The sequence below is a fragment of the Mus caroli genome, unplaced genomic scaffold (genome assembly GCF_978045245.1).
Source record: "Mus caroli unplaced genomic scaffold, Mus_caroli_1 scaffold_2, whole genome shotgun sequence".
NCBI lineage: Eukaryota > Metazoa > Chordata > Mammalia > Rodentia > Muridae > Mus > Mus caroli.
Window position 1 is genome coordinate 108,655,279 of NW_028227257.1, and position 144,179 is coordinate 108,799,457.

The 144,179-nt window shown below is 44.9% G+C and overlaps 1 protein-coding gene and 1 pseudogene across 3 annotated transcripts; one reads left to right on the top strand and one right to left on the bottom strand.

Moving 5' to 3' along the window:
* Positions 1–8,541: 8,541 nt before the first annotated feature.
* On the bottom strand, positions 8,542–82,168 carry Itga6 (integrin subunit alpha 6). 2 transcript variants are annotated; one of them, XM_029473910.2, is made up of 26 exons: positions 81,784–82,168; positions 49,746–49,870; positions 47,927–48,006; positions 46,227–46,482; positions 43,925–44,056; positions 40,715–40,925; positions 39,850–40,043; positions 39,625–39,713; positions 38,460–38,578; positions 32,722–32,820; positions 32,446–32,507; positions 28,048–28,208; positions 27,759–27,902; positions 25,798–25,913; positions 25,497–25,686; positions 25,321–25,404; positions 25,141–25,220; positions 24,913–24,990; positions 24,723–24,825; positions 23,148–23,321; positions 20,564–20,662; positions 20,362–20,472; positions 20,183–20,281; positions 16,951–17,076; positions 13,101–13,230; positions 8,542–10,926 (listed from the first exon to the last, which is right to left on the bottom strand). In XM_029473910.2, exons 1-25 carry the CDS (start codon positions 81,963–81,965, stop codon positions 13,123–13,125), a joined length of 3,222 nt encoding a protein of 1,073 aa, XP_029329770.1. In that variant the 5' UTR covers positions 81,966–82,168; the 3' UTR covers positions 8,542–10,926; positions 13,101–13,122. The 2 variants fall into 2 exon arrangements, with proteins under 2 accessions (XP_029329770.1, XP_021007401.2); XM_021151742.3 differs by lacking the exon at positions 13,101–13,230.
* Positions 82,169–120,477: 38,309 nt separating this feature from the next.
* On the top strand, positions 120,478–127,086 carry LOC110290351 (thymosin beta-10 pseudogene; annotated as a pseudogene). Its single transcript, XR_002377426.3, has 3 exons — positions 120,478–120,633; positions 121,738–121,801; positions 126,774–127,086. The product of XR_002377426.3 is annotated as a thymosin beta-10 pseudogene (transcript).
* Positions 127,087–144,179: the final 17,093 nt, after the last annotated feature.

A 144,179-nucleotide genomic window follows, 5' to 3' on the forward strand; every position in this document is an offset into this window, starting at 1 on the left:
AGAGCAAAGATGGGGAACCTCTGCTGTAGGCCTCTGTCAGATACTGGCTAAGGACATTGTAGATTTTGAGTTGGTAGAAGTTGGGAAGTCTGTTCATATGTTCCAAAAAGATTGGATAGTCACTGGATATTATGTTACACTCAGAGGTGGAAATTAAGAAGCTATTTTAGGGGCTAAAAGTAGCCCAATAAGCAGAAGGGTGGGAGGCTGGGGAGTGAGGACTGAGGTGGGGTGCATGCCTTTAATCTCAGCCAGGGCTACACAGAAAAATCCTGTCTTGAAAAAGAAAGGAAAACAAAACAAAACCTCAAGATATTTGGCTCTGGACATGCAATTTCTACCCTCTCCCCATCACTGAAGTTCAACCAGTCATTGTTTGTAGAGTGTTCAATGGGGGGTGGGGTGGGGGGTGGTGTCCCTTCTTTCAAGTGATTTAATTCACAGCAGTGAGATTCCATCTAAACAAAACAAAACAACCAAAACAATAAAAAAAAAAAAATCCAAGTTAAACAAACAAAAAACTTAAGACAAATTTATCCTGAGCCAATATGAATGCGCATGGCCTGAGAATCTGAGTTCAGGTGGCCTTTGATACAGAAGTAGCCCTGGAGGCCACTGTGAATCAACCACACCTCCTGTTTTCCTGGTAACACTAGAAAGGGAAGCTCTACAAATGCCCCTTTATACGATATGAAGAAAAAAAACAAACAAAAAGGAAGAACCGGGGCTTTGTTTAGGCTAATGAAGAGAAGGCTACTTCCTCAAGTAAAATGGAAATCTTAGTTCTACTTCTTGCCCTGGGTAAAGACACAACATCTTACTGTCTCCTTTAAGAGTTGATTCAGAGTCAGGCAGTGGTGGCGCACGCCTTTAATCCCAGCACTTGGGAGGCAGAGGCAAGGAGATTTCTGAGTTCCAGGACAGCCAGGGCTACACAGAGAAACCCTGTCTCGAAAACAACAACAACAAAAAAAACCAACAAAAACAACAAAGAGCTGATTCAGCTGTGCCCCTGTTCTCCGGGTCAACAGTCAGACCCATGGGAAGGCTGATTCACCTGAAGACAGCTAAAGAGATGGGAAAAAATTAGGACGTTTACTGGATGGTTTTGTGTGCCAATTTGACACAAGTTGGAGCTATCCCAGAGAAAGGAGCCTCCCTTGAGGAAATGGCACCGTGAGATCCAGCTGTAAGGCATTTCCTTAATTAGTGACCAAGGTGGGGAAGGGTCCATTGTGGGTGATGCCATCCCTGGGCTGGGAGTCCTGGGTTCTATAAGAGAGCAGGCTGAGCAAGCCAGGGGAAGCAAGCCAGTAAGTAACATCCCCCCATGGTCTCTGCATCAGCTCCTGCTTCCTGCCCTGCTTGAGTTCCAGTCCTGACTTCCTTTGGTGATGAACAGCAATATGGAAAGTGTAAGCTAAATAAATCCTTTCCTCCCCAACTTGCTTCTTGGCCATGATGTTTGTGCAGGAATAGAAACCTGGCTAAGACAGGGAGCTAGTGTACTCATGCTGTGAAGATGCCTCTCCCATGAGGCAGCTGCTTCCAGACCTTCTGCTGTATAGCACTGCTAGGTCTGCCTGCGTTTCTGCATTCTAACTGAGAAAACATGACTTTTCGTTTTCCTTATCTCTTTTTTTTTTTTTCAGATACGGACCGAATTCCTAAGCATGGTACCCCTGACACTCTGGGTGTCCTAAGTCCTCTCAATCACTTCACTCTCCTTTCAACACGCAGCTGCTTGCCAGCCTCCATTGGTGCACATGCCTGCTTTTTCAGACCTTAACTCAGAAGGCATGGGTGGCCTTTTCTCTTCCTATGTCTCAGAGACTCAAGGTGAGATCTCCTGAGGTCTGAATTACCCAGCATGTAGGACTAGAATATGTCTCCAGGGGGTCAAAAAAAATCTGCTGAGTTCCGAATTATGAAAGAATGTAAGACTAGAATATGCTTCCCCACAAAACGATGGAGTGATGGAGTGTTGAATGAAAGAAAGAGATACGGCAGGGCTCTCTGCTCTCCCATATTTGCCTACAAAAAAGGGGCAGATTTCAAAGCTATGGTTTCCTTTGCCCTGCTACAAGGGAAGACAAAGGTATGGACATAAAACGAAACTCTGACCCGAAGGGAGCAAGAGTTCGTTTATTCTGAGCCAAATATGAGTTTTCAAGGTCTATAACATGGGTTCACCTTGCTCCGAGTAAAGCACTCCACTGTGGCAGATGCTATATAAAATTTCATAATTATAGGACAGAAGGAAGCCATAAATCAGTGTACTTACTAAGTATGTTAATGAGAGCTTCAGGCAAGAGGGCCAGAGCAGAGTGGAAAAATCTCAGATAGCATTCTTAGCTCTAGAGTGGTAGAGGCTAGAGGCTAGATTTAATAATATATTCCAGAATTTTGCCAGTATTCATACGCCTGTAAGGTCATATACAGAGGCACCCTGGGCAGGTGTTCTGGGGTATATAAGAACACAGACTGAGCAAGACAGTGAACAGCATTTCCCCATGGTCTCTGCTTCAGTCCCTGTCTCCTGATTCCTGCCTTGCTTACATTTTTGCCTTGGCTTCCCTCAGCAATAGACAATAATCAGGACATGTAAGCCGTACAAGTCTTTTAGTGTTCCTAATAGCAACCAAAAAGCAAACTGGTGGGAAAAATCAAGGAAGCCACTGGCATAAATGTTGGGCTTCCATCTGCACCCACACACATGTGAAAAAAAGACTGTATCATCCAAGGCTCATGATCTGCCACATCCCATCTCTCCACAGTCCAGATGTTCTAGCCTCTTAACCAGCATGCGGAGTCTTCAAAACAGAAGTGGATTTAAAAACAGTTTTCCTGTCTTACCAGCTTGGAGGTGGCACCCAGGGAATCTGTTCACAAACTTTACCAACTGGATTTTCTGTTTCTCATTTGCTGACTGCAATTGCTACCTCTAGACTCAAAGCCTTTGTCCTATGCCCTGTCTTCTGAAAAAATTTACTGCTTCCTGTTGATAATGCGCTGTTACATGTCTTTGAGAATGCTAGTTTTATGTCCAACTTTCATTTTCTGTATTGCAAGTACTGTGGTGCGTGCACATGTGTGTGTATACACGTGTGTGTGTGTGTGTGTGTGTGTGTGTGTGTGTGTGGTGTATACAAGTGGAACTGCAGTTCACTTCTCATATATACATATGAAATATACATTCTAATAAGCTTGGTTTTTTTTTAACTATCTTTTTAAACAGGAGTTTATCCATTCCAACCCAATCACTCAGTAGTATCTTGTTTTACATATACTAACCAATTTCAAGTTGGACCCAGTGGGGTGTGTGCTAATAATCTCAGCTCTCAGGGGTCTGAGGCCAAACCATCACAAATTCAATGCTAGTCTGGCTTATATAATCAGTTTATGACCAGCCTGAGTTAAAGTTTGACTGTGTCTCAAAAACAAACGGCAGCAACAAGAAAGAAAACCACAGACACACACCAACCCTTAAACTTTTGCCTATGTAAATGCTGTCGTCCATCCAATGTCCTGTTTGCAAGGATTTTAACTTCATTTTTTCATTAAGATCTTTATTAGTTACTTTGCTCACTGCTGTGACCATACCTGACAGGTTTCTGACAGTCACAGGCCACCATGGCAGCAGAGGCAAGAAGGCAGTGGCTGAGTTTGAAGCAGTGGGAACACGCCGTGGCAGCATTCACACATGGTGGCAGAGTTCACACATGGTGGCAGACAGAAGCAATGGCAGATGTAACCACCGTGGCATGTCCCAAGTGGAGCCAGGCTCCAAATCCTTAACTTTTCACAACCCCTGGAACAGCAGCAGCAGCAGCAGCAGTAGCAGCCGAGAGCCAAGCATCCAGAGCACATCAGCTTAGAGCACTGTGTGTTCCAACAGTAACAATCCCTAGCTGCTTTTTTTCTGTATTCACTGCAGCAGGAACTTCCTTACGCCATGCTATTAAGACAAAGCAAAGAGACTCAACACTTAAAGGTACTTGACTAGGGGTTAAGTGTTGGGAGTGCTTGTTGCTCACCCAGAGGACCCAGCACCCACATCAGGTGAGGGGATGCTCTTCTCTGGCCTCAGAGGGCACACCTGTGATACATACTCACAGAGACACATACATGAAATGGAACCTTAAAAAGTACTTTCAATATAAAAGGATTCTTTAAAAAGCCTTTAGAGATTTGTATGAGTGTTTTGTCTGCGTGTATATTATGTGTTTCACACCGAGCATCTGATGCCCAACTCTCAAGAGTAAATCGTGGGTTGATAATGAGAAGACAGAAGGTTTCACTAATAAAAATTAGCAGTGTTTCCTTGCTTTCTTCCTACTTAAACGTTTTGACTCTGCACAATAAAAAGTGTAAGTAAAAATTACTTAACACTAATAAGTACTTCCAAGTAGTTGCACTGCCTCCCTGTAAGAAAGGAATTCTTTATTTTATAGATGGAGGAACAAGAGCCCAGACCAGAGACTACACCCCCACCCACAGGGTCACATGATTGCAGGATGACATTATTAAGAGGTGAGGCTGACTTGCCCCAGGTCTGACCTCTTAGGTAACACCCACGTGTCTGCATTGAGGATGGCATCTCTAGCCGCTCAGCCAGGCACGGACGTTACCACAAACAAGAGGCACTTTTATTCCGTGGACAGAAGACTCTGAAAACACAGGCCCCTTGGTGATCTTTAAGGCAGTCTTCACTGTGGCCTTACTTAGAATGGGATTACTCTCAGGGACTTGGTGATCTTTAAGGCAGTCTTCACTGTGGCCGTACTTAGAATGGGATTACTCTCAGGGCAAGTTTAAGATTCACCCAGAAAGGCTCACAATTCAACTGTCAGTATCTCCACTTGGGGATTTTAATCGTGCTAAGTATAAAGTTAATTTAGGAAGGTGGGGACAGGAATGTCATCCTCAGCTACCTAATAAAGTCAACGACAACCTGGCTCTGTGAGACAAGCAAAACAGTTCTCTCAAACTTATTAATGCTATCTTTTCATTGTTGTAGGGAGATAAGGTCTTCCTGTGTAGCCCTGGCTTATTTGGAACATTTGGTAATAGTTGAGTCTGGCCTGGGATTCATCTGCCTCTCCCGAGTGCTGAGAGTAAAGGGGTGTCACCATATCTGGCTAATACCATCTGTCTCCGTTTATATTTCCGAGAAAGTGTCAGAAAAAAAACTCTTAAGTTTAGGAGTTGAGGCCAGGCTAGGCTACATGGTTTCATCATCAGAAAGGTAGGTGTGGGGTGGGTAATAAAGCAAGATTTATAAAGGTCGTTTAGAAAGGCCAGAGCCAGTATGTTGTTTCTGTTTCCCAGAACCTAACTTAACCTGCGTGTGTATACGAGCGCGCGCGCACGCGCGCGCGCACACACACACACACACTTTCAGCTAACAAATGATGGGCTTTAATAGAACACCCACCTAAATCCTATTATTGGTGAATTGAACATTTACCCGCCAGGCTCTGAGATAACAAAAGCAGTGCATTCTGACCCTATAGTGGAGGACTTGGGGCAGATGTTCTAGATGGATAAAGAGAAATTGTATCTGACCTCTCCTCTCCTGGTCTATTTCCTTGCCCTGGCAGAGACAGTCCAACTAAGATGCATCAGGCCAGGGCAGCAAGATGAAGCACTTAAGCTTTGTTCACAGCTACAAAATTGCACTTGACTCCTTCACTCCGGAGTAATCGCCACTCATTATCTGCTTAGCTTTGCCCTTTGAGCGCCTGCCTGCAGAGGGGCTAGGCTGGAACCAGCTTTCTCCATCTGGGGTTTTCCGTTTGTTTTGTTGAAAAGCTTATGTTTAGAGTACTTAGCCATGCATCCCCCTTATGCATTCCCTTTAGATGAGGTCTGTTGCTAGCACCTCTGTACAGAGTTAGCCTCTGATCCTAATCAAGGACGCTCCCTACAAATAAACAGTTGTTTTTAAAGGGCCAGCCGCCTGTAGAGGAAGTGTGGGATCCAATCCCAGCATTCCTGTCCTGTGGCTTATACCAACTGTAACTCCACAGACACACACACACACCAATAAAATTAAAAGGCGAGGGGGGTAGGAGCCAGATGGCACTGGAGTAAAGGTGCCAGGTCCCAAGCCTGATCACATGAGTTCAGTTTCCGGGTCCCACATGATAGAACCAACTCCTGTCACTCCTTCACACTGATGCTGACATACGAATGTCTCCTCACATATATAGACATACAAGTAAATAAACATAAAGAATTAAATTAGCAAAGGGAAACTCCTACATTCAGGCAACTAGATCAGCCATCTCTATGCCCCACCCCCTGGGAAGGGGTTAGCAGAAACCAGTTTTTAAGGTCCAACAAAACAAAACAAAAAAATCAGCAGGCTTTTTGTCCTTGACCTTAATCAGGACTGCAGGGAAGGACAGCCTCCTATTAGCTGTCCTTTTTTTTTTTTTTTTTTAAGATTATTATACATAAGTACACTGGAGCTGTCTTCAGATGCACCAAACGAGGACGTCAGATCTCTTTACAGATAGTTGTGACCCACCATGTGGTTGTTGGGAATTGAACTCAGGACTCATTACAGATAGTTGTGAGCCACCATGTGGTTGCTGAGAATTGAACTCAGGACCTTTAGAAGAGCAGTCGGTGCTCGTAACCACTGAGCCATCTCTCCAGCCCCCTCCTATTAGCTTTTGAAAGTCACTTTCTGAGATCTGAGGTCTAGACTCAACTCTCTGAGGACTTTCTTCCTCCCAGTGGCCCCCACCCCCACCTCCGACCCTTTGGTCTTCAGGAACTGTCTTTGGATAATTCTTTACACTACGCGGGTCATTTGTCCTCTCAGTCCTGAGAACACATTAGCCAGGCCCTCACCACCTCCAGCATTTCACTCTCCCTCAATTCCCCACTCCCCTCCCACTGTCCCACTGAGATACTTCTTTAGAAGCCTGATCTCAGTCCTGCTTTCCTGGTCTGGAGAGAGTTGAAAGCACCTCCCACCTACACTCTTCCCACATCCTGGAATAGTAATACTTAGCCACAAGGGTAAAGCATAAATCAGGGCTGTGTGGCCCATGGCATTTGTGGCAAGCATTTTGCAACAATAAAGCATCCCCCGCTTGCAACATTTCCTTTATGAATCCCTCTGTGGCAGAAAACCCTCCCATACCACCACTGTTCATGGGAGTTCCTGTGTGACTTCTGACAGCAGGACCTCTGGTCCATGTCACCTGTATCCCAGTTCGAGGGAAACCACAGCTAAGGTCAGACTCAATGGCTGTGATGGTTGCCTGTTGCTGTGGGAGTTAAGCATGGAATAGCCACATAATGGACATGTGAATTAAAGCTATGAAAAGGCACTGACCTAAGTCATTCAAGGTACCAATTACATATTTCATGGAGCAGCAGTACCTGCTTGTTTCCAAAGAACCGAGAAAGGCAAGAGCCAGTATAGAACAATTGTAATAAAAAAGTCACTCCATGTAGCTGGCAAACAATGTATGTCAGATTGGAAATGTATTCATGTCAGGGTGTGCTACAGTGTCTGGATACTATCTATGCATTTTATTTTCTTGGATTAATTGTGATAATCCAGCTAGAGAAGTTGTAGAAAACTGCTTACATCTAAATGAAATGCCCTGCTGAAGTATTTTCTGACTGATGGATTCTGTCAAACTAGGCTATTAACTAAATGTTCCATCATAGCTGGACTCGTCTCACAATGTCCACGTAGAAGCAACTTGGCTATACGAATCTTCATTTTTAAGCCATAGGATCATTGAAACAAAAAACAAAAAACAAGACCCAGAAACACCTTAGCAGAGCATCAAAATGAAAAAAGACAGCTCCCAGTTTACAGGTCTAAATCATCTGTAAGACTATATTTCTATGACTTGTTAAAAAAAAAAAACCAGACAGGTAAATAATAGATTCAAAAGAAGATTTAAAACAACAATAACATCTTCAAATAACTCCAAAGGCCAATGAGATGGCTCAGCAGGCACCTGCTGCCAAGACTGAGGATCCAAGCTTGATGGATGCATAGCAACATGCTGGACAGAGAGAACCAACTCGAGGCCGGAGAGACGGCTCAGCGGTCAGCAGCACTGACTGCTCTTCCAGACATTCTGAGTTCAATTCCCAGCAACCACAGGGTGGCTCACAAGCATCTGTAATGGAGTCTGATGCCCTCTCCTGGGGTGTCTGAAGACAGCGACTGTGTACCCACATGCATGAAATAAATCGAGAATAAATCGAGAGAGAGAGAGAGAGAAAGAGAGAGACAGACAGAGAGAGAGAAAACAACTCCCAAAAGCTGTTCTCTGACCTCAGCATGCACTCTGGGGGCACACATGCACACATAAAAGCATACACACTAAAATAAATAAAATTACAAACCTTCAATCACATTTATAATTATATGGGACACTAAACAAATATTGAAAGCTTTACTTTGGCTTGATGGAATACAAAGAAAGGCAACTCAGGTTGTCATTTATAATCTTAAGAGTTTGCTTTCACATACACGATGCTGTGTTAACAAGCGATGAGCACTTTTGTAAAAAATTTATTTCACACTTTTATACAAATATCCACAGGTATTTTCTAATTATGAAATAATCTTATAATGCTAGTTAGTATAAAAACCTATCAAATGCAAACAGACCAGTGACTTGACTTGAGATGACATTTTAGACAACTATTAAATTTAAACATGACATTCTTGTTTCTTTGTTGTTGAACTCCCTCCCAACCCTTTCCAGGACATTCATTTTTTAAACAAAGGTCTACAAACACTGTCAAGATATCAGCTTCTTAGCTGTGTCCTTTAAAGCCAGTGTGCAAGATACCCCAGCGAGAAACTGAGACTTTACACACGACTAGGCCCTGTGGTAGAGAGCTTTCTGTAAACAAGGCATCATTTGTAAAACCAGTTTTGAGTGAAAAGACAGAAGTAGAACCAGAATAAAAGTCTTTAATATCTTAAGACTGTAATGTTTTATGAAAGAAAGAAAAAAAATTAAAACTCAAAGCAATAATGGCACATTTAGCAATGTTTTGTTCTTTTAAAAGACAGAGAAGTGGCTGGGACCTAGTTCAGTCGCAGAGTGCTGCCCTAGCACCGACAAAGCCTGGGGTCAGTCCCAAGCGCACACCTGCAATCACAGCCCTGGGGTGGGGAGGCAGGGGGACCGGAAGTTCAAAACTATCCCAAGTTACCTAAGGAGTTCAAGGCCAGCCTGGGTTACTTGAGACCCAGTCTTAAAATAAGATAGAGAACTGCTTATATAATTAATATCCAAACAAATTAGCACCTGTTTGCTGTTGTTGCTCTCCATATAAATTAATTATTTTAAAGCACAATTTAAAAAAAAAGATTTGATAATATATTCAATCTCTGTTGAACATATATAAAATATAATTGTTTTCCCCCTCCTACCATTTTTACAACCAACCAAGGCGAGCCGAGGCACGGTAGGCAAGCACTTTAGCAATGAGCTAAGAGTAGTCACAAGTCCTTTGGAGGAATTTAGATTCGGTGAACAATTTGAACAAAAAGCAAACACGGACTCGCTGGCTGAATGGTTCCGATGTTATTTAAGAAGCTAAGTGCTGGGGCACTCCATCTGTTTGGTGTGGCCGTTCTGGCAACAGATGTTCTTCAGTAGTCTCACACTGGATTGGTCTGGATCCACACGGGTAGTACTCACTTCAGGTCCTGAATACAGCGTTGGCAGCATTGAGCACACAGACCCTAGAGTTCAGTGAGCACACCCATGTCTAAGAGTTCTGAAAGTTACAGCACAAAGTTCAGAAGTTCCACACAGGGCTCAAAACGGTACATCCACTGCTGGGGAAGGACGAAATGTCCTACAGCTAACCCCCTTTGTCAAACTTTCTGGGTTGGGGGAAGGCCTGCCGGAAAGGCAATTATGGTATCATGTACAGGTGAGTTTAAGTTATTAAAATGACCCTTGCATGTTTATAAAGAACTTTTGTTTTTGCAGTAAATAATTAAGGTCAGAACAACCACAACAAAAAGACCTCCCAGGTTCTCATTCTCATTGCTTAAACCACCCAGAAGCATCTTTGGCCTATTAGTCAACAACAAGATGGCTTGAAGAAAAATAAATATCATATACAAACAAACGTAACTAGCATTCAAGTCTGTCCACCCTGTGCTTTACTGACAAGGGAGACGGGAACCTGTGCGCATTTGGCGTCAGCAAGGGTCCTCACTTCTAGGAGATGGAGAGAGAAGGCCAAAGGGTAACATCACCTTCTATTGCACATTTAATTTAAGACTGAATTTTCACCAGAGGCACAGCTATCCATTGGCAGAGTCTTGAGCCAAGGGACAATTACCTTGCAGCTTCTCCAATCTTATGAGAAGAACGCTTGTGGGAGCAGGCTGGGATAGCCACTCTGTTAGCACAGGTGACCTCGGGGGGAGAGCGTCCCAGCAGTGCAGATGGGCAGGCCCTGCCCCAGCGTGTGGAAGTCAGCCACGTCAAAAACAAAGGCAATCCGGAAAGTTAAATTAAGGCAGTTAAAGAAAAATCCACTCTACCAGTCTTACATTTGGCTGTGCAAAACAGGAGCCTTAGGTGTAACAATATCCACAGTTGAAACTGTAGGTCCGTACTGGGTGTCGTCAGTCTGAAATCATATGATGGGGGAGCTGAGCAGGCTTTGAAGCCACCTGAATTTCTGAGCTGGAGAAAATAAGGGGGGCTTTGGGTAGTGTGAGGTGTTCTTTCCTGTGCCCTCCCTCTATGAGTAACTTTCATTTTCATTCCACTTGGTGATCCACTGTTTTTTTTCGAGGCTATCCATGTGTTTCTCATCTTTGATCTCTCGCTCTTCTTTCCGGATCCGCACCGCATGGTATCGGGGAACGCTGTCATCGTACCTAGAGCGCTTAAAGAATCCACACTGGAAGGGGTGGGGGACAGAAAAACAAGATGGAAGTTAGTTAATCTGAAGACCTGGTGCATACACCAGAACTTGTAAGCACTCGGTGCAGCTAGGTCTCCCTCTGGAGTGCTTGGAAAAGGCACCGATTCCTTTTAAGAAAAAGTAGGCAGTGGGGTAAGCAGGGAGAACGGATGTGGGCCCCACAGAAAAGTCAAGTGTCCACCTTCTTTACATTTTACAGCTTCAGCTATTTCATTATAAAACATCTTGTATTTGTGTGTAGGGAACTGGAGCTTGCTCTGTAGCCAAGGTTTGCCTCAAACTCAACATCATCTGGTCTGAAGCTCCCTAGTGCTGGATAATAGGCGTGTGCATACCATGGCCAGCTTAAGAGCATTTCTCTAAGGGTATAAAGAAGAAAAAAAATCACTATTTCTCACCCATTAATAAGCTGTGAATCAGATCACAGGTAATTTTACAAACGCTATTTGGTACACCATGTTCCTCTAACATGATTCTCTCCTCCCCGGGCTTCTTATCACCCAATCAATAGTCTATCAATAGTCATTGGGTAGACTCGGTGGGCTGCTTCCAATTACGCTGTTTTGTTAATGAGTTACAAAGTAATTTGTTGCATAAGAACACCAGTCAGTCATGAACCTCACAGGACTCACGGGCAGCATCGCTACACTCAATTTTGGAGCATTCCCCAATTTCTCTTCTTCCTTTAAAAACAGGAAGGAAAGAAAGGGGGAGGGGGCTTGTGGAGGGGAGGGATAAGTAAAGAAGCCAAATTATTAAAGTTTATTCACTTTAAAAAATTCAACCTAAACAAAAGTGCATTTAAAAATATGCTTAAGATTTTTGAACCAGATTATTAGAAGTTATAAACAAGAATTTACATGTTTTTTTTTCTTTTCAAAGGAGTCTTTTCAAATTTAAAAATGCAGTTCAGAAGAGGGATCTATGTAGAATGATCAGTTAATGTCCTTATTTTGTGACGGCAACAGGAATAGAATAATTATATTGAAGAATGTTGTGTTATAAAATTGCCACAAGGCAAGGCAAAAATCCCAATCCCAAATGGGCCTGGAGTTTGGTTTAGGCCATTTCTCTATGGTCTCATTTGTAATTCTGTGCAGAAAAAATCAATATACTTATTATAAAATATGACTTCTGTCTGCCCCATTTAAAAACAGAAGAAAATGCAGTTGAAATGTACAATCAAAATGGCCATGTTGGGATCACTGGGCCAATACCTTGGAAAGGAACCGTAGCAATAACTGAAATCCCTCTTGCCCATAGGAGAGAAAAGGGAATCAACAATAGTTCCTGTTTCCATGGGTTTATAAATCATAGGAGAGAAATATGAACTTAAAATCAGCTGAGAGCCAAGGTCGGAAGAAAGGGGCTATGAACATGAAACCTGGTCAAACTCCATTACAACATCTTGAAGTAGAAACCACCTCAGTACTTGGGTGCTAGAATTTTTTGCATGCTGGTGGTTACTTGGGCAAAGGACCATGTCCTGAAGTATTCAAGAAGCCCACGTGCTGACAAGGATTCTCTGTTGTAATGGCTTTGGCCCAGGAGAGAAAGGAGGGAAAAGGAGGGCGCATGCTTAGCTAGCACAGGACCACGTCCAAGCGGCAGTAAGAAGCACCCCGAGCTTGGCCATCGCTCTAGAACAAGGACAACCATGAAGACAAGGACAAGAGAGCCTCTTCCCAGGAGATACACAAACTCTCCCACATGCAACGGGCTAAGCAGGCAGTTGACAAAAGCTCCTGTCCCCAGGAAATTCCAAAACGAACAAGAAATCTGGGCCGATTTCTCATGCAGTTTTGAAATTCCGAGTGGGACACGATATAAGAACACATTCAAAGGGCAGCTACGGAGCTCTTAAAACCTAATCAGACAAATCAGCGTGGCTGCCTTCATTGCTGTGGTGTTGTTTAACGAGAACACAAAATAACTCACCTGCAACAGAAGATTCTTTGTGCAACAACAAACAACAACAACAACAACAACTGAGCTATCAAGTGAAATAACAAAAATAAATAAATCCAAGCAAGGCAAGCCACTTGGAAACAACTGTTAATGGGACAGACACAGCAAGCTGTCGCTCTTAAGTTAGCCACCACAACCACAGCAGGTCCCAAAGCTAGCGATGAAAAACATTGATCAATTACCAATTATGGAAGTAGATCAATACTATGCATCGGAAGTAAGCCTCTCTTTATCAGACGGCTGAGTATGGATCTCAGCCTTGTGATAGGTGGCATCGTAATGATCTTTCTTATTTCTCTTGAAGAAACCACACTACAAGGAAGCAAGGTATTTAGTCAATTTTACAGTTTCGTGTTTGAAAGCTAAAGAACAGAACACCTCAGACTTTAACTTAAGTGAGCAGTCACTGCGCCGTCACCCCGTGCCAGCATTTAACAGAGTCTGTCACTCAGTGTCCCTACATAAAGATGACACACACCAACAAATTGACTTTTATATTTCTAGCAGAAATCTTAGGGTCATCCTAAAAGGAAAACACATGCACATTTGACTGGAACTTCAAGTGATTTTTTTTTTTTCCTTGCAAAATGGACTCTTTAGAAAAGTCAAAAACAGTCCCTTCTGCAGTCTACTGAGACAAATGATGGAAAATAAAGTCTGTAACACTTAGTACAAGTCAAAATAAAACATGAGTATGGTGTGTTTATCTGCTTCTGCAGTAAATTTTATGGGACAATACTCTCAGCTGGGGACCTCTGGACCAATTGGTAGTGTGAATCAGAGAATAAATTCCAATGGAGGAGTAATTGCTGTTGGTTTCCCTGGATTCTGAACCACCCGTGCAACCCTTCAACGGGAGGAACCCAGGCTCCTCAGTTTAGGTCACTCTAAAGGAGCACAAAAGTGCAATTCTACTTTCTGCTCTTATTTTCTTCAGTCAACAACGGAAACCGTTCCCGATTTACTTCTATCTGGTTCACAGGCTGTGGGAGCTACCATTTGAAATAAAACTTGGTGTGGTGGTTTGAATACACTTGGCCCAGGGAGTGGCACTATTAGGAGGTGTGGCCTTGTCAGAGTAGGTGTGTCACTGTGGGTGTGGGCTTTAATATCCTAGTCCTAGCTGCTTGGAAGTCAGTCTTCTCTTAGAGGCCTGCAGAACAAGATGTACAACTCTCAGCTCCTCCTGCACCAGGCCTGCCTGGATGCTGCCATGTTCTCGCCTTGATGATACTGGACTGAACCTCTGAACCTGTAAGCCAGCCCCAATGAAATGTTGTTTTTATGAGAGTTGCCTTGGTCATGGTGTCTGTTCACAGCAGTTAAACCCTAACTAATACAGTCAAATAAATCTCCTGAAGAAAGTGTGCCTCCTTGTCTAGCAACTCATAAAGGAGGGGGGGGGGGGAAACACTACATCTGCCTCTTGCAAGGTGGGAGCTACCAACTGTACATGGTTATTCAAGTTTAGACAAATTTAAATTGAAAATGCAACTTTTCCACTGTACCAGCCAAAGGTGACTCCTGGTAGTCATGGGATGATGCCACTCCAGGACATTTCCATATTACAGATCATTGCACTGGGATGCACTGACTTAGCCTGTCTCATGTGTACTTGTGGCTGTGGCTATCAGGGTAATACACAGTAAATACAGCCAAGTTGCAGTCACAGGAACTAGTAAATAGGGCAGGAAGAAAAGTTAACCAAAACGAACAGTCTTTTGTTTTGTGTTTGACATGGTTTCTCTGAATAGCCCTGGCTATCCTAGAACTCACTCTTGTAGACCAGCTAGCCTTGAACTCAGAAATCCAATTGCCTGTTTCCCAAGTGCAGGGATTAAAGGGACCAGTGCCCAGCAAAATAAATAGTCCTAAGATCCCTGAGGACTTTTGTCTTTTACTTCTATAAGGACTCCTGTGCAAAAGGCAGTATTTATGAAACAGATAAAGCCAGGATTCCTCTAGGTAAAGTGAGCTTTCCAGGAGCCTCTGACACTGCTGTAGATGGACAAGCTCAGTTACAGACTGCTGAACATTCTTATAGCCCACCTATCACCCTTTCCTGTCCTTCCCTCCACAATGCTGGGGAATGAAGGCAGAGCCTAGCACACTCTATAAAGCTGCTTTACTGACAAGCTACATCCTGGAACCCCAGAATCCTTTCTGATCCTTAAATTCCTTGGTTTAAATATGATTTTTTTTTTTTAATAAAGAAGAATAGGAAGTAATAAGACTGATTTCCACATGGAGGTTGAGGAAGGTATCTGATCATTTTAGAATCTACTTCAGGGTCTGGAAATTAGAACACAAAGAACCCAATGAAATCATTTAGTCTGACCCAATTATTAAACAGCTGAGATCTAGGGGGATGAAAATTATTTGCCCAAAATTATACACTGCTCGGGAATTGTAACTCTGCATCTACTGTCATGACTACATAAGGATTCAAGCTGCCAATAAAATCTGCTCTGGGAAAAGACTGGCCTTGTGGCCTCTTCCAGAGAATATAAGAACATCTTCAAGTATCAAAACTCCAAATTAATTTTTAACATCAAATAATGATACCAAGATCCCTAATATTCATTGGCTGTATTTGCCAGATACACCTACTGCTTGAGATATAGTGGAGTAAAACATAAAAACAAAAAAAACAAAAAAAACAAACTGTGTATCAGGAAGGCTACTGGTATGGACAGATACCACGTCTCAAGAGTATCTCAGCCTGGCAAAAGGAAGTTGTTTGTAAGAATGGTGGGGGGTGGGGAGTGGGGGGGAGACTCACTCAAACCTGGAAAGTCAAGAGTATCCTTCGTCTGTCATACTCCAGGACACAATGGAAGGAAAAGTGTGGTTTGACCCTAGCGCATTCTTACTTCCCACCAACAAGCCTTCTAGAATAAACACATTGGGAAGCACTCCACACACAATGACATTAATAAGAAGGCAAGTGTTTCTGCGGTGCAACTCATGAAACCAAAGAGTGAGACTGTAAATATTATCTCCTCACATCATATCAGGTTCTACCAAGTCAGTCGTCAAGATGCCAGTTTCCAGAGATTTCTGTAATCTGGAATCACCCATAAGGACAGTGGACCTCCATGACTCCCTGAGACTCACATGAGACCTATAGAGGTTGTAATCTATTGACAAACACTCATAACTATCTCCTACATAGTCTTTTGATGGCATATGAGTCTTTACGGGTAGGAAGCAGGGCGAGAAGATCACACCTTGTGCGGTCAGAAGATTAGAGTCTAATGAGGACCATCACACTGAGCCCGAGTGTTTGCCATGCTTGTTACAGGCTGAGAAACCGTGAGATGGAGTATTCTTTCTGCCATGTTTCCCTAGTCCTAAGTTAGATGTAAGGGCGATGATCCCCAGTGGCTGACGTGAAGGCTTCTTTACAGAAGGGGAAATTAGCAGGAATTTATATTCAGATCTAACTGTTATCTGTCAAGTTGGCTTAGATTTAGGGTTTGATTGCAGGTACAGAGAACACTAAATAAAGTAGCAAAATTCAAATTGTCATTTACCAAACAAGCTGAATTATATATGAGATATTAAACTTATTTTTAGAAACTTTTTACACATGAGTAATCTTTAAATATAAATTGTTAAGATATATGGGTATTCCTTATAAAAAGTCTCGCAGATTTACAATAATTTTATGATAAAATGTTGGAAAAGGGGGCTAGAGAGATGTCTCAGTGGTTAAGAGCACTGACTGCTTTTCCAGAGGTCCTGAGTTCAATTCCCAGCAACCACATGGTGGTGCACAACCATCTATGAAGGGATCTGATGCCCTCTTCGGGTGTGTCTGAAGATAGCAGTGTACTTACATACATTAAATACATACATACATATATACACACACACACACACACACACACACACACATACACACATATATATTAAATGTTGGGAAAAAGAGAAGTAATGAAAAAAGGAACTACAAATGTGTCAGTGTGAATCCTCATCTATAAAGACATGAAGTTTACATCCCAAACTCAAGAGACAGACACGACTTACCTTCCACAGTAAAAACACTAATAGAGCCAGCATCAGAATCCCAGCAAGAACAGCCAGGAGGATGATCCACCAAGCTACCCCTGAATACTGAGCTACAGTCTTTGAGGGAAACACCGTCACTCGAACCTGCAGGGCACAAAAGAGACACCACTATAAACCCAGTGCCAGCTCACATCAGGTACCGATGGCTTCAGTTCGGCTCAGTTCTGCTCCTATACATGTTCTGAACGAAAAAGAGAGAGGACAGACAAGTCGCTTCCTTTGTCAGCCATTTCTCACAACCACAGAATATTGCTTCAATGGGCTTTCCCTGAAAATCTTATCCAGAACTGGAAAGGCCTGGGTTGTATTTCTAATGTAAGTCTTAAAGTAAGTCTGTGTGTGTGTGTGTGTGTGTGTGTGTGTGTATTAAAGAAAAGCAGAGAAAACTATACAATGACGTACCCACCACTCCCTTTTGCGTCTGAACAGCTATCAGCAGCTAACTGTGTTTCACCACAATTACTTGGTTTTGTTCTGTTGTTGTGTTTAAATCTTGCTGTACTGGAGTCAAGCTTTGCACATGTGTAGTAAACACTCTACCTCCAAGCTCCACCTCCAGCCTTCAGCCAACATCCTTTTGAGAAGGATCAGACTTTTAGTCAATTTTCAGCCGTGGAAAGGAAAGGGTAAGTTTGGGTGCAATTATTCTACAAACCTCAGATTCCAAAGACGCTGTGAAACAAGGGGCAAGCTTTGCAACAAAGAGGAGCCATTAAACTTTTTTTTTTCTTAGGCTATCAAACTAAAGACCCTCATAACAGCACAATTTCCTAAAATGACTTTTTACCATGCCAGTATATGTGGACAAGGTAGGTTTCTCAAGGTGTAACTCAGACTCAAGCTGTAGCAATGAGACATTCTAAGCATTTGATTAATGGCAAACACCCATCAAAAATGTTTAGCTCCAATCCTAAAATGTCTTAGGGATTTGTAACAACTCAAAAGAAACGTCTATAAGGCTTTATAATTCCTAGTAAATAACTTTTCCCTTTGGACTCATTAAACCTTATGAATTTCCATGGGGGTGGCTTTCCATAGGTGACCTCATTCACCATGTGCCAAGGGCAGAAAGGGCTCACACACTCTACTGGTATATCCAATTTTATCACCAATAACCAGTACAGAGGCCACATCAGCTTGCCAACTGCCAAAACACCTGCCCCAATTTACATTATAAAGCCCACTCTGACCGAACAACAGTATAAGTCATCTAGCAAAGGGGCTGTCACAACTTTTATAAAACTTAGTATCAAATTTACCATCCATCTCTGTGCGCATATAAGCCCATCTTCTAAACGCACACGTATCTCAAGTTCTCTGAATTTGAAACCCTTGGAATGAAAATCTCACTGCCAGGAAGAATGGGGTACTCCTTTCTATCTATTACAATTTCTTCTGTCTTCAGCAGCCAAGAAACTTGGATAGTCCCTACATGATTCTTAGGAATAGAATGGAGACACGTGTACACACATACATGGCCCCTTCTTTCTTGGATTACATTGAAATTCTCGACACTGAATTTTATTCAGTTTCACTTCTAGCACCGTAGTACAGGGAAGACACCCATGTGCTTTAACAGGTGCTTGTTTGCATGTGGTGGATTTAATTAAACTGATGTCAAAATACAATCATCTTACCTGGCTCAATTGTGTGGTTTCTGATTTCACTTGTTATGACACTGTCTAAACTTAAAAGTGTCTTATGAGTGGCAAACACTTAAACTCTTGAAATTGGGCAATTGATAAACAGATTTCTAGTTTTCTTTCTTTAGGTTTCAAAAAGACTGAATTACACAATCTAGTTTGTGTCTATTAACAGGGAAAATGATCTTCAGACTAGAAAGGAAGCGAGCCCTGAGATGAGGACAAAAGTGTAACCCAAAACAAGTCAGGGGATCGAGAAAGAGGGCATCCTGAGGCTCAAAGTAAGGTCTAATATTCAGGCTTAAACACTGCACCTTCAGATATACAAGGAAGTGCCGTCATGGGGCCTGAGCTATTGTAGCCCAAAAATCACAGAAAATAGGAGGTAGTAGAAGACCAGCAATAAGAAAATGTCTCCATTTTCAAAAGAGATGGGTTCTAGACAAAAGGCTAGAAAGAAAGCAGGGTCATACAGAGACTCCATCTCCACAAGGAGTCTGGATAAGATAACATGCCCAAGACGAGGATTTTCCTTTGTGAATAGGCAACCAGACTTGACATCAGGCCCTCGGGTGGTAACCTTCTAGAACTGAGACCTGAGACCCGTTCTCAGCCCCACTGACAGGTCACAGGACAGTTAGGGAGAGACAATCTTCCTTCTGAAGGTGTTCAAGGAGACAGGACAGTTCTGTCTGTCATTGGAAAGGCTGTTCCATGGCCAAGGCTTGTTCCAAAGGAAGCATCAGGGACTTATTTTACAAAAGTCAATTCTACACTAATAGATTGATGATTGATCGATTCATTCAATCTTTCATTCACAGGGGTTTTGAGGTAGGGTCTCACTGTGGTCTATTTTAACCTGGGATTCACTAAATAGCTTAGGCTCCCTCAAACTTGCAACAACCCTTCTGCTTTGGCCTTCCAAGTGCTAGGATTGTAGAAGTGAGCCACTGTGATTGGCTTCTCAATTCCAGATGTACAGAGAAATATCTTTTCTAGGCTCCTCCATTGGCCACACATAGCACAGGCATTCTGAGGATGGCTGCAGTCCCAGGGATGGGCTGCCTTCACTATCTACTGGCTGTAAGCTATTCTTCCATTGTGTGGCTGCCCGGTTCTCATCCTGACCACAGCTCTGCTCTAGGCTTCTATTTTTGGGTGTGTGTGTAGCACCTGGGATTGGACCGAGGGCCTTGGGTGGTGGTAGGAAGCACGAGCTACCTATTGACCCTTTTAAACTTTTCATTTTGGAACAGGGACCCACTAAATTGCCCAGGCCAGCCCTGAATTCACTCTGAAATCCAGACAGACTAAATCAGTAATCCTCCTGCCTCGGTTATTAACACACCTGCATTACTAGGCTTGGCTCGGGTCCATTTTTTATTTTCAACTCTTCTACTAAAATACACCTTCAAATGGCAGAACCTCAAACTGTCCTTTAAGGAGGAACAGGACCTGAGGAGTAGGAGGACCAAAGAAGATGATCACAGGTTGTAGCCATGGTGTAGAGAAGTGGCCATCTCTGAGCTTAAGGTCCCAGATCTCACCTGAGTGCCCGCGTGAGGGAGCTTGATGTTCTGAGCAGCAGCAGTCACATCTATTGAAGCCCTCACGAGAATGTCCAAGTAGTTCAGTTTGGAATATTCCTATGGGGGACAAGAGGTGTGTTAGGAAAGTGACAAATGTCCCCGGCAGTAGCAAATTCTCCCAGGAGGCAGAGCCGCACCTCTAGAAATGTACTGTTCCACAATCTGGAGCGCAGAACGAGAGAGGCCTTGCTGTCCAGCCCTCGGAGTGGGCACCTGATGGTCACACACCTCACGTTGACGCTGCAGTTCTAAAGAGGAGACTGGTGGTCAGAACCCACTGTTCTGGGAAGCCATTCCTTGTTCACACACAGCACATTCACCATCTGGAAAAATACTCACGAGGGTCTGGTATTTTCTTTCAGGAAATAAAGAAAATTTCCTGCTGTCATCTATCTGTTTTTCAGGAAGTTCCCGTTTCTTTCTTGAGTTGTGAGACTCCTAAGAGTGATAGCCAAAACAGACAAACATTATGTAAATCTGCCATTGCTCTATAAACCTCCCAAATGAAGCCAAATTTATAGCATCAGTAGTATTCACCTTCTTATACTTCTTTTCCTGTTCTATGATAAAACACCCTGACATAGGTAACTTACAGGAGTAGTGTGATGGTTTCCATGTGCTCAGCCCATGGAGTGGCAGTATTAGGAGGTGTTGAAGTAGGTGTGGCCTTGTTGGAGTAGGTGCGTCACCATGGGCGTGGGTTTTAATACCCTGGTTCTAGCTGCCTGGAAGTCAGTATTCCCCTAGCACCTTCAGATGAAGATGTAGAGCTCTCAGCTCCTCCTGCACCATGCCTGCCTGGATGCTGCCATGTTCCTGCCTTGATGATAATGGACTGAACCTCTGAACCTGTAAACCAGCCCCAATGAAATGTTGTCCTTTGTAAGACTTGCCTTGGTCGTGGTGTCTGTCCACAGCAGTAAAACCCTAACTAAGACAAGGGCCTTCTTTGCTTCACGGTTCCCTGTGGCAGTGGAAGGTGAGGAGCTGAAGGCAGCTGGTCACATGGCATCCACAGTCGAGAAGCAGAGAGCAATGACTGCCTGTGCTCAGCTCACTTTCTCCCTTCTCTCAGGTCCAGCATCCCAGGCCAGGGCTTGATGCCATCTACCTTAGTGTGGGTCTTCCCACCTCAAGAAGCCTTATCAGAATTATCCTTTGTGGGCGCGGCCGGAGGCCAAACAATCCCTCTAGTGTGCTCAGTGTCTCAGAGAGTCCAAATTCTGCCAAGGCTACCATTAAGTGTCCCATCTTCCCTCCCACCATCAAAAGCAGAGAAAAGGTAAAGCCAGCAAGCATTATGGCCATTTTAAAGTTCATCGGTGGGGACTCTATTTATTTAGGTCTATTTATTTAAGTAGTTTATTCCTAGTGTGATACTGAAACTCAGGGAAAGAAAGACACCTCCTCTGTTCTTGTCTCTCCACTCAACCACAATACACAGCATCAGTAGATCAGAAACCAGAGATCTACCCTACTCCAGCATTCAGCTCCGTGTCCACCACATCAGAGAGAGTCAGCACATATGGAATGATGAAAAGAAGCCATGAAGAACAACGGGAAAGCACAAGGCCCTTTGTATGATCAACATAGAGAGGAGCATTGAAGATAAGACAGATAAGAACTTTTAGCATTATGTCCTCCTTATACAAGGTGAGTCTCTCCTATGAGCAATCTTTACAGCATTTTTGCATCTAGGCTTGCTTAGAACGGGATAGTCAACTTAAACTTAAGAATAAAAATAACAGGCCAGCATGTTTTTCAGTGTTGCTGAGTCAAGGAGCAAGCTGTAAGTCTGTGACTATACAGTCACTTTGGAATTTAAAATAAAGAGGACTGGAGATGTAGCTGAACTAGCAGGATGCTTGCCTAGAATGCATGAAGCCCTGGGTTTGGGCCTAGCCTAGCCTAGCCTAGCCTAGCCTAGCCTAGCATGTATGGGCGCAGCAGCACATGATATAATACCAGCACTTGGGAGGTAGTGGCTGGAGGATCAAGATGTCAAGGTCATTTCTGGTTACCCCAAAAGTTCAAGGCCAGCCTGGGCTACATAGGACCTGCCTCAAAAATAAACAACCAAGCCAGGCATAGTGGTTCATGCCTTTAATCCCAGCACTTGGGAGACAGAGATAGAGGGATCTCTAAGTTTGAGGCCAACCTGGTGAGTTCCAGGACAGCCAGGGTGAACCAGAGAAACCTTGTCTCAAAACAACAACAACAACAACAACAAAAACCCCAACCAAACAACAGCAAAACCCCTAAGAATTTAAAAGAAAAAGAGCAGCCATCTACCACACTGGAACTCACTCACCTATGCTAATTATGTAAGTGTGCTGCAGTAGAGGGGTTAGGCTTTGAAGTCAGTGGGTGCTTATGCAGAATCCTCCTCTCTCTTAACAGCTGTGCCGTTTTGAGGGTACTTAATGTCTCAGGGCATTCATTGTGGGGGGGGGGTAGTAAAAACTATCTCAAAATTCTCAAGAGAATACACACAGTGCTTGGCCTGGCAGTGACACAGTAAGGGACTCTATGAACACTTACTATTAATAAGAATGCAAGTGTTCAAGGTCGTCTGCCTCAGTACAAAGGCCTTGGCTGTGCCTTCCTGACACTCTGTGCACTTTATGTCCACTGCTTCATCCCCAGGGCATGTTCTTCTGACACAGCTTATTGCGTCATAACACTTTAGAAAATGTCCTTCGTCCCAACAAGTGGATGTTCCATAACAGTCATGCATCAGCAAAACCGCTTCTGTCGCACTGGCTTACTCAGTTATAAATGAGGAAACTGTGACACCCACAGAAAAAGTCAGCACGCCACAGTGCAGCTTCCTGAGCAGAGTCGAGTCTACCCCACTCACTCTGGAGTGGGGATAAGGGAGGTGCAAGAGGTGAGGGGGCGTGCAGGAAAACTGTCAGCTTACCTTCAGCTTCAGGTAGTTTATTTCATTGTGTGGCTCACAAACAATCTGCTCCAAACCTTTGGATTCAACTTTCATCAAATAAAGCAACCATTTGCCATTGCTAATCTCCTTGGGCCACTGTATATTCAACGTTGCTGTGCCGAGGTTTTTAAGAGGTTTGCCTAAGTTAATCACCTGTCAGAAAACAACGCATATCGATATAATATCATCCTTTTATGGCAAAATTAAGTAGCACATCCTATTGCCCATAGGCTAAATACCCAGCATTAACCTACAGGGAAGCACAAATCCCACAAACGGACCAGGAAAAGAGTTTGCGAAATAGACAGTAGTAATTAGAAGATTTTTGTCATAAAGATAGAAGGGGAAAAATGGTCAAAGTGGAAGGATTGCCTGTTCAATCCACAAGTAACTACCTTATGCAACAAAGCCCACAGTGCAGTTACGGCATGTTCCCGTCAGCACAGGCAAAGTCCCGGGCTTGTTTGTGGATTGTTCAGTGAGCACCCTGCCTGGCAGATGGCAAAGCCTCTGCTATGGCCCAGGCACCCATATCCTGCTTCTGGAAAACCCCCCTACTGTGAAAATGAAGCTGCCTCTGCCATCAGCCACACAGGGAAGGCTATGGAGAACCGCGTGACAGCTCAGAGCCAGTGCTGGGAGCAGAGTAGCTTTGTACAACAGAGGCCTAGAGTGAGAGGGCAGAGTGGCCTGCCTGCACTACTGAGCACAGTTCCAACCCTCATTTTCCTGACTGCATAGAGCTCAGGCCAGCCAGCCTTCCTGGGGAGGCCTTGCCTCTTTAGAGTGCTGGCTTAGGGCCACGGCCACTCTTGCCATTTCAGGCTTTAAGTTCAATGCTCACCAGCATTTAGGAACTCAGTTTGCACTATGCAGACCCAAATTCATACGAGGCATAAGGCAGACACCACAGTCCATGTCCAGTTTGTTAAGCTGGACCCAGAGTCACTGTGGTTGCTCACCCTGAGCCTATCACCCATCTGCCTCTTTTGCTGGCAGATACCAAGTCTACTTTCACCACTAAAAAATTGGGCTTGGTGAGAGGGAAGTAAACGAGAGTATTCCTTCAGCCAAGGGCATCAGAAAGATGACTTTCTAACAAAGAACGAATTACTTAGAACTTTTTCTTTGTTCTACAGACCCTGAGGGGGGAAAAATTAAGTATTACTTCTTGTCTATATTACATGCACATTACAATTCCCAAAAGTTATTCTGTACTTGGGAGGATAAGGTTTCCACTGTTAAAAACAGGCAAACAGGGGCTGGAGAAATGGCTCAGCAGTTAAGAGCACTGACTGCTCTTCCGAAGGTCCTGAGTTCAAATCCCAGCAACCACATGGTGGCTCACAACCATCTGTAATGAGATCTGATGCCCTCTTCTGGTGTGTCTGAAGACAGCTACAGTGTACTTAGATATAATAGTAAATACATGTTTAAAAAAAACAAAAAACAGGCAAACATTTTCAACTGAGTAGTTCCTTAAGATGTCTGCGACTGGTCACTGACTAAAATGACATGAAAACACTGTGTCTGGGACCGATGGCTTGGCCTTACCCTGAATTCATATTCTATTAAACTTCCCACTTCATCTTCAGATTTCATAGCTTGCTCACCAACAACTGTACCTCCAAAATACACCTGCGAAGGCTTAGCGACTCTGTCAAATTAAAAAAACACACGTTTCCATGAGGATTATAAATGGTTCTTTCAAACATTGATTTGTTATGCCAAACACAACACTTACCCGGAGACCGATAAAAGCAATTCAATAACCACTTTTGCCTTCGCTGTAATTGGAGCCAAATTATCCTGATTGCTTGTTCTGAAAATGAAAAGGGGAAACAATGGGGTTTTATTTGAACAGTCAGTTTTCTCATTACAATTACATTTCTTTTATGAGTTAGATCAGTGCTAATTCAGCGACTCCCGGGTTCTCCTGAAGTAAGAATGGAGAGGTTGAAGTTACGCTTACGTTTCCAACTTCAGATTAATATCCAGATCTGTGGTGTCAAAGGTGACCTCAGTTGTACTTAAAATCAGATAAAAAGTAACCTGAAAAAAATATATGGGAAGAGCAGTCACCAACGGCCAGGCCTCTGGGCACAGCACTGGCATTCAGAACAGTAAGACAGAGTGGGGAGGCATCACCTACACTGGAATTTCTCTTGAAAGGATTTCCGAGCTCACAGTCCGCTTGGGAGCCATTCTGGTTGGCCACACAGCTTAGCTGCTTCTCCTATGGCAGAAAAGGCTTTGGGGTCACGGTTTGTTCATGTGCTATGTGACACCAGTCTTTCCCTCCCTGCTTCTTTCTCAAAAAACACTTACAGGGAAAGCCCTCAGTTCTCTGTAAGCGGAATAAGTCAGAGTGTCTGGAAACGTGGCGATGAGTTTGGCTTCATGGGCATCGTCGCCATCTTTCCGGGGATTCCTTGGATCCGAAGGGCCGTTGGTCACCGTTATTTCCAGAGCTATATCTTTCTGATCTTTTAGGACTAATTCTGGGATGCCCTTTTGACTATTAAAAAAAAAAAGAAAGAAAGAGAGCAACAAAGACAATCTCAACCCATGTTCAGTTACTTCTGTAACCAAAGCCTAGAGGTCTGTTACTTCTGCTTGTGATTCTTACATTGGAAGGTAAGAGAATTTGTCTTGATTTCCTTCTCGGGTACCAAATTTATACTCTAGCTTAAGGTTGCTGTTACAGACATTGTCGTCTCCACATCCTTCCTTTAAGAAGTGGACCTGTAAGGAACCAAATGCAGAGAGATGAGTACCCAAAGGTCTCCACAGTCAGCCCACTTCCCTGTGATCTTTTACCCTCCTTTGGCAAACACTTGGCTACTGCTCTATCAAAGTGACTTTGACCAGGTCAAGGCGGGTGGGGTGCAGCAGAGCATGAGCCCCACCAAGCTAGAGAATCTGAGTTCCAAGCCCTCCTCTCATACCTGCTCAGCTGTGTGCCTTTAGACAAGACACTTAACTTTCCATTCTAGCTTGGTCTCATCATGGTCTCTATAGGGCTGCTTTACTTTCAGAGGAGCTATAGCAGTATCATGACCTTATGCTACCTAAAGTGATTTACATATCTTAACTCACTTAACCTTTAGGACAGTCTGAGGAGACTCTCTCATTCTGTGCCCATTGTTCAGATGAGGAAAATACAATTAGGAACAAGGTCTCCTTTCCTGTTATGTTTAACTTGGCTCAGGAGCTAGGAATGTACACAAGAATTAGTAACAGCCAGGTGGTGGCGCACACCTTTAATCCCAGCACTTGGGAGGCAGAGGCAGGTAGATTTCTGAGTTCGAGGCCAGTCTGGTCTACAAAGTGAGTTCCAGGACAGCCAGGGCTAATTCAGCAACAGCTGGATTGTGTGTGTGTGTGTGTGGTGGTTGTTGTTGTTGGGAGTTTTTATGAAGATGGGGTGTCAGTTAGGTCTCAAAGTTGCTATATAGTTAAAGATGGCCTTGTCTGTCAGATGCTCCTGACTCGACCTCCCAAGTGTCGGCACTACAGGCATGGAGGGCTTGCCATTGTTACATGGTGCTGGGTACTGAAGTCAAGGTTTGTACACACTAGGCAAGCACTCCGCCAACTACTCAGCCATATCTCCATCCACTGACTGGATTTTGACAGCTAGTGCGCAGTGTCAGAGCAAAGCACGTGGTAAGCACCTGGGAGGCCCTGGGAATAATGCCCAGCACCAAAACAGTAACCAAGACGATAATAATAATGATAATAATAGCCAGGCTGTAGGGGCGCATGCCTTTAATCCAGCACTCAGGGGGAGGAAGAGGAAGGTGGGTCTCTGAGTTGGAGGCCAACCTGGTCTACAGGGCAAGTTCTAGGACAGCCAGGGCTATGCAGAGAAAACCTGTCTCAAAAGCAAAACAAAAAGATAACAATAACAGCAACAACAACAATAATTATAACAACAATAATGCCAGATCAATATGTCATACTTTCCTAGGCTCATTTCCGCTCTGTCCTAGCACACAGATCCCATATCCTATGCCATGTCCAGCAGGCCAGAATGCACATTTGCTTCCCACAATGACCGAGCTGCATTAGACACTTTAGTATTTCATTGTGAATTTTCCCTTGCTTTGCTAAGTTTTGCTATTCCTTGATTTTAATAATATATATTTATCATACTGTGTTGTTCTCGGTGGTAAAATAAAGTATGACAACTACAGGAGAATGAAGGTTTGGCTAACTATAGTCTCAGTAAGGACCAGGGACTAAAAACAAGGAAGAAAACAAGGAAGAAAATAAAATTCTGGTCCCTAAATTCCATCTTAGGTTGTTCTCTTCACTGCTACCTTGAGAAACACCTTCTCAGAGGCCAATTATGTATATAGAAATAAGTGGTATTTTTGTTGATTATTTTTTTTCTTAGACAGGGTCTTGAACCCTGATTGAGCTGGAATTTGCTGTGTAAATCACACTGACCATGAACTCAGAGACCTCCTGCCCCTGCCTCTGAGTGCTGGGATTAAAAGCATACACAAGGCCACCATACCTGGCCACAGGAAGTTGCCTGTAAAACAAATCCAACACTGGCAAAAGAGAAGCCAAGAAGCTTACATCTGTCTGGACCGTTTTGGCTTCATTCGAATTCAGGATGGGAAGAACTTCAGGAAGTGAGTTCACCCGCCGGCGAGAGCTGGGCTCCTGGATCTCCACAGAAGCCGTGATGGGGATAGGACGCAGCTTGTCTCTGATGTTCTCCTGCAAAGTGGGCAGGGACACAGTCAGTGTGCCCAAATGCCAATGGACCTCCGAAACGATGGCAGAGCAGAGATGAATGGTGCTATTCAGAAACTAAGCGTCCCGAGTCCTGTTTCGTGTGGAGACGACCCTGGCACACACTCACCTGCAGCCAGAGGGTCTCCTCCATGCACGCCCGCTGCTTCTGCCGATTCAGGGTCAGCTCCTGAGTATACTTTGGCTCAGAACCTTGGTTTCGAAACTGAACTCTCGATGACAACCCTGACTTTCTTCTTTCTTTTTCAGCTTCAAGAATACCCAAAATTGCTAGGTTGGAATGAACAAAATCGCATTAACTTAAAGTGCATCTTCACACCCCCTGAACTACACATAAGATGAGTTCTTTTACAGCACTTGCCCCAGAACCTTCGCCTTTCAGAATCTCCTGGAAGGGGGCCTTCTGGTGACCAGAGGGGTTTTTAATCCAATTGTTCTTCCCAGTACTGTTAAGTGTTTTAAAGTTAAATTCTCACTGGACCACCTGGGGGCGCTCGAGAACAAGCTAGAACCTTTTGCAGCAGCTAGGAACCCATCAGTTTCTGGCTGAATTTCTGAAACTTAAAGAATACTAAAGATAACTGGAAATCCCTAATGCTCCTGCCTCAGGACTCTTTCAGCCTATGCTTCATGACCTTGGCCGGGGAGAGTCCTTGCTATTTGAAAAGTTGTCTGAGAAAGCAGGCTCCTACTGCAGAACTGGTATTTGCATTATAGCACTGGTAATCAAAGGAGACACATATATTAAAGATAGAAGTCACTGAGAGCAGGAAGAGACACCTGTAATCTCAGTTCTTGGGAACCAAGGGTGTGTTCTTTTACAGGACTGCCATGAACTCAAAGCTATGTTCAGTTACAGTGTGAGCCTGTCTGGAAAAAAAAAAAAAAAAACAGATTAAAAAGATAGATAATAGATAGAATGGTAGATGACAGACAGATCTGGCTGACATGTTTTCAGTAGCTGGAAGCCAGTTGTTTAGCCTCACACAGCTTTTATGCCTGAAGCAGAGGTGGCCGGCTGCTCCATGCCTCTGCTTACACAGCCTGGAGGTAGGCCGGGATCGGGACTGTCAGGAGCTCATTTCTGGACTCTGGAATGCATTCTTCACTGGGTCACTGGATGAGGCTACTAATTATGCTTCTAATGGGCCAATACTTCAATCACTTGCATTCATTAAGCACTTGCTAAACCCATCAGAGGAAAGACAGCACAGGACTGTACACAGGGAGGAGAAGTCAGACTCCAAGAAAAACTCTGCTCCAGAAAATGGAGAAAGCTTATAGTCTACCATTCATGCAAGGGGGAAGGAAATCTTTTTTGAGTGTTTGTTGTTTGTTTGAGACAAATTTCACGTAGCCCTGGTTGCCTGGAACTGCTCCTCCTTGCTGCACATCCCGAGTGCTGGAATTACAGGCATGCACCGTCATACCTGCTTCATACAGTGCTAGAATGGAACCAGTGCTTTATACTTACTTACACACCGCAAGGATTAGACCAGGACTTTGTGCATCCTAGGCAAGGACTGTGCTAACTGAGCCATTTACACTTCTGGCCATGAGACTGTGCATTTTAATGCCCTCTTTATAAATTAAGAAAGGGCAGCGGGTGTGGTGGCACACACCTTTAATCCCAGCACTTGGGAGGCAGAGGCAGGCGGATTTCTGAGTTCCAGGCCAGCCTGGTCTACAGAGTGAGTTCCAGGACAGCCAGGGCTACACAGAGAAACCCTGTCTCGAAAAACCAAAAAGTAAGAAAGGAAATTCTGAACCCTACAGCAAAGGGCAGCAGCATCAACAGCTCCAAGTCTCTACCTGGCACACAAAAGCTGGCTGCTTTATACAGAGGCTTAGAGGCCAGGTCTCACCGCCCTTCTCCTTCTGCACTGGCCCCTCCCCTCCTCCTCTCTATCCTCCCCAACTCCAAACTAAACCCTAATCCATTACTCTTCAGATCTTGACCCAAACTTTAACCAAAAGCCCGTCCTGGCTCCGCCTGAGCCACTGAGAAAATTCTACCTCCGAGGCTATACACTGGGACTTACTGTCCTGCAGCGTGTGGAGGAACTAAGGACAAAGACTGCATCACCCTTGTTCATCAACTGCCACACTTGATTAAAAATATCATCCACAGGACAGATGAGTGGAATGGAGTACCTGACCCCATGCCACCCTACGCAGGGCGTGACACGTACGCATGTGCACACACAGTGTGAGGTAATCTCTGCACTGAAATCCTATTCACATAGGTAAGACCAAAATTTAGAAGCACTGGCAGTTTCAATAGCAATTTCTCTGTCCATCTGAGATATTCTTAAATGTCACGACTGCCAAATGGAATGCCCCTCATTTTTGGCCTTCTGCAGCCCTGACACCATCCACTTATCAGTGACCTGCTAACTTCCCGATGAACCAGATGAAGGCTCCTCAGGCTGAGTGCCCCTCACGGCAAAAGTAGAGGAGGACATGGGTACATTAAAACCGTTTAGCTACCAAACCCACGCTGACCTTCTGTAACCTCCAGACAACTCAAATCATCTTAAAATCCTTGTAGGTCACCTGTGCTGACCTCCTGAGGAACAAGCCAAGAAAGCTCATTAAGGCTCAATTATAAATATCTGTGCATGCAACATTGCACGAAGAGGGCTGTCAAGCTAAAATATTGTGGCTCCACAATAAGCTTACTCGTGGGATACTGGGATATGATGCTGAAAGTATTATACTTATTCAGCTTTGTGGAAATTCTGTTTTATTTCACTGTAAAGTTATTACTGTGGAAGTATAATGAAAGAGTTCTTACAAGTGAAGAGGCCCACCTATCACAGGCTGCAATAAACATGCAGGTAATGGAGTGGGTACATACTATAAAGGAGACGCACATAGCAACAGATGTTGCATTAAAACTAGAGGAAAGCTCGTAACCCACTCTATAAAGGCAGTTGTTGGACGGAGCACACCAGTGAGATCTGACACTTATCGTCAAACAATGGTTTGAGGGGGAAAATCCGAACGGAAATGTTTCCTCATTTCTTCTCCCTTCACAAGAATCCAGTCTACTCTTATTTCTTGAATTCATTACAAATGCAGGTAAAAAGCATCCAGGTGAAGAAGGTGTGTGTTTGCAAATCATCAAAAAACATGTAACAAGGGGGCTGGAGAGATGGCTCAGCGGTTAAGAGCACTGACTGTTCTTCCAAAGGTCCCGAGTTCAATTCCCAGCAACCACATGGTAGCTCACAACCATCTGTAATGGGATCTGATACCTTCTAGTGTGTCTGAAGACAGTGACAGTGTACTCATATACATAAAATAAATAAATCTTTAAAAAAAATTATGCAACAAGAGGTTGGTAAATGGCTCAGGTTGTAAAGTGCCAAGAAAACGAGGAGACACCATTTAAAGCTCCAGACTGTTGATTTTTTTTAAATCTAGGCATAGTGACCTTCCTGTCATCTCAGTACCAGGGAGGTGGAAATGGCTCTGTCCTGTATAATCCTGAGGACAGAAGTTAGGATCTCCAGAACCCATAGAAAAGCCAAGAAAGGACAGCAGCCTGTGCTCATCAGCCCAGCCCTAGGGCTCACTGGCCAGCCAGCTCTGCTAAAGCAATGAGCTTCATTTTCAACAAGAGATCTATCTCAAAGAGTAAAGGTGGACAGCCAGCAATTATGGAAAACACCTGCAGATGTCTTCTGACTTCTACACATGTGCATGCATACTTACAAAAGCATATGCTTGGTTTACCATGTAAGTACATGTATGTATACACACACACACACACACATGCACAAATGCCAATCCCACACTGAGTGCCAGAGAAAGAAAGTAGAATAATTTAAAAGACAAAGTGCCTTCCATCTGGTTGTCTCCTTGATCAGCTTTATAACCCTAGACAATGGTGACTTAGGGGCACTGTTTTAACTGACAGGAAAATTAAACCCAAGGGCCAAGGACTTGTCCTTTGCTATGAGTCAAGCAGAACTGAAGCCAGAAGCAGTAGCCAGCTCTCTGCTCCCCTGATCAAGCCTTCAGGTACTCAAGGTCCCGTACTGAGCACAGCTTAGATGTCATTGGGCTGCAGCCTCCGTGGGAGGGGCAGCTAGGCTGGTTAACTTGGCGAGTGTACCAGCCGCAGCAGTGCTCTGGCTGCCAGAGCTATCTTTCCACAACAGCCACCGGCCACCTCACCTCATAACCGCACAACCCATTTTCCACAGGGCTTTTCAGAGACTGAAAGGGAAGAAGCTGTTGTGACAGCAGATAAGTGCTCTCCCAAGACATCCCATCCCAAACCCGCTGCTCTGGAAAATTCAAATGGGGACCAAATGGAGAGCCTTCCCTCCCTCCTCATGCTGCGCCCTCCTGATTAAAGGGGAGACCACAGACAAACTTCCTCCTCTAGACAAGACTTTATGAGCTCACTTGGCCACTAGAGTTTTGTCTTCCTGTTATTTATACAGAACTTTCAACCTGGCAGAGAGAAGATGTGTTTAATGTACTGGGTACTTACATATTGGAGGGTTATAACCGGAAGGTTTCGCCGTATATTCAAAACAGGCTTTAACCTTGAGGCTGCATAAAATCAAACACATATTTGTTAAAAGATGCACTGTAGCAGTGGAAGACCCTACCCTGCCCCCAGCCCTCCAGTGTCCCCACTGCCTGCTGGACAGTGTCTCGACTTGTCCCTCTGTCCAGCGCACCCTTCCCCTTCTCGGTGGCTCATCAGGTCAAGGAGCTCATCACAAAGCTGAGAACTGAGGCAGCGCCCAGAAAAGGAACTCACCATATCCCGCTAGGTGAGCCACACATGGATTTCTGGCGGAGGTCAATTCTGTTAGGAGTCACTGTGATGGTTTTTAGAATGTTAATCACTGGCCGGGATCTGTAAACAAGAGTGAGAATGGACCTAAGCCTTTCGGTATCTTTTGAGTCGTTCACACATTAGCAGTATTTGCAACAGCCCTGCCTCTTCACAACCACAGGAGAATGGTATGTGTTGGTGTGACTTCTACCCCTACTGTGGGAACAAATCAACTAATGCGTATAAACGTATACAATATTTAAAACTGTACTATATTTAAAAACCAGACCTTGCATGCAATGTTTTCAAGCAAACACTTTCTCCACTAAACACACTCACACCCCAGTGATCTTGTATGCTCTTTTCAGACATGTTATCTGTCTATGTTTCTGTTACAAATACTGCCTACTGCCAAATATAAAAATACAGTCTCAACTAAACAGGAGTTTTTTTTTTTTTTACATTAACTAGTCTTTGTGGAGGTGTGTCTCATTCATTAACATTTGGGGGAGGGACTTGTCCTAACATATAAATATGACTCATTACCATTCACCTGTTGTGATGCTTAACTATAACAATGTAAAGTCCTCTATGGAATCAATTATCACCTGCAGCCATGCTACAACACCATACAGAAGTCTGTGTTTGGGATGGAGAGATGGCTCAGAGGTTGAGAGCACTGACTGCTCTTCCAGAGGTCCTGAGTTCAATTCCCAGCAACCACATGGTGGCTCACAACCATCTGTAATGGGATCTGGTGCTCTCTTCTGACATGCAAGCATATATGCAGGAGGAACATGGTGTATATAATTAATAAATAAATAAATTAAAAAAAAAAGAGAAATCTGTGCTTACACTTGAGTTTACTTATGAATAAATCCCCAGCAGTAGAGCTTCTAATTCAAAGAACATACATGTTCAAAGCCTCAGGAAGCAGAGGCAGGAGGGATGCTGTAAGCTCAAGGCTAGTCTGGCCTACATATGGAGTTCCAGGCCAGCCAAGGTTATATAACAAGAACCTGCCTCACTACATAGATAAACAAATTAAACTTTGTTTTACTTAACTTCTAAAAACCTATACATACATATATAAAAGTATACAAAACAGCTAGGCGTAATGGCACAAGTTTGTAATTCTAGCACTTGAGAAGCTGAGGCAGGACTGCAAATTTGAGGACTTCCTGGACTATACAAGTTCAAGGCCAGCCAGTGCTTCATAGTGAGAACCTGTCTGTCACTCAACACTCATTAATTCCACCTCTCCTCCCTCTACCCCTCCCAACCTCCACCCCTAACTCAACTGTTGGTCAGTTTGGTGATTTTAGATTGCACCCATGACTGAGATCATGTGACACTGTCTTTCTGTGCCTGGCTTGTTTCACTTAACACAGTGTCTCATTTCATCGCACTATCACAATGACAAGGTTTCATTTTAATAGCGGAACTGTGTTCCCCTGTGCATATGCACATTGTCTTTACCCAGCAGCTGATGCTTAGGTTGCTTTGAATAAAGCTGCAATAGACATGGAAGCCTGGGTATCTCTTGCAGTGTTCATTTCACTTCCTTAGCTGATGCATCTGCTGGGTCCCAGGGGAGCTCTTTTACTTTTAAAGAAACAACCTCCACATTGCTTCCCAGGATGGTTGAACTAGTTTTAAGTTCTCACCAACGTAAGCATTGCCTTTCTCTACATTCAGGATGGCATTCGCTACCTCTGTCTTTCTGGTAAATGCTATGTCCTGGAGTATGGTAATACATGCATTTTAATTACACATGTTTTAATGATAAATTCAATAACCTCCAAGGATTTGTACTGAGCCACCTGACATGTGGCTGGTAACAGGTGTCTGCCCTGTATGTTAATTTTAGAAAGACTGCCAATCATGAACTACTTATTTACCCTCTTTATCTGTTGGAATCTTCCAGTCTCCACCGTAAGAACAGGCTAACATCTGGGTATGGTAACACGCATATAGTGATTGGGAGGCTGAGGCCATCTTAAGCACACAGTAAGACTTTGTGTCTTTAACAAAGCCCCACAGTCTCTCTGCAAACCAAAACATAAACCCTTAACCATTCCCCATCTCTCCTGAGCTTCAAGCCCACAAACAATACTCCAAGTCCTACCCTTCGGCTCTGCTCATTACATGAAAACATCTTTTCTCCCTTATGTTGCTCTCTGGAGCAGAGAAAAAGGACAGCAGAGGCCTTTGGCTTGAGCCATACATAAGGAGCACCAGCACCTGGTGGCAGTGTGCTTGGGGGCAGAGGGGCATGATGGGAAGATCCTGCCTAACCTCTCGCCTTCATTGCTCCCTCCAGAACTAAGAGTACAGAGTTTCACTACCATGAGGATCCAGCCAGGACCCTGGTGAGCTTGTGGTAAACACGAACATCCTGATGAACATGTTTTTAATAGGAAAATCTTCCAAACCCCAGACAGCCACCTCAACCTTCTTGAATCAATGCACTGGTAGCTGCAGAGGGTGCCAAGCCCATCCTGGGGAAGGCAGGCATGAGGAACAGTGATGGGGAGGGCAGGCCCAGGAACAGTGACTACTCCCACAGACCCCATTTCTCCATGTTCCCTACTGACCTCATCCTATTGTGCATTCAGACAGCTGTGGATTTCCAGGACACTAACTAGATGCAGTCTTGGGTTCCGACAGCAAACTCAGAAAGTGAAAAATCTGTATCCTTTTACTTATTGTACTTATTCATATTAAAATAAGTTGCCATCCAGGGTTTTGCATATTAATTTGGTCATTAGTACATACATTCCAAAATATTTGAACACACTTGGCTGTGAGTCTGCTTTAATTTAATTTTTTAAAACACATAACACACGCAGAACACAGTATATAAGCGTGATAGGAAGTGTGTCTTTTCATGCACAAGGCAACTCTTATGGCTTATCTGCCACATGGCTAATTTCAAAGCCACTTGGGAGGTTCAGGCCGGAGGACGGCCTGAGTTGAGGAGTTCGAGACCAGCCTGGGCAGCAACATCAAGAGCACGTGTCACTAACGATGAAAGTGTCCCGTGATGGTTTCTTCTCCCGGGGTCTTTGGAGGGAGATTATAGTGCAGTTGCAGAGGATGCCTGTAACACCTCGCATTTTTCTCAAAGCAAGCTCCGAGCCTGCAGCACAGAGCCCTCCGCTCTGAGCCCACAGCATCAAACCCACGGTGCCCAGTCTGCAGCATGACGTTACACCTTATTACCCATTTCTCTAAAGGGAATTTTAAGAAATAAAAATACTCTAAAGTCAAATTTAAAAAGAAAAATGAACAAACAAACAATCCAAACTAGAAACCACATGTGTGTGATAACACACTGCTACAATCCAATATAATCCATGCACCTTGGAAGAAGTCAAAGAAAGAGTGGGCCAGTGTCAGGCCAGGCTGGGTTACAGAGCAAGCCTCTGTCTCAGAAACAAAACAAATAAAAATAAAACCCCAAAACCCAATCAATCAAATGGTTCATGTTCTTTCTTTATTTTTTGTTTTTGTTTTGGAGACAGAGTTTCCCTGTGTAGACCTGGCGGTCTACTCTGTAAACCCAGGCCAGTCCTGAATTCACAGAGATCCGACTGCCTTCCCCGCTCCTCCCCCACTCGCCCCCTGTCCCCCCCTACTCCCCCATGGTGTGCACCACCAGGCCTGGCTTTCAGATGGCTCCTTTTCAGAGAAATGTAAATTAAATCAAAAGGTAAGATCACATAACTAGCAAAAATTAGATTCATATATAATAACGTTAAGTCTGTGAGAAAATAACCTTTCAATGAATATAAAGTAATATATATATATATATAAAATAAGTATATGTATTAATGTAAAGTGGTTGCTATACTATATCCTATGAACTTTAAGAACATCATATAGGGATGTATATAATGTAATATATCATGTAGTTTTTAATAAAAATCCAATGCTATCTACATTTTCCATCAGTTTTAAAAATTAACTCAGCATGTTTATAACAGGCTACCTCTATGTCACACAGGACAACTGTAGGGGTCTATTCTTTTCTTCTGCATCCAGAGGACCCAGGGATGGACCTTAGGTGCCAGGCTTTGTGGCACTGAGCCAGCTTGCTGGTCTAATTTTTTACATATTATTTTAAAACTGGTAGCCCTCCTTGGCCTGGACTTTAATATATAAATCAGGCTGGTCTCAACCTCCCAAGTACTGGGGCTACAGGCATGAGCCACCTCGTCTGGTTAGATATTAAATTTTTTCATTAACCAGGTTAGGAACAGCAATACCTGTGATCTTTTATTGGCCATAAAACAACAGAGCTGCTCTCACAGGTTATGTCATTCTCAGGAAGCGGGAATATTTAGGAACTTCATTTTCTCTACATTTGAATTAACACTAATTAACAACAACAACAAAAACCCCAAGGAACTTCTACTTAAAAACCAAACTTTCTCAAATGGGGATTGTCAGGAGTGACGGAAACGCATCCAGCAGCCCACTTTGCAGGACCACAGCCTCTATGAGCGTCTTCAGATGCACACAGAGACTTCCCTTTCAGAAGCTCAGTGTGAGGAGCTGGCTGTGGGCTGCACAGCCAGAGCTCATGCTGCAGAAACTCACTGTCAGGAACTAACCGAGAGAGCATGACAAATAAGAGGGTTTTTTTAACTGCTGCTTTTTGTACCATGGGCTGGAGGGAAGGGAGGCATTTAAACCATCACCACAGCGATACGGCAGCTGGTCAGATAAAACATAAATTTGTCCATAACAGCTTGTCACCCTCATTCAGAAAAATACCCAGAGACAGGGACACGCGTCATAAGGCCACACACGGGCCAAAGCAGGTTACAAACAATTGGAAAGTATTTGTTTATTAGCATGGCATATAGATCAGAAACATAAAAATAAAAAAAAAAAAACTAATTTTGGAGCTTTAGAATGGAAGGTAAAACAAGTTAAAACAAAAGGGAAAATAAGATTTCCTTTATATGTTTTACTTTTTCATCAACAGGAAAGTTGCTTTTAAAAAATGCTTTTGGGGGCTGAAGAGATGGCTCAGCAGTTAAGAGCACTGACTGCTCTTCCAAAGGACCTGGGTTCAATTCCCAGCAACCACATGGTGGTTCACAACCGTCTGTAATGGCATCCGATATCTGACGACAGCAACAGTGTACTCACATATATAACATAAATAAATCTTCTCATGTGTACGTGTACATGTTTTTCATGTGTAGGCAGGTACTTGAGTAGGTGTGCGTATGTGTGGAGAAGCACCGTTGACTCTGAGTGACTCAAGAGATTCCTTGATTACACTTCCACTGTATTCGCTGAGGCAGGGTCTTTCAATTAAACCCAGTGCTACCTAAAGGCTAGTGTTACTAGCTAGCTAACTCCAGGAATCCCTTCCGGGGCTGGAGGGCCACCACACCTACCCAGCAGTGCTTGGCAGGTGTCTTGAAGCCAGAGCCATCTCCCCATGATTCAAAAAAAAAAAAAAAAGCGTTTTAAAGATATATTTAGGAAGCAACACTTTCCATGAATTCTGACACATTTTATTCCAAATCGGTTCAATATGAGCAAGAAATTACATAATTTTTATCATATACTATTATATCCCATCCAAAAAAACCTTCAAATTTATACAAGCCTTTGCTTCAAAAAAAAAAAAAAAAAAAAAAAAGTTAGAGTAAGACCATTCTGAAGCTTGTTTAACCAAAGGCAAAGGCAGCACGCACCTGAAAATAGTGACTGAGTCTGAGAGGGAGCCCACAGCAAGGTCAGGGTAGGAATTCCGATCCAGGTCCATATTCCCAGCGATTGAATAGCCGAAGTAAGGCGATGTCCCCTCGAGAACCTGGAATACACAGGACACTGGAGTGAACAGTAGGCCACTAACTGAGCTGGCTGGCCACCTCTGAGAAAAACACAAACAAGCTAGGGAGGAAGCTTAGGGGTACAGCACTTCCCTGGCACGGACAGAGCGGTGACTGGGGTCCCTGTCACCACGAGCAGGAACAAAGAAACCAGAGAAAGAAAAAGATAAATTTCATTCCGAACAAAAGCTTCCGTTCACTTTCAAACAAGCTATACTACATTATAGGTGTGTAGTATGATTTATTTCATATCGTATGATTTATTTCATAAAAGCCACCTGAGTCACAGAGTACATTCCAAAGGACAAAAGCCTATTTTGTTTATTAAGTTAAACAGAGTAGTTTAAAATCAAATCTAACCGCACACACACACACACACACACACACCCGTCTTATTGTCAAAACAAGTTAGAACTTTTGCTGTCTGAATTCTCTGTGTAATTACAATCCTCTATTCGTTTGCTCAGTTTCAATTCTATTAAACCCACTGCTAAGGGAAACGGAGCACAGGCCGCCTCCTGCCGCTTCCTGGACAGAATGGTCTTCACCCTGGGTTTACGCTGATTTCCTAACTTAGTTAAGACATTTTACAGTTACAACAAGCAGGTCACTGCATCTGTGTAAGTGAGTCAAAGCCATCTCCCAGTTCACATGGGGCTTGAGAGATGGCTCACCCAGGGGACTCCCGTTCTATTCCCTGCACCTGTGTCAGGAGGATCACAGCCACCTATAACTCTAGTTCCAGCGGATCCACTAACCTCCTGAGGGGTGCGCTCTCTCTCTCTCTCTCTCTCTCTCTCTCTCTCTCTCACACACACACACACACACACTCTGTCTCTCCCCCCCTCCCTCCCTCCCTCCTTCCCTGTCCCTTCCCTCCTCTCTCTCACACACATAATTAGAAGTAAAATAAAAACTTTTTAAAAATTCATACTATTGAATATTTGAAACAAATACGTGTGAAGATTTATGTAAACCTACATACAGGCAAAAAGCAGACACTATTTGAGAGAGGTTATCTGGTTACCTGTGTTGGCTTGGTAATTATGCCAGCCGGGGATCCATGATAGATAAAAACCTTCCCCAGATCATCATAAGGAGCTCCAACAGCAATATCTGTTGACATAACATTTAAAAAAATTATCATTTTAAAAAATACTTCAGCGCCTTAAAGTAAGATGCATAAGTGTGCTCATTAGGTACCCAACCAACTGGTCTATGACTGGTGATCATTTCATAACCTATCACCCACCTGGATAGCCATCTTGGTTAATATCACCTATATTTTTCACAGAGATTCCAAACATCGAGTCTTTGGTCCCGTTTAGACGAATCGGCTTCACATTACTCCATTTGCCTTGCTGGTTAATGTAGACGTAAACTGCACCCCCGACTTCACCATCCCTATCAAAATACTGTGGAGCTCCAATAACGATGTCTTGCCACCTAGAAACGCAACGAAGGGGGAGAGCTAGGGACCACTGCTAAGATGCCAAAAGGCTTAGGGAAATGACTAACAATCCAGGCTCCAAGAAACACAACAACAGAGAGCCTCAAATCGAAGACTCACATGTCATCAATTAAAATACTGAACAGAAGATCTGCGATAAGCCAAGGAAATAGCGAAGGTAGCAATTTAAAGGCAGCTCCTCAAGTCGGAGCCACAGAACAAGAGGACTTCCAGCAGGGACCTACCACTCCATTTCCATTTCCAGCTGGCCCTAAGAGCAATGAATCCTCTAGGTATCAACATGGCCACCACTTCCTGCTTTCTGTGAGACGTTCTGGATGCTTAACAGCTGCGCCCTTTACCCCCAAGAAACCAGAGATTGTCGTGTAGCCGCTATCATTTTCTAAGTCTTTTTTTTTTTTTCAAATTTAAATTTTTAAGAAATTACAGTCTCCAAACTCAAGTGAAAGCGTAACATTTAAAAGGTCATTCCACACCACGGGGCTGGGGCAGGGGGATGATGATGAATGCCCAGCTGTCAATCAATGATGAAGACAGGATAATAAAGCATGTTTTTTTAATCAACGAACCCGTAGTCCCTTCTCTAGACCTACGGAAGGCAGCCATCAGCAACGTTAGCTGAACACAACAACAAAGATATGCTTACCCATCTGCATTGAGGTCCACCACTGCCACATCATAGCCAAACGAGGAAGCCAGGCCTTCTCCATCAAATATATACTCAGGGAGCAGATGTGCGGACTTCATGTCTCTTTTTAGCAAAACTACAGCCCCACTGTGATTGGCTCTTGGAGCACCAGACACAAAAGTGATGTCATCTTTAGAAACAATACCCTTCCCTGAGTCCAGTGAAAAGCCTAGGAAAACAATACAGAGCCGCATCAACCCTGACCTTTGGGAGGACACTGAAGTGCTAATTCCACTATAGCCTTTCCCTCTGGATCCTCACACACCTCTCCACACCATCCATCCCTCTACTTCCACATTTACTACAGGAGTCATAGTGCTAAAGGACTTGACAGGTCAAAGGCAAAGGGCTACACCACATTTACTGCTTTCTATAGATATTATGACTTTAAAAAACCATTTTTATGCTATTTAGCACTTGTATAGCTTGAATTGTGAACTATTCACCCATCTTAAGAATCAAATAAAAAAAAAAAAAAAGAATCAAATCAAATCCTATTCTGATATTAAAACTATGACAAAGGAAGAGCAAGCCAGATACTGGAGTCACCTAGGAATGCTACATTGTAGTGCTCATTACCGAGTGTAAGTTACAGGGTTCTTCACTGACCAGTGATTTACATGAACAGCATCTACGCTTTCCAGTCTGCTTGGTAATCGGGTAAGAGCAAATGCTAATACATACGGTAAGTAGCATCTCATTACTTTGGACCAAGTCAGTTCTCAGGCACAAACATGCAAACAAACCATGCATGGTGATTCAGTCATTTGAGAACCTCGCATCAACAATAGAGGTGAGTGAACTGTCACTTGGATCAGTGACATATTGTTCAAAGGGCAGACAACACTGGAATGTCCAATTATAACGCACTTGGGGTGACTCTAAGGTCTGCTAGCAAAGCAGATAGAACTATCCATTGCCAAAACTCTTCAAACGAATCCATCTCGCTCTCTCTATAAAAGCGGCCGGTGCAGAATAAGATTAACTTCACCCTTTTTGTTGGGTTTTATTCATAAAAAGCGTCACCACTACTGTTGCAGTTCTCAAATTGTGAGGTGAATTGAAAATATGATGAGCCCCAAGTTTAGAGCCGGGAGACATGGCTGACCCAGTGCTGAAAACCATCTGGCCACTGAGCATGCTTTTTCTATGTGTTTCACTGGAAATGAAATAGAAAATAAGAAGATTTATGCTCTGTATGGACCAAAACAATTTTGAAATGACCATGAGCAAGGCAATAATTCATTTGTCATCTCAGAGGTCACAAACCTAAGTAGCTATTCATCATCACATCAGGGAATGCGTCAGGCCGCTCCCTGGGAGGCCGTGTTTTATAAACAAACTGATCGGGATCTGTATAGGAAAGGCTGGTCAGAAACAGCAGGCCTGTCCGTGTGCATGGAGAGATTGAAGAAAAACGGTTAAGCAGCAGTAAGAGGCCGGACTGTGGCATCGTGTCTGACAAGCAGTGCTCCTTCCACAGGCTCAGGCAGATCATTACACCCTACACCCACTCATCTTTGGAAATGAGAACCTCACGGCACAGACCAGCAGAAAGTAACAACATACCCTGGACTTCTTTCTCAGACGTATACTTTTGAGGAAACCCATTCCGAAGGAGGCAAAGGGGTCTGAGAACAAACAAAGTGGCTCACATCTCCCTGTGCTCTACCAGTAGCGTGTTTATAAACCCCAAGGGCATCTGAATGACCAAACTTCTGGCTTGTTCACCGGAATAATTAATATTAGATGCAACCCATCATAAAATAATCCCTTAGTAGCACATATCCCGAAAGAGAGCTTGCTGGTTAATATATGCCCATGGAAAAGAGTGGTTTGTTGCCATTTTCCTGGAAGATCCTAGCCCAGAGATCCTGTCTTGTCCCGCAAAGCCACTAACAGACCTCGTGCACGCAGCAGCCACTACATGGGCCACTGTTTTTCATGAGTATTTCTCTATTGCTTGGGAAATTATTAACGGTGTGACCTTGAGGTAGAAAATTAAGTTCCCTCAGTAAACACAGGGATGGGCGACAACAATCTTTAATAATACTGTAGATGTGTAAAGTACTGACCATAGTATCCTACTCATAGAACAGGTGTTTAATAAGCAGCTGCTATAAACATTCTTTCAATACTGTCTTATCAAGTTTGTAGAGAGGGTGGGAATGGTGCATGAATTGGTAAGGGATTTTCTCTTTTATAAACACTACTGCTCATGTGTATTTACACAATTAGAATTACTTACATGTATGTTTATTGTAGCATACTGTTTAGATGTATTTACTTATTCAGAGCAGCTTTTTCTCCCTTTTTATTAAACCTTCCATTGTTCCAGTAATATCTCTAGAATATGTGTATTCCCCTGCCCATCACTTTTAAAAAATAGGTTACTATGTAGCTCTAGAAGATTTTTTACATTTTTCCAAGAAATGTACAGTAATTATTCTTTATGTCAACTCACACCAAGAATTAAAGCTTTTAAAAGCCTTTGTGTAATTACCATAATGTGCAGGAATAATTTAGGACACCATTAGTAATGCAAACAAGCCTCAGGAGTTAAGGAATTGGCACTTAGACACAATCTGGGTGTTCTCCAAGCTGCGTTAGCAGGTCCTGGTTGGCCTCCTCCGGGACGCCCTGTGCCACCCACAGGGCCCTCTGACATGGAGCTCAATCCAGTCACAGGGCCAGGCCTTTGAGAACAGCAATCACCAAGGAAGGATCTGGAAGCCCTGACCCGCCACTTAAAAGTAACTTTGTGAGTGGAGCTCTTAAGTGTTTGTCTAAAAGAGGCCCCGAAGGCAGAGGAAGGACCACTCAGCCTATTCTGAACACCCAGACATTTCTTCATGGCTTCATGATGGTCCTGCTGCAGCCTGCACAGGCTACCATCAGCTCAGGAAACACAGCTCCCTTCCAAACGGGAGGAAGCATGAATCATTTGGGGACGATGGCAGATTCTGCCCCACTTTGTGGAAGCTCAGGCCAGAGGAGTCAGTCAGCAGGCAGCCTGCCTTCCCACGAGCACAGAGGTGAAGCTGAAGCAAATACAGCCAACACAGCAAGGCCCCGGCTCCCAGCAGACCTAGTCCCAGCTCTGGGCCCTCAGGTGGAGCGGCACCCAGTGCCTGAGGAGACAGGCGCGGCGCCTCTGCTGGCTCCTACCTAGATAACTGTTAGCAGGGACGGGCACGAGACTTTCGTCATGGTCAGTCTCTCCGCCAACTTCATAGGGGCCGTCCTCAAAGATGTTCATGTCAAAAAAAGTGTTATTCTTCTGTTCTACACGGACGATCCCTAAAGGAATGAAATGGAAAACAACAACAACAACAACAACAAAAAATAAATAAATAAAAAATAAAGATGAGACAAAAATAAAACAGATGGTTCTAACAAGCATGTAGAAGGAGAGAGAGAATGAAGAGGTGATGTTTAAGACTCTTCAACATGGTCACGTAAGTTTTTCCTTTTACTTTGGTAGTGGTAGTAGTAGTGTTTCAAGACAGGGTTTCTCTGTGTAGTCCTGGCTGTCCTGGAACTCACTCTGTAGACCAGACTGGCCTCAAACTGAGATTAAAGGTGTGTACCATCATATTTGGCTTTCAGATGGCTCATTTTCAAATTAAATCAAAAGGTAAGATCACTTAACTAGCAAAAATTAGATTTATCACATTTAATACTGGTAAGTGCTGGGATTAAAGGCAGGTACCACTACCACCCAGTGATCATTTAAGTTTTTATGTGAAAGAAATCTGTTCTAGGAATCTTAAAAATCACCCGTGCATTTTAATAAACTTTTTATTACGCCAAGAAGCTAGATGGAAAGTGGAATGTTTGCTTAGTCAACAGAAATCTGTGGAATACTAAATCTGAATGACATGACCTTGAAATAAATGACTATTTTGTTATCTATAATTCTCTATCAAGTTTCCTTTTCTGTAGTGTAAAGTGAAAATAATATATCCATCACCTCTTTAAACTGCTTTAATGAAAATTTCATCTTTTGGAAATTCTACAATTCCTAGAAATATTTCAGTATATTAAACACAAATACAATATGACCTTTTAAAACTAACATTTTAAGTCAGAGCTGCTAAGTCGGAAGATTTATTTTCCATGAATTAAAATGGACCTAACTGGTGGGTGTTTTTATTGTTCTGTTTTACAATATAATGGCCATCTACTCCTGCCAAAAAAGACTCTTTCTAGTACAAAATGTTCTTTCGGTGCGGTTTGGGTCTATGAAAGAGTCTATCATAGATGTGAGTGAGGACAAAGGGAGAACTCTCCAGTATCATAAAGAATGACGTATGCAGGCTCAAGGGCCATTTTAATAACAGTTGAGACTAGAATTTGTGTGTGTGTGTGTATGTGTGTGTATGTGACACACTGGAGAGGCCCTCACATACATGCTAGCAAGCCCTATATATCAAACTACGCCCTGCTCTTTTCACAAATAGTTTTAAAAAGAGTTCTTTTTAAAAATATATTTTTTATTTTAATGTGTGTGTGTGTGTGTGCACATGTGTAGTTACGGGCAGTTGTGAGCTGCCTGATGCAGGTGCTGGAAACTAAACTGGGTTCCCTGCAAGGCTGGTGTGTGCTCTTAAGCACTGGGCCATCTCCCGGCCTCACCCAATTCCTGCCCACACACTTTATTCTGACTCAGGATTTTCATGAAGTGTCAAGGCTAGCCCTGTTTTTTTGGTTTTCATGCTTCAACCTTCTACAGAGTAATCTTTTCCTGGTTTTTTTTTTTTTTTTAATTTCGCAAAATGCTTTATTCCCAAACCAGATGTGGTTCTCTTCATCATGGATCACAGCAGTTTGCTACATTCTTCCTAAGTTTTCCAGAGAAACTGATGCTTATTAAAGGAATAGACCAGACTCATCTGATCAGAACCGTGGGCCATTTTCCTCCCACGCCCCAATGTCTCCTTTTCTCACCATAATATAATACTGCTGACCAGCGTTACCTCAAATTGCCTCAATTTTTGCCTCAAAAGAGTCCCTCATCTGCCAGCCATCCGTTCTTTTTGTTATTAACTATTAGTAGAACATGACCTTCTAATATTACACATAATGGAACACCCACATTAACACAGTCCTTTGTGCATACCATTCACTTCAACAGCAAACAGTTTTACCTTTCAAGTAACAAACAGAAAACAGAAAACAACAAAAACAAACAAACAAAAGCCACAACCACCACCAACAACAAAAAATCCAAACCCTATTAACTACTACATTCTTAGAGAAAAAGATTAACCACTTCCACAGATGAAGAAAAACACCCCCGACCCTAAAACATTTAACATTTACTGTTAAAATCCATAGGAGAGATTTTATTTTAATATTCTACTCGCTTTAGTAAACACCTTATAGCCCATTTAAAATGTACTAAACCATGGGCATATTATAGAAACTTTACTGATATCCCTTGTGTCTGTAAATACAGAGGCCATACCTTTCCAGTTGTAAGTCCCTGGGGCTCCAAAAACAATGTAATGAAAGTCCTTAGTGAAAGTAGCCGCTACTCCTTGCTGACAGGAACCAAACTTTTCATGGCCTCTCAACCGGCCATCGCAGAAACTCCAGTCTCCTCCGTCCATATCATCTTCAATTCTGAGATTCTGACTCAGGACATAACATCTTCCGAAGATATCCCGTGACTCCTGCTTCGTGTTGACGTGCTGCCGTTTCTCGTATCGATGCGCACATGTCTGTCAACAAGTGGAAATGATAAACCCTGTTATTTAAAACTTGACAGAACTGGGGGCTGGAGTGATGGTGCAGTGGTTTAGAACATCTAAACTGTTCTTCCAGAGGTCTTGAGTTCAATCCCCAGCCACCACATGGTGGCTCACAACCACCTGTAATGGGACCCAATGCCCTCTTCTGGTGTGTCTGCAGACAGCTATAGTGTACTCACATACATAACACGACATAAATAAATAAATCTTTAAGAACAAAACAACAACAACAAAAAAACTTGACAGAACTGGAACGCTTAGCAATAATAAAGAGGTTGGTTCTAAGTAAGATGATTAAATATGTCCTTATCCAGGGAGAGGATCCCAGAGCATACCAATTGCCCCCCACTCCGAGAGGCCATGACCAAGACAGACAGGACCCAGGGCTTCTGCCTTACTCTTAGAGAATAAAGCCTCATTCCAAGTATTAACATACCAGTTCACATCCACAGGCAATTCACCTGTAAATTCACCTGCACAGAAAAAAAAGGCAACAGCACCTCTCTGCGTCTTCCTTATTTAATTGGCTTTTAGTGGCTGTAAATAACTACGTCCTAGACAGGAGCAAGGACGTATTTTTCTCAGGAGATAAAGCAAACACAGCTAAAGCTGAGGTGTTCTCTTTCTCCTGGCACCACCCCCCGGCAGCAAACCCCAGTTTATATTCTGTGCTCTCAAGACTATTCCCCATCACGAAAAGGCAGAAAGAATTACCCAGCCCAGAAAGACAGAGTACTCTCCATTTTCTAAAGGGTCTTTGTGGTTACCGTAGTTACAGGGAACCCGGTTGATATCCTATACTGTGCCGTTAGTTACAGGGAACCCGGTTGATATCCTATACTGTGCCCCTTAGGTGTAAGCTTCTCATTGCTCCCGAGTTTCTGTGTAAACGTTATTACAGCCACTAGACTGTGAAAGAGACAACAAGGTCATGCTCTTCCCACCAGCCTACCCATCAAGCTGCCTGCCTTCTGCCTGAGAAGGTTCAGGGTAAACAGAGTAAAAGCGAAGTGCTTGTCCTTAGTCATCCCCATGGTTTACAATACTTTTGTCTATAAAACTCCAAAATGTTCCTAGGGCAGAAATGGTGTCCTTTGGCTTTGCTTTTTCACTTTGTTTTTGCCTCAAGAGCAGCTAGTATTAGGGATATTCAAAAAATGTGTTATTACAGTCTTTGCATCAGGATATTTTAAGGGGTGTCTCTCTCTCTCTCTCTCTCTCTCTCACACACACACACACACACACACACACACAGAGGAGACTTGAAGTTTTGGCTCATTCCTGGCACCAGGTCTGGTGTTAGAGCAGGGTGCTTCTTGCTCAAAGGTAAACAGAGGCAGGAGCTTGGTGGCCACTGCTGTGAGCCCATAGCCAGTCAGCACTGAGGACGGACAGTGCAGTTTTCCACACTTACCACCACTTTTCCCCCGGGACCTTGGCTCTGGACAGTGACTCCCATCCACTGGTCTTCCTTGCTTTCTGACATAGGATCAGCTGCGGAGGAGCATGGGTAACAAGACGGTCAGTATGTTGGAGTGACCGGAAGCCTGCATAGACCCACAGGGTAACATAAGAAGACTCCATGCCCGGCAACACAGGAAACTCAGTGAATCCTGAACACTGCTTTCCTATCTCACGGAGACTGTGACATGGTTGCCTGAATCGTTCGTAAAAACTCTATACCTAGGATATTTGAAACTTGTGTAACGGAGAAGCAGATGCCTCTGATGCAGCAATGTAAAACTTAGTGTCGCAACTAACGGAAAGTGGGAACTTCTCTGTTCATTCCTCAATGCTTTATACAACAGACTCAATTATTGTCTTAAATGGAGAAGGGAAAGAGAATACACAGAAATATCACCATGTGTTCATTTCATTATCAATTTAAATCTACTTTTTGCCTTCCTTAATGAGAATAAAAATATTAAGGTGCTATCTAGATACTAAGACGAGTGGCATTTTGCCCTTTTTTCTTTACTTGTATCTGTGTATGCATAGGTTTTCTGCCATTATCATGGAGCATTTCCTAATCAGCAAGAACACACTATTCCTGAAGAATGCAGGCGACAATGCGAACACGAGCCTGCTTGTCTACTTAGGCCAATAATCAAATTTGGTTTCCTCCAAACTTCTGGGAACACTAATGGCTCTGCCCAGCCTACCAGAAACCAGGTAAATTAGCTGGTGGTACATATGGACTCCATTATGGCATCTTCCAGCCACCCAGAGGCTTTATAAAATGGGATATTAAAATAAAAGGGAAACAAGCCTGTCTTTTAGAGGTGGCAGCTTTAGCTGGGTAAGAGTCGGGAGTTTAAAAGACCCTTTTGGAGGCTGGAGAGATGGCTCAGCTGTTAAGAGCACTGGCTGCTCTTTCAGAGGAGCTGGGTTCAATTCCCAGCACCCACACAGCAGCTCACAGCTGTCTGTAACTCCTGTTCCAGGGGTTCCAACACCCTCACATGGACGTATTAGCAGCCAAGTCACCAATGTGCCTCCTGAAGAATTTTGAAACTTATTTTGGCTCCACCCTAACTCTTGTACCACAATCTCCAGGGAGATTTTACTCATGCTGTTCCGTTCTCATTTTACAAGATTTTCAAGAAAAGTTTTTCAGGGCTAGAGATGCAAATTGGTGGTAAGGCACTTGAATAGGATACACAAGGTTAGAGCCCTAATAACACAAAAACAGGCAAACATATGCAAATACATGAGTTAAATAATAAAGAAAAGTAAACAAAATAGTCTTTCCCCCCAGTTTTTTGTTTGTTTTTTTTTTTTGTTTTGTTTTTGAGACAAGAGTTTCTCTGTGTAAACTCCTCTGTAAACCAGGCTGGCCTCAAACTTACAGAGATCCGCTTGCCTTTGCCTTCTGAGTGCTGGGATTAAAGGTTTAGGCTGTCACCACCTGGCTTCCGCCCCCTCCCCCAACATTTTAACAATAAGTGACTTTTTTTTCCCCCTTCTAGTGTTTCTTCACAGCCATGAACTCAATTTTGCAACAGTCTCAACAGACCACTAGGTGGCAACATAAACACACCATTCTAGTTTAACCGGGATGAAACCGGAGGCAACAAGTATTTTCAGGACAGATAAAAGATAAAGACTGACAAAAAATTAAAAGTGAGAGGCCTTCTCTGCAGGAATAAATGCTTTGTTTCCTGTCCTATCTGGTGGCAAGTGACACATGGCACAGACAGGCTGGCCAAACGAACAGTGAGGGCAGAACACACCGTCATTATCAAATTCAATCCGTGTACAAGGTCCCCGGGAGGTGATGTCACAGCTGTACAGGCCCCCTGTTCTGTTCGCCCTCTGCAGCGGGAGTGCTTCTGCCCGAGGTGCCCCCACAAGCAACCTGGTGACAAAACAGAAAGAATTTAGAGACTTGAATGTTGCATATTTTAAAGTCTAGCCAGAGCTATGGGCATCATTCTCTGCCCTGCAGCCCACGAATCCCACAGCTGCTGAGGAGTGGAACAGAACAAAGATAGAGGCTTCCGGGGCACAGGTCTCACAGTTGAGACGGAATGACACCTGATGTCAAACAGAGGAGAGTGAGCCTGTCCCTCACAGAATTGGCAGGTAGCTGGGCGCAATTCTGGTATCTGAAGACACTCTTCATAGAACAAGCATAGACCATGTGACTCACAGAACAATTTTCTCTCTCAACTCTAGGTGGGAAGCAGCCATCATGTCCTATCTAGTAGGTACACATCTGTTTCCAACGCTGGACACCCCCTCCCCGCCCTCAGGTATTGTACTGGCTGGTTTTGTGTGTCAACTTGACACAAGCTGGAGTTACCACAGAGAAAGGAGCTTCCCTTGAGGAAATGCCTCCATGAGATCCAGCTGTAAGGCATTTTCTCAATTAGTGATCCAGGGGGAAAGGCCCCTTGTGGGTGGGACCATCTCTGGGCTGGTAGTCTTGGGTTCTATAAGAGAGCAGGCTGAATAAACCAACCAGGGGAAGCAAGCCAGTAAGGAACATCCCTCCATGGCCTCTGCATCAGCTCCTGCTTCCTGACCTGCTTGAGTTCCAGGCCTGACTTCCTTGGTGATCAACAACAATGTGGAAATGTAAGCTGAATAAACCCTTTCCTCCCCAACTTGCTTCTTGGTCATGATGTTTGTGCAGGAATAGAAACCCTGACTAAGACAGGTATCCTCCAGCGAACACTTTGACTACTCCTAGCTTTGCAACAGAGTATCTACAGATTAAGAATCCAACTCTTGCCCATGACACAATTCATCTCTTCCCTTTTTCTTTTTCTTCAGCTCTATTGAGGATATAGTTGACAAGGAGAATCTCCATCTATTTAAAGTGCAACACGGGATGCTCTGTCTCATGGGTACATGATACAAGCTTCCCCCATATCAACCAGTCTCCCACAAAGGCTGAGAAATGAAGTGGCAGCTTTGGGTGGAGCATTCCTCTTCTCTCCACCCCAGACTTTCCCCAAGGAGTGGCTCCTAATCCCAACTCATGATCGGCAGCAGAGAGCTTTCACTTCACCAGCAGAGGGGCTGAAAGAGCACACACCGGACCACACAGAGAAGTGGAGACCAGAGCTTTGAGGTATGCGGCTGGAGATGGAAAGCCAGCTGGGAACAAACAATAAACCCTCTGAAGGGAGAGCAAAGTGCACTGGGAAGCCTGCAGAGTCAGGTGCAAAAGTAACAAAAAAACCAACACTATCTAACATCCCCACTACCTCTTCCTTGCTGGGATGGATCCCAGTTACAAAGTAAACACACTAACGGCTATGCGGCTGCAGGTGCAACAGGGGGAAGGGGATCACATCTGCCCAGGAGAAACAGGAGCATGAGGATGGCTTCCCTGGGGACAGTGGCTGCCCTTCCTCCCAGACAGATAACCCATCTCCTCACCTGAGGCAGTTCGCACTGCCCACTTCTAGTTCTAAGTCTACACTGGAAATGATGAACCCGCACACACCAAAGCAACGGAACCGAAGTGGAGACTTAGGGAAGCAATTGCCCCCGGGTCCCCAAATTTCTCAATCAATAGGGGGTATAGAGAAGCCAGGGTGCAGGGGTCTGCATAGGCCCACCAGGTATCCAAGTAACACAGTCCCTGCAGGAGCTCCCAATACCTGAGAGACGAGGTGGCCTAGAATGTGCAGAGAATGGGTTTCGATGCTTGGCAGATGTGGGATGGACCCTGTGCTGGGGTGGCTGGAGAAACAAACAATGAGCTGAACCATGGGTAAACGGAAGCTAAAGAGCCTGCACCCTCCGATTTGATAGGAAATCGAGGCCTTGACAGAGGTTAATTATGAGGCCTCTGGACCTCACAGCCAGGTGCCAGGCAGGACAAAGATTACCTAGAAACAGTGTTTCTGTCCCTGCGTAATGAATGCTCTCCAAGAAACAAGACGGCATACTGACAGATTTAAGTCCGACTCCCAGCAGGAGAAGGGAAAAAGAACCCAGGCCCAATGGTAGCCAGTGGGTAAAGGTAACCAACTGCCAAGAGGAGACTCAAAGGGCAGCTCCGACAGCCTAGACAGCTTTCCCTCCTCTAACCACTTCCTCTTACACACACCCAAGGAGGCTGCTAAGGGTGGCAGGCTGCTTCCTGTTTACCAAGCTCCTCCTACAGCCAATTACTGCTTCAACAAGTACTGCCCCAGGATGCATAAGGGGCGGCCAGGTAGCTTCCATCTCCTAAAACTCCAGTGTGGCTGCACCTGATCCAGAAGTAGCAAGCTCAGAAAAGGACTGGGAGGGAGACGTATCCAGAGGGCAGGTGCTTTGTAGAGAGAGTGCTACCAGGAAATGACAGCAGAAGAGACCTAGGAGGAACAGCACAGAACAGGCAAGACTGGCTTTGCTTCCAAGGGAGGAGCTAGAGCAGTGGGTCTCACCACTCCTATTGCCACCACCCTTTAGTACGGTTCCTCATGTTATGGTGACCCCCAACCATAACATTATCTTTGTTGCTACTTCATAACTGTAATTCTGCTACTGTTATGAAACATAATGTAAATATCTGATATTTGAACCCAGTGAAAGAAAGGGTTGTTTGACCCCTAAAGGGGTCACGACCCACGAGTTAAGAAGCACTGAGATAGCCGCTGTAGGAGAATCTGAGTGATTTGGTAAGTGGAGTTGAAGATGGACAGACAGCCTGGTGAGAAGACAGGCTCAGGGGAGAGAGGTAGGAGAGGAGGCCCACAGAGCCTAAAGATGCAGCCATCTCTTGAGCCTTTCTGGGTCCCTATATGGGATAGGCACTTCAAGGTTTCCGGCAACATGAAAAGGCTGTGCAGAGGCTGGAGGGATGACTCAGTGGTTAGTGCACCTGCCTGTTCTTCCCAGAGGAGCAAAGTTCAGAGTCCAGCATCATCAAGCCCTTTTCTGGCTTCCTCGGGCACACACACACACACGTTTAAACAACAATAGACTGTGGAGGTTACTCCATGCACAGGCACAGGTCTTCAGAGCCAAGGGCTTTCTCCAACCCTTCTCTCCTCCATCCCTGGAGGGGGACAGGCGTTGGACAGAGAAGGAAGTGGCAGACTGCATAGAATAAAGGAAGGAGCCAGGTTGTCAAGCATAAAGACAACGTTAAGAGGCATACATCTATAGAGGATAATGCCAGTTGAAAGGGTGCCTACCCCAGGCTCTGCCCGCACAGCTTCTTAAGCACCCTGTTTCCATTTCGGATACATTCTGGGAGGGAGGGAAGAGGATCCACACCGGCTGCAGGAGTGGGTGGTTACAAAAGGGAACGGCCTGCCAGCAGAGGGCGCCTGCTGCACCACTCTGCATTTCAAGGCTATGCTGCGAGCTAATCCAATACAATGCAGGTCCCAGAAACAGATGAGTAAAGTCACCCCAACGCTCAGCAACCGTTGGGGGCCCCTTTGTCACAGTCACCCTGGTTCGGAGATTAGCAAAAAGGCTCTTAATCTCACTTGGAATAGGCTTTCTATACAGTCACAGTCCATTAGTTCATTAGTTCAAGCTATGTCTGTGAAGAACAAATAAATGAGCAAAACTAGACCAGTATGCAAACAAGGACACCGGGGACAACCGTCTACTTCTAATCTAAGTCACTCTAGGTCATGGTGTAGGTTAGATGCTAGGCACAGGTTGATTCTTGAGCTGCCAGGTGCTTGTAGGTTCTGGAAGAATAGCCCATTCCAACCAACCCCTCAAAACTTGTGCCAAAATCTGGCTTTTGTATAAATCCAAAGCTTCCTCCCGGTTCCTCACAGGAAGGGCTGGGTGCCCGGCTGCCCAGACGGGTTTAGTAAGGGAACCAGGTGCTCTGTGTGCATTACTGCTCTGTGGGCACCAAGTCAACTCCAAGGACCAGGGCTGCAGGTATCATGCCACTGTCTCTCTGCTGCTGCCACACTCTCAAGACTCTGTCTCTCTGTCTCTGTGTGTGTGTCCCTCTCTCTCAGAGACATCTGTCTGTTTGTCTGTGTGTGTGTGTGTGTCTCGTGTGTGTGTCTCTCTCTCCCTCTCCCAGAGACAGGGTTTCCCTGTGTAGTGCCAGGCTGTCCTAGAACTCAGAGCTCCACCTACCTCTGGCTGGGATGAAAGGTGTGTATCACCATGTCTTAAGCAGAAGCCTGAACTACAGCAGCAGCTCTGCACTCTGACAGACAGGCTGGGGTGGGAGTGGGGAAGCGAGTCAGGCCTTGTAGGGACAGAAGCAGTGGAAACTAACAAGAGCAGCATCCAAAACCCTGTTCCCATATCAGGTCCGAAGGAGAGACTACAAACACAGGGCCAGTGTCTAGAGTTTGGCACTAGGAAAAGTCACTGTTCAAACTGCTTGCCTTAGAGCCACTAGACAGTGACTTCTACTAAGTTTTGTTATTTTTCCCATGTTTTGTGGGGAGGGCAGGGTTTTTGAGGCAGGAATTTCCTCTAATACACCATCTTTCTTCCCTCAGCCTCCCAGGGCTGGATTAAAGTTGAGCCACCATGGCCACCTTCCACCGAGTTGCAAAGTTGTACTGGAGTAACTCCCTGAAGATTTCAACATATTGGAAAATATTTAAAGATAAGACGCAAGAGGCTGGAGAGATGGTTCAGTGGTTAAGTACTGCTCTTCCAGAGGACCCCATGTTTGGTCCCAGTACCCACACTGGTGGCTCACAACTATCTGTAACTCCAGTTCTAGGGGATCCAAATCCTCTTCTAACCTACACCGATACTAGGCACACATTGTACACAGTACACATTGTACATGCAGACAGACAAACAAAAAATCCTTTAAAAAACCCTCAAAACCACAGCACCATCTTTAGCAAGAAATAAATTCTGTCACAGAGAAAGGCAATGTCAAAAAGCATGGCGGTCACTCAGAGTAAGACATAAACTGAGGTCTTCAAAGGAGACCACATTTACAGACTAAAGGCTCTGGACGAACTACCACAGTCTGAACAAGCTATCCTAGAATCCAGAGCGGGCCACTCCACCACTCACTCATATTTGCACGTCTCCCCCCGACAGCTGGCCTACTTCTGTATTAACTATTTCAATCAAGCGTCCTAAACACTGGCGTTCTTCAAACTTTAAAGACAATAGCAGCTTTGCTTCATTGTCTTTGGCAATAATTCATTTCCTTAAGGATTAAAGAGTGTGCCTCTAGCTACTCAACTCTGTCTCGGGAAATGTGAACTATTGCTTCATTAGAACAAGGCCACTATTATTGCTTAATTTAAAACACTGTCTTCTCAGCTCATTTGATTGAAGACCTGAAAAAGCAGGCCACAGCATTACCCAGAGAACTGTGTCGCTCTGACATCTGAAGCCATCTTCAAACTCAATATTTAATTTTTTTGTAAAATAAATAATAATAAAGAAAGAAAGGAAGGAAGGAAGGCAAGCAAGAACTAACAAACTTAGGGTAGAAGTCACAGATTCTAAACTCATCCCAGGCTACAGAAGTGGGCAACTCTTACTTTTATTCTAGATTTAACCTCTCTTTATTTATAGATTGTGATGTTTATTTCTCGATTGGCCAATGTTGGCCCTATCATCAGAAGGAGAAGCTAACAAGACACTTGTTGCTTTGGGTTGTATTGGCTATGTTCCGTTTTAAATTCTTGAACTTCTATTTTCTTTCCAACATTTGATAAAAATCTCAGTTCCTTCAATGAGTGAGATGAAGGTGCAAGCATTCTGACATTCCTTCTTTCCAGACATTCCTCTTCATTTCCCAAGTCCTACTATGTGTTATCTTTCATTTACAATGAAACCAAGTCATCTTTTGGCTACCACAATTCACTCATCTCTCTCTCTCTCTCTCTCTCTCTTTTTTTTTTACAGACCCAGATATTATTCAGTGTGAAGTATAAATTGAAGTGGAAATTTCTGGTTTCTTTGGAAACTCAGTTGTGGTATTTTTCTAGAAGATGTTTTACGAGAGGATGTTTGGCTGAAGCAGACACGTGACAGGGCATGTGATGTTTTGCCTGAGCGGGCGCTGGAGAGGGTGTATGCTGTTTGAAAAGAGTATAAATGGAACCCCACAAACAGTGAGAGGCCGCTGTCGAATTGTGACGCAGTGCACCACTTAGATCTCACTTCTTTGCTGGCCTTTACTATGTAGAGAGAGATACACCAAAGAACTTCTTGTGGTATTCCAGCTGATTCTGGCTGCTTCCACAGACTCAAGCCAATTCAGAGGAGCTTTGTGGTTCCTGTTGGACTGAGCCTCCTCTACCGATTCATGTTTGGTGTTTGCTATTGGACCACACTGCTGGTATCCTGACAACAAGGAGTGGAGTTGCTCACCCCAAAGAACGACTGTTAAACAGGTCCACAACCCCCTCTTCCTATTAACTGTCTTTCTCCCCTATCTCTGGTTGAGGTGTTTGTTAGAAGGGAGGTTTAAGTGTTGTTAAGAACCCTAAGTAAAGTAGATTTAGAGAAAAGCCTAAGCCGACAATAAATGGATGGAGGACCAGTACCAGGATCAGACGTCAGTGTCCTCACAGGAAGCTGTCTCTAATGTTGAGGTCAAGCAAACTTTCTCCCCCATGTTCCATCATGTGGTGTGATTCATGTTCAGACCCTGACCTTTGTTTTCCTGGTGTTTCTATCGCCTTTCTTTTTCTAGTTTCACTTCGCTTTATCTTGACTCCTAAGCTCCCAATCATGCTTTGTAGTAGGTCCAGACATTGCCCTTGCTCAGACTCCTGTTTATCTGACAGTCACCTAGGCCCGCTCTACAGGATATGCTACAACACTATGGTGATGTGCTCTGGCCTGGGGCGGGGGAGGGGCATTCTTTCCTCTTAGTTGGATTTTCTTACTGTCTTAGCAGTGCATGACGGAGAAGCCAAGCCTGAGTATACAAACTTCTTTATTTGCTCTCACGTCAGGTGGAGTCAAGGGCATCTCCTGAGAACCTGGATGGCAGTGCTGACATCTAGACTTGCGTTCCTTGGAGGGTGGCTTTTCTGCAACTCACTTTATCCCAGGCATCCTGGAATGCCTTAATCTGTATAGAAAGCCTTTATCGATACATAAGTTCTAAACAGCCTCGCTCACACAGTGAAGAACACATTCACCCCCAGGACATGCCACGCACAGAGCATTCTGCGCAGTCTACTCTCTCATTCTCTTTCTGGAATCCCTACTTCTTAAGGTAATCAACCTTTTAGACAGTGAGTAAAGTCCAGATTTCCCATTGATCTGATTAGGCTAGTGTGTATATATTGATCTGATTAGGCTAGTGTGTATATATTGATCTGATTAGGCTAGTGCATCTACATTGACCTGATTAGGCTAGTGCATCTACATTGACCTGATATTTGCAGTAATCAACCTTTCTCTTACATGTTTGTCTCTTCTCTGTGGTTCAGACAGGGCCCAACTTAATTTCCAGTGTTTCTACTGACATCTTAGAATTCTGCAACCATGTTTGTTAAGCCCCTGGAAGCTCATTCCAAGTGTGCTTTTTACATAACTATATTTTGTGCATTTGGTACGTCCTCAAAATTCTGTGTGTCCCACCTACGAACCCTCCTGAAGCTCCCTTTGTGCCTCTGGAGGCCTCTTTACCTTCTCCATTGCTTTCCTCCACCCACTGCTTGTTCTCTGGGTTTTGTTCTTTGGCCCTTATCTCTCTGAGAACCCCTTTTTGACCATCACCTATTCAATGAGTGTCAGTCATTGGCTGATGCTCATACATATAAAGGCTCTCGTAGCATCATGGCTATCACTCCAGGTTCTCATGAAGTTTAAGACCATCAAAGAAAGAACCTAGAAGTTCATCCAGCCAGACTGATGTATCAAAATTAAGTGTAGTAGTACTCAGAGGACCTAGCCACAGGATGCCTGAAAACTCAGGGTCATATCCTGATGCTCAACCATGGTCCTGGGGGACAGTAAGAAAACAAAGCTCAAGCTGTGTGTACAGCAGCTTCCAGGTCCCGCTCTACAGTGTCGAGGAGCTAGAGGCAGTGATGTGCACGGAAGCTTCGCTGATATTGGTCACACTTCCTTTAGGACCCACAAAGCCATTATGGGAAGAGCAGCCTAGTTGGCCATCAGTCACCAATGCCTGTGGCAACAAAGAAACTGAAGAGATGGCTCTTGGTAGAACATGTACATGAATAGTCTCCTCCTGCACCCACTCCTAGCAAAACAATAGGGCTTTTCCTGTTAACCAGTAGCTAAACTTTGTGCAGATGTGGGGAGGATAATGACACTTGGCATCCATGGATTCTGACTCCTCATTCCCAGCCCTCTCTTACATTATCATTTCTGGTTTGGGGGAGAGTGGATACAGAACAGAAAGTCCACTTCCTTTAACCAGGCTGCAGCTATTCAGGAGCAAAAGGAAACCATCTTCCCAAGGTTTCTATGATCTCTCCAACTGTGGACAGGCATGTTGGGGCGGGGGGGGGGGGGAGGCACTAGGCCTTTCCACATAGGCTACATGGTACTGAGTTCATTTTGCGTCTCCAAACTATCCCATGAAATGATCTGCTCCTAGGCCTTACCATGGCTGGCTGTAGCCTAGTTGTCACCAGGTCAGGCCTTGCTCACACCTGTTGCCTGAAGTTCAATACCCACTCTCCCTCCCCCCCCCCCTTAAAAAAGTTCTGGTTTGAAGACTGGTGACGGTCAGCCCAGCCTCAGACATAAAGCTGGCTGGAATGTGCCCCATGCAGCATCAGTTTCATAGTGAGTACCGCGTCCAAGTCACACTGTGTGATGGCACACAGTGTGGGTTCACAGGCCCTGGAGAGCTAGCTTTGCCCAGGAGTCCTATAGTCAGGCTTCTTCATGGGTAATTTGTGCAGCCACCAAAGCTCCACCGACCTTTCCAGTAACCCCACTTCCTCTCAGCTGAGACTCAGTAACAGAAGGACCAGAGGCTAACAAGAATGACCCCACTATTTCACCAACCCCTAGGCATTGCCAGTATATACACTACCCTATTCAGGTCAATGTAGATGCACTAGCCTAATCAGGTCAATGTAGATGCACTAGCCTAATCAGGTCAATATATATGCACTAGCCTAATCAGATCAATATATACACACTAGCCTAATCAGATCAATGGGAAATCTGGCCTTTACTCACTGTCTAAAATTAATTTATTCTGCTGCACACACACCCCCTGTGCCTTTCTTACACAGGGAGAGGTAAAGGAGCCACTAAAGCTTGCCCATGCCAAGCCATGCAACCCTGCGCAGGCTGTTAGACTCGGAGCTCACATAAATAATTGCCTTTAAATTATTTCTAACTATTAACATTGTCACACATACATCATTTTACTTTGTCATATTTCCCCCCCCATACTTTCCCTAATTCCTGGGTTCCTTTCCTCCCTCCAAATAGTCCCCTTTCTGCTTCCATATATTTATATATGTGTGTGTATATATAAATTGTGCACACATATACACACATTTCATTTATACACATGTACATATTCATACATATATTTTTAAAATCTAGATTCCACATTTCTCATTTTTAAAAGAGCTACAAAATCATCATTTCTCTCATTTTGGTGAACCCGAGAACCCTGCACTCACAGGAACATGTCCGTCGGCACAGGGCTGCGCCCCAGCAAATATTATCCCATTTAACGTGTCCTACTTTATCAGTCCTAAGAAATCATTTCAAAACAGCTTCAAGGGAACTAAACGCATGCATATTGGCAAAACTTGAGTTTCCCTCCAGGCAAAAGTGTCACTGCCGTTCTCAACGCTGGTGTGATGAGCACTGTTAGATGTGGCACATAGCCCTGACCTAACACACACACACACACACACACACACACACACACACACACACACACCGTGCAGCCCTTGGCATGCATCAGACTACCATGCATATTCAAGGAAACACTGAGTTGTCTAGGCATGCTTGCTTTCTATAGGGCTGTGATGAGTTGCCAGAGGCTAGGTGGTTAGAAGCACACTTGTGGCCTGTGTTGTCCTTTCTGTTTTCTAAGCTGCCCACCCTCCTTGCCCTATGGCTCCTCCATCTGGAGCATCAGCAGCACAGTTCCCAATCTCTTCTGTCCCCCCTCGTCTGCCCCATCACGAAGATCCCTTCCCTGCAATCCCCTAGTCCACACATGTCATCTTCCTAGTTGAAGGCAGCTAATCGGAAAGCATTTAAGAGAGCACATTCAGGGACTTGGAGAGTCAGGATATGGACACTGGAGAGATCATTCTACCGGCCTCAGCAGGAAATCCAAAATGGTCCCTTTCTCAGGTTCACTCTGATTTTAAACAAACCAAACCATTCTGGGCTGAGTACTTCTAAAGGGTGTGCTTCAGGCCGAGCCTGTCCTTCACTCCACTCCAACCACAGTGGGCTTGCCTCCGCTCTGGCAGCCAACAGCTTTCTTCTAGCCCCAACCTCTGCCCTGGCTCCTCCCTCCCCAACCCCGCCACGCCACCGCCCCTAGTTCTCTGCATAATACCGCCCTGTGCCTGCCTCTTATGTCTCACTTGTCTCTCCTTCATGGCAATGACCAGCGATAACTCTGCCCACTGTCCTCCCTCTGCATGGGTCCTCCATGGATCCAGAAGGCATATATGCTGTTCACGCCTGTGTCCCCAGCCACAGCTGAGTGTCTGGTACCTAATGAATAGTGAACCAAGTAAGTTACACAATTAAAGCAAAGTCCAGTTAGAGTAATTCACAGACTTAAAACTCCTAGAAACCTTTACGAAAATGCCTCCCTTTTCCCAAGGATGGGGAATCCCACCTCAAAAACCTAGTGAAAATTGCTTTTGTCTAGATTACATAACTAATTATGTGAATGTGTTTAAACACTTGGTGGGGGGGGGCACTTCACTGTCTCTTCATTGTCTCTTCACTGGGCAAAGCTGGCCTGCTACAAGCAATGGTTCATAGAACTAGCAAGGCCTACTATATGTTTTTTTGGCTTTAAGTATGACAATTTAATTTTTTCTGTACCTAAAATGCTGCCTTTTGCTTACAGAAAGGCCGTTTAGTGTAGTTGATGTACAAAATCAAATTAAAAAAAAAAAAGTAATCCATTGAGAAAAGAAAAAGGAAACATTAGCATATTAGGTGTTTGCTGCAGCTCAGGGTAGTAGCAGTCCCCCTGAAGGTGGCATTGGGAGCGAACACTGTCAGGGCGTGGCTTCACTGCTGCTGTTCAAACAGTAACAGAGATTCATTCTCTGTCCCCTTCTCCAATGCAAAGTCCCACTCAATGTCATGAGCATATTACGCCCGCTTTGATCATTCCTACCGTGACCCACATGAGAAGAGGAGAGACCTACAGGTCCATCCTTCACTTCCCTGTGAGCTCACTTGGGCCTCATAATCCAACTCAATTAAGAACTAGACTGGGTGGTGGGGGAAGAACATCAAAGTTGATGCAAAGTTGTTAAATTCGCAGATTGGTCCTCACCGTGAATGGCACCCGCAACCTCTCTTCCATTGGCTCTCACCCTGGATGGTGCAGGCAGCCCCCCCCCCCCTTCCATTGTACAGTCTCTTTCCTAAGGTCCTTCTTGTGACTAGAATCATCCATTCACCCATGATCCTAGCCATCTCTACACTGCTTTGCAGCCCAGACCTGTCTTCTCAAACACCCATACTCAGACACCCAGAAACGTATTACCCCATTATGTCCCCAACAGAGCTCGGCCTCTCCAGTTCTCCATATGCTTTTCCCGGGGTGATGAATGCATCCTATAACTGCCCAGGCCTGAGGACAAAAGCCAGGGGTCAGCTTTGACTCACTTCCCCTGTATCAGTACGGTCTGCATTTGATACAGTGTCTGGCCCCTTCTCAGGGGTTGCTTTGCTATGACAAAGTTCCGAGCCACCATCGGGTCATACCTGGACTTCAGCAGAATGGTTTGAACTAGTCAGTTTCCCCCCACCTTTGCCCTAACTCCAGCTCAGCATCCACAGAGAAGCCAGCCCTGTTCTTCCGCTGCCATGATCTCTTCACAGTCCTCCAAGGGCTTGGCACAGGGGTGTCAAGGAGGCTGAAGCAAGCCACCCTTCTTCTGTCCTTCCAGCTCCAAGGCCTGGGGTGAGCACTGCTTCCTTGTAGACCATCTTCATTTATTTTGCAGTTCTCAGCTTCTTCAGCTGAAACCATCCCCCTGCCTTGGATATGAGTTACACTGTGTCCTTCAGTACAACTCCAGTAAACCCTCCTCAGAGGGTCCCCCTCCTTCATGGCTCTGGCCAGTTTCTCCCCAACCCTCCCCCACATCTTCCTGTTGAATAAATCTTGCCACCCTTCCCAGTACTGAGATGATGTCATCCCATCTTTCCTCTATAGAATGCTACCAGTCACGTGATACAGCACCCAGGGTGGCCCTGAGCACCTCGTTAGCATCCAGGGTGGATGCAGGTACACGCTGCTCATGCATCTCTCTAATTTTCTGGATATGGCTGGCGGAAAGCCCAAATAATGCACAAACTACCCATATTTATAGAACGTTCGACAATCACATTCTTGTTCGTGGATCTCTAAGCAGTTGGAGGATAGCTGTCTCCATCTTACAGATAAAGAACCCAGGACTCAGACATTCCTGACATGGGTAGGTCTTCAAGCCCAAGGCTCTTCCTGCTGAGCCATTCCCTTCCAGCTACAGCTGGGAGCCATCCCTCCATGTTGGAACCACACCCCGATATCCACCCTAGGCACCCTGCTCTCTTCAGCTCCTAGGCACACCCTAGCACACACCTCTGCATGTTTCCCAATATCCAGCTTCCCCAGTAAACACACGGGAAAGCTGCTTCCTCTAACCATCGCAGGCGACAGCTTCTGGCCTTACCTGTGAGTCTGCCTTCCACACCCCACCTTCTCACAGTGAACTTCACTGGGCCAGCATCTCTCCCACCCCAACTTAACTATCACCTCCTTGAGGACAGGAATCTGGGCCCAGTTTTTAATAACCTAAGGCCAAAAACAACAATTAAAAGTAAAAGGAAGCCCTTTTTACTACCTTAACTGGCCGATCCAGTTGGACCAGTAGGAGCTCCAGCAAATCTGCTCACCTCCTGCGTGTTTTCATGTTTACACAGAAGCTGATAAGCCACAACCTCCATTCAAAACACCAGAAACCTCCCACCAAGACAACATGCTCACCACCAAATAAGGGCAACAAGCTGTTACAGCACTAACAACAGGAGCTATCCCGGGGATGCACCCATAAGGCAAGCAGCACTCTGCTCTGAGCCCAGGGACACTATGGATGGACCCATGGTTAAAGAGGACAAGAACCTACCCGGCCAAACGGCTGGATAAATAACTCCACGGAGCTGTACCCAGCACTCCCTAGCTCTCAGATCTTGTGCTGAACCACTAAATCCCTAAGTCTACTTTTGGCTTGGTTTGACGGCATCACCCCCAAACCCCAATGAACTCTTGAAAAGAATATTTATTTACCAGAGGCGATTATAATTAAGGCCTACTAAGTGCGTTATACCCACCAGGAGCTCCAGGAAATTACTTGTTGCCTTTAACCAGATCGCAGGACCAGTAATTTGGTTGTGGCCTTTTCAAAAACTAAGAGCCTTTCCCCTGTCTCTCTGAAAAAGCATGCTAGAACTAGCCCCAGGTGCCAGTGACCCGGGAACGTGGGTACCAGCTCAGCCTGCGGGTTCTAGTTCTTACCTGACCTGTGCAGTTTCCTACAGGCATGTCTCTGACTAACAGAGCGCAGGCAAAAGGGTCATCCAAGGCCAAACCTGTTTCTATTAACTATAACACCGAACAGTTTAGAAACCTCAACCGCATGCCGGGGTGGGAGTAAAAGCCAGATCACAGCCACTGACTCACATTTAATGGAATGTCTGCACACGTGGTCAGACTAAAATGGAAGAGGGGCTGGGGACAGTTCTGGTTCTACCTCTGCATCTGTCTTTGATATGACCTTGGACCACCAACACTTGCTTCTTATCTCCTGGCAATCAGGAGATTGTCACCTCTAAGGAAAGGAATACCAACACGTAAGAAAGTCAGAATAAACACTGGCCATATTTAAAGTGGTCACGAATTCCATTTCGACTCAACTCAAACTTCAAAGTATAAATCTAAAACTAATCAATTTTAAAATGATTTATTAGTTTATCAGTTTATTAAAAATAATAAAGTGATGCACTGGAAAGTGTTTCCTAGCTGAACAAGCAACTCAGAACAGCAAGACACCATCCAAGGGCTGCAATAAAAACTCTGACTGCTGGAATCAGAAAAGGGAAGAAGATAGGAAAGTGCCCAGGTGGGTTTTTTGTTTGTTTTTTGTTTTTGATTTTTGTTTTTTGTTTTTTTTCAAGACAAGGTTTCTCTGTATAGCCGTGGCTGTCCTGGAACTCACTCTGTAGACCAGGCTGGCCTTGAACTCAGAAATCCGGCTGCCTCTGCCTCTGCCTCCCAAGCGCTGGGATTAAAGGCGTGCACCACCACCGTCGGGCTGGAAAGTTCCCAGTTTTAAGGAATATCTCCAAACAACTCTGGGATTTCACAAAGAGGCTGCCAGAGCCTGTCAAATGTGGAATTTAATCATGTCCTAGACTTGCGAGCGATCAGATGCCCCACTTCTCAGTCCTCAAATCACATTTGTCCTTTACAGGAGTCCAGACTTTCAATCTTCCTTTCAAGGAGCCAGCCTGGAAAGCTGTAAACATCTGGACCTGTGACCTTCACCCTTGACCATGGGGGCAGCCTAGCAAATTTCTGCTAAGGGAATATTTACTTTATAATTACTTATCATTTTTAATATTTTATATTCAAGTATGTAATGACCAGGAAATCTTTACATATGCTAACACACAGGAGCAATATAATCAGTCAGTCAAGTTTTCCTAGTAGATGTTAGCAAAGAGCTCATATTTCATTTGCAAAGGAAAGAATAATCAAGTTTCATCATTCTTAAGTAAAATGTTTTTAATGAAAACCAGGAAGAGATAAGTTCTATCTAACACGCTCACACCAGGCTGGGTGCCATACCCACTCTACTACCTTTTACAAGCTTAGGAAATCCATATTTTTCACTGTTTTAAAAAGGAAATTAATATGCTCGCACAGCTTATTTTCTAACTGTGATAACAGAAGCAATACAGCTGGCAGTGGTGCCGGGGTGTTGGCCCATGCCAAGTACAGGTTCCCTCTTTTTCCATGGTAAAAGGCTTTTAGCTGGGCGTTAAGACTGCCCAGAAGACAAATTCCCTAAGCCTCCATTCCCCCTGGCCACGCCACACGGGGTCTTGCTGAATGAGGCATCCATGACTGCTTCTGAGACCCCTCCTTAAGACGTTATGGTATGGTGGGGGGCATGCACCTATAGCTTGTTCTTCACTTCTGTCATCCTCTGCCATCTAGGCCCCAGTGGTGGGAAGATTAGATAGTGAGTCCCAATACCAGAGACCAGACACTCAAGCTTTGCTAGACCAGGAAGGCACTAAGCAAAACATAAAACCCAAAGAGGGTTTTGGGGATTTTTCTTTTTTTGCCCTGCTGAGTATCAGGCCTTGCACACAGTAGGCAAACACTCTGCCACTATGCTACATCCCTAGCTGGGTCTCTCTCTCTCTCTCTCCCTTTTTTTTTTTTTTTTTTTTTTTTTTGTTTTTGTTTTTCGAGACACGGTTTCTCTGTATAGCTCTGGCTGTCCTGGAACTCACTTTGTAGGCCAGGCTGGCCTCAAACTCAGGAATCTGCCTGCCTCTGCCTCCTGAGTGTTGGGATTAAAGGCGTGTGCTACCACACCTGGCTGTGTCTCTTTCTCTTAAATCTAGATTTAGAAGTAGAATACTGTAAAGAGAAACATGAGCAAATCTAAACATTACACAAATGTGACAAACGCCAAATAAAGTTATCTAAACAAAGACATCATTTACTACTCTGTGGCACTTGGATATTTACAAAGTATTTAGGGACCTGAGTGGCTTAGGAACCAATTAGCTAGCCTAGAGGCTACCTACTGCAGACAGCTTATTTCTCCATTAGCAGCTGGGCGGTGGGATCAGGGTTTCCCATGCAGAGTGGCCACAGCAGTGCAGAGGGGCACTCGAGCTGTCTGGAGCAATATTTACTAGGATGGAAGCACTCCCATACCTTCACACCTTGTACTACTCACTCATCCATCCCAGGTTAGTTGTCTGTGGGCCTGTTATTACTGAGATAATGTGGTACATGCCTGTAATAGCTACTATTTCCAGAAAACCTGCACCTTGTCATCTGTACCATAACAGCCAGGTAGAGCAAGACCATAATCAAAAATACCTAGGGAGTTCCAGGAGTGTATGTATTGTTATCTCGGTATCAACACAGACTGTATGAAATGATCTCAATGTCTTAGTGGGTGCTGTAATGATCCCGTGAGATAATACCTGATCGACCTGCAGAGGACCACACTCTCAATACAAGTACCCTTGGGGACACACCACATCCAAACCATGGTTTGTTTTGTTTTGTTTTGTTCCTTTACAGGAAACTGGCAGAACAATGGCCTCCTCTAGGACCAGCAGGGCTACCGTACACCAAGCACCGGAGTGTGACTTTCACCTTATAAACTCTTTGTGCCATACAACTATAATACATTAAAAATGTAATTTAAAATACACTGTCAGTCAACAGACATGAGTCACTGGAAATCTTGCAAAGAAAACAGAGCAGGCCGTGGAAGTAAACCTTATAATTGAATGAGACAGGCTTACACTTGCCATCTCCATTGAGTCAACTACAAGCAAAAAAAAGAGTCAAAGATTAACGCCTCTGGGCCATCCATCCCAGAGGCATGACAACCCACTAAGAGCACATAAAAACACCCCTACTCTGCACAGGCACTGGGTGCCGACAGCCTGGCCCTAACAGTGAAGCACACCTGCAAAGCACAGTTTGAAAGATACTGAGAAAATAAATGTTGATGCTTTAAGAGGCAGGCGTTCCGATGATGCTGTGCTGCAGTCAAGCGAGGCACAGCACAACCCAGCAGTGAAGAGAGGAGCCCAGTCCTGAGTTCTAAGTCGGAGGTCCCCAGGAGCACTCCGCAGAGCAGCTCAACTGTGGTCCCTCACCTCCCCCTTACAGGAGAGTCAGACAGCTCAGGGAGCTGAAGCTTGGCAAGAGCGTCTCTGTGGGCTCCTAAGGTTGTCTCTGAAAACCGTGGATACTGTCCAAGCTGCCTAGGTCATCACTTCCCACAGGAGGAGCTGACTTTACTGAGCACAGGGTGAGTCACCTCCTGAGTCAGGCCTCACCTTTGATCCAATCTAAAGCCATGAGGGGAGGGGAGGACTCCCTGATCAGAAAAGTATCAGAGGGCATGGGACCAACGGGACACACTTGGGACTTCTGCATTTCTCATTCTGAGGCAAATCCTAGCCTAGCTCCTAAGTAAGAAACGCCTGTCGCCCCCGTAACTCTCAAGGAGAGAGAAGAGGATTGGGGCTTGGACAGATCTGCTTAAATGTACAGTGACATTTTATAAAGACAAGCACAGAGGCTACGTGTGTCTCTGCTCGGGAGTGAGGGTGGGGTAGGGGCCTGAGTGGGAAGTACAACAGGGAGAACTCTGAATGTGAGGGGCTTGTGAGAACAGTTCAGTCTGTCTGTCGGAAGCTAGAGCAATGGCTTCAGAAAAATCTTAAGCCCCCAGTTCTTCATCTATAAAACAAGGGCAGTGATTCCACTTTAGAGCCGACCCCAAGTTCACCCACAGGTGCCAGGTGGTAAATAATTCTAATGGCAACAAGATTCCCCCAAAGCATGGTCAGCTACAGTGCTAGAGTATGCCTGCTCAGTGTACAACAGGACACCCCGGGGCATGCTGACGGGCAGCAAATGTCAAGCTCCAAGTCAAGGTTCTAAGAAAACACAGAGAAGCTGGAGCCCAGTCTGTCTTCCGAGTTCCTCACATTAGGAACCCGCAATGTTTTTTCCAGACAGATCCCAACAGCTTCTGAGAAATCAGCCCCTGAGAACCCACGGACAAAAAAAAAAAGAAAGAGAGAGAGAGAGAGAGCATGCGAGCTCCTCCCAGGTAATAAAAGAACACAGCCTACAGGAAGTAGGGTGGGGCTGGTAAGAGAAGCACTTGCTAGACAATCTAAAGATGGCCTTATTGAGGGACAGCTGCCAGTACAAATGGCAATCCCGGAAGAAATAGGTACTTTCTCTCGACCTCTGATCCCTAAATGCGTCCCTGTCACATTGCACCTAGCTCAGGTACTCAGTGTGCGACTAAAAACACTCTCAGTTTCATTTTAAAGCCAGCTACGATGGCTAGGCTTTTTTTTTTTTTTTTTTTTTAAATAAAGGCGTGCACCACCACGCCCGGCTTTTTCTTTCTTTTTTTTTTTTTTTTTAAGCTTTTTTTATTAGTATATGTAAGTACACGGTAGCTGTCTTCAGACACACCAAAAGAGGGAGTCAGAGCTCATTACGGGTGGTTGTGAGCCACCATGTGGTTGCTGGGACTTGAACTCAGGACCTCGGGAATAGCAGTCAGTGCTCTTAACCACTGAGCCATCTCGCCAGCCCCATGGCTAGGCTTTTTATCAGCGCAGTTTTCTCTTTAACACAATTAAAAACTTGTCAAGACAAAAATCTTCTAGCTTCTCAAAGGATGCTGGTGTCCTCCACAGGAAGGACCAGATACACAGCTGGAGACGCCAACCAGTACCTTCATCAGCTTGGCAGAACGCACTGTCAAGCATGAGACTGAATTCCAACTTCTATCGTAAACGCATTATGTGTAACTGCACTGCCACTACGTCAGACACAGCAGCAGATAATAAGTAATTCAACACCCTGTGCTCAATCAAAGTTTAGCTTGCCAATACCTTATGGTTATTTATCATTTCTAAACAACACAGAACAAGAAGTACCAGGGTGGGGACCTGGGAGATGGCTCAGTGGGTAAAGTGCTTGCTGCTCAGTCATGAGAACCCGGGTCCCGATACCCAGCGCTCACATAGGAGCCAGGTGCTATGGATTCCAGCAGCAGTAGGGGAGTGCAGACGACAGGTCCTTGATGCTAGCTAGTCTGGATTAAACGGTGAACTCCATATTCAGAAAGACCTAGACTCAAAACATAAGGTAGAAAGGAACAGAAGACACCCACAGCAACTTTTGTTCTCTACACACACATCCACAGGCACACATATCTGCACATATACATACACCGTGTGTGTGTGTGTGTGTGTGTGTGTGTGTGTGTGTGTGCGCGCGCGCGCGCGCGCGCGCGCGCGCGCTTGCGCGTGCGCACGCATGCACACCCAAATACACATGAACTATACAACAGTGTGAATACACTTGACACTAACAAACTGTACTTAAAATAGTTAAGGTGAGGAACTTTTAGTCCTAAGGTTCATTTTATCGTTTTAACTAGCGTATAAGGATCATTCCAAAGACCTGTCATCCCATTCCTACTCCCTAGGAGCCACGGATGTAGATGAGGAATTAAATCAACTCAAAGAGCCTTAGAAATGCCTGTTCTTTTCGGGGCCACAAACTAAGAGTGACCATATCTCCCCAGGACACACTTTCAGAGTACCCTTCATACACAAGGGATTTGGGCAGGGCAAGCGGACAGTGTTCTCTTCTGTGCAAACACTCCATACTAGCAGAGGCTGACAAGTGCGAGCCCAAGGAATCCCGCCACTCAGCAAAGTGCCAATCAGCAGAGGAGAGAAAAGGAGATCCGCCTGTGTGCCTGCACTCTGTTTTAGGCCACCGTGTGGGGACATTTTTCAAAGCTAGGATATTACTCTAAAGGTATGATCAGAGAGCCTAGCTTTAATTCTAAAGATTGGCTACTCCATCGGAAGGCAGGCAGTGGGTCAGGTGGATGAGGCTTCAGGCAACTGGCTTTAGGGCTCATTACTACCTCCTGCCGCTCACTGGCTTTGGTGGGGAGGGGTCTTAGTCTTCTGTCTTCAGAAAAGGTTACACTGGACGGTGCTTCTCAAATCATTTCATAAAAACGCTAAATGGTTGAGGTGATGAGGATAGGTGAACATGTACGGGTAACAGCAGAGAGTGAGTGTCAGGAAATGTCACTAAAAGCTTCATGTTTCACATTTAGAAATTCACACAGTCCTTCCTGCACTGTAACGATACAGGGTTTAAAAACTTAAAACCAACAAGCCACCACGCCACTTCAGGAAGATGTTCCATATTTTGTGTCATACCCAGGAGAACGGATGCTGATATCCTGATTATTCATTTTTATGTAATTCAAAGAGATTATCTCTTGTTAGATTACTGAAGGCCCATGCCATTATTTCAATAAAGAGATTGAAAATGACAGGAGGTGGCTGGCTGTGGTGGCCATGCCTTTAATCCTAGCATTCAAGAGGCAGAGGCAAGCAGATCTCTGAGTTCAAGGCCAGCCTGCTCTACAGAGCGAGTTCCAGGACTGACAGGAATACACAGTAGGACACTGTCTTGAAAAAAAAAGAAGGCAGGTGGATTTCTGAGTTGAAGGCCAGCCTGGTCTACAGAGTGAGTTCCAGGACAGCCAGGGCTATACAGAGAAACCTTGTCTCGAAAAAACAACAACAACAACAAAAAAAAAAAAAAAAAAAAGAAAAGAAAATGATAGCAAAACAGAACCAAAGTGCAGATTTGTCCTCATTTTCCACCTCTCTGACAGGTCAGCAAGGTCACAAGCCACTTTAAAAGAACAGAATGAATTCAGTCCCCCTAACTGGGGCAGGGTAGGTTTTCAGTGTCCTAAGCAGCAATAAGTGTTGGCTAAATTGGTTACAAACGGGGCCATGTAGCTCAGGAAGCAAGGCCTGGCCACAAAAGAGTACCATACTCACTTCCACAATGCATGGTTATGTGCCCACCACTGTACCACCTCAGCTTGAAGGAATCATGCAGACTGTACAGTGCCAGACTCTCTGACTACAGCCTACCTCCATTCAGGACAAATTCTCCCTGCACCGCAAATGAGTCTGGTAGGAATTCAGCACAACGAAAGCTGCGGCTCTCCGTAGCTTAAATATAGCATAGACAAATGAAGCCCTGCAAACATGTTTAATGCGTTCCTATTTCTTCATCTTCCGAGTCCTATGCTCCCTTCATGCAGACACTGCAATGGTGCCATCTGCCTGTGAACTCCTTCCAACTTTATCTATAACCCTACACAGGCAACATAACCTTTACCTTCATCCCCAAAGCCTCCCCCTCTAGAAGGACTATTGTTCGCTGGACAGGACAGAACCTGTATGCAGAGCTCCAGTATTAACAATTCTAGAGGCAATGTGACCAGGACTACAACTGATTGGAGACAAGTCAAGAGAACCCAACAGAAGGTCGAGGAACTAGAACTGAGTCTCTGTCTATCAGCCTCTGCAGAGTGGGTTTACTCTTATCAGGGTCCTAGTTTGCCCTCTATTGCTATGATAAAGACCAAAAGTAACTTGAGGGTCTCTTTCAGTTTACTGTTGTCTTCCATTATACAGGGCAAGAACTCAAGACAGAAACCTGGAGGCAGGAACTAAAGCAGAAGCCATGGAGAAACAAGGCTTATTGGCTTGCTTATACAAATCAGGACCGCCTGGCCACGGGTGGCACTGCCCACAGTGAGGACCCTCCCTCATTAATCAAGAAAATGCCCTATAGACTTGCTTATAGGGCAGTCTGATGGAGGCAATTCCTCAGTTGAGATTTCTTTCTTTCCAGATATGTCTAGGTCTGTATCAAATTGACAGAATCCTCCCAACACACCAGGCAAGCTTCCATGTTAAGTATAGAGTAACCAGGCTCAAGGACTATCTGCCGGCGAAATCCCATGCCTCCAAGACCCCTCTCCACCTACCTGCCCCTGTGCCTTTCTCCTTTCTTATTACGAGAAGCCACGGGTGTTCCAATTACAAGGCCAAGTCCCCCAACCACTGAGCAATCCCCTGCTGGCAGACATCAGCCTGCAACCTGGCCTCCCTGCCTGAACTTTCCTTGTCTTCTGAACCGTCCTCAACAAACCTGCTCACTAGGTTCTCAAAACAAAACAAGCAAAAGCCCCTCCGATGCCATTTCCCTAAGGCCACACAGCTCTGCTCCCCTGTAGAGCAAACCTCTAGTACTGCTGCCTGGGGTCACCTGGCTCTCTCAGACCTGCTCTAGCTGGCCACCACCCAAACCTACCCGAACTTCAGTCATTCAACTGCCTACCAGTAACTACATATGCTTGTCTAGAAATCTCAACTCCCATTCTGACCTGCAAATCCGTCCCGTCTCCATCCTCCCCACACCTTTACACAACCACACTCTCCCATCTGCTCACAAACCTGGGGTACAGTCCCCCCCCCCACCCCCGCATCTGTGTTTCTATTTACATACTGTCCACATGAAACCCAACTTGTAGCAAGAACCCACCCACTTGTTCTTGTTTTCTTGCCAAGCTGGCTGCAAATCTGCAATCCTCCTGCTTCAGCCTGCTGAGTGCTAGGATTACAGGGATGTACCGCTCTGCTCAGCTCCAACTGTCTCTGTCTTCACTGCTAAGAGGCCGGTTCAAACTTTCATCTCTTGTGTATTACTGCAGACCCCTCCTAATCAGCATTATCTCTTTCCATTGTTGTTTTTTGTTGTTGTTGTTTTGAATCAGGAACTACGTAGCCCAGGCTCCCTGTGAACTAGAGAAGCTCCTGCTTCTACCTCCTGAGAGCTGGGATTACAGGTGTGTGCAGCCACGCCCTTCTTCATCCTCTATTTCACCAAGAACATACTCAAGGTAGCAGCCAGAGAGGATCATTTAAAACCTTCCTCGCAGTGCTAAATGGCTTCTTACTTTACAAGAGTAGAGGCTTCCAAGCAGACTCCTGGTCCCCTGACTTTTTCTGAGCATGTCAGACACGTGCCTCAGCGTGTGCCCCCCCCTTTCCCCCGAGTCCCCAACCCTCCACCCTTCCAAGCTATTCTTTCTAGCATCCGCTTCTCAATGAAATTATGCGGGACTGACCTACTGCCAACCATTCCCTAGCCCTACCCCCACCATTCCTAACCCCCGTTCTCCACTTTATCATTTATTGTCACCTACCATAAAACACCTATGTATGTTGTCTATTGTTTATCTTCTCCATGAGAAGACAGATTTTTGTCTATTTTATTTGCTGTAGTATCTCCATCACTAGAACAGTGCCTGAAACACACTGAGTTTGTAGTGACTGTGTATTCAGTGAACCACAGCTACAGGAAAACCAGCACAGGCTGGCTATGATTTCTCTGACAGGTCCAGGGCATATTCCATTCTAATGTCCAAATAAAGATTAAACATCCCTATGTCTTTTAGACTGAATCAGGAAACAAAGGAGAATCAATACATATGTTGATACACATACAAATGACCTCATTTTCTTATCCTGGGGCACTGAAAAATTTCTTCAGTCTTCTGCTAAGCCAAGGGGACTCTGTGTGTATGTGTGTGTGTGTGTAGTGTGACTGTGAAAGAGTGTGTTTGTGTGTGTGCGTGTGTGTATGTATATGAGTAAGAGAGATGGACCAACATCGCTCCTGCTTCCCTCTTGGATATACCCACTGAGTGGTAGGATACCTCTTCAGCCCCACACTTCTTTCTCAGCAGCAGCCTAGGCCCTTTGTAAACACAGTGCATTTGAAAAGGCTTTTCTTTCTAAGCAGCCTTATCTCACAGGAATCTGAGATGACCTTACCATGTCCTTGGTATCAGGGCGCCTCTCATTTATCTAAGAGGTGACGTTCTGCTGACCTTTGGAGTATCCATTTCTGGAAACACTTCTGCTCTTGAGCCTCTCTAGAAGAGCTCAGAAGAGTTCAAGCCATCTCTGTATGTCCAACCTCATGTAAGGCCTCTTCATCAGCCTGAGTGGTACAGTTTGGATGGTAAATGCCCAAAAGCCCAAAATTTTCTCCTATCTTCAATCTTTTGGTAGTTTTGGAAAATTGCTTCAACACCTTCATTGTACAGAAGCAAGCACTGTATTCCCTCTAAGTAGTAGGCCAGGCCAAGATCTGACAGATTTATTAGCAGCAGAGAGGCTTCACTTCAGCGAAAAGCATTAACAGAAGAGCCTCACACTCAAACCCACGTTCCACATGGCTGCCTGTAAGTCATGTGACTGTGGGCCTCTCGTTCACTTTCTATCATGAGTTAGAAGAAACCTAAAGACTGATCTTAATCAACGGCAGCACGTCCTGAAGAGAAAGGCAAAGTAGGTGCCTGGCTAAGGAGTCGTAACATCCTACCCTCTAGGTCTGAAGTGCTTATCCTGTCTGTAGGACACCCAGCGCAGAGATAATTAAGACAATCCAAGTACCAATGAATAGGCTTGTCAACAAGAAGAAACCACCGTGACCTGGGTATCAGCAAGCAAAGCAAGCAGATTTAGTAAACAGGCAACTCCCGGTGCTTCGGTGCTTCGTTCAGTGCCTGCTCTCCACGTAGCTTGCTCGCCCAAGCATCCTTCTCAGATTACCAATGGACTGACTGCTTTTCCTTTTACTCTCTTAGGCTCAAACGTGTATTTCTCTAAAGCGCTTTTCTTATACTGTATCTGATGTGGGTTTGTTTGCTTTTTCTGAAGTTTCAGATTGCAGGACATGAAAATAGAGCCACCTGGTTGATAGATAAGCATGCAAACAGCCCTCCTGGGTCCCATCCCCTGCTCTGGCCCTCTGCACACACCTTTAGTGGTATGTCTCCTTACACCCTGAGTGCAGAACAGTTCTCTTTCTTTTTTTTTCGAGACAGGGTTTCTCTGTGTAGCCCTGGCTGTCCTGGAACTCACTTCGTAGACCAGGCTGGCCTCGAACTCAGAAATCCGCCTGCCTCTGCCTCCCGAGTGCTAGGATTAAAGGCGTGTGCCACCACGCCCGGCTTCTTTCTTAATTAACTTCCTAGGTTAATTACCTTCCTAACTAGGCAGTTTCCTTGGCAGTCTTGCCATGTGTCAGTTAGGGATTTAACCACATGGCCGGAGAGTCAGACACGAGGACACAGGTGAGGGTGAGGTGGGGAGGGCCTGCTCCCATGAAAGCCGCTGTCCTGGGAACACATCGGCACAGGAACACCAGGTCGATTTATCTTCCCTTGCTGATGTAAACAGAAGACCCAGACAGCAGCAGATGAAACGCTGGCAACCCCATCCTGCAACTAGGTAGACAGGCACTAAGTAAGAACAGGTCCCAACTACCTGTGCCTCCATGGGTAACTCATTCACAATCAGCCTCTAAGTTCTAAGAGATCGCTGCTCACAAACGCCAAAGTCAGGTAAACAAGCCTCAGAAAAGGCAGCTTCCTCACCTTCCCGTGCATCCTTCAACCCTGGGTTGACAACAATTAGATGCAATGTTTGCGCAAGTTCGTTCCCATCAAGCATTTGATAAACGTGAAGGACTCTGAAACGTAAACCAGCTCTGGCAAGGAAGAGTATAAATGGCTCAGGACCCCCACCCCAAACAGAGAGGGGCTTTCACAATCAGAGGCTGGACAAATCCCGGTCATCGGACAGCTGGCAATTCTCACTAATGTGCCCCACCCCTGTTGCCCTCCAAGGGTGTTTCTCTGCAGTCAACCTGGCTGTGCTGGAGCCCTTCATGCCTCTCCACACATCTGCCCACTCAGCTCTCAGGGATACTGAGACCTCACAGGGATTTACTGACTGCTTCAAAGTTACAAGATAGCTCTTCTGAGAAAAACAATCCATCTAGTGCATGGTAACTGCTGTACCCAAGGAAAGGGAAATGAACACATCAACACTAGCCAAACCAAAGCCCAAAGGATGCACACTCATCTCCCCGAGGTGTAGAATTAAGACCAACTTGTCACACTCACCTTTCACAACCTGGGTTTCCAGGTTTATTTAACAAACACAAATGTGTTTCCTCTGGCCAGAACCAGTGTAAGGTGCTCATGTCCTACACAAAGCCATGGATAGCAAAGGGAATGATTCCGTCTAGCCTGGGCTCGGTTCTTCCCCAGCACCTCACAAACTTACCTTCAAATACATGAGGGATGTGTCTCTAGTTCAAACCCAGAGCTCTGTGGGAGCAGACTCTGGGGTCACAGGTATGGAAATTGAGGCCACTGATATGGGACAACCTCAGGAGACTACTTTGTATGGAAGAGCCCCCAGGAGTTACCTTGATGAGCAGACATTGAAAAACCACTAAGTTCCTTCCAAATGATCAAGTTATTTGATTCTAGGGGGTGTACCCAAACCCACAAGGAAGATACAGTGGGGACCGAGCTGGCCACATACACCATTCTCATAGCATACAGTCCTCCCATTCATCTCAGAGCCTGTCAGAGCAGTGTCAACCAACCCCAAGATGCCCATTCTCTGACTCTTGGGCCCCCCACAAGGATTAAGTAGGCAGTCAACAGTGTGTCTAAGAAGTTAAACATAACCAAGAATGAAGTGGGAACTTCTAGTTCTTTGGAAAGTCAGTTATGTCAAAGGATGTTTTGCTGGGGTACACAGGTGAAAGGATGTTTTCCTAAAGTAGACACAGGTGAAAGATGTTTGGACATAGCAAACACGTGAAAGACGCTTGATGAAGGAGTATAAATATGAATGACCCCACAGACAGTGGGAGACCAGCACTGAACTTTGGTTTGCTCTACCTCGGTATTCTTCGATAAAGACACACATGAATTGGTTCGCCCTACATAGCGTTGTTGAGCTCAACTTGTGATAACACCGCCACTGAGAGAAACTCGCCCAAGCACTGCTCTAGAGGTTCCTGCGACAGCTTGCTGCCTCTGCGACCTTGCCTTAGGTCGGTGGGTGAGCCTGGTGGTTTCTTCAGGATTGAACTACAGTTGCTGGTTCGTGCCTGGTGTCTGCCTACCTAGAGGACCGGTTGGCAGCTGCTGATTCGTATTTGGTGTTTGCTATGGGACTGAACTGCTGCCAAAGAAGGTTGGGCTCATCCCCAAAGAACCACTGCTGAACAGGTCCACTTCTCCCATATCCTAGTAACTTTTCTCTTCCACTACCTCTGTTGGGTGGTTGAACCCTATTTAAATTAGGTTGCAAAAAATGTATGTCTACACAAGACCACTTATTATCTTCACCATCAATTCCCAAGTACCCCCACATGCATTCCCATTGGGTTCCCAGTTATTTTCGGGAGCTTGGTTCTGGTTCTGTCTCTGGCTAGACTCATACAACCAGGCCACTTGGGAAATCCTGTGTAGCCACTGCAGCTCAGGGTAGCTTGTCTTTGGAGGTTAAGTTCTAAAGTCTGCCTTCAGGGCAAAAGGCAAGTGTAATTGAAAAAAAAAATCTCTCTCTCTCACACACACACACACACACACACACACACGTCCCTTAGCTGGGACTTGGTCACTATATTCAAAAACCAAGAACTTCCATGTCTCTTTGCATCATTCCTGTAGCTTCCCTTTCCCTAGGGACTGCTGACCCAGAACCCCTCCCTCCCCCCCCCCCAGCAAGAAATGGCAAAGCAGAGTACCCCGACCCACCCACCCATTCAGCGAGAACAGTTGATTTCAGAAGTGAAACTGAGTGTATGATTTGACCCCTTTGTATCTGGAGAGTGTAGCTAGGTGCTGTCTGCAAATAGGAGCCTAAGGTCCCTGCCCTCACAGAACCTATAACCCAGTTAGAGATTACATCACCCCCTGAAGATGAATAAAGCTTAAACCTCAGAACTGCCAGACATGTGCTGCCTGCATTCAAGGGATGAAGAAATTGCTCTAAGGTAGGCTAGTTCTTGGAATTGAAGGGTTTTTTTTTTGTTTGTTTGCTTGTTGTTTTTTTAAAAAGATGAGCTGACTCAGCACAACTCAGTGTTTCATGCACACCTGGGAGCAAATAACTATTTTTGTTTTAGCTCCACTGTTGCTATTTAAAACACAGAATTCACTGCCATATTGGTCACAGAAATATGTTAAATCCAGGTCCTTGGGGCCACCTACCATAGAATGCCAGTACTTCCAAACTGTAAACTCTTAAATGGTAGCGTATTGTTCCTAATATGTCTTCTGAGTCTCCTTTGCCTACTGCGGTTTCTTCTCCCTCCTCTTGGGACTCAAGGTGACACAGCAGTTCTTAGAAGATGGCCCCAAGCCACTCGGCACTCACTCTGTTGGAGGAATGAGATCAAGGAAACAAATGCCTGGGTGCACATCCTCTGACCCCTGGAGAGAGGCCGTCACGTAGCATCCTTTAGCTGTTAGAAGGAGCTTGATCCATAGCCAGTTGGGATGAGGGTAAATAGGAAGAGAGTCCATGTACTGATACTTAAATAGATAGCCCTGACCTATATGGGAAGCAGTTCAATGAATCAACACACTGTAATACATTTCCAGAACTCAGCAGCTTGCCAATGCCTCCACATCTGAAGGTCGTTTCTGAGGTTTCCTCTTACAAAAAGAGCACAGGCGAGAGCCAGAAATACCACCTTCACAACCAGATCTTGATTAAGATTCTGCCTAAGTAGCTGGAAGGCTTCGGGTAAGACATTTCATGACCTTCAGCTCCTGTTTCTCCATCTACGAAGGGGTAGAATGGACTGCGTGATCTCCAGCTACATCCGACGATTAAGTCCCAACAGTCAACAAGCATCCAAGTGAGGAGAGAACAGCAAGCCTGGGATGCGCTCAGACAATATGGAGGAGACCAAATAAACAAACGAACAACCCAAAAGGAGAAAATGAAGACTAGGAGTGAAGCAGGCCTCTCTCCATGAACGCAGCTCCTCCCAGGTGATCATACACAGATCCATCCTTGCCCAGAAGAGAGCCAAGTGAGTGAGTCACAGGATAGATTCTATTCAGTCATCACCTCGTACCTTCCACAGCTAGAGATGAATGGGCCCCACCTACCAAGGAGACGGAGGATTAAAGTGCTTATAACCCAACCTCAGTCACTCAGCTGTCTGCTTAATAATTGCTGGAGTCTTATGTAATTTATCTCCGGGAAACATGGATAAAGTTTAAAGTGCCTAATCCAATGTGACAGTCCCCAAATATCAGCAATATCCAGTGTGTTTTGGGGGCTCTCAGACACAGTATCACTCCCTATAAAATCTTAACTAAAGCTATTACTGAATATATAGATGGCATTATAGAAAGTTTAAAATCCAAAATAAATAAATAAATAGAAAGGAAGAAAGAGAGACCAGGCCTTATGTTATGATACATTCTCTATAGCTGTGCATTTATCTTATACACCCGTCCACCTATCTTCTGCCTCAAAGTCATAAGTTCAAGAAGTTTGCTTCCGCAGTGAATCTAAGGCGGAGTAAAGTTTAGCTGCTTTGGTGTTCATAAGTGTGACTGAGAGTTCAGGATATTAATTTAAAACAAGAGCCTTCGGTTTTAATGTGAGGCCAACGCGTACCACACCTGTATGGCAGCTGGCATCCAACACTGTAGGCCTAGAGATTCTACTTTTAAATGCATCGCTATCAACAGCTTCCATTTAGCCAACAGGTGTCCATGCTGGGCAGACCAGGCAGACACTAAGCAGTTTGCGTGTTCTTTTAATCTTCACAACAACCCAGAAACACCTCCACTGTACAGGTGAAGAAACCACAGCTCGAAGCAAATGGTTATCAGTGCCAATGGCCAAGAAACCTAAGCTCAGCTGTCTATCCCCAGGTGCCTGAGATGCTGTCACTGAGTTTGGAAACCGGGCCCAGAGTCCCATCGGTCTCGCTGGCTAGCACTGACACCCACATCCTTCTCTGTCAGAGGATTGATGCTATTCCTGAACCTGGGAGAGTTTATCACAAGGTGAACCCACAGCCTCCTGGGATGCAGATTCTGCCTCTGGGCTCTAGGGTGTGGCCCAGTACCCCTTGCCATGGGTCTCTTCTCATCTGAGGGTCTGACCTGGTACTCCCATCTGTCGTCCTCTACAACAGTGGTTCTCAACCCTCCTAACACTGCGACCCTTTAACACAGTTCTTCATGCTGTGGTGATCCCACACACATACACCATGACCCCCCCCCCCACACACACACACCATAAAATTATTTCATTGCTACTTCATAACCAATATTGCTACTCTTATAAATCGTAATATTGATATCTGATATGCAGGGTATCTGATATGTAACCTCTGTTAAGGGGTCACAACCCACAGTTTGAGAAACCCTGCTCTATGGCACCAGAACTTGTCTTAGGAGGACCTGTAGCAGCTGTAATAGCAGAGAAGCCCTGCGGTAGTGACAAGTTTTAGCAGGCCCAAGGCTGCTCACCTTAATGACAACAGAGATTCCTGGCTAAAGGCACAATTTGAAATCACTGTCCCCAGGACATTTCTTACCCCAGTTTCCCCCCATTATAATATCTGCTTGGACATGTCCATCCAGGAAGCCAATCTCTGTGGTCTGATACAGACAGAATGCTAAATAAAGGCAAAGAATGTTTTCCCTCTGTTGGCCCACAGTCACTTCTATACTAAGTTCAAATCCTCCGTGGGTAAATGTATGTGTTTCTCCAATAGTGTTTGAGATTTGAAATGTCATCCTCTTGAGTTGCAAAAACAACAACAACAAAAAACCTCTCACTTCAGATTTACAGCTGACCAACAAGTATTTTCGGGAGAATGCCACGCCTGCAGAGTCTGACCCCCTCCCTGCCCGGGACTATCCCTCCCACAACAGACTTCTGCTTCACCTAGCAGGTGGTATCAGAAAAATCTGACCTTAAGATTTTGAAGTCCACAATATGCACAAACCCCAAAGTTGTTAAATATCCGAAAAGGGAGTTTTCTCCAGTTTAAAATAATTCTGGCCTCTCCTTTCCCCTTGGCTGCACTCTGTTCTCTCCGGTCTGCTGGTCCTGGAAGGACCTGGGTTCAACTCAAGACCTGGGTGGGGAGGAGGACCTTTTGTTGTGGGAATGAGCATGGATCAAGAATGTAACCCCACTGCGACTGGGCGACTAAGCTCGAGAAAATCTTCCCCAATCAAAGAACTGGGTCATGTGGGAGCCAACACTGTTTAAAAGGCAGAGCCAGTCGCTTTCTCCTGGAAGAAACACTTGGAAGGATGACTGTCACTTCCGAACCTTCTTTTCTAAGTCCCTCCTAGAAGGGGCACTTTGCACTAACTCCTCCGTGAGGCCCACCCAGCACTGGGGCCGGAGGATCCTTGAGTGTTGCTGATCTATCAGGGAGCTGGGAGGGGGAGCTAGCACACCGACTGGAAGAAGCCTGTTTTCACAGCTGATCTAGTCCTGAGGAACAGGTGCTTTTTAAGAAGCATGTTAAAGTATCTCCTGCAGGAGAGCCCACTCTGCAGGGAAAGTCATACGGGACAGCAAAAAGTGGCTTCCCAACTTCCACGGGGCGCGCGAACGAGGGAGGGGATCAGACGGTCGGTGAGTTTGAGAAAGGCCTGCATCTCCCTGGAAGACTTCCCGCAACCCTGCGTCCCATCACTGTCCCTAGTGCACACGTGAAGCTCAGCAAAGCGTGCCACCTGCCGGGGTCCCTGCAAACTAAGCCCGAAGTGGAGAACCGCGGAAAGCACTTCAGGGGAGGGGGAAAGTCAAGTCTCCCGGGCCCGTGCCCGGGGTTTGTCCCTTCGGCTCTCCTCGCTCCTAGGAGGCGCCGGGTGCAGGGCGCGGCGGGCCCGGATCTCTCAAGTCTTGGGCCGAAGAAGTGCGAGCCGGCAGGGCAGGGCAGGGCAAGGTAGGGAAGGCCAGGGCAGAGCAGAGCCGAGCTGGGCCAGCCCGCGGATAGGCTCAAGGCACGCGGGACGGGCGGCAGCAGGGCGCGCCCTCGCTCTCCCTGGCGCAGCGCGGCGCCCCGGTGGGGATGGGAAGAGTCGGGGAACTCACAGCCGCTTGTCCTCCGGCTGCAACTGCCAGTGCATGGCGAGCGAGAAGCCGAAGAGGCTCCCGGGATCCCCCGATTTCCGGATCACGTTGTCCTCGCGGGTGTCCAGGTTGAAGGCTATGCCCAGCCGGGCTAGAAGCCCCGCGGACAGGTAGAGCAGGCACAACTGGCCCGCGACCGCCATGGGCGCGCGCGGTGGGAGGGACCCGCGGAGCTGCTGCGACCTCTGTGCGCGCGGGCTCGGGGCCGGGGCTGGGCTGCCTGGCGCGCCGCTGCGGCCACTTGGCCTCGGTCGCCCCTGCGCGCGGCCCCACCCCCGGCCGGCTCACGCTCTCTGTGCGGCCGCTCCCCCACGCCCGCAGCTAGCTGCCGCTCAATGAGCCCGTTGTTCTCTGGAGACTCTCAAGCGTTTTATCGAGTGACGGGGACTCCGGCCCCGCCCCGCCCCGCCCCTCCCCGCCCCTCCCGAGGCCCCGCCCGCCACACGCACCTTCCCTGCGGGTCCCGCCCCGCAGCGACGCGCCCGCCACAGCCCTCCCACCTTCCCGCCACCTGCCCGGAAGCGTCTCGGAGCTCGGCAAGACTAGCCAGGCTTCTTCCTACCTGTCACTGAACTGCGGGCCGATGTGGCCGCATAGGGCTGACTTGCAAAGACATCCATTCTCCAAGGGTTCAAGACGCGCCTAACTATGCCCAGCTCTTGGAGTTGGCTTGATGTTGCATTCTCGCTGGCTCCCCAGGGACCCAAACGTCGAAAACGTTGCACTAGTACACACTTCGGTAGTGCTGTGCTACTTAAAAACACACTGTTTCATTCAGTCCTAGGAAGCGGCTTTCTCTGTGCTGATGCGTTTAAAAAAAAAAAAAGTCAACTCAGATTTTTGTGGGAAGAACCTCTAGGTAGGGAACACTGATTCCTTCTATCTTGGGCCCTGGAGCTTAGCTATTGTCCTCTTTTCTTACCCTAAATTTCCTAGTCTAGTTAGAACTGCATAGATAGAGACAGCTAGAGGTCCGTGTGGGTGGCTTGAAGGCTTGAGTTTCGCTAAGGTGGGGCTTTCCAGGGAGGTGTTGGCTTTTGAGGCATGTTTATTTTAGGATAGAAAAACTTGCTTCAGGGACGCTCAGAACTTGGTTGAGAACAAACAATATACATTTTAGTGAAACTTTTTTTTTTTTTATTATCCTCTGACATTTAGATTAGCATGTTTTCCCTTATGAATGTAGACAGTAAACCACAAAGGCAGGAGACTGTATCAACAACCCAATTATCAGTAGAAAATACTGTTCTCTCCAGAAAAGTTGGTTGTTGCAGATGTTTCAAATTACAGTTGTTATTAGGTAGCCACTCTGCTAGATCTCGATGTATGTCAATAAAGAAGCAATTTATTACTATAGAAAAAAAAAGTTAACATTTTGACATATGTTAAAATAATCGATTTTCTTCTTAAAAGCATATATGTTGTGCATGGGGTCTTGGTTTTCAGTAACTTACTGAACGGGCTTTGTTCTACCCTGTCTCCTATTGATGTAATTTAATATTTTAACCAAAAGCCACCTGAGGAGAAAGGGGTTTGCTTTATCTTACATTTCCAGGTAATAGAACTCAGGACGGGAACCTGGAGCAGAGGCCATGGATGAAAACTGCTTAGTGGTGTGCTCCCTCTAGTTGTGTTGAGCCAATTCTTTATACAAGTCAGGACCAACTGACCAGAGCTGGGTAAGAGTCACAGTGGGCTGTACACTCCTGAAGGCGGATAGGCCTTTCCATGGAACCTAACAGGCATGCATAGGAAATAGAAGCAGGGTGCAGTCCCAAGGGAGACCCAAAGCGTCCTTCTACATCTGTACCAAGAGAACAGCCGGAGCTGCTCAGAGAAGCTATGTGAATATCACGTGTGGTCTTCACAGGTGGCAGCAGCTGCCAAAGTGAGTCCCCAGCAGATGTGCCACTTCCCACCAACCAGGAATCTCACATCTTGCCCCAGGGTGAGGTATAATGGATCTAAATGCACATGAAATCTTGAAGATCACACGGTTTGAACAAGCGCTTCTGAGGGACGTTGAGAAACTGTTCGAAATGACCGTCCAGTGAGGTAGCAGATATCAGCACTGTGATTTTTAGTGGGTGTCACTCACAGCTGTTTTCTTCTTTCATGTATGGCACCCACTATCCCTGAGAGACAGATCCAATTGATGATGGTTGGACATAAGGAACCTCAAGGTCATTGTTACCTTCTTGATTTCAATCCTCAAGTTGACATTTAAACATTTCATCGCAAGGTAGTTCTCAGCCAGGAGCCAGTGATGTAGCTGCCATGTTGCTGAAATACTTCTGAACTGGTTAGAAAAGCTGTGCTGAACAGCCAAACCCTGCGCATGTGTCCCAGATCCATCAGATTCCACTCAAGTCCAAGCCCTGTACTGCAACTGCTCCCTCTGACCGGTCATGCTCAAGTCCTATTAGCCAATGGCCATTCTGAACATCCCTCCTCCTCCTAAGACTAATTCTAGGCTGTGGAGAACCCGTCGTTCCCTTCCTTAGACATATTGGCAGATGATACGTGAATGGTCATTGTTACCTTCTTGATTTCAATCCTCAAGTTGACATTTAAATTACAGTAAATTAAATTTAAATATTACAAATGCACAGTGCAAATCGAGCAGTACTTGTAGAGATGAAACCGGGTCTGAAGAAGGCGCTTGTTCCAGAATATCCCCGTATTGGGTGAGAAACTATCAGTTGTTGTGCCTATCTTCCACCTGTTTCCTGCCTAGGAAGCCAAACATCCCTGGTGTTGAGTCAAACTCTCAGACTCCTAACAGAATCTCTTGGAAGACTGTCATTGCTTCCTATGGAAATCACAAGGCGGGCCTTGAACTCCATAGACAGTTGAAGATGACCTTGAACTCGTTATCCTCATGACGCCACCACCAAGTACTTCAGTTACAGGTGTGTGTCTGTGTCACTAATTCCCATTTTTCTTTCTTGTCTGTCTGTCTGGTTGGTTTTGGTTTTGAAGATAGGGTTTTTTTCTGTGTAGCCCTGGCTGTCCTGGAACTCAGCCTGTAGACCAGGTCTATAGACCTCAGATTTGGAGGTCAAAATCCTGCCTCTCTGATCCCAGTAACCCCAAGTGCTGGGATTGAAGGCATGTGCCACCACTACCTGGTTTATTCCCCGTTTTTCAGTCTGTTTGAGACTCAGTTATTATTTCCATATAAGACTGAGCTGCATATTTTACAGATGTGTATTATAACCTGGAGGTTAAAAGGTGTTCTGTACCCACTGAAGCATTGTAGTCTCTGGGGCCGATGATGAAAGGAACTGAGACCCTTAAAAATTATGAGGTAAACACAGAGGGAGGGAAAGCCCACGGTTTTCCTGGGAAAATGCTGAGACAGAAAGATCTGCCACTGGTTGCTAATTGATGTAGAGCCCACTGTGGATGCTACCAACCCCAGGCAGGTCATCCTGTGGTATATAGAGAGAAGAGACAGAGATAGAAAGAGATAAATAGGTGTATGGATGGAGAGAGTGGTGTAAGAATTCAAACCTGGTGATACAAGCTTACTGACCACCCAAGTCAGAGTGTGTGTATGTGTACATGTGTGCATGTGTCTGTGTACACGTCTATAGAAAACATACACATTGCAAGAAGAGGCTTTGTAAATTTAGTTACCTGGAAAAACTACTGTATTTAAATGAAGGCTTAGGAAGATTCCCATGAGTTGGAGGCCAACCTGGGCTACCTAGCATAAGCCTGTCTCAACCTCTCCTCTTCTCTAAAAAGGCTTAGACAACAAAAGGAAATATGAGAGTCTAATTATACTATCTCAGAAGAAACTTTCACATCCTGGAAATCTTCACTGCAAAGGCAGTGAGAGCTATGAGCAGAGATGTTCACTCGAACGAGAGTTTTGGAGTTCTTAGTTTTATTGGTGTCTTAGTTTTACCGGTATACTTGACAAATAAAAATGTTATTTATTTAATATCTCACCATTAGTAGGGGAGTTTTCAAGTATTTTTAAAGTACTGGTCACCCAGAGAGAAGGACGAAGAAGTTGTGCCATATCCAATATAGTTTCTGTTTCCTGGGAACTGGAATCACTCTGCTATCAGAGAATATCCTATTTGCTGCTTTTCTGCAGCATAGAAATTCTTACACGTCAGTGAAACATTTTAACCCAGGCTTACATTTCCTGGGAACCCTTCAAAGAGAGGTCCTGTGTCAGAGGTTAGCCCGGTCTGCGGGACCTTGTCCTTGCCTCACATCCTGCCTCTGCCTTATAACCATGCGGCTGTTTCATTTTCTCAACTGTGCAGTGGGAATGACCTGCCTCCCCAGGACCTCGCTACAGAAGGAATTAACCGAGTTGATAAAGCATAATATGTCCATAATGTCACACCCTCCACTCAGGCTCAGGCTTGCCCATGAGCCTTCAGGAGCTAGGCATCCTGGCCCCTGTTATAGTCTTATGAATGAAAAGTGGACATTGAATGGTTTCAAATGAGGCTATTCTCAATGATAGGAAGTTTTCTCTTCCATATCAAATTGTAATATTTTTAAGTTGTTTTATTTGTTATTTCATATGTTAAGTCATTTATTTGTTAAGTTGTTTACTTATTTATCAGTTATTGTACATTGTATCTGACTGGGACAAATGTTTCTTTGGTTGAGGTCAGAAGAATCCCACTGCCAGCTGTCTCTTATTTTAACACCCAGATCTATTTTAAAGTAAATTGCTCTTGAATGTTTCTAATTCATTTACAATGAGGTCATTAAAATGGGGTAGACTGCAGAGTATTTCATGGTGCCATTTTAGGGTGAGAGTCTTTTTTTTTTTTCCTCCAGAGAAATTTTCTAAGCCAGGAAGCTACATTTGCCAGTCAGAAAAAAATTATAAAGCTTAAACTCTGAGATGAGATCTCTGCCATGGCAAACTTGGTTATCCAGCCCAGACACTCATTATTAGAAAAAAAACACGAAGCCCTAGGTATTCCGTGTCTTGCACAGTACAATCTTGAAAAAGCTAAGAATGAGTTATTTTGGAATTAACTCATTAAAGGGAAAAATTATCATCTGTGTTCATCAGCCTCTTGTCTCTGTGACACAACGAACAAAACAGCCTGATGAAGGGTTTATCTTGGTTTATTATGGTGTAGAGGCTTCAGTCCATTGGAGACATTGTTTCTGGGCTCTGATGAAGCAGAGCATTGAGATGCAAGGATGTGGGAAGCAGAGCTTTTGGACTTCATGACTACCCAGAAGTGGGACAGAGAAGGGTCCAGAACAAGTAGCTCCAGAGATAAGTCCCCACTGACCCACTTCTTCTGAGTAGTCCCCACCCCCACAGGATTCCATTGCCTCCAAGTAACTCCATCAAATTATGAATCCCTCAGTGGGCATAACCTCACTCACTGCCCACCTCGGGCCTGGAAAAAATGACTTCTCTAGCGCTCACATCTCTTTTCTTTTTTTTTTCTGTTTTAAAATTTATTTTTATTTTATGTGCATTGGTGTTTTGCCTGCGGGTATGTCTGTGTGAGGGTGTCAGAAGCTGGAGTTACAGACAGGGGTGAACTGTTGTGTGGGTGCTGGGAATTGAACCTGGGTCTTCCAGGAGAGCAACCTTTGTGCTAACCACTGAGCCATCTCTCCAGCCCCGGTTTCTTTTGAGAAAATGTCTGACTTCAGTTTATACTTCCTTAAGTGTATGTGTGTGCACTGCATGTGTGGAGATGTCTGTGGGGTCTACAAGAGAGTGCCAGATCTCTGAGGAACTGGAGTTACAGGTGTGCCACCTGACATGGGTGCTGGGACCCAAACCCCAGTCTTCTACAAGAGCAGGAAGAGCTCTTAACCCTTGCCCTGTTGCTCCAGCTCCCTAAAACTCAGGATTCTAAACTGTAAAATGTTCAGAATGCTCACCTCAGCAGATTATGAGAGAATTAAATGAGATTATATATGGGAGATGTGTAGTCCAACATCTACTCCTAAATACTCACTTAATAAAGCAGAGGCTGTGAGAACGAAGAAGGAGCTGAAAGCACTTTAACAAAGGAAGTGAGAAGCTGGGCATGGTGGTGTACGCCTTTAATCCCAGCACTAGGGAGGCAGAGGCAGGCGGATTTCTGAGTTCGAGGCCAGCCTGGTCTACAAAGTGAGTTCCAGGACAGCCAGGGCTATACAAAGGAAACCCTGTCTCAAAGAAAAAAAAAAAAAAAGCAAAAACAACAACAACAACAACAAAAGGGAGTGAGAGACTTTGGGCTGCAGGCATTAAACACAGAGACTATAGGAATGAGATCACTTAGAGCGGCATTTACTGATGCTATATGGACAGGAGGAACCGTTGTCTGTGGCTGGAGCTTGCAAACAGCCTCTGTCAAATCACAGTTTCTCAGTGTCTTAGGTTGAGTAGCAACAAACTTGTGTTTCTCTCTGATGCTGGACAGTTTCCGACTTGCCAGCCTTTGGTGAAACAAGGCACACTGAACTTGGCACCACAGCCGCAGAAGAACAAACAGCTCAGGGGAGCTGCTGGCTAGGAGGCCTGGTGGGAGAGATAGGCGAGAGCAGAAGGACTTTTCCAAGCACCTCCCGAATCTTTCTCTTTTTACAGTTTGGTCAGGAGAAGACTGTGTGACGACACATTGTTCACTGCCAATGGGAAAATGCATTGCTATTACCTTTGGGCGATTTATGTTCATAACGCATATTGCTGCGGATATTGAAGAAGCTTATGCTACTAAAAGGACATTCTATTGGGCAGAGAAATCAGACTTTATACCTTAATGTTTCCTCAAAATCTTCGCATCTAAAGCTGGGTGTAAGACACAGGCCTCAAGCCCTAGGGCTCATGAGGTGGAGACAGGAGGAACAGAGTTTGAGGCTACCTTCAGTAGATAGTGTGAGTCTACTTGGGCTCTAAGAGACCCTGTCTCAAAAATAGAAATTTAAAAAAAAATCTGGAAGGCAAGCCTCTTAAGTGACTTGAAGGCAAGTGCTCGTGAGTGACTGAGCACTCGCTGGGCATTTAATGGCTCTCTGCTGCAGGCACCTTAATGGAACATTGAGAGGCAGCTTAGTGGGCTCTGCAGTGTGGACTACATGGAACAAGTAACAAAGAGGAAAGAATGTGCAGAGCCAGGCTACTGGCTAGCTAGGCATGTCCCTGCAACAATGGCATTGCTGTCCCAGACCACATGACCAAAAGCAAGGGGCCAAACATTTCTATATTAGATGATGCGTTTCTGGGCATTCCCTGATGACAAAGGAGAGAACTTGGCTCACTGATGTCCATATCACATTTTCGTTTCAAAAAAAGTCAGGGCATAGCGGAGCATGTCTGTAATCCTAGCTCTTAGAAGGTGAGAGCAGGGAGATTGGGAATTCAAGGTCATCCTTGGCTATGTAACAAGGCAGCCTAAGCTACATGAGACGGTCTCAGAAGCAAAACAAGGAAGACAAAAAGCAATCTATAGAAACCTGAAGCTGGTACATCTGCTCAAGGCAAAAGCCATTGTTCTCAGCCTATATCCACAGACATTGAAATTTACAGAATTGTAAAGAGAAGCTGCCGGTATCTGACCAAATTAAGAGCCAGGATTTCCTGACTTCTGATGTCATCATCCAGACCACTCCCTCAGGCCCCTCTTCAGCCTTGGCAGGCAAACCGTCCACTGAGACCCCATTTCCTGCTTCCAAACAAGAAATTGTACCGGCTTCCCAAGTATGATCTTGATCCAGTGTGTTTTCTGACAGGAAAAAAAGAAAAAGCCACCAGTAACATGTGAGACTGGGGTGTTTATATATAAACACATGCTCCTCTGTCTGTCTTCCTGCTCAGAGCAGGATAGAAACATAGGAAGCCCCCACAGGATGTGTGCCATCCTAGAACCAGAGGGAACTCTTTCAGCCTGAGACAGTCCTAGGAAAGATAGCCTCCAGCCCACTGTTTTAGAACTTTCCTTAACCTCATCTGTTAAAGTGGGGGAGAAGTACTAGAGACAGTTACCTCTCTGCTTCTGAAGGGCTTTTAGAATTTCCATACTTACTCGGTAAGTGACCAGAATGTCGTGTATGTCTTTGAGTTTTTGAAAGGGGCTGGGACAAGGGAAGGATAGCTCTAGTAGGTTATAAACAATTTCTATCGGGGTTTGTTTTGTTTAGTTTTTTTGAGACAGGATCTCTCTGTGTAACCCAGGTTGCCCTCAGTCTTCTGATCGTCCTGAACCTTCCCAGTGCTAGGATTACTGGAATGTAGGCTCGCTGTCACCATACCCAGGCTCCATCTTTATTTCTTTAAGAAATTAAAATTCAGGAAAAAGTGTTATGTATTATTTGATAAATATATTCCAAAATTCAAGTAGTTTCAATTTACTGTACACACACACGAACACACACACACATGCTTGTATGTGTGTTCTTGTGTTCTTGTGTGTGTGTGTGTGTGTGTGTATGTGTATTCGGTTATTTTTTCACCTAGGATAAAAAGTCTAAGAGAGAGCTGGGGGTTTGGGGTTGTGAAATGCCATTGATCCCAGCACTCAAGAGGCAAAAGCAGGTGGATCTCAATGAGTTCGAGGCCAGCCTGGTCTACAGAGTGAGTTCCAGGACAGCCAGGTCTACACAGAGAAACCCTATCTCAAATAACAAAGCAAAATAAAACTTCAAAGAGAAGTAGTGTGGCCATAGAAACAAGAAGGTAGACCAAGAGGAAAAGAGTAACAGGGGTATGCAAATGTGTTAGTCCCAGAGTTGAAGCCGGACTCCGTTTTCTGGGTGATTTACTCAAGGCTGATAGTAACAATTCCAAGCAAGTGTTATCTATTACAAAGCTGTGTGGTTACCCTGAGTCATGTATTTGCCTTAATGGATCTTGAAAATGTTACTAAATATTATTAGGTACTTAGTGTTTATCGGGATTAAAAGCCAAGATGTTGGGAGAGGGGCCTCAACCGAGCCAAATTTAGAGCTTTTGTTCTCAGAGAAACTTAAACCAAGCCTGGCAAGAAATATAGAATCTTTTGAATAAGAAACAGTCCTTTTCCCTTGGGGCTATGTAAAGGATTCTTAAGAATTTCCTTCTATCTTTTTCCCATTAATGTGTAAGAGATTTGAAAAGTACTGAATTCTTTTTCTCAGGCCACAAGAAGAGATCTGCAGCAATCTGGTTGGACATAGATGATATATATTTATTCTGAGTTTCCACCTCTCATCTCTAATCTGAACTGGCCTTCGTGAAATAAACATAGAGGAGATTTTCTTTTTCTCTTTTCATTCTTTTCTTTCTTTCTTTCTTCCTTTCTTTCCTTCTTTCTTTTTTCTTTCTTTCTTTCTTTCTTTCTTTCTTTCTTTCTTTCTTTCTTTTTCTTTTGCCTTTGTTTTTGTTTCAAGACAGTGTTTCACTATGTAGCTCTGGAACTCACTGTGTAGATCAGATTGGCCTAAAATGCATAGAGATCAGCCTGCCTCTGCCTCTGCCTCCTGAGTACTAGAATTAAATGCTTGTGCCATTATGCTCGATTTATGGAAACAATTTTCAAGGCTACAATGTAAATGGCTTTAAAACTTACTTCTGGGACTCCTGGAACACTGGGCTTTAAAACTTACTTGGAACACTGGTTCTTAAAAACTCCAAACCAACATCTAAAGGGTCCACTTCCCATGGTCGAGTGAATATGAACAATGCAGAATGGGAGAGACCCCCTGAGCACAGCCTACCAGATGTTCATGCCAGGATCTTGACAATGGTGCTATCTTGGACCCCACAAGTGTGCCTAGCTACCAGCTAAATACCACTGAGTAACCACGGAAGACACTAAAAGGAACAGAAGAATCACCCAGCCAAACCCTATCCGAGTCTCAGACGCATAGAATTATAGGAACTAATAAAATAATTGTTGTTTCAAGTCACCAATTTCCAAGGCAGTTTGTGATGAAGCAGTGGGTCTCCAAATCAGAAGAAGTTCAGTGCTCCTATAAGGAGGACCTCTCTGTGGGACGGTATCAGCCTCTACTGCATTGGCCACTTCCTCTGCTATTTTCACAGAGGGATTAAGTCCATAGCGCTAGGCTATAGTAGACTGAGCTATTGAACGATGCTCTCTAAGAAATGACATCACTTATCCTCGGAAAAAAAAAAAAAAAGACTAGAAAGAGTTTGGCGATGGTGATTTCATGGCTGTGTGACCAATAGATCCGAAGCCTGTGCTGATGGGGTAGGCTTTGCTCAGTTTCCCTCAGTCTCTAGCTTAGGGCTGGGTGAGAGAGCAGGAGACAAGTGCTCCTCACTGTGTGGTTGGTAATGGCTTCCACAGACCCACACGGAGCTACCTAACCCACTTCATTTTTAAAATCATTTCTTGCCCTTGCTGTATCCAAGTCAACCGCATCCATGATCACACGCTGTGGAGATGGCTCGGCCAGTACAGCCCTTTCTGCATAAGCATGAAGACCTGTGTTTGAATTCCCAGCACTCACATAAATAGGTATTGTAGCACATATCTGCCACCCTAGTAACAAAGCAGGCTACAGACCAGTGAATCCCTGGAATCTGTTACCCAGGCAGCCCAACTCAAGGTCCAGTGAAAAAGCGTGTCTCAGCAAGTAAGATGGACAAACCAGGCATGGTAGCATACACCTCTAATCCCAGGGTTTATGGAGGAGCAAAGACAAATGGATCTGTGTGAGTTTAAAGCCAGCCTGGTCTACATGGCAACTTCCAGGACAGCCAGGCCAATGAAAACACTGAACATCAAACTCTGTTCTCCATATGCATTCATGCACGTGTGTGCCCACACAAACACATACATGCAACACATGCACACACACACACACACCATGCTATGATTACAAAGTACGGAGCTGCTGTTGCAGACTTAGTGGTAAACAAGAAGGCAGATCTCCAAATATCATCTCATCACAGAAACCAAAGCTGCCAGCATGAGGCAGCCATTCAGGAAACGTCAGTGATGCTCACAGAAGCCTCCCTCTTCATTAAATGAACTGTGTGCTTTCCACTCTCCAGCTCTCGCTTCAGTCCATGAAAGGCTTCGCTGCCTTCTGTGCCGTGAGCAGATGAGCTTATCGAAATGAACTGTAAATCTAATCAGTTTGGCACTGGGGTTTCGTGGGCACCATGGAGACAATGGCTGGAGTTGTGTTCAGCTTCACTGACTCCAACTGATTCCCAGTTTGGTTCATTTGTGCAGAACAGTTGGAGATGCAAAGCCCAGCCCATTCATTTCCAGAGAGCAGCTCTACCAGAGGAATGAGCTGTTGGCTCCCCGAGAGGTTCACTGTCCACGCTCCAATTTCGTCATTTTATTTATGATAAAGCACCTCTTTATGTTACTCAATTTCCTTTTATTTCCCCAATATTCTGTATTTCTAAGGAGACTCTGGCAATCGTTTTTGAAATTTGAATCCTAAGGAGACAGGAACAGAGAACTTGTCCAAATCCTGATAGCCCCTACAACAGTGATTGAAGTGTGATCCTGGATTGCATATTCATGAAGTGATGAGCTGCTTGTTTTTAATGTAATGCTCCAGATTACCTCTGAAAGTGGGACTTCCTTTCAGTTCTCTGTCTTACTGACGTGCATCTACGAAAGCAGCCAGCTTAGAATGTGAATTTTCACTTTCCAGACTGGAAAGTTGAGGAGGCTGCAGTGCTGGAGTCCCCCTCATTTCCAGTCTCTTGAATTGCACATGCTTAGCTTCCAAATGGAAAAATGAGTGGCTATTCACCACAGCTCCATCAGGAATGCCAGTTTCCCATCACTCCCCGGTACTGGGCAGCATTTTCTGGGCCTGGGCATTTGTCTTTATACACTAGCTGAAGCCGCAAGTGGAAGTGGGTGGAGCTGATGTTCGCCTCGTCCTTTTTTGTTCACAAGAGGGAAAGCACATGTTCTTGAAATAAGCAAATGTGAAAACATTTCTCGCTAATCAAAATATTTACTGCTAGTTCTGAGTGGCTGACTGTAGAGCCAGTGATGGATCCTTCTGCTACGAATCCTCCGTGAGAAGAATATATTTACTGTGGCAAAGCCAGGGAGCAGAACTTTTGCAGCCAAGCCCAAGATGACCACTAGACACCCCACATTTCATTGTTGAGCAGGCTGTTGACAGTTCATAAACTTGAATCCAAGAATTCATGTTCTATCCACCCTGGCACAGACTTTCCCACCAATCAACTCAACTGACAGCTTCAAGTCACTGTATCTAAAAGTAGTGGGAGCGTGTGCGCGAAGAGTGAAGTCATTACAAGATGCCAAACGTTTGCTTTGTAAAATATTTCATATTGAATTAGGGATGTTTTAACTGGAATAAACTAAATTAAGTCTCTACTACTTTGGAGGACAACAAAAAACCATGCAATTGCTCTCAGTTTGATCCTAGGCAGTAGAAAATATTCATATCAGGAAAGTCTCACACACACACACACACACACACACACAAAATATATATGTGTGTGTGAAGTTGACAGAAATTATCAATGTAATTCTGTAGAAACCTTGGCATAATCGCCATATGTTTCTTTTCATAATAAAATTAGAGCCAAATAGATTGGTAGGAAGTGATACAGAAGAGATAGGGAGATGGCTTGGTGACAAAGCGTTTGACCCACAAGCATGGAGATCTGATTTCTGGTCCCCAGAATGCACATAAGAACCTGGGCATGGCACCGTGCCGCTGTAGTCTTAGCGGTAGAGAGTCAGAGACAGGAGGATCCCTGGAGATGACTGGCCAGCTATTGCCAATTTGGATGGCCCCAGGTTCAGTGAGAGACCAGGTTTCAGAACTTAAGGTGGGCAATGAGAAGGATGCCTGCCATTGACTTCTACACACACATGCACATACACACACACACAGGAATGCACATGTTTGTTGCATACATGCACGTGCACACATTTGAATGCACAGTTATGTAGCACACATACAGAAAGTAGCACAAGAGAACAGATGTGCTGGTGAATTATTTTTCAAACCCAGCATCCAGGAGGCTGGGAGAGCAGAAGTGAGACTTTGAGCCTGGACTTTATAATAAAACCCCCCTTTTTTCGTTATGATATAAGAAATATTAGGTACTTTCTCAACAAAGAACGCTTTATTATCAAATCCACGGAATCAACTATAATGATAAACACTAACATTTATACGGTATTTTCTGCACAACAGATACTGTTCAAAACACTTTACATTGTAAATTAGTGGATTTTTAAAAATCTCCACAGTATCCTATACTATATAGTATATGCACACTGTTTTATATATAACAGTAATATATAAAATATATAGTATATATGTGAACATATATGTATATATAACATAACATACATAATAGTATATAGTGTATACACATAACAATACATACATATAATGGTCTCATCTAATACATTAGAGAAGTGACAAGCATCAGGGGTTAAAAAGGTCCCCATGGTTCAGAAGCACTTCAGAGTACACACAGCTAAAGTGTAACGTGAAGGAAATTGAGTGGCTAGATCTTTGATTCTCAACTATTGCTGGTGAAGAGAGACTTAGTGGCAGCCTTGTCTCCAGCAGGAAGGAGGAAGCAGGAAGCAGAAACTTATACCAAAGTCTGAGTTTGTTTCAGGAGAAACTTGAAGTGTACCGTGTCTCTCAGCTCTCCCATATCCACCTCTGTAAAGAAACTTAGACTTTGGCATATCATGCTATACATAAAATCGATACATGTAACTACTCATCTACCAGAGTTATTGTACTTAATCGGTTTTTTTGTTTGTTTGTTTATTCGGTTTTTTGTTTTTTTTTTTTAAAGATGGCAAAGGAAGTGTATGATACTCATGGCTTAAAGTTTTTGATTTAGAAATTCTGAAGGTCAGAGACACTTGATGCTACTTGATGTAGAGAAACAGAGCTGACATAAAGCTCAATGGTGTATGTGTTGTCTTGAGAAAACTAAGGCCCATAAAGAATGAGTGACAGGATCAGAACCACACAGTCTATCTCCTTCATCTCAGCAAACATCTCCCACAGGAAACCCAGTTAGGACAGAAAGTAGCATACTTGCCTCCCAACAGCCACCCCATCCCCAAGAACCCACGGGGTCCTGCAGCAGACCACCATCACGGATCGATCCGCCCAGAGACCAGGAAGCTGCAGAGCAAATGCTTTGGTGGAGGTGAAGCAGCTCACGGCCAGCATTTAGGCCTACTCACTCACACTGAATCCTCTGCTTCCACAGGGCACAGTGACGGCGTTCCATGACAGGCAATGTACCATACTTCCGACCCAGCAGTTCAAATGAAAAGAAACATAAAAATCAGCCTTGTAGACAAAGGCTCTACCTGGTTTATATTCTGTTTCCTCCTAACATCCATCGACTCAAATGAACTTATCCTCATGTGCCTTGAATCTTATCTATGGCTGGTGTGAGTGTGAATCCAGTTTAATTTCTTTTTACAAGCGAACAAAATTACTTTAAAGGAAAACGGTGCTGCTTTGTAAGGTCTGAGTCACATACTCATTATTAAACAAAGAAACTTGGACAATAGAAGTATATGAAACAGAAAGTGACATTTTCTACCATGTCCAAAGCCACGCCCTTGAGATAAGCATTGTTAACTGTTAGGCTTACATCCTCCTTTTTGTGCATGTCAGAAGATATTTATAAATATTTGGCTTTCCAACTTTGACTGATGTCAAAAAGCTCCCCGCTAGAAATCATAAGTCAAGCTTCTTCAGTGTATCAAATCCCACTTCCGGGAACCTGAATCTACAGACCATAAGTACAGGATGAAGATGAATTGGCTAGGCTTCCGAAGGTTAGCTCAGCCATGCAGACAGCTCAAGTCTGACCACTTAAAAACAGGATTCTAGTTCTTAGTGGTGTTACTAATGCAAGCTATGGAAAGTTCTTCCAGTTCCGGCCAGTCTGCTGAGTTTCAGAAGAGCCTCGAGCACAGGGAAGCCCTGTGTGTGTGTGTGTGTGTGTGTGTGTGTGTGTGTGTGTGTGTGTTCAGTACTCATTATTATCTTATTTAACACTCACAAATTGATTTTGCACAGCTTTTCTGGTGGCCTATACTCTGGTGATTTCTTTTGGTTAGAACTGTAATTATGGCTAAGGTGATGTTTTCTTGCTACTTAGGGAGGTGGCTAGAACTTACTGTGATTTAAAAAACAAACAAACAAAAAACAATCTCTCTAGTCTCTTTATGAGTAAGAGAGAGAAGTTCCCACCCAGATATCTGAGGATTGTGCCTCCACATGCCACAGCTGAGGCCATGTATCCTCAGGTGCTATTTAGCTGCAGGGCTCCACAGGGCTCAAGGATACTTGGGAAAGACCAGAAGCTTCCCACGGTACACATTTGCCCCATTAGGGGCCTGTAATTAGAAGAGGTAACACCAAAAGGCTTGGTTCCCCTCATCTCTGATTATCAGCTTCCATGTGGAGCCCTGTAGTTGAATAGGGACTGGGGGAGTGAGGTGCAGAGAGCCTGCATTTAGCCCAAGTCCCAGATGATGCTCTCCTCAATGAGGCCTGAGACACCAAGAAGCTTGATCCAGCCATCCTCACAAAACAGGCAAAGTCAAATGGATGGTTAGCAAACCAACGGCTGGGTAGTTTCGGTATCATCCAGTACCCCATCTTGGGCACAACGATGACCTCTGACCTGAATCGCATCACTATTTCACTTCGTCCTGGAGTGCTGCGTCTGCTTCAGTGGATTCACCTGCAGGATAGGGTCAACAGCGCTTGTTCCTCACAGGAGGAGCAGTGCCAACGATTGGTGCTGAACTACAGATCAAATGCTTGTTTGGAACAACTACAAAAGGTCCCCCAGTTTCTGCTACTATATTTAAACAAGAAACCAACAAACAATTACGACTTCAAACAAGGTAGAGTATCGTTTCTCAAACTGAGATGAGTACATTTGGAATGAAAGCACATAAACCTGGGCTTTTCCTCTGGATTGTGATCTAAGAAAAGAAATCCAAGAACGTTCTAGGCCACCGGGATGACCAGCTTGTAACCATATGCTGCCTGGAGCTCATTATCCACATTTGGGTTTCAAAAGGAAATTGTGTTAAACCGTTGAAGCCACGTTGTACACAGTGTTGTATACAGGACATGCTAAACTGACTGGACAGCTAACAGCAGATCAGTGGATAAAAACAGAATATAGGCATTGACAACCAGGACGAGAGGAGTGACGGTCCATCATAGTCAAGATCAAAAGAATTAAGTCAGCAACTGAAGTGCGAAGGAGACACAACTTCCTATTGTTCAGCCACACACAAGCAATTTAGGTTTGAGAGAACACCACCAGCTGCCACAGTTAACATGTTGCTCACTTGAATTTAAGGATCCTAAAAGTATGAATATTTAAAATGGTTTTATATCTGAGGGTCAAAAGACCAAGAGCTATGTAACTAGTTTTATGTTTATATTTAAGTAAGGTTATCCATAAAATAATTTAAACTGTTATGTGGGCTAATCCAGATTTTTTTGTTTTCATTAAAAGCATTCTATAAATTGATGAAATCTTCGAAACACGAAAGGCCCTAGATGGAGATTTGGTCTTATTTAATAAGTGCTATGTTAACCACTTAAGAGAACTTTCTGCCCAAGTAGCCTGGCTAGGGGCGCAACTCGGAAAACCTTCAAAAATATTTACTTTTATTATTCTATTTGTGTGTGCTTGTCTTTGTGGCATGTGTACATTAGTGTGTGTGTGTGTGTATTCTGCATGTGTGTGGACATAGGAGTTTGAGTATAATTGTATGTGCCCACATCTGGTAACCCAAGGCAGATGCCAGGAATCCTCTTGTATACTCTCCCAGCTTATTCTTTGAGGCAAAGTCTCCCAAGCCCACACTCCTCATATGGACGTGGATAGTGTAGCCAGCTTGTTCTGGGGACCCACTGCCTCTGCCTTGGAAGCTGTGGTTATGAGAAGGCTGCCAAGCCCACCCAGGATTTGACGTGGGTTCAGGGGATGTGAACTCAGGCCTCGCCCTTGCCAAGTGCTTTAGCCTCTAAGCGTTCCCCTCAGTCATGTAAAATTTACTTTTAATTAGTAAATACAGTAACGGGTTTCCTCGTGGGGTCAGTTGCAAACTAGTTTGGTGGTTGGGCATTTTGGTTGATTGCCACCAATCTGGCTGGCCACCATCCCTCATCACTCCCATGGGCCACCGGCATTCTCTGTTCCATTTTTTTTTTTAATATCACATGTGTTCTATTATCCTCCCCAACCATCTCTCTTTAAGATTCTTTCCTCCCTATCTCATAGGCCCTGTTCTAGTTTCTTGGCCTCCATTCACATTCACGCCCACATAAATACACATATGTAACAATTAGAAGCGGGGATCTGCATTTGGGCTAGAACGTGCTGTATTTGTCTTTCTGAGCCTCCTTTGATGAGTTTTAAGTAGAGATTTAAAGCTTATAGATTTTCCTAATATCGGTTTTCTTTTTAATGCACTTTTTTTTTCAAATGCTCATTTACTCATTCATCAAACATTATCCACCAGCTGTTTGCATTGTAAGCATGGTGCAAATGTTAGGAGTAGCATTCAATTAATCTATTTCTGTAAGAACATCATGTTGAGAGCAGCTGGAGAGATAGCTCAGCAGTGAAGAGCCCAGGTGTTCTTCCAGAGAATGTGTGCACGGAGTGTGCATGTGCTACACAGACACACATGCAGGTAAAACACTCATACACATAAAAACAAGTAAGTATTAAAAAAAGACAATACTGGGGCATTGAAAACAAAGTAAAACAAGTGAAAATATAGTATACAGTTTTCCATGTACTTAAATTTACTATTGTATACACACAAACCCAAAATAAGTAGCAATAATAAACAATTGCTTTTACAATTGTACATCTAGGTTTGGCATGGCTAAGTCTTGTTTAGCTGTAGTCTTAGAGCACTGAAACAAAAGAACTGTAAACTGGCTGAGCATGGTGGTACACACCTTTCATTCCAACACCCAGGAGGCAGAGGCAGGCAGATCTCTGTGAGTTTGAGGCCAGCATGGTCTTCATTGTGAGTTCTAGGACAGCCAGGGCTACACAGAGACACTTTCTCGAAAAAACCAACCAAATACAAAAACAAGCAAAAGGGAATTCAAGACCTAGGCATTACAGGTCCATCATGTGGTGAGAACTTGGTGCTTATACAGCGCCTTCTCATATAGCAGAAGGGACTAGGAGCTCTCTTTTCTAAGGCAGTTAATCCCTTTCATGAGGCTGGAACCATCAGGGCCTGGCAATCAGTCCTAACTCAACTGAATTGGGGCATAGCACTAAATAAGTATGGGGAGGGGAGGGGGAGACAGACAGACAGACAGATGGACAGACACAGAGAAATTCTATGGATTAATCTTTATTTTAGTATACTTCATTTCTTCATATAGAAACAGTATTGACTTGCATAACTGCTGCTTTTTCATGCCGATAACTGGCTATTTTATAGTGCTTTTCACTTTAAGACCTTTAGTGGACAAAACCAATTTAAATGATGTCATCTGTTCAGAAAGTTTTTAACTCACTTATCTTATTTTGGTAACATTTGCTTTTATTGTTCTTGTTGTTGTTTTTGTTTTCTGAGACAGGGTTTCTCTATGTAGCCTTGGCTGTCCTGGAACTCACTCTGTAGACCAGGCATGGCCTCGAACTCAGAAATCTGAAATCTGCCTGCCTCTGCCTCCCAAGTGCTGGGATTAAAGGCATGTGCCACCACTGCCCAGCACATTCATTTTTTTAGTGGAATGTTTGTCATGATACAAATATCTGGAGCCACATCCTGACTGGTAAAGCTGTCACCTTGGGGTGACATACCTGACCGTATCCCAGGACATTCATCTTAAGTTGACACACGGAGTTTCTTGGTTGCTTCCCTTGGTTTAGACAATCTTCTAACGGACTTCTAGTTTTTAAAGAAGGCATTATTTTAAAAATTAAATATTTGTATCACATGAAATAATGTTGTGTTACAAAACAGGAACGGAGCCGGCCGTCAAGCTTCACATAGTATCGGCTTCATCAGACACCCTGATAACATCAAGTGACAGTGGGCTGTGCCCATCTCAACAGTGACGGGGCAGAAGGAAGAACCTGGTCACTGACCACTGCTGGTGCCAGGCCAAGCTTGGTTGTTGGAGGCCGGGAACGAAGGCATTTTTGTCCCCTTCGCTCACTGTTTTGGCCAAGGAAATGAATTGGATGCTTGCCCTCTTTTTTTTTTTTTTTTCAGAGATGCCATAGATTAATTTTAAAGACTTTCTTTCATCTACATAACAGAATGAGTTCAGATAGCCTTTTAAGCTATTATCTGCACTTAAGAACTTTGTGCGGGGAAAGTCATACCAGCCATACAAAAGGGGCCTGTTAGGAACACTGGACAATGAGAGCTTGACATTTTTTTCTCCTCTGCCTCCAGAAAAAAACCCAAAGCAACTATTTTATTGCATTTATGCCTTCCATAAAAGAATGTGGGGTTATATTTGTACGCCAGCAAACGGCATGGAAATGCCTGGATGGAGGCACTTGTTCGGGGTGGGGAGATGAGAGGGGAATCCCATTAATGCCCCATTCCCATTGTCGATAATTTTGTGTTCTCTTAGGCCCTCAGACTGCACGCTTAGCGTATGGTGCAGGTGAGGAGTGTCAGAGAGGATGACATTGGGAATGATGTGCAACGTATTTCACATTTTGCCCAAAAAGTGATACTGGGTACACAAATATTTTAAACAACAAAAAATTAAATTTAAAGAATTCCTTTGCTTTTCCAGGTTACAGGCTCTTGGTTACATTTTCATTTCAGTTTTCCTCCCTTGACTTCATTGATTTTGGGTGAGCGTGTGTGCACATTCTTTGAATAGAAATTGCTCTAATCAAAAACCACCTGAACCAGAGAGCTTGCCCTGGCTCAGGAAGCCCTGCTCTTAGCTTAGCAGAGAGAGCAGTCAGTCGGTAGGAGGGTTTCATGTCCTGCTTGCCCTTCCAAGGGAGCTGTGGTTTCTCCAGGACAATCTCTTCTTTGAACACGACATGAAAACACATTAGTGCTCTTTTAGGAACAAAGAAATATACATAGGAAATAAAGACATTGTTTTATCAGGGCCTTGTCTTCTACACTGACGTAAGCTGGCTGGAAATAAAAGCATCCCCTTCCGAGAGGAAGGTGGCTTGGGTCTGGTTTCTCCATACTTATGACTTCTACTAAATCTACTGGACTTGAGAAATAAGTAGAGGCCTGGACCCACTTCTTCCTTGCTTGGGTTCAACCCAGTCTTCATAACTGGCCTGGTTATGAATGCTAGCCACACTATGGGCAGAAAAGGTTGCCATGTAACTAGAGCCTCTGCTGGGCTCTTTTAGCTGCATTGCATGTGCTTTGTTGAACTAGATTCATTGAAATGGATTCAGCCTCATTCCAAGTGAGGAAGAGTCTCCACTGTTGAGAACAGGAAAGTTATCTTCCTTCATCTTGTCCTACAAAGGCAGGCCAGGGACAGCAAAGGATGTCTCTCTCCATCAGTCCTCTGATGCTGATGATGCATCTGTTGCCTGAGGGGACCCCTTTCTGAGGCACACTCTCGTTTCTTTTCTTCGGGTTCCTCTTCTTGGATTCCATTTCTGACTCTTCCCTACCAAGTGTGGACCTGATGCCACCTTATCCTTGTATCAACACTCTGAGGTTTTGGCTCAAAGTCTCCTTCCATTCTCCAGCAAAGACATAACACAGGACAAGAGGACTGTGAAACAGTCTGTGTTCATTGACTCTGGGTTTATACTACTCATCTTAAGAGCAGGAAGTCTAGTTGTGCTATTCAATCATCTGTAACCCAAGGATATTTAAGGAACATCCAAGCCAAGTGTTGACAAAAGTCACATGGCTTTAATTAGTATTAAAAGAACCAGGCTCTTCAGGAGACACAAACAAACAGCAGCGGAACAATCTTCCATTCATCTCTTAAAGAGAGGTAAGTTTACAGATCTTTTTTTACACTTAGTGACCACCTACTGCAGTATGCAGTAACTGAAATTACTGGTAACAGAAATTAATAAAGGCACAGTCAGTTACCACAGGAACTTGACAGTGTAAAGAGGAAGTGACGCATATCCACAGATGAAAATGGGGCATTGAAAGATATGTGTGCCAAGGGCAACAGGGACCTGAGGATAAGCTCAAGAGACACTGAGTCCAGGGTTGGAGCATTCCTTAAGCACTTCTTAGAGATGCTCTATGTATGTTCCAGACACTAGGAACAGAGCTGAAAAGATCCCTGCTTTCCAGAAGTTTCCTAATTACAAGGTTAGCAAAAAAGCAAACAGGCATGTGATAGAAAACGTAGCAATGGCTAACTGGGGTTCATATGGGCACAGTGGGGCTCAGAGTCGGGGTTCAAAACACACTTGACACTCAAGACTGTCCACTGCCCGGCTGGACCTGACTCCCACAGTTTACACAGCCCCCTGAATGGCTGTACTGGATCTAGGCCAGTGTGGGCAACAAGGAGCCTCCTGGAGGAAGAGAGGCCTGAGTAGACACTTGAGAACATGTGTAGCCTGGCAAGAGAAAAGCATTTCAGGCAGAGACATCAGCACAAGGAGATACTTAGTGACTTGAGATTCCCAGACACATCCTGGGATGTATCATTCCTTGACCACACACCCCTAAGGAGCACCCAGGTCACGTAAACTGGGGCTTATCAGAAGCAGGCTCCCACAGGAGTGACATGCGAAGATAGCCACAACTCAAAATCACACACACACACACACACACACACACACACACACACACACACACACAGAGAGAGATGCTGTTACTAACCAGGAGCCCAAGACACACCCTGGGATGAAAACCCAATAAGGGAGCCAAGGATGAAAGGGGAGAGACTGGAAAAGCTCTCCAAGTAAGCAAGGAAAAGCAAGCCAAGGAGAGAGGGTATGAAGTAAGATTGCCTCAGGAAAGACTTCCTACAAACCAAACAACAAGCCGCTCCAACCCTGTTCTTGTGAATGATGCATAAAGATGAGCCTGTGAGGCTGACTGCAGATATGACCAGGGCAGCAGCACAGGGAGCTGATGGTTCCCTTCATCCTGGAGCTTGCTGCTGTCTTCCTCAAGGAAGCATTTCTTTCAAGGAATAAGCACAAAATACACAGGACAGGCACAGCATGCCACCTGTGTGGGATGGTGACTACTGGAGATTTCCCCATTCCCTTCAGCCTTGTGATGCATTCACAGCAAAACACACACACACACACACACACACACAAAGGGATTTCAGGCAGAGATATCAGCACAAGGAGATACTTAGCGATTTGAAAGTCCCAGACATATTCTTGGGATGTGTCATCCCTTGACCACACACCCCTAGGGAGGACCCAGGTCACGTACATTGGGGCTTATCAGAAGCAGGCCCCTGCAAGAGTGATGTGTGAAGATAGCCACAGTTTTTCCTCCTCAGGACCTCCTGGTGGAGTTGTACAGGGGCATTCTTCTTTACCTGGCTTGCAATGCCTTAGCAACCATTGTCTCCGTCTGTGAAAAATGAAGGGCTCCTGGACTCCCCTGTTATTTGAGCTAATTCCCATTTTTGCTTTGGTTGAAGTCTTTCCAAAAGGTCCCCCATTAAGTCAACAAAAGCTTTCAGCTACTAAAATAATGGTTTTAAGTGACTGGCATTCTACTTGGCTACTAAAGACTTCCTTATATAGCCAGATCTCATATATATATATATATATATATATATATATATATATATATATATATATCTCAAACAGAAATATTGTAAGACAGGGATGAGTTAACTTGCACACAAAGCACTCAGTTGTGGCTTATTAAGGAATTTCTGGCACAAAGTTCATGCTAACAAAAACACTGTAAAAAAAAAAAAGTGTCTCTCAGAAATATTTTTACCTGAGCCAAAAACATTGCCCAATTTCTTCTTTTATTCCAGAAACATCTATTGAGCAAGTCCAGGCCAGGCACCTGCTTAGTGCTAGGGAGAAACAGAAAAGCAATATCCCTACATGAAGAGGCACATGGTTCTGAATGAGGCAGACATGGATAGATCCACTTGTAGAGAGCTGTGAGTTGTGAGATGTGAGTGGCCAGGTAGTCCCCAAGCAGGCAGACAGCTGCCTGCAAGAAGAAGCAGAAGCAAACCCTTCCAAGTCAGGGGTAAACACATCTTCAGACATGCAGGTCCACAACCGACTACAAGTATGAATGAAGGTGAGAAGGATTCAAGACATTTACCCACTTTAGGGCAGCAGACAGGAATCCTACACCCTTGCTGGTCCTACGCTAGACACAGTCACATGGTCTGTATTGGAAAGTTTTGAGGATGGAACTAAGGTCGTGAGGCCTGGTGGGAGGCATCTTTATTCACCGAGTCATCTCTCCAGCCCTTAGTTCTTGCCTTGATATATCAAGGAATTACTTAAAGGCTGCAAAACAAAGCTGGCGGGAACTCAGCATCACTGCAGCCAAGGAAATTGAAGCTGGTGGTGGTCTGAAAGCTATCACAATTTTTGGACCAACTGGAATCTTTCCAGAAAAATCTATGTCCAGTTAGTGTGGGAACTGGAGAAAAAGTTCATTGGGAAGCATGGAATCTTGACTGTTCTGAGGAGATTTCTACCTAAGCCAGATTGAAAAAAGCCATACGAAAGATAGGCAAACATGCCCCCAGAAGGCGCACCGGCTGCAGTACATGACACCATCCTTCAGAATGTGGTCTTCCCAAGTGAAATTGTGGGTAAGAGGATGTCAGCAGCCCATAAAGGTTGGTTTAGACAGAGTACCATGGAACAGCATTGCACAGAAGGTTGAGACTCTTCCTGGTGTGTACAAGAATTCCGTAGGCAAGGACATTAATTTTGAATGCCCAGGGTTTCAATTACAAACAGAAGCAACTAAATAAAGTATTGTTAGCAGTTTAAAAGAAAAGACTACAAATAAAAAGTTTGTTAGGTCCAAGAAAAATTTCTGTATATTTAACCAGGTAAGTTTTCTTAAGTTGGTTTTTATTTGCATTTGATTTAGAAAGTCGAGAGCTTCTTGGCATTTTCCGTGATGTATGGTGAATGCCGCCTGGTAATCTCTGGGGAAAAATAAAAATGCTATCCTTCATGGACTACATCATATAACACGTGTGTGTTAACTCATCAAACAAAACAAAACAAAACAAAACATAACATAACAAAACATAGCTCTGTTTTAAATAATACACTTCAAAAAGTTAAAGAGTACTTATGTATACTCTATTTATCATGGGACTTATTTTTTATTATTTATAGGTAGATAGTGAACATGGCTTAAGCAGTTTCAGCATCGTAGGATTACTTCAATACAGAAGACTTTGAAACCTTATTTGTAAGACACAAAGCTAATTTAATCAAAATTGCTATTCAGCAATAAAAGTTAGCCCCAGCTCCAAAGATCTAAAGATGGAGTCAAGTGTTTCTCCCCTTACTGCTCTTTTAATACCTATTGGATCTTTACATGCTAACCTGGAGGTCTCCCCTTTCCTGGAAATGACTAAAAGTCCGTGATGTAGTTCCTGCAAGCCGCCATTCAGAAACCCCTGCAGCACGTTCAGAACTTCACACGGTCAATTGCCAAGAGCATGAGAGTGAGCACCACTCTGTTCTGGCCCTTCTGATAGTTACTAAGTGAGAAGTATACAAACACAAACAGATGATCCTCCACGTATGAGGGGGCTGTGTGCCAGTAAAATCATCATTGAGTCAGAACTGCATCCAATACTCTTAACCTATTAGAACCATAGTTTAGCCTTGCCTAGCTTAGTGTCCCCAGAACACTAGGTCTATAGTTGGACAAAATTATCCCACATGTGGTGGTTTGAATATGCTTGGCCCAGAGGGTGGCACTATTAGGAGGCGTGGCCTTGTTGGAGGAAGTGTGTCATTGTGGGCCCTTGGGAGTGGTTCTGATGCTTTGATTTGGAATCTGCCTGTGAACACTGAAGGTCCTGTTCCCCAATGTGTTCTTGATCGATCAATAAAGATGCTAGCAGCCAATGAGCTGAGTGGAATAGTTGGGACTTCCAGTTTTCCTTCAGGCAGGCTAGCCTGAAGAGAAGAGGATTCACCATGCTTCAGAAGGAAAGAACCACCAGCCGTGTGAGATCTAGGGCAGAATGGCCATTGGCCACTTCCGAGACTGGGCCTGGGGTAGCGGGCAGGAAATTAGAAGAAGTGCAATGAGCTGAGGGCAGAGTTTGAGGTGTTGAGCTGGAAGTGAAGAGAAGGGTGGGCTAGTCAAGAGAGGCTTAGAAGAGCCCAGCCATTGAGCTAAATCATATCAAAGATAAGCTTGTGTGTGTGTGTGTGTGTGTGTGTGCGCGTGCGCGCGCGCTTCGTCCAAGGAACCGAGGGAACCTGGGAAGGGATGGTAGCACAGTCCACCCGGAGCTTAAAGTGGGGGTAGTTAGGAACTCCACAGTACAGTGGGCATGGGCTTTAAGACCCTTCTCCTAGATGCCTGGAAGCCAGTCTTCTCCTAGTGACCTTCAGATGAAGAGGGAGAACTCTCAGCTCCATACCTGCCTGGATGCTGCCATGTGCCTGCCTTGAGGATAATGGACTAAACCTCTGAACCTGTAAGCCAGCCCTAATTAAATGTTGTCATTTATAAGAGTTACCTTGGCCATGGTGTCTGTTCACAGCAATGGAAACCCTAAGACACCACAGAAAGTCCATTTAATGATAAGGTTTTGAATATTTAATCTAATTTATTAAATACTGAGTTAAAAGTAAAAATAGAATGGATTGAGTATGCTTTTGTACTGTCTAAAAATAGAATAACTTTTAAAATATATACATTTTACAAAATTAAAACCTGTTCAGTCTATATATTATTACCTTTTTTTTTAAGAGCTGACCATTTGGTAGTATTTGTGTGTGTGTGTGTGTGTGTGTGTGTAAAACAACCATTGATGAAAAAGCAGTCATGAATTGAAAGCAAGGAGGGAATATGGGAGGATTTGTAGGGAGGAAAGAGAAGGGCAAAAGGATGTAGTTATAATCTTACAATGAAAAGAAGTCATTAATGCCTACATTATGGCGCATGGCAACAGAGAGGCAAGCACCAACACTAACACCATGGAATCAAAGTGTATAAAAACCATGGTTTCAAGATCCTTCACATTCTAGAAAAACATAGAAGCCCCATGCCATTGTAACACTGAAGGATGCTTTCAGACTATCAACACTAAGATCTAGAGCCAAGTGTACACATGTGAAGAGGGGTATTTGGAAGCCCTTCCAGGAAGTGGGATTAGCACACTCTTGAAAGACATCTCTATTACCCCTGGCATGCAAGGCCTCTGGAGTCAGATGGCAAAATCAATCACCGAGGAAACAGATTTAGGCCAGCTGGGACGCATGTCTGGATGCCTTCTTTCTGGAATGGCCCCGGAGGGGCACCCTAGCCAGGCAATGCCCTCTACTCACCTCCCGCCCTCTCAGCTGATACAGTAAACACTTTCTGGGCTTGACTGGCCCATCCCTGTCCCGACACCTGTGTCCTTTCCATGCCTACAGAGAGAAATGACCTTGGGGTTATACCATGCACAAGGGAGAGGGTGGGAACAGAGGACACCTGAAAGTCCCCAGGGAGTTAGGATATGGATTCTTCAACTCATTAAGCCAAAGGGAAAGTCATTTCCTATACCAAGCTTACACTTAGGAGGCAGTGATAATTCTTCACCATTAGGAGGCGTGGCCTTGTTGGAGGAAGTGTGTCATTGTGGGCCCTTGGGAGTGGTTCTGATGCTTTGATTTGGAATCTGCCTGTGAACACTGAAGGTCCTGTTCCCCAATGTGTTCTTGATCGATCAATAAAGATGCTAGCAGCCAATGAGCTGAGTGGAATAGTTGGGACTTCCAGTTTTCCTTCAGGCAGGCTAGCCTGAAGAGAAGAGGATTCACCATGCTTCAGAAGGAAAGAACCACCAGCCGTGTGAGATCTAGGGCAGAATGGCCATTGGCCACTTCCGAGACTGGGCCTGGGGTAGCGGGCAGGAAATTAGAAGAAGTGCAATGAGCTGAGGGCAGAGTTTGAGGTGTTGAGCTGGAAGTGAAGAGAAGGGTGGGCTAGTCAAGAGAGGCTTAGAAGAGCCCAGCCATTGAGCTAAATCATATCAAAGATAAGCTTGTGTGTGTGTGTGTGTGTGTGTGTGCGCGTGCGCGCGCGCTTCGTCCAAGGAACCGAGGGAACCTGGGAAGGGATGGTAGCACAGTCCACCCGGAGCTTAAAGTGGGGGTAGTTAGGAACTCCACAGTACAGTGGGCATGGGCTTTAAGACCCTTCTCCTAGATGCCTGGAAGCCAGTCTTCTCCTAGTGACCTTCAGATGAAGAGGGAGAACTCTCAGCTCCATACCTGCCTGGATGCTGCCATGTGCCTGCCTTGAGGATAATGGACTAAACCTCTGAACCTGTAAGCCAGCCCTAATTAAATGTTGTCATTTATAAGAGTTACCTTGGCCATGGTGTCTGTTCACAGCAATGGAAACCCTAAGACACCACAGAAAGTCCATTTAATGATAAGGTTTTGAATATTTAATCTAATTTATTAAATACTGAGTTAAAAGTAAAAATAGAATGGATTGAGTATGCTTTTGTACTGTCTAAAAATAGAATAACTTTTAAAATATATACATTTTACAAAATTAAAACCTGTTCAGTCTATATATTATTACCTTTTTTTTTAAGAGCTGACCATTTGGTAGTATTTGTGTGTGTGTGTGTGTGTGTGTGTGTAAAACAACCATTGATGAAAAAGCAGTCATGAATTGAAAGCAAGGAGGGAATATGGGAGGATTTGTAGGGAGGAAAGAGAAGGGCAAAAGGATGTAGTTATAATCTTACAATGAAAAGAAGTCATTAATGCCTACATTATGGCGCATGGCAACAGAGAGGCAAGCACCAACACTAACACCATGGAATCAAAGTGTATAAAAACCATGGTTTCAAGATCCTTCACATTCTAGAAAAACATAGAAGCCCCATGCCATTGTAACACTGAAGGATGCTTTCAGACTATCAACACTAAGATCTAGAGCCAAGTGTACACATGTGAAGAGGGGTATTTGGAAGCCCTTCCAGGAAGTGGGATTAGCACACTCTTGAAAGACATCTCTATTACCCCTGGCATGCAAGGCCTCTGGAGTCAGATGGCAAAATCAATCACCGAGGAAACAGATTTAGGCCAGCTGGGACGCATGTCTGGATGCCTTCTTTCTGGAATGGCCCCGGAGGGGCACCCTAGCCAGGCAATGCCCTCTACTCACCTCCCGCCCTCTCAGCTGATACAGTAAACACTTTCTGGGCTTGACTGGCCCATCCCTGTCCCGACACCTGTGTCCTTTCCATGCCTACAGAGAGAAATGACCTTGGGGTTATACCATGCACAAGGGAGAGGGTGGGAACAGAGGACACCTGAAAGTCCCCAGGGAGTTAGGATATGGATTCTTCAACTCATTAAGCCAAAGGGAAAGTCATTTCCTATACCAAGCTTACACTTAGGAGGCAGTGATAATTCTTCACCATTAGCCCCTTCTTCCTGCCAGATCTCTATGAAATAAAAGAATCCGAGTCTGTGTAGGTTCAAGTCCCTTGGAAATTGCCCCCTACCATTCTTTCCAGTCACTGTAATTAGTTCCCTCCATAACGTTATTTGAGGGTTACTGACCTTCTCTAATGAATAATTTGATGGACTGTAAAAATGTTGTTAGAAGAAGGTAGGTATCCAGTGATAGAAATCTAAGGGCACAGACAAGTCGTCTGACTTGTCCCAGGGTACATGAAGTGGTGACATAAGATCTTGAAGACTATAGTCCGTCTCTGGATTCCTTGGTTGTCATATGCCTCTTACATATGCCAAAGCTCTCACCCCAGCCACGCATACAAAGAATGAAGGCAGTTTATACTTGAGCAGATTTTTCTGTATGTTAGTGAACTTCCAGGTACTTATTTCTCTTGACAAAGCAAATGGCCATCAGCTCAGCCCCTTGTTGGGCTTAAGTTTCTCTGCTGGGCTCTATTGATCTGCATCTGCGTACCCTGAAGAAGGACGCTTCACGCACTGCCGAAGGTCTGCCTGGAATCAGACCTGAGGGACATGGGGAGGATACCACCCAGAGAGCTCGTGGAGGCGTCAACTCCTGGCGCTTCGCATCTGTTCCCTGCCCCTGGCAGGGACTATCACTGGAATCCAACAAGAAGGCTGAGGGTAATTACTTGCTCTGGGGCTGACAGCTGTTAAGAACTTGTGAGGGAGTGGCAGTTTTCCACGGGCAACTGCATTTCTGAGAAAAGGGCCTGAACTTGGAAAAAAAAAAAAAAACTAGCACTTATTTCTCTTTCATGAGAACAAGCTGTTAAACCTGAAGTGGCAAGAGAGTTCATAAACCCCTTGATCCTCCACTCTTGGTACATTCCACCCATCCTTGACTAAGAAGTAGGTCTGAACTATAAAATAAACAGTTGGTAGAGCTTCCCCTGCCTCCCCTCCCCCAAAACACACACTGAGAACCTAGTGAGTTGCCTTAAAGATTCCTCATTCGCAGAGAGGAAGGAGCGAAGACATATCTGAAGGATGAGGCCAAGCCACTGTGGTGGCACAGGCTCTCATGCCCGTCCATCACTTGTGCGTGGGGTGGGGGTGGGGCTCGAGGAGGGGCGGGGGAGGAAATGCTAGCAGACGCATGCGAAGTGGCTGGTACTTTGACTGTGATGAAAGAGGTATCTGAATGAGCCCTGCATATAAAGAACATATCATCTGGAATAAGAACTAACTCCTTGGCAACAATTAAAAAACGAAACAAGGCAGAACCCTACCCATAATTCAGAGATGGCAGAGTGTTGGGAGCAGAAAGGTCGCTGAAGCTGGTGCGTTGTCTCCCGACTCTTCTCCATGCCAGCCTTCCCATTCAGGCTGCCTCTTTCCTATGTGAATGGTTCCTGAGAATGCCCCATGGCCTCCTAAGTGCCCAGTGATGGACTGCTAGCTTGAATGAGGTTAAGTGAGAAGGTGTCCACCTCAGTGGCACATTAGGCTCACCTGAGGACCTCTAAAAGTGACCCAAGTGTAAACCCCACCTTAGACCAAACCGAAGTCCCTGCCAGTATCAGACTCTAATGGGCTACTGGGTTGGGAACCACAGGTGTAAGCAATGAAGGGTCATTTGCTTTCCCAAAAGAAAAAAAAAAAAAAAAACCACCAGAAGAGCTAGGTAGAGCTGCCCTTAGACACTGCGAGCAGCAGGACCCTAATCACAGCCGACGCCTTTTGTTCCACTTCTCCCATGGTCTGTAGCATTTTAGACCTGTCCCCCACGAGCAGAATTATTATGGTGGCTCTGAACTACACTCTACTGAATAGAGAGGATAGAACTGTTCTGTCTGGATTCTTGTTTAAAAGCCCTGCATCCTCCATTGGGATGGAGATAGACAGAAAAAGGATCTGATAGCTCCCAGGGGCATGTCCTTACTCTACACTGAGATGTTATCTTTGGTCCAGCTTGTCTCATCTTAACTTTCTTCCCCTGGGGGAGATGAAAGTAAAACCTAGTGATTCAAAGTATTGTTCATAGACCAGCGGCTTGAGCACCACCTTGGAGTTTCTTTAAAATGGGAATTCTGTCCATATATATATATATATATATATATATATATATATATATGTGTGTGTGTGTGTGTGTGTGTGTGTGTGTGTATGTATACATACATACATACATATATAGTATATGTGTGTGTGTTTTGTTATTGTTTCTTCTGTTTAGTGAAAGTATGAGTATTTCTTCCATCCTCAAATAGAACGACCTGAAAGTAGAAGAGAGATTATCAGGAAATGGGAAAGGGAGGCTGGAGAGGGATGGGAAGGAAGTGGGTTGGGAGGAGGAAGGGTATGATTCAAGTGTGACACATGTGCATGTATGGAATAACAGTGAGCAATGTGCAGCATGTGTATGTGTGTGTGTGTGTGTGTGTGAGAGAGAGAGAGAGAGAGAGAGAGAGAAATCCCACTCATGTGTATAACTAATATGTGTTAATAGTTATAATTTTCAAAAGAAGGCAGTATAGCTATCCCTCCCTCTTGGGTCAAGCCTCTCTCCTCCATAGCTTCTGGAGGCACTGCTCCTGATATCAGGTCTGCAGAACCTGGTTGCCAAGAAACCTAGTCACTCTTTACTCCTCCTCAAGAGCTGGTTCCAGTCAGGTTCAGGGACAGTCTGTGGTTTTGCTGCTGTAGCTGAAAGGCAAGAAGCTTTGCTTTGGGCCAAGTAGGGTCCTGCAGCTGGTGCTTATCAGCCACACCCTGCCACACACAGATGTGTCCACCCTGACCTTCCTGGCTGAGGACGTGTGGGAACTCTGAGCTTCCTATGGGAATGGAGGACAGTGTGGGGAAGTAAGTTGGTGCAGGAAGGATGGCATGCTGCCAGTTGTCCCAGTACAGACCTAGCATCCAATCGGGACACTCTGCTCGTCCATGTCTTAGGTCCTCCTGTGAAAAGACAGCCTACTGAGTTCTTATCTCACCTTTGCCTTTCCCTGGCCATTTCCTTTTGCATTCCAAGGAGGAAACATGTCAATTTGTGGGTATTCAATACATATTAGTTGAAGAAATAAATAGATGAATACGTAAACAAATGGTGTTTATAGTTCATATACAGAAGAAAGGGCTCAACTTGGCTTTTCCTTTGCATGGATAGATGCATAGCTTCACATCTGGGAAGTGACATGGACTCTCAACCATTTTCATCATTTTTGTTTTAGATGGTTCCTGCACTACCAGCCTTTAGAAACAAGAGCTCCTCCATATATTGCACTCTCAAATCCCACTTTCTAATTCTCCCACATAAGGGCTTCAGGAGGAGCCTGTGCTTTGGTCTCCAGAACTGCTTGCCAGCAAAGTCATAAAACAGCAACATGATTTCTCCTAATTATTCAAGTACTTTCATCTTAAGAAGAAATGCTTTTCTACTGTCTGAATGTGAGCTACACAAACAAACAAACAAACAAAACATTGCTTCATTTGATAGAAAAGCCAACAGAATCCCTGGGAAAGGGGAAGGGACTAGCTCTGTCTGAGGGCACACACACTATTAGTAAGAGGCAGTCATTTGCCTAGCCCCATAGCTGCTTGAGTTTGAACCAGTTTTGATCACAGGGTAGCGGGTTGAGAGCTCAGTTATCAACCATCACATAGAGTCTCGGTGCTGTCACTTTCCTGGGACTAGAAGGTAACCTACTAAGGGTATCTATCCTACATGCTTGGCCTCATGGCTTATCCTCTAATGGTTCTGGTAAAAGATCTTTGGTGTGATTCCAGAAGTCGGTTCAACACTGACCCAAAGTTACAGAGCTGTTTTTCCCAAGTCCACTTTTTCTGTCTCCCTTCATCAGCTCAAGCAATCATGAAGAGCATTTTGCTCAAACTTTCCTAAGTAACTTCCCCTTTGGCTGATATTAAGTGTGTGCAGCTTCAGGCCAAGGAATACTAAGTTTATGAGCCACTAAAAATAGACAGTTACAACAGAAACTCCCTCCTACGCCTGCCATGTTCCCCACTGGCTACACACAAAGACACACACTCTCCAATGAAGAAGGTTGGAAAGAGCAGTACACGCTCCAAGCTAGGGTATCACCAGATGGGAAATCAATCTAAGAAACTGCAATGCCATTTCAGGAATGGGTCTGACCCAAGTATTACCACTGGAAACCACAACGCCCATCGGTGCATTTTCTAGGCCTGGATTCTACTTCCCACATCCAAAGGACAGAAGCGACAGGACTGCCAGGACTGACGGCCAGTTGACAAGCCCGACACGATTGCAAACTCTCATCTCTTTGGGGAAACGGAAACTAGGTTTAGCGCATAGCGTCTACTCAGGATCATTCCAGAGCAGTTGCAGCAGGCCAGGCCAGTTGGGGAGACCATTCCTTGTCTTCTTGTCCAAGGTCTGTACCTGGCCATTTTGAAGGGTCTGTTCACTTTATAGGCTCTGGAAAATAACTAAGTTAAGTGTTATCCTTATGTTTCAATGTTCCAGGTTTCCTGCCAAGCATGGACCAAGAATCCCTAAGCCGCATTCCCCTGATGTAAAGACTTTAACTTCTAGATGTGGGTCACTTGGGTGTGCACTAGGCCTTTATAACACTCTAAATAGCACTAGGATGAAACCGTTGACCATACCAAGAATGGAGCACTTAAGTGTTTATGAGAACACAATTGTTAGCCCTGAAGCAAATGGCTTTCATGCAGATATGCCAGTGAAAAACCCAAAGTTACAAAGAATCAAGAAACTACGCAGGCCTTAAGAAGCCAATGGACATCTTTTTCCATCTATCTATTGCATCTAGAGGGTGAGTACGATTCTGTTTTCCCCTGAAGAAATGTTTTCAAGTTGTGCCAAACATCATCTATCTCTCTCTGGCTTCCTTCCTTCCTTCCTTCCTTTTTTTCTTTTTTTCTTTTTTCGATTTAGCTTTAGTTTGGTTTTTTGAGACAGGGTTTCTCTGTGTAGCCCTTGGTTGTCCCAGAACTCATTTTGTAGACCAGGCTGGTCTCAAACGTACAGAGATCCACTTGCCTCTGCCTCCCAAGTGCTGGGTTTAAGGCATGCACCATCACACTCTGTTCCATGTATTCCTTATAGTTGGGCTCTGTTTTGTATGTGCTGCACTGAGAATTGTAAGGTAGCACTGCTCTTGTTGTAAAGACTCCTAGGGGAGAGCCAGAGCTTCCTTTATTGGCCATTATAGCAATTAACAATTCTGTTTACATTTATTTATGCAGGGAGGGGGCACAGCACTTCCATTGGAATCAGAGGACAATTTCTCCTTCTACCATGTGCATGTGTGTGTGCTCGCGCTTCCTGCTCATTAGCTCATTTTGTTAGATGGATAATCAGGTCTTATTATTATTTCTATTCAGTACAGGAGAGAACAATTGAAGGGAATTTCCCAGCATTAGAGACCTAGCAGCTGGACACAGCCAAATGGAGGTCTTCTGATCCTCGCTATATTGCTTTTTTCATGATCCTTCTTACAATTTAGGAGAACCCTGGAGAGCAGGTTTCTGTCGCTCTGTATGGACCTCCTCTGTCTGTTGATATTCCCCAGCATCTTGGCCACACTTGTGTCAGAGCTCATCAGACATTCCATTTTAAGTTTCATTCCTCCTGGAGAGTGAAGACCTGCCCTTTTCATCCTGAGTTTCTCTTCCTCATACAATAGCTGAGCCCTTATAGGTGTTCAATAATGTAAGCAGATGAAGGAGTAATTAATGAATGAACACAGAAGCATCCCAGAGATGGGACATATACTGTAGACTTTACTATTATGGGGTGTCTAAGTCTAGCTGAACAAAAGGTACAGGCTCATGGGGACTCTCCAGAATTGAACTTATACACATGTGTAAAATAAGCTTTACTACCACAGCATATTTGAAAGTATCATAACATTCAAATTACAAATGTGTATTTCTGTGGTTATGAATATTATAAGCCGGGCATGGTGGTGCACACCTTTAATCCCAGCACTTGGGAGGCAGAGGCAGGTGGATTTCTGAGTTCGAGGCCAGCCTGGTCTACAAAGTGAGTTCCAGGACAGCCAAGGCTACACAGAGAAACCCTGACTCATAAAACAAAAACAAAACAAAAACAAAACAAAACAAAACAAAACAAAACAAAACTGACTATTATAAGGGTATATAATAATGATACTAAATATTAAAGCAACTATACTGGGTTATTCTAATCCAGAGACTTTCTTTTAATAGTAATCTCTATTATTCTCTGTGAAAAAAAAAGACTCTCCTGTAGTCTTATTTTTTTCAAAACCTACTTTATGAAGTTTATTAGAACTAAGAGTTCTTAAATGCTTCAATATCCCTTCTAGCCCACCAACCAAAGGTAGGGGAGAAGAAAGGTTAATGGGAAATGGGGGATGTGAACCTGTTTAGAAGTAGTTCTTTGGGGGCAATTTTAAACATAAGTCGATAGCAGTGTCTTGATCCAGAAGAAACTGTGAGGCTCTGCCAAATTGGCACAAGCCTGGTGCTTTTTTTCTCTATAAAGTCACAACAAGCAAAGATCAGAAAAGACCAGCAAAGCATTGCAAGGTGAACTAATGCAAGAGTGTCCTCTGTTTGTGGGGACATGTGTCCTCTCAAGCATCTGCTCCAGCAAACCATTACCTGCTCTTTCACAAGACGGCTTCCTGAAAAACATCACATGACACAACGGAGTCTAGGAGTTTCCACTTCGCCCCCTTTCCCCAAACACTGTCAAAATCTATCGCTACTTACATGACAAATAATTATTCCTCACAATGACAGGTCATGATTTTGGTCCTTACTCCCCACAGAAAAACCACATAGAATATGCCAACTTAAGATGTACAGCGTGTGGGGTTGGAGAGATGGCTCAGTGGATAAGAGCACTTATTGCTCTTGCAGAAGACCTGGATTCAGTTCCAAATATCAGCATGGCAGCTCACAGCTGTCTGTAATTCCTCAAGACCCAAGGGATCCAACATCCTCTTCTGGCCTCCAGGGATATAGGCTCATATATCCATGCAAAGGAAAAATACTCATATACATAAAATAGAACAAATAAACCTAAACTATTTTTTTAAAAAGGAATATTTGGGCTTTTTTTTTTTTGAGACAAGGTGTCTCTCTATATCCCTGGCTATCCTGAAACGCATTGTGTAGGCCAGGCAGACCTTGACAGAGATCTGCCTGCCACTGCCTCCTGAGTGCTGATCAAAGGCACGAGTCACTATGCCCACCTAAAATTTAAAATAAGAAAAGACAAGAGCAGGTTTGTATGGCTGGGAAGATGTGGAAGTTTAAATATTCAAAATGAAGTAATTGGAGGTATTGCTCATGTTGGACATCATGTTTTAATCCAAAGACTTCTCATAGTTGGGAAAGTTCTGTCCTTGTTACTAAAATTCCTTCCTCAGGAGAGACATAGAGCAACATCTATCCCTTTCAAAGTTCCAAAGATAAACTGAGACACGATTCTGCCAAAAGTCATTCTAGAGAACCGATTAATTTACTGGGCTTTCTTAGGTAAGGGGCTACTTACAGGTGTGTGGCCTTTCCTCCCCCAGTAGGTTGAATCTACTAGGGATGAGGGCTTCTTTGTAACCACATAGATGGTATGGTTCCTGGCCTCTACCAGCTCAGTGCCTGCCCAGACTTGTGCAGCCTTGATAAGCAGTAGGGAGTATCTGGATATTCAGAAGAAAATTTCATGCCCTTCTTGGTGCCTATGGGCTAGCGTGTAAACCATCAACCAGTACAGCTGGATGGTCTTTAGCAAGGGAGCTCCCCAAGATGGCCATTGCTTGGCTTGGAAGATGGTCAGAGGAGAGTCTTCAGTTGCCTGCTCAGGCACAGCTAGCAAGTTAGGAGCTGGCATGAATCTGCATCAGTCTTCTCACATCAAAGGGGATTTTTTTAAAGCAAGGCTTAGAGGACTTAAGTTTTCTTCCTATTTTTTTTTATTCACTGTGAAAATGGAAAGGTGTTGTTGTTGATGCTATTGCTAAAGTACCATTATAGGATTAAGAGAGAGAGAAAAATAAGGCAAAGGCTGAGTAATTGTTTATGTAATTATTTATGGCTTATCTAAGATCAAACATTTTTAGGCCCTCTGAAGCAAAGGGGAAGCGGTTGTTTCCTGTACACCAACTTGCTTTGTCACAGTCCACAATTTGAAGACCATAATAAGCAGTAGAGGACATGATGACTTCTCCCCTGGGAGAGGGGTAATTCCTTAAAGATCCTGGACTGAGTTATTTGGTTCTGAAAGGGGCCCAGGTTTCCTTCCCTGTGACCATCATGGTGCTGAAGACACTTAATGGGAGGGAAGCTCAGCTATTTCCAATGCTGGTGGAAGTTCAGTCCTTAGTACAGGAACACTGGGGCTTTGGAGTCTGCAGAGCTGATGGGAACCAGCCGGTTGCTGTAAAGCAGATGTCAGCCTGATGCCACCTCCAGTCTTTCAGGCTGGGTCTTGTGGGAACTGTGTCCTGAGAAAGTGACGAGGGTTAAATAAAGTTCAACCGTGCCTCATGGCCTGGGTTTGAAGTTTAGGGTTTGTAAGGCACCACCCAAATCCAGAGCAGTGCTCAAAGGATGAGAAACTGAGGGGACAGGAAGGCCAGTGTGACCTCTGCTCACTTTTGCAGCATGCTCTTCTGCTCAGCTCTCCAGCCATAGGCCACTTGGCACAAACGACCCTCCCACGGCATATAACCACGTGACCGGGTAGGTTGTGAGAGACCATCCTCAGAGCCAATTAGAGCCTTCCATTGTGCACCCTTGCCAGGTCTCTGAAGGAACTAGATTTTCTCTGCTCTCTTCAGGGGCTTTCCACACACTTGGCCCTCTGCCTAGAAGACACAATTGCCCCATGCCACTTTGTACTTATTCAGAGATCACTTTTTTAATGGAATGATTTTCCAGAGCCATGCTACACTCGCAAGACTGGATTAGATGCCCTCCCCCCTAGCACCTTCACGGCTCCGTAGAAATAAAGCATAGTAGTTACTGTTTACCTCAGAAAACCCGGGTAAGCCTTCAACCATCTTTATAATTTGTGGAACACCTCAAAAACAATCTTACTCAGAACCAACCATAATAGAGCAGATGCTTTGAGGAGAAGACGGTGAAGAGGGACGCAATGCCGGATCCCATCTGTGGTACACCTACCCCAACTAAGAAGCAAAGGTGGGAAGATGCACGTATCCTTGGGGGAATTTTACTATTTGTCATAGGAGGGGAAACCCAGAGATCTGCATCCGAGGAATGGGAATAGGATGTTTTATATAAAGGTTTCACATGTCAATTTTATAATTTTATAAGCCCCATATACAAATCCTTTAAAAACCTTTCTATATAAACCATATATAAAACCGTATATAAAACCTTTATATATAAAGCCTTTTAAAATTTGTCTACCTTATCTATTAAAATATCAGTTCCAGGGCTGACGAGATGGCTCAAGACATAAAAGCGCTTTCCTGTCAAGCCTGAGTTTGAGTCCCAGGAGACATATGGTGGAATAAGAACGAGCTTCCACAAACTATCTCCTACCTCCATGCATGTCCCCTTCCAAATAAATTAATACGAAGTGTGAATTCCTTAAGGGCAATATCCCTGAACCAAAGAACATGTGGGACGGAACAGGAATGGATGAGTAATGAAGAGATCACACCACACGTACAAGCCGCTTTGGCACTAAAGGGCTAAGAGAACTGGGGCCGCAGACCTGGTTAAAAAACAAGCCTGGAAAAGGAGATTTTTCAAAGAACCAAACAAAGGTGGCCAAGAATCTAACTGTAGAGTATTCAGAGCAGGTGCAGAGGCACACAGCGGCACGAGTGATCCCTGCCCAGAGCAGGGCTCGGTTTGAGGCCCAGGATGCACCGCGCGCTGTAAGGGTTTTCCGGAAAGTCAGCAGAAGGGACATTCCAAGCCTGACTTAGTGCTCAGAAGATTCTTATCTGTCTCTGACTTGAGTGGCTTTCTCAGACCAGAGAAAGAACACCAGCAATCTGAAACGAACTTAATTGGCCTGGACAGTGCCAATAGTAACATGCGTTGCCATGGTAGCTAATGCGCACACTCCTCAATCAATAATGCCGCCTTATCTGCCTTCTAAAGAAAGGATAAATGGAAAAAGGAAGGAAGGAAAGCCACCCGTCCTGCAAAGATGCCCATATCCTTGTGCTGTTACCTTTCTGGATTCTGCCCGTTGCCTGAAAAGCTGACAGGTAATTATTTGGATCCCAAAGAGCAAACAACCCTCACTTGATCACAGGGGCTGCTGGCATCTTGCAAGGAAACTTGCGCTCTGTTTGACCGCTGGAAGGTGGAGGGCATTTTGAGTCACCAGAGAGAATTGGGAGAATTATTCAGAGTCCATTCCTGATGATATAGGTAGTAATTACAGAAGAAGACATGGAAACTCGAAAAGCTCTAAGAAATGAGTGCTGCCTTTAAAGGCGGTGGGAGGGGCTGGGGGGGAAGGTGATCTTATCATATTTTACGGTGGCATTACATGTGGATGCTTTTAAAACTTCTCCGGTGGAAATGATCTGGAATCGGGACTCCATTGAAGATTAAAGGGTTTGGGGCGGGAGAGGGGATGAACTTACTTCTTTGTTTCATTGGTTCGGCTCCAGCCTTTCTCCTTCATAGAAAACAGACACAGGGAAAAAAGCTCTGAGGTCATCGTATGGATGCCCTGAGGGTCAGAACCAGTCTATTCTCTGTGGGGATGGCTGAAGTACTTCTTTCAGGAGATTTTGAAAGAGTTTAAATAATGCAGCTCCCACCACTTCCTCCAGCAGATTTTAGTATTCATGGTCTTGAGCAAAGGCTTTTTTTTTTTTTTGTAACAAAATGGCAGGCAGATAGTGAGTCGCTGGCCGCTGCTCAAATCAGTGAGCTGCAAGCCTTGCTTACTGTTTTAACACATTTGATAGGGACCATGCTAAGAGGTGGTTCCAAGGATGCCACATATCAGGGGCAATTTTAGGTTTTTTTGTTTTTGTTTTTGTTTTTTGAGTAGTGTAAGATTTTGTATTCCCTATTCATATTCTTTTTATTTTATTTTATTTTTTGAGGAGGGTGTGTATGTGCCAATTTGCAGCTGGATGCAGATGTGCATATGTAAGTGCATTCACCTAGCAGCCAGAAGACAATCTTGTACGTCATTCCTCTGGGTATTTTCCGCCTTGGTTTTTTGAGACAGGATTTCTCGTTTGACCTAAAACTTGCCAAGTAGGTTAGGTGGGCTCTGCTTCCTCAAAGTTGTGACTGAAAACTCACACCACCACATAGGGCCTTTTTTTTTTTTTTTTTTTTTTTCATAGGATCTGAAGGGGATCAAACTCTGGTGTTCTGGCTTGCAAGGCAAACGTTGTGAGAGCCAAAAAGGTATGTTTTAAGTTTTAATTACTGTGCCTAAGAGATCCATGGAACAAAAAAAAAACAAAAAACAAAAACAAAAACAAACAAACAAAAAAACTGTTGCTAACCTTTAAGTGTCTTGCCCAAGGACAGATCTTTCCCCGAAATGTTAGAAGCTATTGCTTCTGGGAGAAGACAAGCCACATGCTTCACTCCCCTAAACAAGTTTGTTTGGCTCAACCGTACTGGATGTAGGTGTGAGGTATGTAGGCAGAATGTATGCTTGCCCCTGATTGGATGTAAGTGGGAGGTACACAGACAGGAAGTGCTTCAGGATATATGCTTGCCTCTGATTGGACCTGCTGGGAAAAATCTAACTTTATGGGTTTGTCTTTATAAGCCTCTGCAAAATATATGACTTGTAGACATTTTCTGGGAACCCAGGAATGGACCTGGCTAGAGTCCATCATCTTGGCCAGTATTCAATTAATTGCTTCAAATATGGCTCAAGACTGTGGTAGTGGTCTTACTCTTGCCAGTGGGATTAGCAACGTCGATTGAGTTATCACTTTTTATACTTGGCCCTGTGTCCTAGAGGGAACCATCAAGTAAGCAGCCATCGGATAACTGAGATTATCTTTAAGCCTAGTTAAGGAACACACCCTCAAAGGGAGTCTATGGGTCGGTAAGACTGTTTGAAATTTAGAGGATTGTCCATGTCAAAGCAGGGCCTGTTGTAGGTAGGTACACTGGCTGGCAGGGAGTCCTGAGGGTTCCCAAATAAAGCAAAGATGTGAGTAAAGAGAAGGCATGAGTACCCCTGAGCTGGAGTTACAGAATTCTGCCCCCCCCCAAAAAAAAAAAGAAAAAAAGATATGCAAGACAGACTGTTACACTGCTGATGGGAGATTCTGGGAGAAGAGGAAGGTGAGAAAACTCAGTCAATAACTTGAGAGAGACATGGGGAATAACAAAATAAGCCATGGAGAAGTTTTAAATGGTCCCAGTTCCTAACCCATTCCTTCTTCTGCAAGGATGCCAAAAGTTCAATTCTGGGCCCTGGTGAGATGGTATGTGTTCTTATGTTGGCCATCAATACCTGATGCAGCCTGGGAGAACCTACAGCCTTGACATCACATACCCCAGCTTGGACCAAGTAGCAACATCTGTGAGGAGGAAAGGTCCAGGGGAAAATCTCCTGGACAAGATGTACAGTTTAAGACATCAAATTTCACAGAACACACTTACTTCTTCTTTGGTTATCAGTCTTTATTGGGGCAATAAGCTGATCTGCCTGATGTTTCTATGTGGCAAGACCACAAAGAGTCTATTTCTTGCCCTGGATACAGCCTGGCCTTCACAGACGACCCACTCCTCTGCCAACGGTTGGCTGTGTGACTGACAAAAGGCAGGCAGGGTGCATGAAGTGGTAAGCATTTCCCTTGGGCTGGGCTGGGATCTACAGACTTAGTATGACAGAATTGCCCAAGTCCCTGAGTGAACGAGGCAGGAGCCATAAGTGGCAGCCCTTCCTGGTGGCTCTTTAGAAGGCTCAGTAGCAGGAATGCACATGGGGCATAGCAGCAGATTCTGCATCTACCCCCCACCAACTCCCTTTCCTGACACACTTATTGTACTTCCAGGAAGTATCCCTAAGTTGACCCCTTCTCAAACATCACCAAATAACCATACTTACTCCTGTTTCCCCTGTCCCAACAAGAGCCCGATTGTAGTTAAGAAACATATGTCTTAGCCAGGTGGTGGTGGTACCACCTTTAATCTCAGCACTCAGGAGGCAGAGGCAGGCAGATTTCTGAGTTGAGGCCAGCCTGGTCTACAGAGAGAGTTCCAGGACAGCCAGGGCTATACAGAGAAACCCTGTCTCAAACAAACAAACAAACAAACAAAAACGAAAAACAACAACAACCCAAGAGGCAGCATAGATCCTGAGGGAGCATTGGTGACAGTGATTTCTGTTCGCCTCTTCTCTTAGGATCTGGTTTTCTCTTTGATCAAAAGCAGTAGGGGCAGGCGTTAAGGAGGAAACATCATTAGCATTTTTCTATAACTATCACTGTTAGCATTTCTTCTAGGCACTGCCCCACAGTTACTCAGTTATAGTGAGTTCCTGACTCACTATAAAAGGGGCTGCTTGCCCCTCCTCACTCTCCGCTTCTCTTGCTCTCTTACCATCTTCCTCCTCTGTCCCTTCTCCCCCCACCCCCCACCCATTCCTCTCCACCTCTCTCTCCATGTGCTCATGGCTCTCTACTCCTCTCTTCTCCTCTCACCCCCACCTCCCCTGCTCCCTCAATTCCCCTCCCATGCCCTGAATAAATTTGTTTGTTGAGCCTTTAAGTTCCAAATTCTGCACTCCCAACGGGCACCCCTTTGTAACAGTAGACAGTGGATGGCGGGGTGCATCATAGAGGGAGAGATTTCAGAGTTGAGACTTCTAGAAGAAGCAATTTTACATGTTCTCTAGAATTTCTAGACAAAAAGTTAAATGAACCAAGAAGAAGCACTCTCTTCCCTGTACCTCGAAGACTTCTAACACTGTTCTTTGGCTAAAATTTGATTTTCTTAAACTGTACATACAACTTTTGATCATGTGTTTAAGTAGGCCCATTACTCTGACCCTACCCGAGGAGTCTCTGTTGTTGTCTGAGGATGCTGGAATCAAAACCTACAGGTGGCATGCAGAAAGCTACTCTGCACATGGAAAAATAAAATAACAGATGTGAAGCTAAGCCCTCTCAGGCTCGAGTCATAGAATTTTCATGTGACTGACTTACCTGCTTCTCCAAACCAAAGCCAAAAGTGATGGAAAGATCTCCAAGTTACGGTAACACAGCCTGGTTCTGGAAAACAGGGAAGGGGAAAAGGCACTGTGTTCTCAAAGAATAAAGCCCAGGGGTGAATGGGAAAAATAAATAAATAAAAAAGAAAAGGAAAGAAAGGAAAGGAAAGGTCATGACCGCTTCTAGGTGCAGGACGAAGTTTATTATAAATAAAAGGGATAGCACAGCCAGGGGCAGGAACAGGGATATCTGAGAGAGTCCAGAGTGGACATGACCAAGTTGAGCTGGGCCATGTTGGGAGGGGTGTGAAGGGAGAGGAGAGGGAGGGAACCAGGTGGGGCAGCCAGGAGACCTCCTCCTCCTTTTTTTTTTTTTTTTTTTTTTTTTTGAGTGCTAGCAGATAGGTGAATCTCTCTGAGTGTGAGACCAGTCTGGTCTATATAATATAATATAATCCAGGCCAGCCATGGATACTTAGTGAGATCTTACCTCCATAAACATAAAAGAAAGAAGGGAGGTGAGACACTTTCCCTGTTGAAACAAGAGCCTAGGAAGCTAGTGTCTAGAGTCGTTATTTTAGATACACACCCTCTTATCTCCACCCCCACCCACCCCCATCCCCACTGCTGCTCAACTTGTTCATGTTAGGTTTTTCACTCCCACAGCTCCATCTCTATGCTTGTAGCCCCACCGTTTTGCAAAACAGAGCCTCGTATCCCCTGCTCTCTCCCAGTCTTATTAGGATTCAATGTGGGGATTTAAAACAAAAGCGTGGCATTCGCCGGAAGCCGGGCCTTCTAGTCTCTTTCGCGATTGCTATGTTAATGAATCCGTTGGATGTCACTGTGACCTACAAGTTCCAACAAGGGGGAGAGGGGGCGCGGGGGGGGGGCGGGAATCCTGTATCTGAGCTCCAGATGCATTCCACTGAGGGAAAAAAAAAAAAAAAAAAGCCAAGGATCTGAGAAGACCAAGGGGGATTAGAGGATTTGGGACAAATTCTAAGACCCAGCTCTGAACTGTGAGAAGATGTGACTGGTCACAGCCCCCCTTGTCATTAAGGGTGAGAGATGGCTGGGCAGGCAGTTCTGCATCGCAGGGATTGCTGAAATACAAGCAGCTGAAGAGGAAGTGAGAGGCCCGATGGCAGGGTGACCTCAGTGACAGAAAAGTCACTTCACATTGCTGGGACGGCTCAATGGTAAACATTTCTCCGTCTGAGGTTTGCCCCTAAATAGAAATGCTGACGGTGCGTGTCCAGAGCACACGGTCCTCTCGTGGGGAAGGAGGGCTTCAGGGAATCGGAGAACTTTATCTATTTTCATTCACTAAATTTTTTTAAAGGCTGCAGGATTTGGGAGTCAAAGGTGTATTTGGGCAGTCTCTCATAGATTTTAACTAACTCATTCCTGACCATTAATTTCTAAAGCGGCTCAAGTGTTTGGACTGTCTCCTTGAGGTTCCTCGCACAGAGACCTTCCTGAATATTATAGGCACGAGCCGAAGAGTCAGTGTGGAGTTTCGGCACAGTTCCTAGCTTTGCCTCCATGGCTCCACAAACAAGGCTGAGCCTTCCCACGCTCCAGCACAGCTGAGGAAATTCCCAGGGCTGGTATTCCAGACGTGCGATGTCCGTGGATGTGGGGGGGATCTGGCTATGGGGAACACTACACGGAGGACCGTGCAGATAATAGTCCGAGGCTCTGTGTCTGCTGAAGGGCACAGCCACCCATGGGATGGGCCACTGGAGACTCGTCTTCATAAGCTTTTTGAACAACAGTCACTCTGGCCCTCCATGGCATTTGTCATTCATGAGCTTGTCTCTCTTCCTCTGGATCTTGGAAAACGTTTTATACCTTCGTTTCCTTATGGCGAACGGTCTCCTATCTAGGTTTTTTTTTTGGTGGGGAGTGGGGGGGGGGATGGGAGGAGTTGGCTGAGTCACTGCAGCTGAATACTTACTCTCCCCCCATCTCCGCGCCCCACCCCATTCAGATAAGGTGACTTTGATAATCATCAGGTAGCCGAGGAGGCCAGAGCTCTCTGGTTTATCAGGGCTTAAATGAGTCAACCTGGAAACAGAATCCGTTCTACCGATAAAATACCTTATGGGTATTAGATCCAAAGAAGTTCTGTTATAGAAAACATACAGGTGGGATTTAAAACGTAGAATATCAAAATAAGGTCTCTTGCTGCAGCAACGAGAGTGGGAGCACCCGCAGCGCGAGCTCGGAAGGAGAATCCACGAGTTGTAAGAAAATGGCAGACAAGCCAGACATGGGGGACATCGCCAGCTTTGATAAGGCCAAGCTGAAGAAAACCGAGACGCAGGAGAAGAACACCCTGCCGACCAAAGAGACCATTGAACAGGAAAAGAGGAGTGAAGTCTCCTAAAAAGCCTAGGAAGATTTCCCCACCCCACCCCACCCCACCCCGTCATCTCCAAGACCCCCTCGTGATGTGGAGGAAGAGCCACCTGCAAGATGGACGCGAGCCACAAGCTGCACTGTGAAACCCAGGCACTCGGAGCCAATGCCACCGGCCCGCGGGTCTCTGAAGGGGACCCCTCCACTAATCGGACTGTCAAATTTCACCGGTTTGCCCTGGGATATTATAGAAATTTATTTGTATGATTTATGAAAATAAAAACACCTCATGGCAAAAAAAAAAAAGAATATCAAAGTGTAAATGACCCCACAATGTAGGTCACAATTAGAAAGGACAATATAGTGTTATGACAGGAAAATATGTCAAAATTAATCAGAAGCGGGGTTGGGTATTAGGGCTTATACATATGCACACATACACCCTAGAGTATAGCTTTGCATGTCTGTGAATCTGTCTATAAATACATGAGTATGTAGATAGAGGGAGGGGGGAGGTCTCTAGGCTGCCACTCTGTCTAACATTTCCTATTACCCAGCAAAGAAAAGCCAAGATTAAAATTCTAGGATGAATGGATCTCTAGGGACATGAGAGATGGCAGTACAGCAACCAGCCACAAGTCTTGTGACTTTTGCATGACGCCTGTGCCTTTAAGCAGGGATCTAGTGACCCAGCCTCGCTGACTCCTGCTGACCTTCTGATCCCTGGACATAGCCTACAAAGGTACTCCAGGCTGCCTCAATGCTGCAGAGTCCTGTCCAACTGGTTTGTTGCGATGCTTAACAGGAAGAGGAGTTCTTTTCTGGACAACAGCAGACAGGTGAGCCTAGAACGTGGGAGCAACGACACATTTGCAGAGGCAGCTGTTTAGACCACAGCTGTCGCAGGCCAAGTAGCAGCGAGAAGAAGACTCAGATCTCAGAACAGTGTTTCCAGATAGCATCTGAGGCAGGCGGATGTCATGCTTGTGAGCACTTCCCAGGAATTCTGCTCCAGCAGTGAAAGGACTCTTTCCTCACTTCAGAGGCAGACACTTTATCCCAGGAAAGTACAAACTCCCTCAGGCAAGCTTTGCTTGGAATTTGCAGCCTTGAAGCGACCTTTGGATCACCAACACCCATCCAGTATGTTTATGGGACAGTATGGAAGCCAAACACGAAAGGAAAAGCCAGGGCTCCAGGAAAAGCCTGCACGAAGGAACCCAGCTTCCTACTAAGTTGGAAGATAATTTTCAGGCATTTGGCCCAAGTTCCTTAACTAGACAGAGAGTTAGTTATTCTTTCAAAATTCATACCTTAATAAGTGCTTTTGTTTTATCCCCGGAATAATTTAATTCAAAGTCATTTACTTATTGCAGTGAAAGATTCAAGCTCAAAGATATTTAATTATGCCCAACCTTTATCCCATTAAGCAGATTAAAAGCCTTAACATATTGGCTGGCCTCCTGTACGGCTGGTCCCTTAGATTTGCATGTTCAATTGCAGTTTGCAAAAAAAGCAAGAAATTACATCAGCCTTAAAACAGTATTTATTCAGGATTTGGTTCCATTCTGAGCTTTATACTTGGCTTAATTGTACTCAGCAAGGGAATAATATTACAGTGACAGCCGCTGAATTCATAAATACATTTCTGTTAGCGAGAAAGGCCGAAAGAGTCAACCAGTGTAAATTATCTTTGGCTACTGAGCAATTACTCTTTCAAGGACTTGGGAAACTGTTAAGTCTTCTGGTTCTATGCCAGCGGTGTTCTCCGACGTGGAGCTGAATTAAAGGAGAGAATAGCACACCTACATAGAAGATGAGCCTTTCATAACATAGAGTTCCTTAAAAGAGCGCAAGAAAATATCTGAGTGCCCTGATGCCTAGCAATGACATTTGACTTACCGCAAAAGGCAGGCAGATACATATCTTGGAAACAGGCTGTAATTATGAATGATGTGTATGATACAATATTTTCATGCATGACCCAGTTTTCCCTGACATGTTGTACTGAGACATAGTGTAAAAGTAGAGCCATCTATGCTTACAGATATGCAAGAGGTCTACATTGGGGCCTGTGCTTGCATGTATGTATGTACAGTGGTCTGATGGGAACTGGTTCACAATGAAGCAGTGGAATAAGAGGCCTCATTGTAGTGTTTGCCAATTTCCATGATGTAAATGCTCCTACCGTAATCAGTTTTAAACTAGCAATGTGGATTCACTGAATGCAGAGCAAGAGACAGGTGTATAGGTACAGCACAGCACACTATGCAGGACTCCAAGCACACAGATCTCATAGACGCAAATTATTATGAAGGAAAAAATTTTAGTAATTTTTAAAAAGGGTTTGGCTTTTGGTTTGGTTTTGTTTTGAGATAGGATTTCTCTGTGTGATAGACTCTCCTGGAATTCACTTTAGATCAGTCTGGCCTCGAACTCAGAGATCTACCTGCCTCTGCCTCCCGAATGCTGGGATTAAAGGCATGAGCCACCACCACTACCTGGCTGAACTTTGGTAATTTATTATATTTGCTATGAACATAGTTCATTTGCTGTAAATGTTAATAATAACTATGTTTAGGAGCAACCATGCTATTAATAACCATGTCTAGGGCCTGGAACCACAGGCTCTCTGGTTAAGAGGACTTGATGCTCTTGCAGAAGACCCAGGGTCAGTTCCCATCATTCACATGGCAGCTCACAACCGTGACACCCGTGTCACAGGATCTAATGTCTGCTTCTGACCCTCACAGAAACTGCACACACAGCAAACACAGAAACTTACCACACATACATACATGGCAGCAAAACATTCATACCCATAAAATAAAAAGAAACACATCTCCAAAATAATAACAACTAGGTTTGACTCCTAAACCTGCAAATCTTAATATCAGCACCTGGGAAGCAGACCCAACATATGGATGTGCTGCGAGTGTGTGTGCCTACGTGTGCGTGCACGAGCATACATGAAGCATTCATTGACAGAAGCGTACCTCCAGGTCAAAGGAAGTATGAACGCTAGCGTCCTTTTTGTTGAGTAGAAAAGAATTCCAGAGCAAATCGGAATGCTCACTAGGTAGAGCAAAACCTGGCCGTGAAATCCAGAATAAACCCCAGACCTAAGTTATAAATTAGGTTATGGATTCAAGAATTCCTGAGAGTTTAGTGGAAGCAACATTAGTGCTAAGCTGTTCCCACTGTGACTGCCTCTTCCTCACAGCACAGATAGACAATAACACCTAGACAATGGGTACAATCTCTTCAGAGAGTTACTCACAGCCTATTGTTTGCCCTGACAGTATTTGAGCTCATAGCAGCGAAACTTTATTATTATTATTATTATTATTATTATTTTGGTTTTGAGACAAAGTTTCTCTGTAGCCCTTGCTTTCCTGGAACTCACCCTGTAGACCACACTGTCCCCCAACTCAGAGATGCACCTGTCTTGGTCTCCTGAGTGCTGAGATTAAAGGCATGTGCCACTGGGCTAAACTTTGAGGCTGTCCTTTCTTTATGAAATAATCATTTCTTTATTCGCTGTATGAAAAAGTCCAACATTCTCATAAAGACCCAGCTTAACTGTGACCATGGAAGTCCGCCTCGAACTCCCCATTGGAGGAGCTCCTCAGCACAGGGTTGCACCTCACTCAGAACGTGTTTACAACATCGCTACTAGTATAAATGGGGGCAGGAGCAGGGCAGGGGCGGGGCAGGGGGTGGGGCAGGGGGCGGGGAAACTCGGATATTAGCTCCCCCTCTGAACTGCCTCCTTGGGAAAACCACAATTACTTATTACTACCATTTTGCACAAGGCATATTTCTAAATGGATGATTCTATGAATAAGCAAGTAAGGACAACAGATAATTCCTGAGTGATTATGAGGCATTACATATTTTACATGGATTATTTTGTGTAATTCTCTCCAGAACACCATGAGAAAGATGCTATTAACACAATTTACCCAAGAGGAAATAAAGACTTAGCTTTTTGAGTCACACCCAAAGGTCCCACAGGAAATAGGGGTACAACTAGGATTTGGCCTAGGTTGATTGATTCCCTCTCTCGTTCACAAACTAAATTGCTTCTCTACACCAAAACTCTCCTTCTACTCTAGGGTATCAGTTATTCTTTATTCACTGTCTGTGGTCGGGGGTTCCACACAGTCAGCTATTATCCTAGAAGTTATTCAGGCATTCATGAACATTTAACCAACAATCCTAGTTACACTCTCTGCTGAGTTTTGGAAGGAAGAGCTGTCTAACTTCAGTCTAGAGACATCTATATGTATCCTCCACCCCCACCCCCAGAACAGAGCCCTTTGGGGGAATTCATTTCTGTCCTTCCAGGTAGGGCTTTTCAATGTTAAGAACTAGTTTCCTTAATTAGATCATTTCCCAGCTAAGTAAATATTAAACTCCAGCTCGGCTACGCCTTTGGTTAGCAAGTCATAGCTTGAACGTTTCTTCCCAGAATCTTTGTGGGAAAGAGGGGGAAGGGAATGAAGGTAAGGAGAACCCATGGTCCAGGGAATGAGGTGACCCAGTAAGTGCTGACAAGGTAGAGACCGTGCCAACTTATTCTGCGGACCTATTAAACCCAAGCACAGCTGCCCCTTCCAGCAGTTAAATATTAATCGGTGGCACTGTTTCTTCCGTTGGGCATTAATCAGACTTTCAGGCTTTGTAATTCTAGGAGTTACCTTCCAGGAAGTCTACCTGAAGCATGGTAAAAGGATTTTTGCACATTCTAAGAAGCAAACTCCATACCTTTTACACACACACACACACACACACACACACACACACACACACACACACCCTGCTATAGACTAATATGAAGATGGAAATGTCCCTGGTTTTAATTGGATGGAACCCCAGTGACCTATTGAACCAGAATGAAGCCGGGCTCAGGGAGTTGTTGGGCTTCCTAGTGACTTGACTTCTCTTTATATGGTGTGTGTATGGTTGTAGACTTAAATAGCACAGAGAATTGAAGACTGGAAGCAAGAAGGGCTGGACAGACATTTTCCCAGAGCTAGTAAATGAATTTGTCTGGGTCTTTTAGAATGCTAAGGGCTCTGACATAAGAGAAGGTAGGTAATAGGTGACTGAAACTAAGGACTCCGTGAGACAGGGGTGACAGAGGGTTTCAAGCCACCATGTGGGTGAGACTTAGGGTCAGGTTAGGTGAATCCTTGATGATTCCAGCTGGTAGACAGATATTCAGTGTGCTCAAACACACTCTCATCACAGAGACCCAGGAAGACAAGAGAGCTATGAGGTCAGTTGGCACACATGAGCAGAAGAATGTGCTCACCGACAGATTTTTGGGCTCTTTAAATCCAACATATAGTCATTTTTATCCAGCTTGAAGCCTGAAGCCGTGGCTTTTGTTTTGTCCTAGAACATGAGAACAATAGGCTTCATAATCCACTTTATGGGTTGTTTTTTTTTCAAAGAAACCGCTTTCCAGACCAGACAGTACAGACAGCTATGTCATAGTCTTTGTTCATTAGTCGTACTTAGGAAGATGAGAAAGACTGAGTCAAGACCAGACCTGTCATAGAAATGAAGTTTCCTGGACAGTCTTACAGGTAGTCTTCCCAGGCAGCCCAAGGCAGTGTTACCTGGGGGTAAAGAGAATGGAAATTCCTGCCTGCAGTCTCCTGGGTAACTTGCTGAGCCACCCAGGGCTAAGATAGGCCGAGAGAGCAGGACACCCAAGGCACAGATAATTTGAAGAAATGAAGGGGAGATTAGTGGCAAAATCTGCAGGATTACATGAAGCCACAAACCCCTCCTTTTGGCACAAACATTCATAATCAGAAATGTAAATATGCTTTGTTGAATGTATTCTTTCTAAGATCTTTTTACGAAGGCTGGAGAGGTATTACTGAAGATACTGGGATTTTAATAGTCATATACCAGCCAGTGACAGTCACCCGTGTTCCCATACCTTACTGCCTCTGAAGTCTAGTAGTCTCTTTTACCTCTTATTTTCACACCGCTGAACAAGAGATTCAATTTACAATTCTTTTTTTTTTTTTTTTTTGAAGTTGGATTGACTTCATTTTGCATTAACAGAAGGGACAAGGGGCAGAAGGTTATAGCTCAAAAGTGGTATTTCAGGGTGTCAGGTTGACAAGGAGTTGACCTGTGATGGTTTATGTTAATATTCATTTTGTTGATTGGAGAAAAATGTAGGCATACATTTTTTTATTAGGTATTTTCCTCAATTACATTTCCAATGCTATCCAAAAAGTCCCCAATACACTCCCCCCCACTCCCCTACCCACCCACTCCCACTTTTTGGCCCTGGCGTTCCCCTGTACTGGGGCATATAAAGTTCGCCTCTCTTTCCAGTGATGGCCGACTAGGCCATCTTTTGATACATATGCAGCTAGAGTCAAGAGCTCTGGGGTACTGGTTAGTTCATAATGTTGTTCCACCTATAGGGTTGCAGATCCCTTTAGCTCCTTGGGTACTTTCTCTAGCTCCACAATTCTTTTTTTTTAAATTAACTTTACATCCCAATTATTGCCTCCCCCACCCCCCCAGCCCCCCCATGGCTAATGATTCTTAGTTACATACACACGCCTTTCTTTTCTCAATAGGTATATGTACACCAACCTCCTTTGTCCAGTTGATCTGAAGAAGAGATATTTGATGGCTCTGCTGGAGCCCTGAATCTTCCCCAAGGCAGACATGCTAGAGGCAACCAGCAGTACTTCTAGACAGTTTCAGAGGACCACCCCAAACACACTTCCATGAGCCCCCCCCCCCCCACCCTCCCACTCCACCTACACAGGAGGTTGGGAGGGCTCTGGAAGACAGCTGGGAGAAATGGACTTGATTAACCACAACAACAACAAAAAACATTAATGCTTCCTAAAGCAACACTGCTTAAGATGTCTACAGTCCCTTTGTGTTCCATTGTGGTTTGGTGTGTGTATGTGTGTGTGTGTGTGTGTGTGTTGGAATGTGCTATGGCGTATGTGTATGTGGTGGTCACAGGGCAGCTTTCTGATGCTGGTGCTCATCTTCCACCTGGCTTTGAGCTGTGGTCTCTTCTGTTCTGCCATCACGCTGCACATTGCAGGTGAGCTGGCCTGGGAGCTGCACACTGCAGGTGAGCTGCACGCTGCAGGTGAGCTGGCCTGGGAGCTGCACACTGCAGGTGAGCTGCACGCTGCAGACGAGCTGGCCTGGGAGCCAAGTGTCCTTTAATTCACATCCTCTTATCCTCAGCATAATAAACGCTGGGATTACAAGCTTACAGCACAACATCCATCTTGTGGTCTTCCATTATGTCTGTCCTAAGGGAGGTATAGAGGTCTCCAGAGAGCTGGTTATGAATCTTTGGTTAACATTGTGTGTGTGTGTGTGAATGCGTGTATGCGTGTGGGAGGGTGTTAGAGGACAATATGAGGGAGCTAGTTGTGTCCTTCCACCATGTGGATCAAAGCCAGGTTTCCAGGCTTGGCGGCGAGCACCTTAACCCACTGATCCATCTTGTCAGCCCATCGATAACCTATTATACATGCACCAAAGAAGCAATTTTATCTCTCTGTTGGGAAAATTGGGACTATATTTTATATGGCAGTTTCATTTCCATGGTTATAACTTGTACTGTACATAATGGTAAAAAATAGATTGGAAATAGTTGAAAAGCCAAAATGAGTTTTTTGTTTGTTTGTTTATTTATTTATTTTTACCACAGATCCTCAGAAAAACAGTGAGCTAGAAACAGTGAAGGGGCAAAGTCTTGAGTGAGTCGTGAGTCAGCTGTGTTTGTAAGGTTCTGATTGAGAAGAAGGAAGATGGAAGCAGAAAAGAATGTGAGGAGAGAGGGCTGAAGAGATGGCTCGGTTAAGAGCACTGACTGTTCTCACAGAGGACCTGGGTTCCATTCCCAGCACACATCTGGCAGTTCACAGCCATTGGCAACTCCATTGCCAAGGGAATCCAACTCCCTCTTCTGGTCTCTGAGGGTACTGCATGCATGTGGTGCATAAAAATACCATGCAGGTAAACACTCACACACATAGAATAAACTAAATAAAATCTCTATTTAAAAACAAGGGGCAGGGGGCTGGTGAGATGGCTCAGTGGGTAAGAGCACCTGACTGCTCTTCTGAAGGTCCAGAGTTCAAATCCCAGCAACCACATGGTGGCTCACAACCATCTGTAAGGAGATCTGGCTGGCGCCCTCTTCTGGTGTGTCTGAAGACAGCTACAGTGTACTTACATATAATAAATAAATAAATCTTTAAAAAAAAAAAAAAACAAGGGGCAGGAGAGTTGTCTCCATGGTTAAGAGCACTTCTTGCTCTTGCAAGGAGGCCCCAGGTTCACTTCTCAGCACCCACACGCAGGCTCATCACCTCCTTGGACACCAAGCATACATGCAAGCAAAACAGTCATACACATTAGCAACCTTCACCACCGCTGTCGTCTAAAACAAAAACAACAACAAAATGTTTGTCACAGAACAGAAAGCTTTGGTCTCCCTCCAGGCACCTACAGCTGTGTGGTTTCAGGTGAACGTTGTACCCTGTTTGTCTGCTTCCTCTCTGTGAAGAGTACGGAGCCGGAGAGCAGGTGAGCATTAAATGAGATGGCACCCGTGAATTCCTCGGGACGGTGCCCAGCACAGAGAGTGCTGCACCGATCTTTGCTCTTCTCACTGTTTTGTTGACGGGATCCCGGACTGAAGCTACCACAGCTCTGAATCAGCTATGGACGACCACTGGCCTTGTGGTTTGTAGACTTCACCTGCTCGCCGGCCCCACTTCTCCTTTGAGTTCGCTTGCTTTACTACACGCTTACCCTCCGCTTCTGTCTTCTATTCACTTTCTCCCAAAAAGGGCTCTGATTGGCTCAGCTAGCTTCCATTCTTACCCTTCATCTGATCAACTGTCCGGCTTATGAGGCAGCCGCTCCCTGTCCCATCAACTCACACATGTACCAGAACACACAAAGTGAGAGGCACCGACCTCAGGCCTCACCCAGCTGGATGGGACAGCGACTTCTGAAGAGAAAGAAGGTCTGCAGTCCTCACTGCAGCAACATCAGCCCCCACGAAGCCCACCCATTTTCTTCAGGCTCCTCAGCTACAGTCCAGAATCATTGAGATAGCAGACCCATATCTGGGAGCCTGACTCTGCTGTTTCACCCCCACAAACCCTTCTAGAAAGCTCTAAGGACAGGCTGCTTTTCCACTTTGCTTCCTGGTATATCCTTGGCATACTATGTCCTGGGGGAGCTTTCCCAAACATTTGAGTGGAGAGTGAGCTTTCATGTGGAAAGTAGTGCACTCAAAGGAAGTTTTGGGTTTTTTTTCTCCATTTGCTTAATTTGGCTGGCTTTAGTGTGCTGAATGAAGGTTGGGCCGTCGTATAAGAATGCAGAGAAGATGAGTTCAGAAATCTGAGTGATTACATCCGGACTTCATGCTTACGGTTGCAAATGCAGAGACATCTGTCATTTGTCAGCCCCTCAGTGAAGCAGACACGCACCAGCACCTGCCTGGTCAAATTCTTTCAGGTTTGTGCCATCTGAGTGTGGGTTTTGCTGACACCACATAAATTTCATCTCTTTAAAGGGCTCCGCCTGTGAGGAACAAACACAGGAATAAAGACCAGGAAGCCACATAAAATGTGGGTTTCAGCTTCTGTTAGCTAGCGTGAGGTGAGGGGCAAGCAGAAACAAGAGTCCAGGACAGAAACAACCCATCCTAACAGGCTTCCCAGGAAACAAGGCTGCAGCCTGGATAATGACTGAGGGGTTGGTCCACATAGCTGTGGAGGACGTCATCCTTCAGTAGCAACCCCCCGTGTGACAGCCTGCAATAAGACAGCTCTGATGTTCGAGAGCTAGGTTGTTGAAATGGCAAGCCCCCTTTCTTGGTTCAGGGATACTCCTAGGGTTGCATTTAGTTTCTGAATGGAGACAAGACGCTGGAGAGCTGGGAAGAGAAGTAGGTGCGTACACATCGCTGGGAGAAAGAGAGGTGGTGTCATGGTTTGAATATGCTTGGCCCAGGAAGTGGCACTATTAGGAGGTGTGCCACTGTGGGCGTGGGCTCTAAGACCCTCATCCTAGCTGCCTAGAAGCTAGTATTCTGCTAACAGCCTTCAGATGAAGATATAGAGCTCTCAGCTCCTTCTGCATTATGCCTGCCTGGATGCTGCCATGCTCCTACCTTGATGATAATGGACAGAACCTCTGAACCTGTAAGCCAGCCCCAATTAAATGTCCTTATATAATGAGTTGCCTTGGTGGTGGTGTCTGTTCACAGCAGTAAAACCCTAACTAAGACAGATGGAGAGTTGGAATTGGGGGTGCAAAGCTTGGAACAAGTGTCTAGATGTTTCCTGAAGACACGAGAGGGAGGGTCATGGCACAGTGATGGGGGACTCAGGTCACAGAACAAGCCCACCTCACCATTCTCTAAGAACTTAAAAAAAGGCCAAGATACAAAGGTGTTCATAATCAACTCTGTTATGAAACTAATGTCTCAGTTCTACTTTTTTTCCTGTGACAACATAAAAGTCATACAGCTCTATCAGGCTAGGGAGGACAGTGAGACACACTATGCGCTCTTTCAATCACCTCAACAGTCATGCAATGACCACAGTTAGCCTGCACTCTGTCCAGCATGATCTAGGGTAGTTTTTCTCAACCTGTAGGGAGGTTGACTGACCCTTTCACAGGGCACCTAAGACCATCGGAAAACACAGATACTTACATTATGATTCATAACAGTAGCAAAATTACAGTCGCAAACTAGCCACAATGTAAGAAACTATATCCAAGGGTTACAGCATTGGGAAGGTTGAATACCATCGTTCTAGGGCATTCCAGACACACTGATCTTTTTTGCTTGCACGATCAAGCTATGCTGCCCCATATCTCTCTTTTATGTGTATTTTGTTTATTTGTTTTCTGCCTGGAATGCATTCCTTTATCTTTTCCATATGGAAAACTCCTGCATGTCCCCTCAAGCCTCAGGCTAAGTGTTTTCCTTTTCTGGGGAGTCTCTTCCGATGGACACTATCTCTCCTCTGATCAAGGCCTTTCTTACATCATCTGCACGGAGCAGAGTTGGCTAGCCATTCCCTGAGATCCATTTTCCCATACACAGACAAAGTAGCAGCTAAACCCGTTGCCACCTAGCTAGAGACCAACTCTCCCAAGCCCACAAAATTCCCAGCCTACATTTATGTGTGCATGTTTGGAGGGGAGGAATATAGGCTCCCGTGATTTGTACCACTTCCAAATCTTCCGATACCAGCTGTCTGCGCTCAATCCCCTTCCAGTAGTAAACAGGAGTTGAAATGTAATCAATACCATAAGCCAGCTCTGCCTATTTGACCAGTGAGATATCACTAGGTAATACGTGACCTGGGTTAGTCGGTTTTCTCTGTGACCCATACCTGAAAACTTAAACTTACAAAGAAGAAAGGCCTAGGTCTGAGGTTGACTGGTTCCATGGTGGAACTCTGTGGTAACCACATCCGAAGACAAGAATTAAGGAGCTGATGGAACAGTGTATAACCACACGACAGACAGTCCTGCATAGAGGACATGGTAGAGCCGGCTCTTAGGGCAGGGAGCTCCTTCATATGGCTGGTGAACAGCAAGAATGCCCACGTCGTTGGATACAGATATTGACTGCCTGGAAGTACCAGGAAGGGCTTCTACACATTGGATTTGCCATCAAATAATGACAGCTAATGCTCCAATAAGTTTGACCTCTGGGGTCTGTATATCCTGGCTAGTCAACAAATGGTCTAGCAACAATTCTCTGTGGTTGTCCTCAAAGCTAAGAAACCCTCCTGGAGAAAGTGAAGCTTGCTGTCCTTGCCCGAGCACCTCCGTGGATGGAGCAAGCAGGTGCTTGGAGCTCTCGGCCAAGGACAGCATCTGGCTCACCTGCCTGCACTCCTGCACAGACTCATTTGAGAAAATCAGCATCAAGAGTCACTCAAACCAAGCCCACCGTATAGGAGGACTCTTGTGGCATAATACTTAGGAACTTGAGGCACACGATTCTGCTTCTTCCACGGCAAGGATGAGGGTGGCATAGGGCAGGAGAGGGCACAATTGGAGAACTGTTCCTTCTGACTCTGGGTGTATCAGCCACACATGTCTTCACTTAATATGAAGCTCTTATGCCTCTCTGCCCTGCCCTCATCCCCACCCCATTCCTTTCTGTTCAAAGGAAGACCATAGCTGCATTTGCATTCTTACCGTTTTTTAGTGGATTGTGAATAAGGAGAGAAAAACGGTCCAAACAATGAAAAAATTAAGAGCTTCTGAACAGACTGTCTTCAAACAGCCTCCTGAGAGCCATTAACTGATTAGAAGGAAGGAAATGGGGTTTGGAAGTGGGTTGGTGCAGCACACCCCCACCCCCACTGGCCTTTTTTATAGGTTCTAGAGAAGTCGCTTGGATACTGAAAGCCAAATGCACCAAGATAATTACCTTTCAAGCTAACCCTATAAAAACATCATCAAGACTGGTGGGTCCCAGATGTGGTAAATACCAGGGCAGGAATTCGGGGAAGGGTGTGTGTGCTCCTTTTCTGGATCCTGACCTGTGTGCTAGCTGCCGTTGGAGGTTCTTCAGCCCAGTGCCAGTCAGTCTCCAGGCTCTGCGCCCAGGACCAGTCTCTCCATTCCCAGAGGAAACAGCCTCGATGCTTGTGATGTGATAGCCTAATGAATGATCATTTTATTTGTTCTGTCAATAGCCGTCGTTCACATTTTTATTCATCTTGTACAATAGATGCTGTGTGATTCTGAATGCCAGGAACATAATTGGATTACAGGAAACCGTGACAAGAACCAAAGGTTTGTGTTAGTACACCTCAGTGAACTTTCCTGGGATCTTATCAAAATAAGGGAAGTTGAGGGTCAAGCAAGCAGTGCCTGGCTTGTACCAGGAAGGGTCTCTGACTGCCCCCAGGGTTTTTACAGTGGGAGGGAAAGAATGGGACCTCACACATACTAGGCAAGTGCTTTACCACTGAGTCACAGCCGTAGCCCCTCAGTTTAATTTTAAATAAAGAACAGACATATCATAAACGTGACTGATGTGGGTTAAGCACACCTGTCAAGCTGAAGAACATTGCATCATCGCCGTCTCAGTCCACCAAGGAGAGGGCCACCGGGGGTGTGCATGTGTAAGCCCGTGTGTATGCGTGTATTACATACAGGGACATACATGCAGGTCTAAACAGATAACAGTATGTACATCTCTTTTAAAAAAGCAATAATGAAACCAACACACTGTGCTCCTTTTATGGTCCAGAATAAGACAGCATCAGAACCAAGAGGATGAGTGGTTAAGACCTATTCCGATGGAAGTGGTCGTGAGCTTGGCTCAACTGCTGCCGCCTTGCCGGTAAACTCCTCCCCTACACACAGCTGCTTATGAGAGGACACACAGCTGCTTATGAGAGGGATGCTTCTTTGACGAAACGTCCAGTGTTATTCAGCACAACCCCCTTTCTGCTGGCAAAGGTGACCCTGTAAGCTATCATCAAATTGGAAAGCAACCGAGTCTTGATAGCTATCTACAAATCATACATTTAGTAGTCTCCCAAATCTGCCAAGGCTCATGGTGACACCTAGACATAAATCACAAACCTAAATACGGCAACCACCAATGAACTTGATGAAACAGATGGCAATTTGGCCTCTGCTTGATGGCCGACTGTGCTGGTCTGCTGTGAGTCATCTCTTTTGCATATTCCACTCGCTTGCTGGCCAGGCTGGCCCTGAGATTTCCTGGTTCTCTTGCTGCTGGAGGTGGATCGCTGGTGTCAGACCTGAAGAGGAATGTATCTTCTTTGTAAACATCTAGAGGCAGAGACATTGGTAAGACAGGGTCTTCCTTGTAGGGATGGGAAATGGTGCATTCATGACAAGCTGCCTGTCCTCATCTCAAACGTATGGCCCACTACCTTGCCACTCCCTGTCTCTGCTAAATATCCACTGTCCAGTTGGCCTTGTAGCTCTATCAAAGAGAACATCGAAGGTAGAGGCCTCTTCAGATGTAATAAGTTCTAATCCACAAACACACTCAAACCCACCATACTTTATCAGATGCAGAGTGATTCTCCAATACCAGGCTAGAACAAGAACCCATTTCCCCGGGTTGCAGGGTGGCCACCCTCTCCCGTTCCTGTAAACAGAGAAAAAGAAAAGCCACACACCTGTGTTAAAGATTCTTCAAGGGCAAGTAACTGACTGAGACCATAAAGAGTTAGAATGTTGCAGACCCAATTCCGCAGAGCTATTTTTAGTTCCTTTGAAAGCCATCCCTTGCCCACGCCTGTGCATCTGACCTAACATCCTGTCCTTAGCAGAGCACTAGCTTCCACCAATCCCAAGGCCAAGCCTGTCATCAGATAACGTCCGAAACCTAAATCAGTGCGTACTTGTGGTCTCCACAAATGTATTTCAGGTTGGACAAATGCTTTGATTTATGACCTTTCTTTCGTTCCGTAACTAATGAAGTGTCTGTAACCACTTCCACGGTGGAATATGTCATTGGAGATAACCTGAACCCGCGTTTTCAGGCCATGGTCACCCCTGTGTAGCTCTCCCTCCCCCAGCCCCCATCCCTATTTCTTTGAGGTAGGGCTAGCGAGGCTTTACATCCAACACATTAACATTGGAACCTACAGCCTATGCTATTGTCGGGGCTGGGACACAAGGGCTGTTCAGCCCCACACTGGCCTCGTGTTTTTGTGGCCTCTCCTCTTCATCACAGTCACAGTTACTCTTGCCTGGCTCGGCTCAGCTCAGCTCAGCTCTGGGCTGCTGCAGGAAGTGGGGCTTCGGGGATCTTTCCCATTGGGATGGCGTTTCATCTCTAGCAGAAGAGCTGCTGGACCAGGGTAAAAACACAGCGTTGGACAATGTGAAACTTTCCAGGGATTCTTAGGGGCTCACGCACCCATCGATACCTTTAGCAATGTATCGGGCTTGCCTCTTCCAGAATCTTACTCTCTAAATGATTATAATATTTAAATCCAAATAACTTGACGTATCACTCCAGAGTCTCTTCTCCAGGCTCAGGACAGATGGAATCACATGCCTTCATTTGCGCAGGAAGTCCTGGCAAGCTCCCTATGAGCTGCAAAGTCCCTATGCCCCACCAGCCACCCAGCCACCCAGCTACCCAGCCACGCAACCACCCAGGGTGCTTTCCTACCTGCAGACTCAAGCTTACTCTGGATGGGACATGAGTCTGCACAGCAAGGCATATGGAATATGGAGTAGAGCATCTCTCAGTCCGTAGGAAGGCACAGTTATGGTGGAGCCTGAAGGGGTGGCCCCAGGGTGCCTGCTCTTCAGCCTCGTCCTTCATCTGTGCTGTTTCTTCCTATGAGATGCAGGGCAGCATCTGAGCCTGCTGACACTTTCTGGTTTGTAATTATGCACCGGCCATTCCTTTCAACTCCCGGATCTCCACGGATGCATTAAGTGTGCCTCCTGGGTCTTCCTGGCAACTCCCTGATAACAAGTGCTGCCCAGATGTCAGCTGACGTCACCCTGTCCTTCGAGAGTTAAATAAGGTTGGCTGGAGCCTGTTGGCGCACATTCCACGGGAAGTCAACTGGCCTAGGGTTTGTAGTCACCTTGTTCTATGGTCTTCCTCTAATGACCTGGGGCTCACACATATCTCGTTTCTACAGCTGCTCTCTTAGCTGGGGCTCATGCCAATCAGGCTCTGTCATTGGCCTTAAAGAAACAGGTCAGATAATTTGAGAGACAGCATGGTAGATTTTGCTTTGAGAGCGCTCTGCCTGGTGTCCTTCTGATGGCTGATGTGGACCTGCTAGGCCAGGGTCCAGCCTGGAAGCATACAGCTAACAAGCCAGTAGCCGCCTTTCTGCACCATCTTTTCTCTCCCCACCGCCTGAGCAAACAGCTAGACAGCACTCTGTTCTATGAGCCACCTCTGAGTTCTGCCCTTCACGGTACCTGCCTCACCAACTCTCAGTCTCCAGGGGTGGGGGCTGGGATGGGCAGGTGTAACAAGGACTCAAGTCACTAGAATGTGCAGGTGTCCCTTCTGTCCTTGAAAGCCCTTCAGTAAAGGCAGCAGAGCCTGCCTTTGGTCTCCTTTCTCCAGAGGTTCCTCATGAGTACTCACAGAGCCACACGACAGAGGATTTCCCAACACAACCGATTGCTGTCACCTTTCTAATGCCCATATGCATGTTTATATAAATACACGGACTCATGTGTAGGTTTTGACAAATACGAGACTGTGTGTTGTAAATAACGTTTCTTTTTCTTAACATTTTGAGTATCTTTCTGGATCACCAGATTCTTAAAAACACGGTTTCCGCCGGGCGTGGTGTCACACGCCTTTAATCCCAGCACTCTGGAGGCAGAGGCAGGCGGATTTCTGAGTTTGAGGCCAGCCTGGTCTACAGAGTGAGTTCCAGGACAGCCAGGGCTATACAGAGAAACCCTGTCTCGAACCCCCCCCCCCAAAAAAAAAAAAAAACCACAAAAAAACGCGGTTTCATGCAGCTGTGCCGTATCCCACATGGTCTCCCACTCAAGCAACTTCCAGTTTAACAGAAGAGACCTCCAGCCGCCATTCTCTCTGATAGTCACTCCCATTCCATGGGAGGTAATGAGCTGTTCAGGCTTGGAATGGAGCAGAGGGAACATATATCAGATGAGATACCTGTAACGCTGCTGCTCAAGATGCTAACGGTGGGATACGGAAGATGAAGTGTCAGGCAGGCTACTACATGCTATCCAAACACAATCTCCACTCTTGCTGTGCCTTGTCTATTCCCACTGCCTGGGCACTAGTCTGAATGCCATTTGTGCTCTACAAAACACCTTCAAGGTCCCCTCTTCATGCCAACCATCACACTAGTTCTCTCACAGTCTCCTGTCAAGGTAGAAAGCCTAAATGGCTCTTGACCTCTATAGTGATATTAGGTCTGTCCATGGAGCCAAGTTTGAGATGTGGTACAAGGGACTCAGTCCAGGACTGGGCAGGCTGGAGATGGAGAGAGCATTAGACACCAGAGGCTGATGACAACATTCCAACAAGTGATTCTCTGTCACCTCACACAGTCAGAAAGGCCTATTTGTGGTTTTTCAGCAAGCCAGTGACTGGTCAGAACAGGTCTTTCTGTTCTGTCTCCAGGTTCAGCAGACACCCTTCAGGTCATTTAGGTTGGTGAGAAA

Excerpts from the sequence above, each read along its gene's own strand:
- Itga6 (XM_021151742.3), bottom strand. The coding sequence starts at position 81,965 with ATGGCGGTCGCGGGCCAGTTGTGCCTGCTCTACCTGTCCGCGGGGCTT. Across the intron at positions 44,057-46,226 it reads AGGGACTTACAACTGGAAAG|GGATCGTCCGTGTAGAACAG; the intron begins GTATGGCCTCTG and ends TCATTCCTTTAG. Across the intron at positions 20,282-20,361 it reads GGAACAGTACATTTCTAGAG|GAATATTCCAAACTGAACTA; the intron begins GTGCGGCTCTGC and ends TGTCCCCCATAG.